This window comes from Diuraphis noxia, unplaced genomic scaffold (assembly GCF_037042655.1).
Source record: "Diuraphis noxia isolate RWA-SAM2 unplaced genomic scaffold, SU_Dnox_SAM2 contig0001, whole genome shotgun sequence".
NCBI classification, from domain to species: domain Eukaryota; kingdom Metazoa; phylum Arthropoda; class Insecta; order Hemiptera; family Aphididae; genus Diuraphis; species Diuraphis noxia.
The window spans coordinates 75,509,271-75,653,449 of record NW_028301711.1 but is presented as its reverse complement, the minus strand read 5'-3'; the positions used below and the strand labels follow the sequence as shown (position 1 = coordinate 75,653,449).

The window sequence follows — 144,179 nt, the reverse complement described above, 5'->3', positions numbered from 1 at the left end:
ACGGTCAGCCACACGTATCTTTCTCCAGAACTGGGAATCCCGTGAATCAATTCATTTTACTGCTAACGATGGATAAAATAAAAATATTGTGTATACACAAATTTCATTTTTTTTTTTTATAAAGCGAACATTTTTTTTAGCTTAGAATACAGTGCATTAATAAAAAAAATTTCGAATAATTTCTGCGTATTCTAGATTTATTTGCAACCTACTCCTAATAGTGATTACTACTTGTACACACTCACGCTTGGGTGGAGCCGAGGCGGGTATGCTATAAATTATAATTAAGTAAATAAATAATAAAGATAAATCAGATGGATGCTAATTCATCAGACTGAAGCTTAAAACCTTATTTGATTGGACTGGAGATATTTTAAAGCACATATTTGCGAAACAAGTTCAGAAGATTTAATTTTACTATTTAACGATCATATGATCCTATAATGATCCTATGATGAACCAAGGTTTGTAATGTAATTTTCATTTTGAAGCTAGTTTTGAGCATTTTAAAATGTTAAAATGTAATGTATGTTTTGTAATATTAATAATTCGATTTTAATAATAATATACTATGTTATAAAAATTAGAAAGAGACTTGAGTACAACTTTTAAATAAATATTATTATTCATTATTGTAGGTATTTATTTGTTCAAATAATATTATATAAATAGAATTATATAATTACACAAAATAGAAGCTTAGTAAAATAATAATAAAAAAAAAATTGTGCGTGTTGCATGCAGGTACTTGTGGTTGATGTTATACCTTTTTCGGAGTAATGGTGTGTTGATGAATAATGAGTATGTTCCATAAATGAGTGTGTGTAACGAGTAAACGTGGGGAAAGTTTCTTTCACAGTTTTTGAATTCATGGAATTTCATAATAATATGTTATACCACGAAATGAGAAATTAAATCAAAAACAGAAACCACATTATAAAACAGCATTTTTAGAAACATTAAAAGCATCATCACGGATATTATAAAATATATACATGGTTACGGTATACAGTAAACGTGTAAAATATCATAGCCTATATAATAATATAACATCATTAATATGCGGCACGGGGTGGCCAGTGGCGTCCTAAACACCAATAACGCGCTAGGGCAACAATATTTGACACCCCTCTCCCTTCTACAAAAAAAATATTTATTTCACATTTTTAATTAACCTCTTACCTTAGATATGTTTAATACTTATTAATTAAAGGTTCCTGCTTATTTTTTTATTACTATTTTCGTAATCTTATTCACATAAATTTATTTACCTTCTGTTTTTATGATTTTTTGAAGTTGACACTGATATCATTATTCTGAGTAGATACATTTTAGTATCTACAAATTATAAAAAAATCTTTGTATCCATAAAATTCAACATAATAATTATGATTTATTTATAATATACTAACAAAAATATTCAAAGTAAATAATATATTTTTTGTTTATAAGAACAACTAATTGATTTTAATAATTATAATAATGTTTAAAAATTTTTATAACAGATAGATATAATATTTTCAAATATTTCCAATATTTGAACATTATGTATAAAACTCACTTGGGTTATGAAAATAATTTTTTCCTAGCTTTAAGTTTTGCAAACTTTTTAACAATATCAGTCCAATCTATGCTTCGGACAATTTCATCTTCAAAGCTTAAAATAGATAATTCCGATGTTTTTTCATTTGCCAAAGATGAACGTAAATAATTTTCGGGATTGGTAAATTGAATCCCAAATGACCCTAACTCGGTAAATTGAATCCCGGGGAAAAATAAGTAGTAGGTAAGTTGAGTCCCGGAAATGATAATGTAGTGCCTAGGTAATTTGAGTCCCAGGGAAAAACGATTTATATTTATTTAAAATTTAAAATTATGTAGGTACTATAGAATTTTTATTTGTGATTTGTAGGTGGACATTCATTGACAGCATGTATATGATTTTGAAAATAGCAACATGCATTTTTATTGTATTTTTTATTAATTATATAATTATTTTTTTCCCTAACGATAAAATAATAATACACTCTTAACAATACCAAAACACTCACAGTCAATAAAAGTCGATCGCTTTATTGTAAAATCGTACCTTCGACATGGAACAAAACCTAAATGAGCAAATGACCAAATACACCAGTAATGTTATTACCCGATTTGAGTTTATTAAATCAATATCAATGATGTTTTTATCAAGTACATAATATAGGTCTAGTTATATCCTTATATAAATAGCTTAACATAAGTCAAAATATTTACTTACTACCAAATTTTTCCCGGGACGCAACTTACCTACTACCTGTTTTTCCCGGGACTCAATTTACCAAGCACCAATAATTTTTAACTCTCTTGATTACAGTGAAAGATCTTTCACCCCTCGCGTTAGTTCATGGCATACAAACAAAAATGTTAAGAGCAATATTTCAACATTAGGGAAAGTCATATTAAGTGATGGAGTTGTATGACGTTATTTATAAACTCAATTGTCGTGCATGATTACAGTATTATTACAATAACAATATTATTTAAATATGGTTGAACACGTTCTATACGAAATTATGAATACACTCCAAAAAATATTTAAATTATTCTTTATAAAATGTGACAGAAATCAAGCGATAGAAATTCAATTGAAATGTTACTACCAACCTACTCATTTTGAGATTGTATACAACTAACATAAGCCATATATTTTAATGCAAAAACTATATTCATCAACATAGGCGTGCGCAGGACATTTTTGCTGAGGGTGCATAGTAAAAATAGATTGAACATTTCAGTATGTTACCTAGCCACATAACAATTCGGGTCAGGATTAATAAAAAAAAAAAATTAATAATAATTGTATACATTATATAATTTAATTATAATTCAATACAGTAATCGTAATTATATAATAACTATAATTATATAGTTCAAGACGACATGTACCTGGGTACATAGACTTGAATTCATCAATTATATCGTCTGGATTGATTTGTGATGCTATACTTGTTTTTTTAACTTGCACCAAGTAACATTGATATTTTATTTGCAGAATTTAAGGCATTAAAAATGATTATAACATTTGATTTATTAAAAGATAAAATAATGATTTTTTTAGCACAAAAACATAAAAAAAAGTAAGCAGGTATTTTAAATTGAAGTTTAAATTTTAACCCTGATGTAAGTTCAAATAAAATAAATTAGGATCAAATGTAGTATTATTAATTTCCTAAACGTTCATATTTTGTATATATAATCTAAATAAATATTTAATAATGCATGAACAATTCTATGAAAATAAAAATAAAATTAACTTTTATCTAAGCTGTAAGCAAATCTAATGAAATATTATTTGATAATTCTTACCTGAAGTCAATGAATAATTTTCAGAGTCATTAGTGTCATTAATAAGCAGATTTTTTTTCATTTACATCTAAAATGAAAATGAAATAATTTTTAGCTATACTTGTTTTTTTAACTTGCACCAAGTAACATTGATATTTTATTTGCAGAATTTAAGGCATTAAAAATGATTATAACATTTGATTTATTAAGATAAAATAATGATTTCTTAGTACAAAAACATAAAAAATAGTAAGCAGGTATTTTAATTTGAAGTTTAAATTTTTAATTCTGATATAAGTTCAAATATAACTTACCAGTTTTTGTTTGTTTTGGCGACGAAGGCTTAAAAAAGGTATACAAGGTTGTTGACTTTGTTTTTCGTAACATTTTAAAATATACTATTAGTAGTATAGTAATATACTATTGACCTGCTAAACGTATTTAATATTTATAGTTAATATAATAATATATTAAATCAATAAAATTAAATCTACAAATTTATCACACACGCGAATACACGACATACTATAAAATTATTATTTTGCACTACACTGCCAAGGATTATTATATCTTATCGTAAACAACAACAGTCATTGTCGTATAATCACAATTCACAGCAGCAATTCAGAAGTTATAAATAACTTTTAGTATAGCTGCTTTATGATAGCTACTATCAGTACTATCTATCGGCTATCACAACACGATAACAGAAAACGATTAATCGTGTTTTGTACCCCAATCCCTAAATCGTAATACCAATTACCAGCACTCTCGTGTGAGTCGTGTGACCGCGGGTTTGAAAAAAAACATAAACTTAAAAAATATTATTTTTATCTATCCATCCATTTCTAAGCTGAACTCGCTGGGGGTGCAGTTGCATGCCCTGCACCCCCCGTGCACACGCCTACGTTCATCAAAATAATTAGTTAATTATAATTAATATTTATAATTGTTGATCATGTTTTCACACGCGTCGTTCCCCTTTCCCCCTCCCCCACGAGGCTGATGTAACTTTATTACATTATATAATAATAGGCTTCCGTAATTATTCTTGAGGAAGTTTCTCGTTACGGGAATAAGAAAACTGTCGAAATCGATGAATGACCTTTAACTTAATCAGAGTAGGTATAAACTAATCGGATCCAGTTCTCATTCCCTAAACAAGTCGAACTTTTAAGCCGTCCCTGGGAAGTAACTATATCTAACAAAAGAAAAAAGTTTTATCGAAAACTCGATCACGAAACTGAGGATCACCGTGGAAGTAAATAAATTGTCGTATATAAACAAAACAGCGAGTGATGACAACCGAAGAACAAATTTAGCTATTTCAAAGATCGAAGGTATCACACTATTGTGTTGGTGTAATAAAATACTATTTTACGTTTACTCCAGGTTAATCGTCCACAACGCTTTTATGGGGAAGTATGTATATGATTTTAAGTTTTAGTTTTATTTTTAAAAAAATGTTCTGACTCTTCTACAAAGAAACTCACAGAAGATTTGGTACAATGGCACTACCAATATATATATAAGGTTGTTGCGTGATTACTAAATTATATTATTATACTCATTAAAATGTATTTTTGTGATGTTCGATGTTCTGATGTCCAACACTGCGTCAACAACAAATTGAATAGTATAATTTAAAAACCAATAAAATAGGTAATGAGAAGTTGTGAAAGTGTTCGTCGAAGGTTTAATTTTGATGTTTAAATTGATATTTAATATTTGTTAATATCAACAGTAAATTAGTGCTGTGCGTTTACTATATTATTATAATTGAAAGAGGTATAACTTTTTTTTCTGCACAATATTTTAAAAACTTACTTGTACTGTTACACCCGCAAACACTCGTAAAATTTCTATTCCTTCTACAACTCTTTACATCGTGCTTTTTAGTTGAGTAGATTGAGTGTAGAGTACACACAGTATTTGTACAACTAAAATCATATTTTTTTCTAATATTTTACATCATACCTATTGGAGATATAAGTATAAGTGCTTAGTTTGGTCGTCCGCTTCTTGTCACTAAGGCATAACACAATGATAGTATTACAATAATTCTATTTTATATGTTATTGAGTACAATGTATGTGTTTACACACAACGCACTACTGATAGAGTGATGCATTTGATCGAACGCACTTACTTTAGGGATTAGATGAACATAATATGTATATATTTCGTAACATAATAGCTGATGGCTTGAAGTATTTAAAATATTTGTACAACAAATGTAGCCGATGCGGCGACACTGATTTTTTTTTATTGTTACCCTACGTAGGTAGTAGAATACTCTTCTCGAAATCCTAATGTGCTAAATTAATACCAAAAATATTGAAATATGTATTATACACATACATGAATTCATTTACAGACGGGAAAGGTTATAGATAATAATGATGGTAATCGTGAAATTTGTGGTGCGTTACTCCACTTGTCTGAACTTGTTCGATCCCTTTGAACAATCAGCCAATACCAAGCTAAATACATACGCTAGACTCGACTGTGAAGTGCGTCGTTTTAGGGCGATACTTATGCATTATACAGTAAGTAGGTACCTAATGAGGTAGAAAGTCTAAGTCATTATTTATGTAATCTCTAATAGTGTTCGTTACAAACGATAACAATGTATTTACGTAATTGTACAAATAATTTATTCTAAAATAGTTGCGAGAGGTGCGTTTAAATAATAAATTAGTATTTTGATGATACATATCTGTATTATATACTTTTACATGTAATCTTGAATCGTGATATTGTTACGTTCTACTAGATTACTTAGTCTTTCCGCCTCATAACCTATGTAATCTGTATTATATTACTATCATTTACCTTCTGACCACACCACGATCGCCATCGTCGTTTCTCGCGTAGGTATCTATATAATACGTATAGCCCGGATATAATAACAACCCTTAGATGGTTGCCTACCCATATTATTATAATTATACATAAGGAATTCGCGTAGTTTTGAGGACGCGGACGCGATTATAGGGGTTGTAAAGCCTTAACGACACAGATTTGGCGGCAGTGGACCCAAACCGTTTCTTATAATTAATTATGGGTAATAGCTGCACATACAGATATATGATTTACCGGCCAACGGTTGACCGTGACGGATTGCCACGCGTTCCGTCTGTAGTTCTGTACAACATTATTTAGCGCCCTATGTATGTCTGTGTATACAATAGCTGGTTTCGCCTTAAATTATTGTAGCCTACGTCAATTTTAGCTGGAGCTCATGTCTAAGAATATGTCTTTACGATCCATCAGATATTTTGGAAATATATCTACGTAAGTCACCGAGACTTATAATATATATATATATATATATACTGTCTTTATTAAATTCCCCCTGTATTAAAACCGCTCTTATAAAAATAATGAAAAAAGCTTCGTTTCGAGCTTCGTTTGAAAATCAATATTTTAAACCCTAATTAAGTAAAGGTAAAGTTTGCAAAAGTCATGATGTTTTTTGATATTTTTTGAAGTATAGTTTCCCCCGAAGAAATAATTATGAAAGTTGTATATGTAACACATAAATTTCCAATAACAATTAATTGCATTATGCTAAAAATGTACTTTGCACATTTTTACTAATTAATATTTATTAACCATTTTATTTTTCTAATAATAACTTGTACACTTATAAAGATGTCTTTATCCCATCACGCCAATGAAGAAACGCACACGTTTTTCATTCCTTAATAGTCATCGTTTCATCCGTATCGGTGAAGCTATATATTATATTATAATATATTATGTATAATTGAAAACGGTTGGTAGCGATTTGTTGATATATTATATTAGTAGGCGTGTGACTATTATCATCATTTTGTGTGAACAATTAGGGTGACAATGTAATATTAAGCGAAATTGCGAAATGCTAAAACTCAAATTCTTAGTTACTTTATCCGACTGTTAATTTAGCCACCGGATATACAGCAAAAAAAAATTCCATTTGTGGGATTATCTATTTTTTTTTTTTTATAATCATTCACATATTTACTTTTTTTTTTTTTTTTATGTTACCTACCTACATCTCTATATTATATAATTTATGATTTTATGACTACCTACTGCACTCAATTGTTTCAATCATACGTTTCTACTCTGTTTTTGAAATGAAATATTTTCTGAAATTGTTTTACTAGATTTTAATTTATAACGTCATATCACATATCAATACATTAAAAAATTCAGAGTGTATAACTCTTCGATCACATTATGTGACATTTCAATCAGTGTTTTGGTTCATGGGTTATATGTACCTATATACTCTGCATGTTTGGTATAACGAAGCTTATAAATACATTACCTAATACATCACACCGTTTTCAGTCGTATCTTTGTAATAACATTATTACATTATAACCAAATATTGTGTTCTATGCGCGAACCGATCGATTTTGGCCGTCACTCTTGCGTTAGTCATTTTTGATATTTCCACGATTATATGCGCCGAAAGTGTATTAATGTGGATGCCCGTTGTATTTACACAAACACAGAATAAATCAAACCAGAATGGATTACTTTAAATAAAAATAACAAAAAAACAGACAACGCATTTTTAAAGTCATATTATAGAGAAAACGTATACAATTTAGATAATTTATCAAAAATTATAAACATGTTCATATTAATGTTCCGCAAATAACAATTGTTAGTCCTCGATACATTTTTTGTTAAAACAACTTCAGTGAAAGTTGGATATTACATTTTTTTTTAAAAGAAAATTGATATTATGAGTGGAGTAAGTTTTGCTAAGTTGTTAGTTATATTATGAAAATCAATATACATATTATATGTATATATATATATATATATATATATATATATATTATTTTTCATTTTTTAATCTTCAACAGGTAAGTTACTTATTAAAATAAATAAAAAAGGCAATTTAACTTTGAAAAAAAAATCGATTCGTTTATGAAAAAAAATAAAAACAACATAAATCCTCAAAGGTTTTAAAGGCTTAATACTTTATTTTTAAATAAAACTTAAACGGATATATTTTTACTACTTATTTTTTCTTTGTATTATTTTTATAATTAAATATTAATTACCATATTATATTTATTTACTTTTAATATTTTTTTTTTAATAAATAATAACTCAAGAGTCACAAAGCAATTTAATGTGAATTATAATATAATGCCTATTATTTTCAATAGCGAAATCGATTTAAATATTTTACCAAGTAAAGTAACAACTATTAAATTATAGTTTGTATAAAGTTACAATACGATAAGAAAATGTTCATGTCTGTTTATCGACGAATGACAATAGTCAATGTTTGTGACGTGTAGGTTGTGAACGGTGTATGCTGTAACTCCTAAGTCCCTAACAAATTTGCTAGCTGGGTCGATGGTATACCCCCTCATCACCTCTCAAAAATACATCCCTGAACCAAACAGATATTTTGCTCTTGGGTCGTGTAATTGAATCGTCACTGCTCGAAAACTTGCAATAGCTAAACCAATAATTGATATATGTGAATGCATGTGTATATGTGATGTACGCCATGTTTACGCAGTATCCTGTATAGACCTTATGATTCATGTGTATTTTATGTGTATCGGATAACCCAGTGAAAAAGTAATCGAAAGAAATTAAAATATTATTATTATTATGTGTCTTAATTCACAGGAGCAATATTGGTTTTATACTATATTGTAGTGAAAAATGCATATTAACCTTTTTAATTTGTAATAAAAATATGGTTTGAAGGCATTAATTGCAAGTTTAATCAAATCTTTTTTTTTATTGGAAATTAAAGAAAAAATTAAACTTTTTATATACATTTTGTAAGTGCAATTAAGTTCGAATTTCGATAAAATTGAATATTCGAACATAAAATGTCTACTGTCTTTTTATAGTAGACCGATCAGATGACCAAAAAATAAGATATTTCCTTGGTTATTTGTTTATTTGTATTTATTGTAAATATATAACTTGATAAAAACATTAATTGGTATGTTGAAACCGTACATTTCTGTGTCCGTATATTGTATATTAAAAAATACGAGGTTAGATTTATATAATACATATAATAAAATTAATTTTAAAAATACGAAAAATACAAAAAATTACCATACAACGATTTTAGGCTTATATAATACACAAAATTAATTTAAAACAATACAAAAAAATACCATATGCCATTTTAATTGTGTTGTTCTAAATCATGATCGATTCCAATTAAGTGCTCATCTAGATCACATTCATCATATTATGTAGAAACAATATTTTCTATACGTCTAGCAACATCTCAATATTTTTTATTTTTTACCGGAGATTCCTGTGCAGCGATAAGTTGATTAATTTTTACTTCAGTTAAATGTTGTTCGTTTTAAATAACCCCAATAAGTCACTAGATAGTAGGATGAGCTAACAAAACCGAGAATGCTCTATGCCAACCTTTAATATTATTATTTGTTTTTGGCAAACCTCCTTGTTTACCATCGTATTGGTTCCACAATTTCAAATCAAATATTGGAGGCCATCGTATATTTCTTCGAGTTAGTCTCCCAATCCACGTCTCTTAAAAATAATCGATTAGAATGGAGTAATAATTCTTAATACCCTACAAAAATTTGTTGAGACATTAATTTATCAAATTTATCCACTACATGTGGCACTGAAAAAATAGCTAAAAGCATTAGCTGTTTTATTTTCAAGCCAAAGTCTGCATCATTCATATGTTTTTGACATATTTCTGGAAGGTTCTGTATTTTTTGCCATAAACATTGACCAAAATGAAAAAATAGCCTCTCATTTGTGTACCAAGAAAAACATTAAGAAATGCATCAATTAGACATTATTCAAAATCAGTCATTTTACTATCGGGCTTAAATTTTTTCCGAAATCAAAAGTGTTCGAGCAACTCGAGTATAACTTTATTTTGATTTATCAAGCATAAGAACAAAAACCAATGCCAATACTGCATTATATTTTATCGCATGTATGAATAGAATTTGAGTAAACGAATTTGTAGGTGATGATTTAAACCAATGCCTAAGTTTAGATGATAAAATCTTTAAATTATTTTTTTTTCGAAAATAATAATATTCTATTGTTATCATCCACGCTGCTATCGTATAGAAGGTTCGTTGTTTAATGCTGTAATATTATATGGTTAAAAAATAATTAACTCCGATAAGTCCGATAACACAATCGGGTTTGTTGTAGGTGCATTTTAGATTCTGAAGGAATTGAGGAATGTATTGATTTTAAAATGATGTATGTTTTTATTTTATTTTTGTGTCTGTCATCACATTTTGGAGTAGAAATAATGCTTTGATTTTTGACTTCTCTACCGCTCTTTGAAAAGGAAAATTCATCTAGTTGGTATTTTGGGGGTCAAAAGTAAAAAATGTCTAGTAGTTTTCAAATGCGTCAAGAAAACAAGTAATGAAAAAACGGGAAATTTTACGCGTAGTCAGTTTTCGACAAAATCGATTTTTTTATTTTGCTGTAACTCAAAAACGAATCAATGTAAATAATTGAAATTTTCACAAAATGTTTGTATTAACGTTATCTATTTATGATTAAATTTTTCGACACTTGGAATTTTCAATTTTTCAAAGATTTTTTGTTTGAAATGCATATAAAAAAAAATTTGGCTGTCCAAAAAATCTTTAAAATTTAATTCAAGGTTTATTATAAGTTGTACTTATCGTAGTTAGAAAAAATCAAAAATTATTAGTCATGAATTTTGTTTATAAGCATTTAAAATTCAAATGTTTACGAAATATGTAAAAATTGTGAAAATTTAAATGGAATTATGAAGATTAAAATTCATAAAATTGTTATGATTTATACTTAAAGTTAAAAAACCCAACACAAGGTTATCCATAACTTTTTTTTCAAATAATTAAAAAAAAACTCTTTCAAAATCATACTTGAAAATTAATTACTTTTATAAAAAAATATATATATATATTATGATTTAAGTATAGGTAATATTATAATATATTCTAGACTGACAAATCATCTCTGTTCAGAATCTTTTTTCGTATACAATGATACCTATCATCGTATTCAAATTTAATACATCCATTATAGCGACTTACTCACTCTCCATCTCTACCATACATCAGAGCGATACCCACTTGCCCACTTTTTTTTATTGAATGAAAAAAAAATATATATACCTATATAATGATTTTAACAAATATAATTTTCAATTATTTATCTATTTTAAGCTAAACTTATGTTAGAGAAAACAATATATTATAATGTTTAGATTAAAGAAAAATGGTGTATACAGAATTATTAAGATAGTAGGGGGAGAGGTTAAGTAATTTTTAAATAAGTTTTTTGCAGTTTTCGTATAAACTGTACATAATTTATTAATTGTGGGGGAGAGATGGTGAATATCAATGGTGGGGGGGGGGCAAAAACTCGAAAACCCCTAGTATACGCCACTGCTAAAGAGTTTTAATTTGGAAATATAATATGTTATTAATGCATGAACTTAGTCAGGAACAGAGATGTATTTATTACAATGGTGGGTGGGGGTCCAAGGGGTCTGGACCCCTATTTGCCCATAATAGGCTTATAAAAATGATCTCATCTCATGGACAAATTATAAATACATCACTGATGAGATAAAACCATATTTTATCATACATTAGTTTCATTAAAAATTTTGAATGATAGTATAGTGTTTAATTGTTGCCTAATTTGTATGATTTTAGTCAATATATGATGTTTCTCTCTATATTCCTGAGTATATTGGTGTGTAGACATCGAAGGACGGGGAACAGATTACTTGCTCGGTTAAATAAAAAAAGTTCCTCTGTTTATGCACAATTAGGAAGACGTGGAGCCACGAACATATTTGTTCAATACATTTTAAGGGGTTCCAGTCGGCAACTGCCGTCTTGCCGACCTGGCCAAGCCACAACTGTGTGTAGGTATGGGTATTATTGGTATACCTTCCAATGGCGTAATCACTTTGGGAGCTGGGGATTATGATGTCGTACATTTTTTTTTTACCGTCAAACTATATTTAGCTATAAATATTATTATTTATAGGTGTTAGATAAACTATAGTAAATATAGTTTATAGAAATATACATAAAAATCCAACTCTCCTATAGTACATTGATAACTATGATAATAATAAAATTTCATTATAAACACAAATCATTATTGCACAGATGTATTGAAATACACGTGGAATAACAATGCAGTTAAGCTCTCAAGTGACTTTTAGAATCAATTTTCCAAATCAAGAACAATTATGTAATTAGAATTTGTCAGTCGAACTTACTTTTCAAGTTATAATCTATTGAAGATTTATGATGCATTTATACATGTTTCTTATTTATATCACTAATTTGTGCTCAGAGGTGATTGTGATTTTTTAACGGTAGGTGGAGAGGTTGAATGTTTCAATCCTTCCCCACAAACATGATGAAATTACGCCACTGGTATCTATTATGCCAACTTTGGAATAGTTTCAGCTACAGCAGTTAGCATACGTAGATTATTCTCTAAACAGAGTTAAAACCGTCGTTGGTAAAGTTTGTATGGAACTTATAATATACAGATGCACTAGCACGGAACAGATTATCACAATAATTTCTACAATATTAATTATTAATTATGACAGAATTTAACAAATGGTTTTGTATGTTGGACAAGCTGCAGCCAAAGCAGCCATAATAAAGGGAACACTATTTGTGGTATAGTGGTATAAAGCTCTTTTGTAAGCAGATTTTATGAATTTTTTGTACGTGGTTAACTTTGAATGCATCAAAGGAAGCAATGAGTTTCATATTATTCTGCACTATATATTAGCCATTTCAGTAAAGCTATACCCAACATCCGTTACCCGGTACACGAAACAATGCCGGAAATTATTTGATGGTTAGCGAGAGGAGATGTAATTAAATCATCGAATCTGCAAATACACAAACTTTGCAATAGTTTAGTTCCAAATTCGTTGTCGATAGCTAATATGTACCAACTGCATTAAACGGTTAACTGGTAAGAGGGATGTTACACCTGCAGCGGTTAGGCCCTCTTTTGTCGATTCATTATTGTCATTTTTTAATTATTGTCAACCAATGAAATATAAAATATTAGAAAAATAATTATATGTCATCGTATAATATAATATCTTGTAATATGTTAGAAAACCGACACGAAAAAGTAAATTAATTTGATACAAAAAATAATCTAAATATAACGCAATATAATACAACGCACTAATACGATTTGAAAATGTGTTTAATATTATTGATTAGTGTGGAAAATAAAGCTTTATACTTAGTTTCATAGTATTTTTTAACCTAACTCCCGAAAAGAATATGCTAAACAATCAGAATGTGCACTGATGCAAGCGAGTACTTACAAAAAAAAAAAAAAATAAACATAATTTTAACCTGCTAACAAAAACCAATTTATTTTTGTTTTTTTATATCACGAAATATGTGACGCCGTAAAAGTACACTATTCATATCCTGATTTAAAAAAAGTCTTAGGCTATATTATTATTTTAATTTATATTAATAGAATTTCAAAAGTTAAACAAGTCCAAAAAAACATATCACACTCATAATTTCAATAAATATTATTTTCCATATTCATATAGGTACCTATTATTATTGACCTTAAAAACGTTATGATATAATTTCATTTTATTTGGTTTTAATGATTTATATTGGTTAAATGTATAGTAAATTATATATTCATTATTTTATTTTTAAAAATACTAGATTTATATTTTCTGTTTGTTATTATGATTTTAGATTTTGAACTGAAGTGAGATATGTATTGGTTTAACAATAATGTACCATGTACGATGTATTTTTCCCTTGAAAAGGGACTAAAAGCTTTCTCGAAATAGAATTTAAATAAAGCATCGAAAAAAAAAATTTCAATATAATCATTACTATAAAATATGTACTCTCGAAAGGATTTAAAGTTTTTTCCCTGGCCAGAGTTTTTTTTTCAGTTTTCTATTAATATTTAATTGTATTTAAACAATAAAACTTTTTATTTTTTTCCAAACAAACGTTAAAATACTTGAAGTCTAGTCATGCTATAAGTTTATTTTAATATAATGTTATTAGAAGTGTTTAGTGTGCAATCATAAAAATACTAGACAAAGTCTAGTGGCTTTATTTTTTAACCATTGGAAACATGAAAATTAAAATATTATATAAAATCTTATAGATTGATGATAATAATTTTTAATAATTTATAAATTATTATAATAATTCAACAAATATATTATAGGTAAAACTATTTATTTATTTTTAATTAATTATATTTTTAATAATTAGGTAGGTATTTAATATGTTGTATTAGTTAGTTGTTTATTTTAGCTGTTTAAATAATTAACTTTTTAACTTAACAACTATATAATTAATTATGTTTAGAGATAGGGAATTGAAGACAAAGCTCTTTTTTAATATAATGTATATAATCTCAAAATCCATTAGAAATTGCAAATTTAACAACGGAAATTTAAAATTCCTACGTGCCAATTTAACTGTCTAAGTATTTTTTAAGAGATCGTTAATCCATATAAAACATTAATGTATGTGCGAAATGCTAATATTTCCTTAAAATAAAATTTCTATCACTGAATTTCAAAAGTTTCTTGACAAGTAAATACTTCACACTGTATCAAGAACAACAGATATTTTGAGGAAAAGAAAGCATAGGTAAATAGATGATTGCTAACGAAACAACCAATATAATTTATATAATTTTTGATATGATCAGAACTCCTGACGATGTACGTACGCCACCATTCACAATGACGTATTATTGTTTGAGTTAATTATTTTAATATAAAATAATATAATATGATACAGTTATTACGTACCTAATATAATGTAATACACTAATACTCACTATTGTGTAAAAAAAAATCAAGAAGTTTTTATACATTTTTAGTATAAGAAAATGTTTTTTTTTTTTTGCATACCTATTTGGAACTATTTATTTGTATACCTATCTGTGATATATACATATTTTATTGATTTTAACTTAAATTACTTATGAACCTTAGTGGAAATGCGGAAATAATTATATGGTTATATTTAGGGCTAGGGTTTTAAAGTAAATGCTTTATTTTTATATATAAACTCTCATTCCAAATAAACCAATTTATTTTTGCTTCTTTTGGTTTTCTTTTGTTAAATGCTTTTTCTGTTTTTTATATTATTTTTTTCATTTATTCTAGCTGTGACATTTGTTTATTATATTATAGTAATAAAAAAATTTAATTTAATTAATCATTCGGAAAATCCGGAATACGCAGTATGGACTAAATGGTTATATTGCATGATTTCTAAATATGTATAAAAACATTCTGTCAGACAATAGAGTCAGCTTCACTGCTGAAAATCTCGCCAAATACATGATAGTGAATTCTATTTTTAAATTTCAATTAATTTTTCAATTTTTTTTATTCAGTTTTACAACTAATCCATGTTAATTTTATGTCATACTTTATTTATAATTTAAAAAAAAAAAGCGGGTAAGTCGTGTATGTCGCTCTGCTGTACAGTAGGTTACAAGTGGGTTACTGTAATGGATGGAATTAAATTTGAATCCAATGATATTATATAATTGTATACGAAAAACGATTCTGAGCGAAGACGGTTTATCTGTCTAGGATATATTATAGATTATTAAAAATTTTCAAATCTTAGTTTTAAAAAGAAAATTTTTTATGAATTTCTAGTTTGAAATAATTCGCGAATTTTCGTGATTTTTACATATGTTGTCAAAATTCAAACTTTGAATGCTTGTAAAAAAAAAAATTGTGACTATATATTTCTTTTATTTTTCAATTGCTATTGTAAAAATTTATAATGAGCCTTGTATTAAATTTTCAAATCTTAGATATAAAAGGAAAATTTTTTATGAATTTCTAGCATAAAATAATTTACGAATTTTCGTGATTTTTACATAATATGTTGTAAAAATTCAAACTTTGAATGCTTATAAAAAAAAATTGTGACTATGTATTTCCTTTATTTTTTAACTTCTATTGTAAAAATATGTTAGGAGCCTTGTATTAAATTTTCAAATCTTAAAATTAAAAAGGAAAACTTTTATAAATTTCTATCTAAGATAATTTGAACATTGCCGTAATTTTTACGTATTTAGTCAAAATTTTAACTTTAAATGCTTACAAAAAAAAATTGTGCCTACGAATTTTTAATATCTTTTAACTTCTATTGTTACAATGTGTTAGAAGCCTTGTATTAAATTTTCAAGCTTTTCTACCGAACAAATAAATTTTTATCGATATTTATAGAAAAAAAAACTAATAAAGTTGAAAAATTAAAATGTCAGTAAACAGCTCAAAACAAATCTAAATATTTTGAAAATTTTATCAAATATATAACACGCCTATATAAACATTCAGTCAAAATTTCAAGTATCTGTGGTAATTTGTTTTAGAGTTACACTAAAATAAGGAAATCGCTAAAAGTGAAAATCCAATGTTGTAAAAATTTAAATTTCAAATGCTCATAAAAATTTAATTTGAATTTCCGGTGGACTTTTTATTTGTGATAAAGATTGAAAAACTTGTAAGGAATCTTGTATTAAATTTTTAAATCTTAGATTTAAAAAGAAAATCTTTTATGAATTTCTAGCTTAAAATAATTTGTGAATTTTCGTGATTTTTACGTAGTTTGTCAAAATTCAAACTTTGAATGCTTATAAAAAAAAATTGTGACTATGAATTTATTTTATTTTTCAACTGCTATTGTAACAATATGTTAAAAGCCTTGTATTAAATTTTCAAGCTTTTCTGCCTAACAAATAAATTTTTATCGATATTAATTTAAAAAAAACTAATAATGATCGAAAATTTGAAATGCCTATGAATAGTTCAAATTAAGTCGAAATTATTTGAAAATTGCATGGTGGATAGAATATACTTATATAAACATTAGGTGAAAATTCCATGTATCTATGGTCATTTGTTTTAAAGTTACATCAAAAACCAAAATCGATTTTGTCGAAAAATGAGTGTGAGTAAAATTTCCCGTTTTTCCCTTAATTTTTAGTTTGTTTTTCTCAATTATTTAGAAAAGTATTAAGAATTTTTTACTTTTGACCCCCCAAAGTACCAACTAGATTCACTTTCTGATCGAACGAGGTACTGAAGTTAAAATTCGAAGCATTTTTACTGCCCCAAAACGTGATGACAGACACAAAAAAAAAAAAAAACACACATCATGGTAAAATCAATACATTCATCGCTCCGCTCAGAATCTAATAATGATTCATTTTACTTTTTTAAACCAATGTTGTTATTTATAAGTTGAATTATATTCACGATAAAATAACTAACAACTGGTCAGAAGCAAACAAATCAAAGCTGAGACAATATTTTGCAAACAATATTTTATTTAATTAAAAATGATATTCCAACAGTTATAGCCTATAGGAGTATTTTTTGAACATTTTGGGTTTTCTCTTTTTTAAATAAAACACTAACCTATATAATAATAATAAAAATAATATTATGGTTTAGAATTTTATTTGTATTCTATTTATTTTGTAAAATTAACATATCGAATTTTTCGTCTCTTGTGTTTAACTATAGGTAATATTGCTAATATTGTCATATTTTTTTTTTGCATTACCAGAGAACGTTTTTGAAAATTTACGAAAATGCTATGCTCACTATTGGCCGGAAGTGGTCTACATGAGATCCCATTTAGTGGTTCTATAATATAATATAGTTTCTTTACTCCGTGCTCGTTAACTCGTATATTATATTTGAAATTCTCAATTCGCGTGTTTTGTAGTCATTTAACATATTATACCTTTAATCCAAAATTCAATTATCTCTTAACTGACACCTGAATTACCGAAAATAATGTAAATATAATATTATAATAATGTCCATACAACACAATAGGTAGCTGAATAGCTGACCGCACACGGGTCGAGTAGGTATCGCACTGTATTGTACCCACTCACCGTGTTTGCATTAACCTTATTTAAAAATTCTCTGTTATTTGACTCAATATATACAGCAAACAATACGTCGATGGACGACCCTTAACGACAACGTTTTTGAAAAATAATAAAAGAGATAAAACGTAGTTTTATTGAAATTGTAATGATATATATATATTTAAAGATAACCAAAACGTATTATAATAGTATAAAGAAGGAAATTATAGTCATTATGTGCGGTTCACCTTATTATGTCTGGATGGACAGTCGTCGTCCTGTTTCCTTGATGATTTATGATAATAATATTATGTTTTATTCGTACAATCGAATTCCACGACGGCGGCGTATCGATGACGAAGCCTCTACAATAATACGAGTTTAGAACTAAACGATTATGTTGCCAAACACAGGAATGCAAATAACAACTATTGTGCCTATGTCTGAGGGCTGAAACAATAATCTAAATTGTCCTATAATATGGATTATCGGATTAAACTAATATTATGTAGACGTGCAAATAGTTTAATGTGTCTTGCAGTATTCGATTGCGTATTGAAAATGTGCGATAGTGTGATGGATTATTATTGTACTATTATATTATCTAGAGTGATTCACAAAACATACAACGAAATTATTCAAGTTTGCTGTGAAATTTTTAAGAGTCGTTACTCATAGACCATAATATTTTCCATAAACCTTTAGATCATCTGCATCCTATTTAAATAGCGTCATTAAAGAAATTTTTTTATTTCAATTTTAATTTATATTTTAAAACATTTTCCATTGTACTTAGAATACATTTTAAGTTATAACTGTTTAATGTTTTATGGAAATTATTATTATAAGGGCATTTACAAACAATTTAATATATTCGATAATGCACCATCATAAAAAAAAAAAAAAAAAAACATCCGATTAATAATTTAAAGTAATAAGGGTGGTTTTTATTTGGAAAAAAGAGAAGTTTAAGTTTTTAGTAGATATGGTGAAAAACAATGGCGTGGCCAAGTGAAATACTTTATCGTGAAATTATTTTTTTGAGTGACCTACCATACCTTAACTACCTAATATATCTGCCTAATATAATACTTACAATTTAACTATTATTATTCTTATTAAATATCAAATTCAGATGACGTTAGTCTCGTACCACAATTTCTCAATAAATCTAGTAGTTACTCTTCCACCCAATAAAATTATCGGGCAAACATAGTTTAAACAAACTAACGGCCAACACGCCACTGTTGAAAAATAAAATAAATAATTGTTAACAGTGTTAACACTATGGTTTTTAATTATAAGTTATTTAAAATGTCCAAAAATTTGAATTTAAATTAATGCTTCTTGTATAAAATAATAAAAGTGAGCCGAGCATTATAATGCTTTGCATAATAATAATAATAATATTGTGCTGAGTAGTTGGGATTAATTTGATTATTCTGATTGAATACTTACCACGGGCATTGTAAAAGTTACAAAAATGAAGATTTATTGTCATGTAAAAGGTGGTAGGTATATGTTTCTAGTGTCGGATAAAAAAACGACAGAATATTTCACTCGCGACATAATAAAAAGTGCACATTAAGGCGTAGGATGATTAATTATAGGTAGGTATAAACTATAAAGCGGATCGAAGTTAATAATACTTATGTATACTCACGTACCAAATGCTTGTGTGAAATGTGTAACACTCAATGTTAAAATGCTCTGTAGACGAACTGTAAATAACAGTTTAAATTCAAAACACTCGGCACACGATATTATATAAATACTTTACAAATATATATATAACATCCGTCCTCCACCCTTCGGACACGTCGATAATCAATGCCACCCACTCCGAAAACCGTCAGAGATTTTCAAACCGACAAACGATGACACACAAAAACAATGAATGGAAATAGGTTTTTGACAACGAATTTTAATTTATTCTTGACAGATCACAATATGTTTAAATGTTATATGAAATAATCGCCGAACTGACAGACGTTTTAAAACGTAACTTTGCCTTTTCATTAGAGTACTGTTAGTATTATTATTATAGTGTATTATAAACACATTAAATTCCTATTGTTGAAAGATAAGTCACAATGTATCATATTAAAATATTATTAAAAATATTAACTTATGTTGACTTACGAGTATGATTTGCTGTAAAAGCATTAATTTTCTAACTAATGCTTGTGAAGTATATCAGGTAAAATTCAGTTTATTACAGTTTAATACGATTTCCAATCTATAAGCAAATTTGACTTACTTTCTTTACTTTTTTTATCGTCTGTAAAAAAAAGAAATAAGTTGGTAAAAATTTATTTTCGTTTGTCGTATTGTTCATTTTTTATACCATAGCCAAAATATGTATATTATATTGTTAAATAGTGTAGGTATATCATAATAATACTCAAATTAATAATTTAAAAAAAAATGTTTTCATATAACTTACTTTTTACCAAAATCAATACTTCACGGGAACATTTTATTTTATATTATTTTTATTTTTTATTAAAAGAAATATATCCTCGGTGACATAGGCCATTGGGTTACAAAATTTTAATTTCATTGGGTTGAGATTACATTATTGACAACTATATTATTTACAATTTTCATATTTTAAAACATTTTATTACAAAAATATATTAAAACACAAACATTATTCACAAACTTTACTTTCTAACAATCTATACGATATATTCGAAATATTTTTCAAAAAAAAAAAAATTCAATCGTATTTTGCTACATATTTCTTATCTATATGCTTTTCTATTATACTATTATAATATTTTTTGTTTTATCCAACTACAAAACTTTTAAATTCTTAAGTCCCCTTTCATACTTTATTATATCGTACATGAAACTGCATTACCTACTGTACACAGTGGCGTATTTAAGGTTTTTCCGCCTCTAGGCACTTTCCAATTCGCCGCTTTCCTCCCACCACCATCCTTCCTACAATTATTTCTAAAACGTATTTAAATATACAATTTATTATATTAAAAAAGATACATTGAGATATATGTAGATATACTAGTATGATTAATTTTGAGCGAACAAAAATTAGTTGAGTTTGATTTCATCAAATGAAAAATACTTTTTCTAATGTTGTAAAAAAAAATTGTTAAAATTTGCCGCCCTCCAATGTTGCCGCTCAAGGCCCGGGCCTATAGGGCCTGTGCCTAAATACGCCCCTGACTGTACACTTTTACTACATCAAACTAAGTAATATTTCAGTCTTTAATTTGTATGTATCGCCAAACATGAATTGTCCGGTGATATTATAGTTATATAGTTTTAGTTTAATCATTAATGTGCTGTTATGTTATAATTCATTATATATCAGGCGCATATAGGTACTGGCCCGGTCCGCTGGTCAGCGATCGCGGACTAACCTGTTGGCCGTTTTATATAATTAGTCCCTAAATTATTTTTAAGAATAAAATATGAAAATTATATAAATATTTTACAACATTTATAATTTATAAGGGGATAACAAATACATTACCGTCATGCATAAGGCATAACAAACAGTTATAATAGATCACCATACATATTGGAATTTTAATTTTTTGTTAAACTAAGTATTAGAGTTTATTTTAAGTAAATTTATTTTAATAATTGTCGAGTACATTTTGTTTTAAATAGTAATGAAAATAAAAATATCAATTCATTTGTTCTCTAAATTTTTTATTTATTTTTTTATTAAACAACTATCCGCGGCGTCTATGGCCATTGGATGTAACAGTACATTATCTATTAGTATATTTACATATTACATTAATATTTAAAAGGATATACAAAGTAATTTAGTATTTAAAACAAGACAAAGTAGTAATAATTAGGAGTTATAAGTCTCTAAATTAATTTGACGTTTAGTGAAATAATTTAATAAACATAGTTTTATTAAAACTTCTTACAATAATATTGAGTAAATAGTAAAATTAAATACGCAAGTAGGTAATAATTTTATTCGTAGACCGAAATTTTAACTGTCTATATGGTAATGATTCCAAAACTTTTACGACCAAGACACCCTCATGAAATAATTTGTGTTTCGTAGGATCATAATCACTCTAACTCCATTTAGAAAAAAAGTCCGAGAAAAAATTATTTAAATATAAATTTATTACTAAATTAATATAAAATTAGTTCGTAAAAAAATATTAAACAAAAATGTTTTATTAAGACTTAGTTATTTTTTTTTTTAAGAAGAAATGAAAAAGCAATTTAAGATGTCAACAAATACACCTTCTCAAGTTTTTGCGGAAGTAGTCAATAATTTGCCAAAAAAAGCTTTGAAATCCATGCCAAAAGAAAACACCGTAAAAAGAACATTGCGTAATAATTATTGTGAAGGTCGAATATGTATAAAAAAAAAATCTTGACATCTATCATCGTTAAGTATACCTAACTGGTGACTGGATATTACATAAAAATAAATGTTTTTTATTGTTTGATACTGGGCCTGATTCTGATGAACGAGTAATTATTTTTTCTTTGGATGATAGATTGCGATATAATATCATTGATGCAAATGATTAGTTTTGTGATGGAAACTTTTCTTCGAGTCCTATAAATTTTCACAACTATATGCTATAAGAGTAAAAAAGATATGTATTTTTTACCGCTGTTTATTGTTTATTAGAATGAAAAACATAAAATACTTACGAAAAAATGTTTAGTATTTTATACGAGAAATGTACGAAACGTAATTTTTTTTCTGATACAAAAGTGTTATATATTGGCTTTGAGTAAATGACTATGTAGACTGCTCGTGAAATAATCGAATTTGAATTATAAATAAGTGGATGTTTTTATCATTTGTGTCAAAATACGTACCGAAAAATACAAAATCTTGGTTACGGTAATTGTATACAAATATCAACGGTTTTAGTCATTTTTGCGGGATGTTAAATGAACTAGCTTTTTTACCATTAAACAAAATTTATGAAAGTATGAACTTATTTGAAAACTTTTGTAACTTTTGAGTTACCGAAGTACTTTGACTATACATACATCTTTGGGTACGTACAAAAAAACTGGTTCAGGAGAATGTATAAAATTATGTCGAATTAAAGTGTTGTATCTACCCAGCGACATGGAACGTGCACGAATTGACATTAAATGGTGAACATCGAATAAACAATATTTGAGAGAGCTGGAATAATAGATTCAAACACGTGATGGGCCATAACCATCTAAGGTAATTGATAAAATTATGAGACAGGAAATAAGTGTCGATATCGCAAAAATAGAATTAAATAATATTGGGCTAATAACTAAAAGGAAACGAAATACTAACGGAACACCGTCTTCAAAATAAAAACTATGTCAAAGATCTGTAGATAATGAACCAGTTGAACTGATATTACAAAATATATTACATTGTTTACGTAAAAGCAGTAACGATAATGGTAAATTACATGGGGCTTATATGTACATAGTAATAATAATGATAAATCATAAAATATTTTTTTGTTAATATTTTACAAACCAATTTTAATGAATCCCAGAAAAAAAGAACAAGAAAAAAGAACACGGAAAAAAACAACAACAGAAAAAAAGACCACGGAAAAAAAGAACAATGTTTAAAAATTAAAAATTAAATTATATTATCACAAAAAAAAATTATTGATATGCAATCAAAATATGCACTAAAAATCATCAAGTATGCATTTTTACTTTTTAGTGCGTATTTTAATAACTTTTAAGAGTTATTTTTATTTATTATTGTCTTAATACAATTTAAAATAATTTGTGTAAAAAAATTATCATTATTCAGAAATCATAATTCACAAGTTTAGGTTATATTAAGTTATTAGTATAACATAACTATCGTTACTAGTTTCTACACTATGTTGCTATATTTTTTTTTAAATTAATGATTAATGAAAAATTATTGATTTGTCAATATGACGATATTTAAATATTTAATAAGCAATTTGACTTATCAGCTTTAAAGGCTTGCTGTGTTACCGGTGACAAATAATAATAATTAGATCACAGAATAGATGAAATGTGATTAGATATTAAATTTATATCAATAATTTTTTTTGTAATAATATAATATAATTTTTAATTTTTAAAAATTGTTCTTTTTTTCTTTGGTCTTTTTTACCGAGTACCATTTTAATATAGTAAATTAAATATTATTATTGATACATATATCTAATAAATACTAAATAGTATTATTTTTAAATTATTTTTTTCTGTTTTTCAGAATTTTTTACCGTTTACTCTCTTATACTCAATCTTATTTTAAATAATAATTCAACTGATTGTATTAATAATAGTAAATATATACTATCATTACAGAAATATAAATGTATCATAAAATATAGTTGGGTACTTAGTAGTATAAGATGACTGACTATGTTTTTGAAAAGAAACATTTTTCGAAAGCAATGACTTATCACTGAATTCAGTGACTTAGTCAATGACTCGTTCTTAACTCCTCGGTACACTAGCTTTACCTACTGTATAGAAGAGCGGTTAACTATAAAAGTTAAAATTAGATTAAGACAAGATTTTAACTTTATATCAGTCACAAGAATTATGATAAATTTAGCTGAAAAGGAAGCTGGAAAGTTTTATATATAATGTAATATAAATATATCTGCAATTATATAGTTACATACTTTTATATAATTGTTCTAATTCGAGATTCGAGCTGAGTAGGGAATAGAACACATCATAATATAGATTGATGGATTATTTTCGATTTCCCAAGATGATTTTAAACCAAAACTTTTTCTAAAATTAAATTAAATTATATATTATGACTATAATAATTGTTACCGATTTTTTTAAAGTATATACTTATGATAAAAAGTTAGCAAATTATTCTACCATGTAACATTTTTTTGTTCAGACTTTTTCTCCACGAATCTAGTAACTTGTGTTTTTTCATTGTATTTGGCGTGAAATATGTTAATGACGCAGTTTTTCATTCAACTCAAATCGATTTTATTGTGTATTTAATTTATAATGCCAATCGACTAAAATTAAATATTAAAAATTTTAAATGAAATTGTTCTTTATAGGTACAAAGAATTTTTATTATTATACAAATTCAATAATATTATTTGAGCAAGTATTTGTTCAACGAAATGATTTTATAAAAGAATTTCTATATTGTATTCAATCGTGTTAAAATGGTATTTCTTGAAATTGTATAAAATTATGCTAGACTTTTTTTTAATTTTATATAATCAAAATATTACCATTTTCGTAATATCGTTTTCGAGATAAATAATTAAAATACAATTAATATATTATCGAAAACATAAATTATTACTTTTCATTTTATAAGTTGTTTCAATAATGATTAAATAAAACAATTCAAATAATTACAAATAATTGAATTTAATAATTTTATCAGATCAAAATATCAAATACAGATAATATAATATATCAACCGTTAAATCCAAATACTTGAAATACTTATAATACGCTATAGAACAGATAAAATAACTACAAAATAATATTTCTCTAAAAAAAAATGAATTTGGCGTTTTGTACAGGCTAATTATTGAGCTTATATTAATTTGAATCATCATAAAAACTAATGGTGGTGAAATAGTTATAAATTTCAAAAGTAATATGTTACCTAGCTCTTTATTGAAAACCAATACTCAAATATTTCCTCTGCTTGTACCTGTATAATAATGTTAATTATAACATAATACTATTTAATAATTCAAATATTTTTAAAAATAACTATAATAATGTTATTTTTATTATATTTAAGACATTTGCATTTCAAATGTCTTTTATATAATGTTATATTGTGTATTTAAAATGCAATAATTGGTTTTTTAAACTATACTTCACGTCGTGATCTCAATATAATGGTGGTTTATGTAGCGATATCACTTTCGCTTTGTATTTTTTTTAAAACTTTTTGTTATAGCTTTTTTATAACCATGGTTTCTAAATTGTATTTACTATTTTATAGCAATTTTATAGCCTGGAGATAAAACGTTTGACCGACTACAGTTATCATTATAAATAATTATCGTGATATATGTAGACCTTATACTGAATATACAAGTATTATATGATCTATATGTATGTAGCAAACGTTTTCTAATCTATAAATATCATTAAATTATTTAATATTAAAAATATTAATATTTATGTGTAATTCGTTGATGTTATATAGAAAAGAGATCATTTTAGTTAATATTCTGTGATAACCTATTTGTGGCGTGTTTTAGTCTTAGGGGGATTGAGAGCGCGTGTTTATTTGATGCCTTTGTCTAACACACGCACAATATCTATAGGAATTTATACTTGGTTTTGTTATTATAACGTAGGTACCTATTGATCTATAGCAAGTACGCCCGCAGGATAAAATCCTGGGCAAGATCAAAATTCTAAAACGAAATCAAAAGATTATTTTAAATTTTAATATATTTCTAGTCTCACATTCTAAAATAGCATAACCTAATAGAAAAAAAAACAACATTATGTCATCAACTAAGTCCCTTATATGTGTAGGTTTACAATACAATATTAATATTTTTTGAATACATGTTAATATAGATGTTACAAATTAATTATATTTATATTAATTATCAAATAATAGTTGTATGCGTCTTGGTTGCATAAAAAATGATTGTAAAACGTCTTCAAACATTTTTTGTTTTTGCTTTTTAACAATGTCTTTAATATGCGTGGCATAAGTTAACAATAGTTTTAAAATATTCTGCGGGCACCCTTGACCTATAGTGAAGCAATAAAAATTCTGAAAACAGTTTTGGATTTGTTATCAAGTTTGTACACTTGTAACTTGAGATCAACTTCGATTTTATTATCTTTAAATGTGAAAAATGTATATTAAAACAGCAGAAATCAAAAAATCTCATATTCTAATTTTTGGAAAAGAAATGAAAAAAGTGAGAAGCGAGAAAGTATCGATAACACTAAACAACAAAACTCGTGTAGAACAAAAACTAATTCATCGTTTTCAAGTCCCATGATATTAATTTTAGTACGTATACTGTTCATCACCTGTATAAGGCTGCAGTTGAGTTTTCTTTCAATTTTTATCCATTTGGCCAAATATATAATTAAGCTAAAGAACATATTTTCAATAAATTGCATAAATACGGTCACGCATTAAGTGACCAACGTAAAAATATAATATCGTACATAGAACAAATATGGCAGTTTTACCAATATGGGTAATGTTAGACGCGAAAATTTTTTTTATCAAACTTTTTTTTTAATTATAACGTATGCCGATTTTTATTATCATTTAAAATATTGTATTTATTCTTTAATCTTTTATTATAAAATTTTTAAATGTTCATTGTTTAATGCTATATTATAATCGCGTCCACTACGGCATTGTGTCATCATCACATGTATACCTCTCTTATTTTACGCCACCAGGTATTGTAATGTGGTCGTGCATAGGACAACTGGCAAATTTTGCTCTTGGTAGTTTGTGGACAACTGGTATAGATACGTGTAGTTTTGAAGACTGCCGCCGTGGTGTATGCCCCTCATAAATATCCCAACTTTAATAAGTTCAGATCCACCCCAGATGGTACTGAACCGTCTGAACCTATCACCAAAGTTTTAATTATTTACCAAAAATTACGTGAGTATTTTTCGGAATATATTAAGACCATTACTTTAACTTATAAACAATCGTAGTATAACCAACATATGCGGAAGTTGAGAACGCAGTGATAAAAATAGAAGATATTGCACAAAACTAATTTTGTATAATTTTATCGTCTTGCGAATTTATTACGAAATGGTGGATTAATAAATTAATGAGTATACCTTTTAATGAAGTCACGCAAGTTTGTCTACTAATCATGGTATCATTCGAATATGTATTCCGTTATGGTATAGTTAGATACATAATATACCATTTTTTTTAAATATATAGGAACAGCAATTTAAGTAGGTACATCTTCGAGGAATATAATAAAATTAATTTTTTTACAACGGAGTTTAAATTTTTTAATATATTATCTGCTTCACAAGTATTACAGAATACCTACCTGACTAATCATATGATTTGGGTGCAGTTTCTCCCGTTAAACTTTTCAAAAACAAAAACTTTCAATTTAGTATTAAAATATATAAAACATTATACACCTAGATACCATTTAAATAATAATGTCGTTTACATTTTCCTTTCTTGAAATTTCAGTCCGACATCTTTTTCGCATAAACTAGAAAGTGAATCATTTGTTTCGCATTCTTCGAAATCATTCCATAAGTTTCCTATGTACATAATTTTATTATTGAAATATTTTCTTGAGTTATCGAAAAACATTTTAGAATGCGAATACAAGGGTACGGTGAATGAAATTATGCTGAAAATTGTTTATGAAATTGTTTTCCTCCGTTCGTATATTATATAGTTCGTGGAATTGCCATAATAGGTATACCACTATATTAGAAACATATTAGCTACAGAGCTAAAGTTTCCCAGACATACAATTTTCCTTCCATCGAAACTGACTTGTTATGAATATAATATAATTAATACTTGTAATATTTATTTTATAATTGTTCATAAATTAATATATTAATTAATAATCAAATATAGGTAACTAATATTATAATTATTATATGCATGAAAATATTATATTCAAAGCAGCTAGGTGTTAATAGTGAGTACCTATGGAAATGAGCTAATACCGTTTTTTAAAATATATAAATTCTATTTTATGCAATAATAATAACTTATGAAAAATAAATCAGTGCTTCAGCAACTCCCTAATCTAAGTGTATCAAGCATATGTTAGTAATATTAAGTGCTATAATGATATACCTAATACCATATTACCATATCGCATCATATTTTATTAGAACTTATCTTAAAAAAATTAAAAACCATTTACACAATTTATATTTTGTACAAGCCAATCTTATGTTACCTATGTGTATATGAAATAATAATCAAAATATGAAATAATCAATTTTGTTTGGAAAATTTGAATGAATTTATAATTTATTTTAATGAAATGAAACAAGCCCAATAGAAATTCTATATAGTAATCTTAGGGCTAAAACACATAGATAACAGCTAGTATAAACATAAACTATAAAAACATAATATTATATACGTTCCATAGACGTCATTCTAATAAGTAATATTGTATTCATAAAATGTGCATTTACACGTTTCCTAAATTCGTTCCAACTTTGTAAATCAAAATGAGAGGTGCGTAATATACAAATTACAAGGTGTCCCACGAGGACTTCCATTGCGATATCTCACGAAATAATGGAGGTATCAAAATTCTGGTTTTGTAAAAAGATTCATAGGGGGAAGAACTACAATTATTTCATTTTTTAATTTATTTTGTAAAAATATATTTTTTTATTTAATTATTTCCAAAAAAATTAACGATAATCATTTCATAGAGTTTATTTTTCTGAAAATATTGACGTTTCAACATTTTATTTTCATGAATTTCCTGATTTTTAATACTTTTATAGTTTTGAAGAAATAAAATATGATTATAAATTTTAAAATGTATACCTAACTATTAGGAACACGGAAAGCATTCGGCCGGCCGTATGCGAATGCGCGCTGCGCGGTGGGTCACATGTTTGATAACATTATGGTAGTGTTAAATAATTCCCAATTTTTCTCGAAACTAAAAAAAATATTAAAAATCAGAAAATTAATGAGAATACAATTTTGAAACGTCAATATTTTCAGAAAAATAAACTCACAAAATGGCTTTCTTTAACTTTTTTGGAAATAATTAAATATAAAAACATGTTTTTTAACTTTTTCACCAACACATTAAAATATTATGAAATAATTGTAGTTCTTATCCCTGTGAGTATTACTACAAAACCAGAAATTCGATATCACCATTATTTCGGGAGATATCGCAATGGGTAAATCCTCACCGGTACACTCCACTCTGTATAATACGCATTATTATTACTACCTACCTATATTGTTTTGTGTATTTGAAACGTTATTTTGATAATATTGACTAGAAAAAAGATGGGTATAACATTGATACAATTATAGTACAATAGTGTAAGCTAGCTAAGTACCCGATTTCGAAATGTCGCAAACTTAATCGTGTCTCGAAAAAAAAAAAACCAATATTAACGATTAAAGTTTCCACACGCTGCAGCTATTCCGTATATATATGTACAACACTAATCTAGGCTTAGTGTTAAAGCGTAACTCGTAGCGGTCCGTGCGGATAAGGTAGGTATAATAATAATATAATAACTGTGCGTATAACGATATAATAAAAATATGACGTAGACGGCAAACTCGATTTGTTTTGCGTGGTACAACACTCGTAAATATCACTGTTTTTCGCCGTTCGCTAATATTATTATTTAACATCTCGTCAGCCAAACTTCGTCATTCTTTCGCTGCGTGCAACAACACTTTTCTTTTGATTTCAATGATACTAATAAATAGTAATAATAACGCTCTGCGGATCATCACGACTACTGTGGAGTGTGCGATATAATAATTATTTTTGTACCAAATTATATTATGTTATTAATTGTTGTGCATACGAGCAGCGCCGGCGCTAGGTTTTGCGGGGCCCAGGGCGAGGTACATTGGAAGGGGCCCCAATATACAAAATGTTGAAAGCTAAAACGTACAAAATACAAAATATACTTTTATAGTCAATGATTATATTTGAGGAACTGAACTAAGAAGTTTTTATTTTTGACTAGTGTCTTACATCAAGCTTATCATATTATTTTTTTTGCGATTACAAGTGTTTTATAAAGCGTATATATACAAAAAAAAATAAAAGTTTGAATTATTACTAACACAATTAATGTACTTACACTAATTTTGCGTCATTCGCTTTTATATTATAAACTTACTCAACATTATCAAAATAAAAAAAACAGTATAATACAGTTATCCAATATCACCAGTAAAAATTAGCCATCACCTTTATATCTCACAATTATTCTTGTATCCAACATACCCGTTTTTTTTTTTTTACTTTATAATTAGTAAATTAAAAATAATGTGTATTATATCATGTTTTATATATAAAAAAAAATAACTATAATTTATGATTTAAAAATAGGTAAACACTTATAAATAAATAAGTATTCTGAAAAATTAATGTAAGTATTAATTAATTAATTCAAATAGAACAATTTTAGAATTAATACAACTGTATAGAAAACATAATATATCAACACACTTTTTATAAATAGGTATAATAAAGGTATATCATAATATAACGCAATAGGTAGCTAGGTACATTTACCATTATTTAGAATTATCCTGAATTAAGTATCGAAAATATGATTTATCTGTATATTTATAATATGTATTCAACAAAACATTACTGACCTAAAGATGATGTGTAACAAGGATTTGTTCTATGTTCGCCTATCAGTTGTTCATAATATGAAATATGAATGTGAAATGACGATAAAATAAAATTAAAATAATACTATTGCTACTCACGATAATAATGGAAACACACAGACACCCAGTATTAGTAGCATGCATCTGGTTATTAGTGTTTTATTACAGCAATTTATTAGGTAACAAATCGTTATCGCGGTTTAAAATAATTCTGAATTCGATTTATTTATAACTCATCTACAATCTATTTTATTTTGGAGACCGACCACTGACATCACTAACCTAAAATTATACAACTATACACGATAATAAAATCCTGTATGGAACTCTACAAAAGATTTTTAAATATTATAAATCTTTTTATTTTCAACAATAATTTCTAGTGGGGCTCTGAAAGCACGGGGCCCGGGACACGTGCCCCGCTCGCCCCGGTCTTGCGCCGGCGCTGCATACGAGAAAATATGGAGAGATAAATCAACTAAAAGTTTTTTTCGCACGGGATTCGGTGGAGTGCGTAGGGATGGCCATCGCTACTTCTCGCAAGCGGTGTTGTATTTATAGGAAAAAAAAACTTTGTAAAAAGGATCTTAACAAATTTTAAATGACGTAGGGAAATTTAACCACCCCTTCTCCACCACCACCACCGCATAATAAAATATTGTATTTTTTTTTGCTTTATAATAAGTTTCGACGTATTATATCATATCCTATAGAACCTATTGCAGCACCAAAAATCATCGGAAATCGAACACATGTTATAATACAGTTATTGTATATTACGTAACATTTTAAAATGGATCAATAATATCAGAAAAAAAAATGTAAAAACCATAAATAATACAAGAATTATTTTAGGGCAAATTAATATTTTATATGCCATACTGCAGCTAATCCCAATTATCTATAACTAAGCTATAGAAAAATTTCAATTTTAAATACTGTATACTAACAATATTATTCGTAGTATAATAATTATATTATTAAATATCAGTTGAAATTTCTAATATTTATACATTTTTTTTTGTATATAAGCCGTGCGTATAAAAACAATGGTTTACCATGTGCACCATGTGTACCATTTTATACCAACCATATAACAATAATACAAACTCACGTAGCGAGTAATCATTCTAGAATAATTTAGTACGATCATAAAATGACATTTTTTAAAACTATACAACATATTTTATTATTGGTTAGTAATTACAATTTTAAACGTATTCTCCTGTTAAACATTATAAAAGTAATTTAGGACTATTAGCTGTTATTATAATATAATATTATGTCATATATAATATTGATACGTCAAAATTATTTTTTTACGTTTGTCAACAATTGAACACTTCTAAACAATTTAAACCTGCACTAAATCGATCTTATAATATTATTGACATAATGACATACTTTATTAAGTTTCCGTTTTAAAGATTCTTCAGATTGCGGAAAATTATCATTCACTTAATATAGGATAGGAATTGATATATTATAATACAACATGAATATATATTTTCATAAAAATGGTTTTATATTTTATACTGCTTATACATAATATGCAATTATTTATACAGTGTTAGTTGTTACGATCTTAAACGTAATTGAAATACTTGAAATAAATAATATGATGTACTGAAATGCCAGGGCCCAGGGGGTTTCATTTCTGCCAGATGTACGGGTGGCGAGGGGATGACCACCCAAAATCCAACCACCACATACATCTTCGCCTATGATGTTATATTACTATATCTCGTACGCATATATAAGTAACTAAGGGACAACACATGTTAACTGTACAGACTGCGGCACTGGGTTTGAGGCATTAAAAATATCGATAGTTTGATAAGATAAGATAATTTTCGATAAAATTCAATACTTAGTTTTGTTGATCACCTATACAATATTATCAGCCATATGGTCATTATTAATGAATATACACAGAAACGCGAATGTATAATATTTTATAAATGTTTTATTATTTTTATTTTAGAATTTCCAAACAAATTACATACCATTAATATTATGTCTTTTTTCGTTGGTTTTATTACTATGATTAATCTATGCGGCTACACGACCTCTGAAGTATTAGATAAGGTTTAAACTTTTAAATTATAACAAACAATTTTAAATAATAATCCGTGCTACAGATTCTGTATGACTATATAAAAAATTATTTTTATAAAAATAAGTGAGTCTGAGTTGTTGATATGGACAAAGGTTGTTAATAATTTATTACCCTTAACTTTTAATGGTTACAATTTTGACTTTTAAATCAACTTAACTTAATCCAGTTTATTTCTATAATTGAAGTTATTTACTTATTCTTGGTATATAAAATAATAAAATATATACAACATATATCTATAATAACTGTGATCATACGTAATGATGCGTGTACAAAGACAATTCGGCATTATAAAAGGGGATACAACAGTATATAGACAGAATAATACATTTTTATTATTTTTATATTAACAGTTTTAATACCTAATTTATATAATATTATTATAATCTGTTAAAACCAACATTTTATTTGATTAATACATCAAAATACTATTCTATCAGGACGTGGCTTTATGACGTATTTCTGTTGTTGATTACACACCTGCGGCGATTGATATATCGTATTGTAATCATTTTTTATTTTTTTTAGAATTAAATATAAGGAAAATGAATCTCAGTATAATAATATAATTATTGTATTTGTTTTTTCTTAGTATACTTATATCAAATTACAAATTATACAAAATGTTCGAGCTCTAGTTTTCAATTAGAAAAATTTAATTAGTTTTATTTTATATATAATATACAACATTTTAATAAGTCACGATAAGTACACATAATATAAATATTATACTCTTGTAAATAGGTAATTAAACTTTTAATGTCACATCCCTTTCATGGCGAGCATTAATTTTTGTTTTCATATGTTTTACAACTAACACGCACAATTGTGTATGCAAATCTATGCTATCTATCTTCAGTCCTGACTGATTAATTGATTTTAGTAATAGGTATTAACGAACCTACACAAACATTCAAAAAGGTTATACATCAACTGCGCTGGATGATATTGAGATCCAAAAAAGGTTATACGCATTAATTGGTTGGGTTTCGGTTTCACCGCACTCAGAAAATGTTTTTACTCGGCACACACAAATATTTTTGTAATTTTTGAAGTTTTGAAACTTATACAAGTACAAACATATCTACATCAAAATGAATAGTATTCAAAAAGAAAATAAGATACAAATTAGTAAATATAAAATACAAACATCGATGATCATATTTCAAGACGTAAGAACAGTTCTATTGATATGTTTAAATTTGTGAAATCGGTAAGTCACCAATACAATAAATGAAATTGCAATTACACTTTTTGAAAATTTATTCTAGAATATGTATTTTTATTTTTTTAAATTATACTTTATTTTATATGTTTGATTGTATTTAAGACTTAATAATTTAATTAAATTTATTATGTACTTTTTAATTTAAATAAAATATCTAATATAGTAGTACATCAGTACATGCAGTAATGTATAGCTATTATAGTACCTATAATTAGTGTTATATTTTCCTGGCGCACGCAATCGATGTTTACCAAATTAATTTGTAATACATTTACTAGTGCAAAATATGTACATATTTTAGGTAACCTAGAACAATCGGAATTCGGCGCAATTGAAAGTGCCGTATTACGTGCGCTGAAATTCGCGAGTAAAGAAGGAAAAATTTTGAGAAAGAAAATCATCAACTGCGACGATCGATATTCCTATGTTATACATTTTTTACATGTTTTAAAATATAAATAATACCTATAATACATCTATATTATAGATAAAATTGAATTCCATTATATTTATCATGGTATTATTTTATTATTTAAAGATAAAACAAAATGTGGAAAAACACCATGTTTATAAAATAAATAATATTAATTTTAAATGTATTGATTATATAAACTAAAATTATAAAAATTATATATGTATTTAATTTCTTTCAGAATGATTTTGAATTAGGCTCATCTATTAGTTATGAAGACAAATATTTACATAATATACTTTTCAAAGGAACTGCGCTATGTATCTATGCAATAAGCACTAAAGGGATAACGGATTCAAGAATACTGCCAATGAAATAAAAGTATTTTATAGTGTCCAGGCATTGATGGGAATTATTAAATATCCTTGATTTTTTATGTACTTCCGGAGAGGTATCGCTCTGGATGTCATATCTTTGCAATCACAAGACAATTATAATATAGGTTTCCAGCTATACGCACACATTTACATTTTGTTGAGATAAATACACGTCCTCCAAACAACAAAAGTAGATTTTGGAAAGTTCAATCGTTCATCGAATTATAAAACATGTAATTAAAAATATTTCAAATACTTAAACTATTTACAATAAGTATGACTATAGTAATTAATCGCAATAATAAGTTAAGAACTTACAATAATGTGTATGTTTATTTTTAAGATTTTCAAATGGTTTAAAACTTTGTTTTTATTTAAAACGTTATCAATTATGCATACAGATTTCATTTTAACAATAAAAAGTTGTAAACATTTTAAAAATAGATCCAGGTTTATAGAGGGTCCAAAAAAACTTGCACATTTGTGTAGGATCATTTTAATACTGATCACTGTATGATTTTATATTCGTTTTTAATCAGACTTATAACCTACAAAAATGTGTGTGTTCGTTGTGAAAGGCATGTATGCCATCTAATTAAATGTGTAGTCGACATTATTGTGGTTCAGTGTAGAATGAACAAATAATAAAGCAATGCAAATATACATGTATATAATATTATAATGTGTCCATAAAAGAAATGTACTTAAATCAGTTTTTTATAATCTTTAATTGCGCGTAACATAACGTATAAAATAATTTGTTTGACTGACTTTCGTTTCAGTTATCAAACAAATTACTATCTAGGTTTAGGAATTTAGCGACACGACGACGATGATCCCGTATAATTCAGCATGACAATGTTAAATAATTTAAGGAATGTGATTTTGCTTTAAATATCCGAAGTATGGATGATTTAATTTTTTCGCGATATTCTTAAATTACTTTTTAATATGACACGATGCCATAACGACGTCAACGTGATTTTTTTTTTAAGCGGAGTGCATTGTAAATACGCACGTTTATTAATTCTGGAATTTATAAATTGCATACCTATTTCACAAAGTATAGATAAGGTAGGTACTTTCGAAAAATGAGGGACCGATAAAATATCTACGTCGAAATGTAAACTTTTATTTATAAACTGTAGTTTATAACTATAGCAGCAATTGTATAGTTGTTGTAGTTGTTGTTGTTCAAGGACTTCCGTACAAATATTTTGTTTTCGTAAATAATAGTACACATACCTATACATAATAAATAATATACCGATATTATCTGCGTTATACCTACATTAAAAATATACAACAATTTGATGAAAAAATGTTGCATTTAAAAAATTTTTAAATTAATTTAGTTTTTAGTACCGTTGTAGAGAAATTCTTAATAATAAAAATGTTTTCTTCGATATTCTTCTTAGTTTTTTTTTTTTATTTGAAGTTTCTATAAAAAATATGTCAGTATCCTCGACCTTTGCGAGTATATACATATATATTTGAAATCCTAAGATTTACTTATTTATTCCTGTGAGCTTTTTTATAATAAAAATATAAAATCTCTTAGTCGGATTTATCCCTCAAATACGTATTCGTTCACGTTTTGTAATTTACCGAAAATATCGATTTATTATGGCTTCTATTTATACTATAAAACACGCTTTGTGTATATTATTTTACTTTTAGAAATAATAATTTTATTTTTCATTTTAATAAAGATGTAGGTACATACCCCAAACTAATAAAATGTATTTTAATATACATTTTTTAAATTCCTTTCAAGTTTTGGTTACCTACATAGAAATAAAATAACAATAATAATAATTACCTGTATTTGAATATTTTTTTAAATTATTTTTATTGTCAGCTCCATTATATTGTAATATACCTATATACATCACATTATTTGAAAACCAAATGTTTAGAATAAATAGCTTAAATTAAACGACTTTTCCGACGTTTTTTATGTCTACTATATTTAACAATTATCAACTGTTAACAGATTTATCACAATATTCGCATTTAAATATATTATAAAAATAATTACTATACCAAGAACGGCCTCATAAAAACAAAAGGACTTCTAGAGAAAATAATATAAGTTTTTTCTGTATAATACAGCATTCATTACAACATATTATATCAATATATATATTCCATCATAATACTACTATAATAATTTATCATATTTTCCTTATCCAAACTCATCAGACACGACTTCATGGCACATAATAACTGGGCCTTGGTCGTTATATTATAATATTATAAGCATTTTTTACAATCAGGTGGGAGAAAAATGAAAATATTCACAGACGAGTACAACAATTTTCATTTAGAAGCATATTATACATCAATCACACGCTCCACGGATCCGCCCGGGCACACACACACACACATATTATGATTATTAATTAGTCGGAACGCTTATATACGAGGACTCGGAGACACGAGGGTAGGGCGAAAAAAATGTTGTAATAAAACAATCAACCCCAAGACACTCCTATAATATCGTCCGAACGTCTCTGCAGTAATTATAAACAATATTGTATGGCCATACAACCTGGTGGAGGAGGTTAAATATAACATTTCGTTAAACAAAACGTTTTGAGGCTGATGTGCGATATTATACGTAAAAAGACGACTAAAAAGAAAAGATGACATACCGCCGCGTGTGATGTGTTTGCCCGTCTTGCAAATGTATAACATTGGAAATAATTAGCGTTTGGCAGAACAATTTTTTGTCAATGTTTATGGTGTTATAGCGTATTGAATCCTATATATACCGTTATCATCGAACTCAAAGTTGGTGTTGCTCATGATGATTGCTGCAATGAGGTTGTATGAGCTGCAGTACAGCAGCCAGTTGGGTCGCTAATTAATATTTTCTGGCCGTCTATCGTCATTGAAATGGTTAAAATATGTGCATGGAAGCGAATTACTTTTAATCAATATTGTAAATATAGGAAAATAGTGTGTTACTCAAAATGGCATATGAAAATAATAGGTATATGATAAATATAATAAGCTAGGTATTAACGTAAGAATAAAATTCACTAATTCAGGTCTCTTTACATCGGCTTTTTGCGATAATTTAATTTTTTTAGAATAGGCATGTTGCGAACACTTTTAAATATTTTTACATACTCATAATTTGGTTAATAATTTAAATATTGTAAAAAAAAGCTACCTACATACAAAGTACATAGATATTGTTTTTACATTTATATAAGTAATTGGTGACTGGTCAATTACTCTGAAATTAAAGCCTGCTATTCACATTAAATTATTGGTTGTCCGTTTCTGTTGTAGGTACGTTTCGTGATTCAGATAATACACGCGCAGCAGCAATGGTTCTGAGTAGGGGTTGCTGGGTCAGGGGCGGAAATATGCTCAGGTGATGGAGGTGGGGTTGGCGGTGGCAGTGTGGTTAGCGGAGGTGGTAGTGGAAGTGGTAGTAGAAACAGCGAGGTGATAAATGGTATACATTGGTACACATTAAAATGTAACGACGAAGGCGGCGTATTGTAAACGCGGTATCGCGTACACACGCCCCCCACCCCCCACCCGATGACAGTTGTAATCGTCTCGAAAAGAACGACAACACCGCACATAGTGATATATAAAAACGCCATTACAATGATCGATCTCGGGCTCCCACATGCGAGATAGACCGCCACCGATCGCCACTTATGATTCACTGTCCGTGCCCACCGCCCGTGATCCGTACCGCATCGTATTATATACCTATCAATATATAATATATATGTATAATATTATCATCGCTACCTATCATTATTCCGCGCGTCTACTATACCTATATACGCGTGGATAGTATATAAAATAAAATATTATTGATATGCCTACGGTAATTAAATCGTGATAACGCGTCGTAATAATAACATTAACATTATCATACGTCGATAAATAAACGATAAAGGAAGGAAAAGAAACCGTTTCGCGTGGTCAGTTCGACGTCATCTCGCCCGCGACGCACTGCAACTGCAAACGCCGCGCTACCGACCTAGTGCTCAACGTTTCAAATTTTGTTTTTTATTTCGATTTTTTTTTTCTTTTTTGATTTGATTTCTCAACTCAGTTATTCGTTACGATTTCGTCAATTTTACTCCGTTCAATTCTCCGTGTCCGAGCGCTCAGTGAAATGCGTCCATGTTCCATTTGTTTCCATACAGTGGCGCGAGTGAAAAGTAAAATCACACTTCTGATCCTGCAGTAGCCGCTGCATCGTTTTGATATTGTAACTTCGCATTCGAGTTCCAGGAAATCGACACCCTGTCACCATGCAGATCAGACACCAAAAAAGATCGACGACAGGTCAGTCATATACCTATATATTAATAATACCATAATGATAATTTTTGTATAATATTAATAATATTGTACGGTTTAGTTTTTGGTATTACGATTGGTTAGTCCCAATCGTGGTTAGTGACCAACAATGTTTTTTTTTAAATCACACTATAAAAAATTATTTTTATTTTGAAAATATTAATAGGTATACTGTATTAGATACGCAAATTATTTATTTTTCGTTCCTGGTGCGTGTGTTTTTTGTTGTTATTATTACTATTATATTCTTAATAATTATAAACAAATAATATAAATTTAAATATTTTTTATAGTAATTTATTTTAAATTTTTTAAAATATTTTGTTTATTTTAACGGACAAATATTTGTTTGATCCGAATGTACATCGCATTATAGATAGGCGCACCGTGAAAAGTTTTGCAAACAAAATTAAATCAATTCCGGTACCTATACAATATAGGTATTTAATATTTTAAGGGCGTTATTGATTTCAATGCCGGGTACACTATTATGTTATGTCTATATTATCGTACGGCGAATGTAAACTCGCTGTGGGCAAATTCAGATGTTATTTTATTCACTGCTGTTAATCAAAATGTTGAACTGACCATTATCAGATATTATAATTCAACGATTTTGTAGTCTAGTTATGTATTGTGAAAACAATTTTTAAATGTTTATTATTATTCTTATGGGCTTAAATCTAATCACACACGAATGCCTGATTTAATAGTTAGTTAGGAAGGTGCACCATATCAGTGGCGTACGCAGTGGTAGGGTTCTTGGGTTCTGACCCTACATGAATTTTTTTCATTTTACAAAAATAATGTAGGTACTTCAATACGCAGAGTCGATACATTTTTAGCAATTTTGAATATAGATAAATTAAATTGTTAATTAATTATAATTAGCTATTAGTTATAATATTATACAAATACTGTTAATCAAATTATTTAAATTGTTTATTATTATTTATATTATTTACCCATGTAAAACCCTAACCGAACTAAAATCCTGCATACGCTACTGTGTCGTATTATAGTTAATCGAATTGAAATAATATTTTGTACCTATTATAACAAATTATCGTATCAGGTATACCTTATATACGTATACTAAATGTTTGTATCAAATCATATTGAAATCAACATACATATTACACGTAGATACGGTATGGGTACATCGTACATAATATAATCAATAAAATATTTCATCTAATCATATATGATTTAAGACTTAACGTAAAACATCATTACATAACCATCATACCTAATATTGACGTACTATATGTTTTTTCTGGCCAACCTAACTTAGTGAAAAGTTTCGTGATGTTTTAGCTTTACTATAATGTGCAAACATAATTAGATACAAATAGGTAAACATTGGTCACATTATAGTAAGTGTTACCTGTGGCCTAATATTATGTAGGTAGGTACCTATATATTATACTCTACACAAACTTGGTAGATATAAAATAGTTGTTATTGTAACAGTGCGATGTATTGTATATACTGTCCGTCAACGCAACCAATATGCCAGAGCAGAACTATAATGTAACAACTTAAATGTTGTATTGTGTTTAAAAGGTGAAAGAAAAAACTGGTACAATAGGAAAACAATTTAAATGATGTGATCGATAAACAACAGTGTTAGTACCTACGTGCCTTATGTTATTACTATACCTATGCTGCTGGAGAAAAATGTTTCTTTGACAATATAATAATATATATTATGCGCGATGAATACAATTATTGTAATTATTAAAATCGTTAAAAAAAAACCGTTTTAAAACGTTCATAATAATATATTCGAGGTGGCCGAGTTATATGAACTTACATTTTACTTGTAACAATAAATAATGATTAGTTACGGGGAATGGTAACGTATGATAAGTAATATTATATCAACTGTAGTCTGACGTTATTACGGAGTCTCATTATTAACAGATCTTGCTTCACCGTTTTAATCCTTCTTCTATATCAGCTCTTATCTGTGTATAATATTGTTATTTTTCGAATTGGAGTGGAAAACAGCGCCTTATCACTGGTCCGTGAACCCTTGCCCTCTGTTGTTGTTTTTATGTTTTCAAAACGACGACGACGACGAAGACGATGAACTTTTAATATTTTTTACGGATTTTCAACGAACCGAACCAACGGAGAACATTAAAATATGGAACAGGTTATATCTCTGATGCATACATATTATAATAAATTGTTATACGACCATACTATATTGTATATTGTTACCGCTGATACCAACAAAATTATGTTACATAATAAAATATATAGGTACCATGATACGGTAGGTATATCATTCTGCACAAATGCATATGATATATCATTCCAATAATAATATATTTGTAAAAAGACCTTGCTCGTTCTGAATTATATAATACCGCACGGTGCTCGGCAGACGCGATAATTGGACTACTTATTTGCAGGATAGTTGTGGGAATTTCTGTACACTGTTTCCAAGAGTGTTTTGCGCATTTTTTTTTTTTTAACGTTTAGATAAATCTATTTTATAATATTATAATATCTTATTTACTAGAATATAATAGTATTATATATAACTATAAATAATTAATTGAGTTTATTATTAAATAATACAATTTTAACGTGCAGTTATATTATGTTATAATATGAATAAACGTTCCAATCTTTACAGTAATTTTCAGATCCAAACTTTCTTTATACTGCTGATTGTTTATTAAATCAATTAATATTATACATACGAATCTTAGACAATATAAGAATAGATAGCACATCAGCAAGGTTTTTTTTTTATTTATAATTATACGAATACGATATATAATATGTATATTATATATTCACTAACTGGCCGTTATATTCTGATAACAGAATTTTATCTGAATTTACAATAGTATGGGTACCTATATAAGAGCCGAATTCATTCCTTCAGTTTGTTAGGTCCATGGATCAAATATGAAGTGAATTTAAAACATTAAAATATTTCGGATTCCATGATATAATATTATTATATTGCCGAGTAGTACTCGAAATAAATTATGGCAGTCCGATTGTTATTCCAAAATATTTCAATACTATGTATATATAATATATACATATATATCATATGCATTTATTATATTCAGAGTTTGTACTGTTTTTTCACGAGTATTCGGGTATTAGCAGTACAGTTTTAGCCCGCAAGTATTGCAAATCGGACGACTTGGTTAGTTATAATAATACACATTATATAACAATGTTACTATATTAGAGACACAATAATAGGTCTCGTTCACACTAATTTTATTCGCGATGAATAGGAGTGTCTTTCACGTATTCTCTTGTTTTGACCCGTAAATCGGCGTGAAGGAAAAAGGACAACTGATATATACGTCGAGGTAACGACGAAACCATTTCCTTTATAATAATAATAACTGGGTGCTTCGACTCGAAGAATTCTTTTAACTTGTTATATTTACGGATCAAAATATGGAATAAATTAAAATGTTCGAGATTGAGGATTCTATATAATATTATATTTTTTTAAATTTTTTTCATTGAATTAATGCTTCAAAATATGAGGTCGTTAGCTTGGATTGTTTAGTACGTTTGTTACTTCGAGGGAGGATATTGTACGGTTGTGGTTATAACACGTGAATAAGTGGCGAGGGTTTATCACTAAAAACTCTATAGGTCACCCATCTGGGAATTAGTGACATAGACTGATTTTTGACTTCAGAACACGTTAGTGACTGAAGCCAAACACAGTAGTGCCACATCAGACCACAACTGTATAATATTCGAGATAGGTAATATAATAATATTGTAAATAAATATTATTGCCGTGTAGTACTAAAAATTAATGAAGGCAGTACAACTGCTGTTATTTCAAAGTAATTCAATTTATATGTTATTATTTCAGAGTAGGTACCTATACTAGAGGTAGATAAGTATAATTGTTTTCACAATTATTCTAGCATTATAATATATTTAGCCTACAAACATCGAGCTGCTGCGGTTGGTTAACTGTATAATATTATATTAACAATATTAGAGGCACGTGTATTGTACCTATAATATAATAATATGTACTATGTATAGGAATAATAGGTCTGTACACACGCATTTTACTCGCGATGAATAGAGTCGTCTTTTACCCATTCATTCTTTCATTCATTCATTCTTTATTCATTTTGACCCTGAAATCAACGTGGATGAAACGGGACAACCGATATAGGTACACTCGTTAACGACAAAACCGTTTCCTTTAAATTATTAATAATATTTTTTTTTATTGAAATTAAGTCTTCAACTGCTAAGGTCATTAGATTGATCGTAATAATATTATTATGTAGCTATAATCGGCGATGCTTCGCGCATGTAGGTAGTAATAGTAATAAAATGTAAACATTTGAAACATTGTGATCGCATATGGTTTTGAATTTTTGATAAATGTATCTACAGAACGTACACGATGATCGTTTATATTTTATAATGGATGCCGATTAAATTGTAATGCTTGTAGTTTTTTTGATAGCTGTGATGCGTGACGCTGACGACGGAGAGAAGTATTTTAATGTTGATATATTGAGAGAGGATAATTTCTTTGGCATTTTTCGCATCCAATTTAGTCACTATTTTAAAATGTCGTTAACATTTATTTCAACTATACAAATTGATTTAATTTCCTCTCAGCTAGCTAGAATCTGTCGAGAAGTGTTCGATATTATACCCAGAAATAAATTATCATTTTATTTATTTGTCACGAAAATCTATATTGATAGTACGTAATTATACGATTTTATACAAATCTGTTATACGAATTAATTTAGTTATTTTATGTGTTTCTATTATCATTGATGATCATAAATATTACATAAGTATTTACAATAAAATGTTTTAAAAATAATTTAAGATGGCTAATTATTGTTGTACTTACCATACATTACATTATCTAGCCATCTAGGGTTCAATGTATAAATTATTATTATACAACGCTTATCGTCTTATGTTTTAGTGAAAAATCTATCTAGGTATTATTGTATTTTCAGAGTACATATTATTATAAAATTATAAAATTATTCAATTAGTTACTATAGTAATTTCATGATAATTATATACATCAATACAACGTTATAATGTGTGAAAACTAAAATCATAATGCCCATATATATAAAAAAAAACAATAGTTTTAGTATAATCACAGTTTATAGTCTACAATAATATTTATGAAGTTATATTGTGTTATTAATGTAAGTTTACGATTTTATGAATTAGGTATGAACTTAAATTGATCCGTTCTCAGAATAACTGAGCAGAACCGGTGAGAGTTTTGTGTACGTCTCATGTATAGAACTATATTCTGCTGAGATGTTTTAAAGTATTATATAATACTACAGATAATGTCATATACACATTGGCCATTGTACAGAATCTTCTCTATACCTACCCTCATTAGATTTTGTTATTTCCATATTTTACTATGTCTTTTAAAATTTAAATAACTTTGCAAATAAGAATGTCATATAGGTACATTAAAGCGTTACACAATATGAAACTAATGATTCCTCAAGTTTTGACAATTTATAACGAGCAGACATTCAGACATTATAAACGAACTCATAAATTGTTTCAATATTCTCAGTTTTTTTGAATAAAATGTAATAATTTTATGGGGAATTTCTTACACTTAAATGTATTCATCTTGTAAAAAATTACACTACTTTTTTATAAAGAGTGATCACAACTTTAATTTATAACAATTTGCTTGTATGATTATTAAATAATATTTTTATTTTTTTTTTTGAAACACCATTTATACTTAGGTACCAATGAAAAAGTATTCTTAAAGTAAGAGTATAATTGTTTTAGTTTTAGTTTTATTGTTTTTCTCCCAAGATTCGTACGAATTATATTATAGGAGAATATAATAATATAGTAAGAGAATAAAAGATTATTGTTAATATTTGAAACTCAAACAATTGCTTAATTGCTTTTAGTTTAGATTATGTTATAGTTTAAGATACTGAGTAATTATTTAATAATCTTATATTACGAGCAATACTATAATAATTCTTGTAGTTCTAATAATATATGTTATCAAAGTTGAACTGTTTTAAAATGTATTATCAGCTATCTCTAATTTGCAATTTCTATAAAGTAATTAGTATACTCAAGTCGAAAATGCCAACTTCTGTGTTATCGTATAATTTAAAACTTATAATCTTACTAGATAAAGATGTATCTTAACAAACAATTATAATTATTATTATTTGAATAGTACATTATAACTAATCAAGAGAAAGATCATTATTCTTAATATGCTACCTTATCGGAAATAATAAATTAATACTTACCGCATTTATTTAAAAAAATTAAATGTTCAAAAATATTACACAGTCGTAAGCGTAACCAGATTTATATGTGACATGTCCTTAAGTTTTAAGAAAAAATGACAATTATTTTACATGATTAAAAATACAAAAAAAGTAGATATTATACTATCTAGTCAAAACTAACAATCTTAAGTATTTGATAATATTGTTTTGCAATAATTCCATGAGGTTTACAATTTATGAAACGGGTTCTTAATATTGCTCTATCATATACGTTTGAAAAATAGGTACCCTAAAATTTATATAAATTAAATTATAGGTATAGGTATAATTACAATAATTAAAAAAAAATTAATTTATAGGTACGTATAAACAATGAAAATAAACAATTGTATAACACTTTTATTAAATCAATTTAAATTTTTAATTTAAAATTAGCAATATGAGGTATAACGAGGGAAAATTATTTGAATTACGAATAAATAAATAAAGATATTCCGAATATTTTTAATGTAATGTACCTTATTATGAAAAAAAAAATATATATATATATATATATTATATATATTACTCAGCGAAAAAAGGTTTAGTTATTTCAGACACACGTTTGGAATTTTTTGATGAAGTGAAATGTCAGATATTATAATAAAAATGTTTTTTTTTAAGCTTTTCTCCAAATTACGTTATTGTTTATAATCAAGGCTCGGAACTTTATACGCTAAAAATTACTCAAATATGCGCATACATATGCGTTTAAATCATCAAAATATGCGGTATAATATGCAGTAAAAAAATGGAAAATATGCAATTTATTGAACGAAATACATTTTACATGCAAAATTGTAAACATAATTGTTCACAAATTACCTACGATTTACAATATATATTTCATATCATGGTACAAAATATTAATGCAGTGGTCAATGTTGATAAAAATAAATACAGGCGGTCACTATTACCTACGAGTTCTCAGTAGTATAGAGATAATATTATTGTTGAGTGCTTGGGAGCAATACAGTAATAGCCGTTGATGAATTAATTTATTTTGTCAAATTATATTAAATTTAGAATTTCGGTTGTCATATATCTAATATTTTTTTGTTTAACTATAAATTTCTAAAAAAAAAAAAATTGTTTTCGTTAAATCTATGAAATATACATAAAAATGTTCTTAGACCTAAAATATGCGTATTCGTACAATAAATAACGAAATATGCAAAATTATGCAACAAAAAATTTTGTATTTAAATTATACGTACAATGAATCGAATTTGCATCGAATCAGAATTTCAATATGCACTTTCTAGACAAATATGCAAATGCCTAAAGTTCCGAGCCTTGTTTATAATCATTATTTCATCACTACAAATTCATAGGTATTAATTAAATGATTGAATAAAATATGATGATAAATAAATATTCCACCTTAACATGCAAATACTTATGAAAAATATGGTATTTTGAAATGTACATCAAGATGTGTGTTGTATATTATTACATGTACCGTTTTTATGCGAACCATTGTGGTGTCAACTGATATCAACCATCTAAGCCAAACAAAATTTAGAAGTTATAATAATGTGTGGGCATGGTGAATGTAGCAGGAATCCTGGAATATAAAAATTTCATGGGAAGATTTTTACTTCTCGTCTCCCATGTATATAGTATTAGTATAGGTACGTACGCTACTGAGTTACACTGAATATCAAAAAACATATATTCAATTGAATTAATTAGCTGCTTATGTATGAATGAAATTTCGTTTGCGTTTAATTTCATATTATTAAATAATATTAAAAAAAAAAAACAAACGATGTTTTAAAATACAATGACCGTTGTTTGCGTCGCATTACTCACAAACACAACACGATTTTAATTAATCGTTTTAAAATACTTCTAAGATTCTTATTTAAAAAAAGGCGTAGAAAATTAAAACTTAAATTAAAAAAATAATACAATATTCTGGTGGGTAAATTAAAAAAAAAACTGCTCACACCTCCTCTGCGCTTTCTGCAGTAATGTACCGATCGACAAAGGAAAAAACGGAGCGATTTTTAAATGTTTTTTAATTCGTTTGTACTTATAATACCTATACCTACCAACGATGTTTAAATAAATTAGTAATGTATCATTGTCAGAATCTTTTTCGATTGTTTATTCCAACACTTTGATTAATTTTAAGTTATCTTTTACCCCATTATTTCATTTTCATTATCCGTGGGGCACTAAAATATTGGGAAAAAAAACCTAAGCTATAAACATTATTTAATTAGATTTTTAATTTATCGAGAAATTTAAAGAGCGGGCAATAAATGAGAAAAATCTGTATACGATAATCTTTTTAATATTTATAGACTTATAGTTATATATATATATATATGTTTTTTTTTCAAATTAACAATAAACTAACATTAATGGTGTTTGTTAAATCTTTCATATTAATACAAATAAAATGGATTTATTAAAATATAGGGCATGTGAACACAATATTGTATGAGTAAATTATATGTATATTATATAATTAATATATTCTAGACGGAACAACAAACATGGATAACGATATTATACTATTCAAAGAGTTTGGCCGCAGGGAAACTATTAAGACCTTTATAGCTATTCCGCGTATCAGCTTGTAACCGTTTGATGTCTTATGTTTACAATATTTATTTATTCGTTGGTAATCATTATTATGGCCACTACGGAAAGGGAAAATGTCGATAGCACGCCGAGAATAATATATCATGGAATTAATAGTATATAAGCCCAATAATAACGTATACGTATCATAGAAATATACCGAAATGACGGACGGTCTTTAACTGTTTTGTATGAAAATTAGAAACAAACGTTAGGTAGAACGTAGTCTTTCATATTATACCGTCTCGAACGTGGATGATATTGGTTAATATTATGTATATATAGTCATATGTACTATAGTTATTTGTATAGGTACCTATTTACATTTTAGACCTTCGTCGCTGCGCCGCGCCGTCGAGGGTGAAACGGACCAACTGTGTACGTCAAAGGGTATTTCGATGTTAATAATAATGAAAAAAAAAAAAAATTATTATTTATTTTTAAAACGAATACTAAGTCTAAAAACGGAAACAACGCGTCGTTCGGACGTGCAACGAAAAATACATTTTACTTCAATGTGATGTATGGTTCTCCTTCGCCAATAATAATCGAGTTAGTGCATTCGCACGATACCAAACAAATCAACGTCCAGTCATTTTTCGTACTTACGTTGATAAATGCGTGTTACTCGAAATAAAATTACCTACCTATTTGTTTAAAAGTAATATTTTTCTTGTTATATTAACGTAATCAAACTTTACGTAATTCCTATTCTATGTAAATATTTATAAGTATATAATTGTATAAAACTCAAAGCTAATGGCCTATGCTGCCGAATCTGTAACGTTCAATTAAAAAAAAAAAACTTTACGTAAATATTCGCCTGTATATTATGATAATTTAAATTACACGCTTTTGTACAAAATAACTAATTCAAGTTAAAATGCCATTTTTTATTTATTAATGCGTTTTAAAATCTAATTATTATTTTAAAATCCAATTACGTGGTTAAGTATAAATATCTTAAGAATGTTCATTTAATGTACTTTATAGATTTTAAATAGAAAAAGGAAATTATAATTGATTAAGATTTAAGTTTACCAGATTAAATAAAATAATACAATATATAAATGCATAAAATTATTATTCATTTTACCATTATTAGGTATGTACAAAATGTCTTCCAGCGTTATATTGGAGACTATGAGGTGATTTATTTTTCTGTTTAATTTTATTATTAGATATTGATCCTATAACACGAATCTATCAATCCTTCTTTTAAGTATTTATAAAGGGTCATGAATAATTCATTAAAATTAATGATTTCAATGATGTGAAAATAATACTTAATGTGTTTAAAAAATAATTTAAAAAAAGTTATCCGAGAGTTGAAAAATAATTGTTATATAGGTCACTCTGTATACATTTTGTTTATAATTGAGATATACATAAAAATATTTATTCAATTAAAACACTATTAGTTGAAAATGTGATCAATAAATTCAATATTATTGATGTAGCAAATAATTCGATTAAACTTCTAAATACTAATGTCAAATACATTAACAAATATCAGAGTTAAACTATGTTAATAATTTGTAGGAGATCAATAAGCATATTAACTACATATTATATCAGCAAACATTTTCAGTTATGATAATATTATACACGATGACGATATGGGTCATTATTACTTATCTATTACGATCTCCGATGCGTGAAATAATAATTGTTTTGCATAAAAAGACGAACACATAATTTATGTATTCTAGTCCATTTTATTTATAACTAAATATAATTTTAAATATAAAACCCGTTATCGTAAAAGCAATTTATTTCAGCTGCAAAAAAAATGTCCGTATTAACCCGCACCATCTATTTAATGCGTATTAAACAATTTATAAGGACACTGAAATTTATTGTTGACCACTAATTTTGCTTCACTCACTTCTGGAAGAGATAGTGTAAGTATTAATTGTTATCAGTGGCATTTACGTTCTGGTGAGGGAGCACGGGTATAACCGATTCTCCGCATCCTCACCAAAAAACAACTCGTTTAATTTATTAATTTACTATATCATCAGTAATAACGTGATATTCAATTACCGATTATAGTTTTGAATACAATTTAAAATGTATCTATAAAAATAATAACTTTTATTGTATAACATAATAATCGCATTGTCACTGACGATAGGTCAAAGCTGTTAAAGCAGGTTTAAAGCTGTAGATTTTTTAGATTTTTGAAACGAATCGATACTTAATAGTACGGAAAACGCGATGTTTCTGCAGGATGTGCGTCCTGTTTCGTCAGCCATAGCATTAGCATAGGTATAATGAGAAATGTCTAGTATAGTCGATATTCACGTATTATATCCTTTCATAGATTATCATTAGATATAAGATTGTGTGTAGAACAGTTTTGGAAAAATAAAATAAATTTTTATTGTGCCAAGATTTTTTAGGAATTGTTTTAAACTTTTAAATATAGGTAATCATGTTCCAAGGTAGAGCAGAGCCGTCATTTTAGGTTTTTTTTCCAGGTGTGAGAACTTTTAAGCAGGTCAATTTTAATATTATCACCAGGCTGTTAATATATATATATATATAATATATATATATGCAAACCTATGTAAATATTCTTTCCATTCATTTTAGAATTCTAATTGAAATTATTTATAACGACTAATGCAGCTTTTAAATAACTAGCAATTCAAATAATTAAAAGATTATAAATTATAAGCAATTAAAGCAACGAGCTAAAGCCATTTTACTATTATTTTAAAAATAAGACAAATATGGTATAATGAATAAAGAAATACTCTTTAATTCCAAAATTAAACATCATTCATCCAAAATACCAAAATATTAATTATTTTAATATTTAAATAAGCGGATATCGACGTGTTTTAATGTCTGCAAAAACATTTACAGCCTCTTGTAAATCAATATTATACTTGCTTCTTCGTTCTCAATCGCAATAATCATTAGATCATTTAATATTTCGTCGCCAATGGTGACTCGTAAATATGTTTTTACTCTTTTGAGAGATGAAAAAAATCTTTCAATCGAAGCAGTGGATATTGGTAATATTTTTACTATAGTTAAATCGTATCAATTATAACGGTGCATTGGAGTATGATAGCGGGCCAATTATTATTAACATTTTTTAAGTTAGTGGTGCCGTTGTACACCCTGCCACGCCCAAATGACGTCCCTGAGGTATAGACAAAAAGAAATCGATTGTCTAATACTATATAGTTACATCTGCAGTTTCTTTAAATTTTTCGAGCTTAAAATATGTAGTATTAGCAATATATTTTTGAAACTATTGAATATTGTTCTGAATTGCAACATTATTTGCAGTAAGACGAAGTACGACATCTTTCCCATGAGAAACAATGATAAACGATACAATTGTATAGAAATTGGTTTTCAAAAAGTTACAGTTTAAGCTGCTTAAAAAAGTAAATAATTACTTTTCTTATACCTTAGAGTTTAGTTATAACAATAAAATATGTAATATTTGAAAAGAGTTTTGGAATTTCTACAAAATATCATACATCACTCTCAATTTTAAAATACGATGAGTTTTAGATCAAGAATAATTAATTAATATCCTAATGAATTTCCTAAATAATTTTGCGAACTATGGTACAACCAACCACAATATTATGAAACCACTCTTAAAATATTTAAATAAGATAATTGATATTTAAATATATTTTATAAGCTTTAAAATTTCCATTATTATTAAAATACTGTTATAATTGTCACTATTCATGTCCTTAGAAAATAAAGTTATTATATTTACACTACTGACATGAAATTAATATTAAATATATTTTATTTTTATAACTGCGTCTATAATTAATTAATAATACAATAAATATTTTTCTATTGATTTATTCCTTATTTACTTATTTATTAATTTTTTTTTTATTAATTAATTAATAATTTTTCCTTATTACAATAAATGTATAATAAAGTATCACACATTACACACACTGAGAGTTAATATTATTATCTGTTTGATGTCTAAAAGTTGTACACCACAAGAGTAAGTACGATAGAACGTACAATGTTGGACAATAATTATAATACGAAATGAAATCAGTGTAAACACACGATCAATATACAAGCTATATTATACGTACCCATACTAACCCATTACTTATGAATGGCATAATAAAAATGCATATTTTATTTTTACTTTGACATCCAGTACTCGGCAATATTATATAATTATATTATGTATTGATTATAAAACGTAAAAAAATTGCAATAATATTATGTCAATGAGGACTTAGGTACTTGATTTAAAATCAATTGAATATTTGTAAGTTATATAAATTTATTGTTATGTATGATTTGTTAATAAACGGATGGAAAACTATTTTTCTTTCGACGCGAAAATGTATTGGATTAGTATATCAAGTTAATGTTTTTAATTTGATTGGTAGTAAAATAGTTTTCCCCTAAAAAGCTGCAATTACACTAATTAGTGATTAATTAGTTAGGTGCCTAATTGAATACTTGATCAATCGGCAGTGGATTATTATAGAACCTTCTTTAGTGAAGTAACCTCTCTATTTTAATTTTTGTTACTCAAGTGACGATTTTTATTTTTGAAAATAAGCAACTTAACGGGCGTTGTATTTCTATATAAAATTTAAACGATGGTAATGATTTCGTTAAAATCCAGCGCTTAATTATTATATATTATTATTAATTATTATTTTATACGATTATACATAATATTATTTTAATCATTTTTAAAAGACAAAACTGAAATCTTAGTTTTTGGTAACGTACTTCTTTTGATAAATGTTATTTTCGAACTTCACAGCACGTGCATAATACTTTTGGACCTTTTTTTACTTCCCAAATATTTTGTTCTCTAGCTTGGAACGTAAAGAAACGTCTCACAAAATAAAACATAAAATTATATATTTATTACAATCCTATCTATATTATATGTAAAATATGCAACGTCAGATATATAAAATCTAGAAGGCTTATTATGGTAATTATATGACAAATAATTATATACCAAAGTTAATAGCATTAATAAAATAAGTAATATACTTGGTTGGTATGATTGCAGAAATAGAAAATTGTACTGTGGTGGGGAGGAAGTAATTTTTTGAAATCCTCGTTTATATACTTAACAGTAAATAACAAACAAATAAAAGTTAATTCACTTACAGAAAAACAACTATATAAATAAAATTGATGAAATGTATACTTACATGTACCTATATAATATATAAATTTTTTTAACATTAGTAACGTCCGACTTCGATGTTTTTGTGTTAAAGTTTGAACGAAAAAAAGTTGATGTTATATATTTTATATATTCATGTCATATACTATATTGGTAGGGTCGCAATTCGAGTGTTCTTCGCAACAATATTTATTTAACTTGAGCTGCATTGAGGTTTGAAAAATGAACCACACAAACAATTATTATATTATTCTTATAACATTGAATATTGGTGAAAAATAATAATAGCCAAATGATTTAAAGGTATTGCAGGTAAACAGGAATATTATTATGTACAAATCTGTATAGGCATACGCCTGCTACTGCAGCAACTAGACATAATAAAATAAAATATTAGCCGATACAAAAATGTTATAAACAAACGTTCTGTTTCCGACGAGAAACATATTATAAATCGTACATTAATTTAATACAGAATTTTGCTTCATCAAGGACTTAAATAATATTTCTTAACGTAAGTTGAACTGTACCTAACTGTCGTTAAAAATCCCACACACTTCACTGTCAAAACATTATATTATATTATATATTAATTATATTATTAATGTATGTGTGTAAAAATATTTTTAGTATATTTTAATTTATAAATGCGAAAAACTGTAATACCTTTCTATAACTACAAATATAGCTATAATATAATATCGAGGAGTCCTATAACAATTTATTTATTTATTGTACACCAGCACGGCAGCACACCTATTATACTTTCGTGTATTTAAATTACAACAGCAGTTTTTAGCACCGGAAGTATAATAATATTATTATTATTATTAATTATATACATAACACGTCATGATGAAAATACCAGTGCGATAAGTTTCACGGATAATATTATGTGTTCACACATGAAATGTAAATAAAATGTCACGATTTATTGTGATGATGCGTATTAGAAAAATATAAACAACTAATACAAAAAAAAAGTATAATAACATGCACAATGCACTGCAGAAATGTCGGTCAATAATTATATATATATAAAATATATGTAAAATATATATTGACGAAAAATTTGCCCAAGTGAGCTCTTCCATATACAAAATGAAATGTCTCCACTTAAATTTAATAACAGACAATTTCCACTTGACCAGTCAACTAAGTACCTATACTAAGGTATCACTCTGGATAAAATATTAACTTGATCAAGTCACACCAAGTAAAAACGAAAACATTTAACCATCGCCTCTATCTACTTCGACTTCTATAGTTCAATAGTTCTATATAAATCTTAGATATAACTTGAATCTTAAAAACAAATTACTGCTTTACAAAATAGGTATAACACGATTGCGAATGAATGTCGCTTATCAATGAATTTGTTTTTTTTTAGCCGAAACCCGAAAGATTGCAAACGTTTTTTTAGGCTACGTCGCCAAGTTTATATTTCAAAATTTAAATATTATATATAAATAATACAATGTGACATTATAACTACGATACAAACTGAAATAAAATGGTACGAAATAATAGGTCATGTTTAACAAGCAATAAATACACAAATAAATTTTAAAAAATCAAAATAGTTTTTAAAATAATTTTGTTGTATTTTTTTTTTGTTTAAATGTTTTCCTTGGTGGGAATTTTTAGTTTTTTTGTAAATATAAAATTCTATTCTTATGAATTTTATAGTCATTTAAATTTTTTAATGATAGTTCAATTTTAGATTTATCTTTTTGGCCATAGGATTATGTACTTTGTTTTTAATAGAATTTATTGTTGTAAAAGTTTGTGCCTGTGTTTGTTTTAAAACTGAAAACATTGCGTGTTTTGGAGAGTGGGGGTTATGAAACTGACCTAAAATAATATATAATATAACATCCATTTAATATAATATAAATATAATTTACTAACAACGAATCTGGCAACGCTGTACGGAAAAAGGCAGGTAAAAACGTTCGCAATCGTATGTCCCCCATTCAAAATAATTATCAGGCCAGTATCCAAATTTGGGACCCAATTAAACCCACAAATATTATTCCTATTCACAATTCACTCGATTACCCTAAAACTTATCACCGGTGCTCCATATTAAATACAAAACGTAGCCCTCCATAAAGGTCTAAAAATTCAAATCGTAAACAAGCTTGCTAAAAACCACTATATCAGTTTCCATTTAACATTAACCAACCACATAATATAAACCTCTTTAATAAAAATATGTCTCCTTTCACATTACCACATCGACTAAAAACATACTGCGGTTTCCTAAAATAGAAAAAAATTAATACATTTTCCAAAGTTCTTTTGGTGAATTTTTCACGTGATTCGTGTGATTCATACACTTTCTCTGTTACCATTCTTATTAATTGTTTTTATTTGTTAACATTTTGTGTTATATTTTAACAATTAAAAAAAAATGTACGTATATTAATATAATATAATAATAACTAGGTCTGAGTTTTGTCGTTGTACATAATAATATAGTTAATATTATATAGTGTTATTTAATATTATATGTCAGAGAAAAAGAACTTTGTAGATAACATAAAAAACGAAACAATTTACTTTTCCATTAAAATGGCTCTTTGATAATGTGAATTTCTGCTTTTCTGTATATATAAATCCTCTAAAAGACGACCCTGCAAATACGTTTCATACAGTCATTATATATATAATCCTCAGCACGGAAACGGGAAACATGACGCACATACGACTTTGAAATGAACGAGTTGAGATATCTAGACAGTTTTCAAATAGCTCTATAATGTACGGTTACCATACGGATAGACCGCATAATATCCTCTATACGAGAAACACCACAATTCTTACATCTGACAACCTTTTGAATATCCTATAGCTGTGTTTTTATAATATATCGAAGTTGGATAAATATATACATAATATATATATATATTTTTTTTAATGTCATCTGTATTATAGAACACAGCAGTAGTAACTTTGATAACTTTACTGTAAATTGGACACATTTAAGATTATTTGGTTAGAAGTATTCGTTTTTTTCTTTCTTTTAATAATCCGTTTTCCGTGCATTTCTATAACAATTCCCAATATCATCATTATAACCACAAAAAACTGTTGAGTCATTTGAAACTAGCAAAAGCATCAGTTTTCAATAAAGTTTTGACCATTTTTTATTGGAAAATCGCGCTTAGAGAAGTTGATTTTGTGTTCGATTAGATAATTGATTATTGCCTATTTTATTGATTTCATACTATCGTTATGATGACAATGTACAAGCGTAAGGAAAATAAATAAAATGTGAATATATTTTAACAATATATTATAGCAGCACCCAACATGTAGGTACCTAAACATTCTCAATTGTATTCTGCTCGTACTTATTTAAATGAATTTATACTTTTTCCGAACTAAAAAAGTGTTTGATTCTATGAATACTCTATTATATTGTTCTATTTTTATGGCTATTATTTTTGATAACAATTCGGATGAGTTTAAACAGTTAATGGAATTTTATTTACTTTTACTCGCAATGCATACTCCGGCCCATAAGCAAACATATGAATCGATAAATTGTTCGTTTTTACATCAAATCTAACAGGAATTTCCGATTCAACTGGCGAAAACTGATAAATCCATAAATCAACAGTGATTATAACGTGATGATACACGAGTATATTGTATAAGAAATATTTTATAGTTTATAGTTACTTAGTAATTTCTAATTAGTTAACGTTTTAATTAGTAAATGATCAACTATTTTAAACTAAAAATGTTTTAGATGAAGTCCAATATTATGTAATGTAGGTACTTACAATATTCGATTTCATATGAAGTTATTTTTAAAAAATCAATTACCTACCAAATTTGTTTTATTGTGTGTTTATTTGAAATTCAATTTAATACATACACATTTTTTTCAAGCTTCAGGTTGGATTATAAAACAGGAGCTTTATTCGAATACATATAAAATAACATTGCCTATTCCTATGTTACACGTAAAAACTGATATTTTAGTGTTCCACCCTTGGTGCAGTTGAAATTCGAGGCGATGCACAAAAGCACATATTATTAATATTACGATCTGTAAAAATACCATAAAGCCTAGGATACGTATAGGCTTGTACGAATAGTGTAATGACATTTATTCGTGTAGGTTCAAGAATAAGAGACATACACGTATACGTATGTATGTATAATAAAATGTTAAATAATGTATTAAGTATCTAAGTTAAATGTCATCGTGACGGCTGTATTAGGTCCTGTGAGGCTGTGACGACGATCAGCATAGTGTGGGACACGAGACGAAGTCTGCAGCGGAGAAATGATGTTATAAATACTAAATTCATAATATTGTATTTGATTTTGATGCCTTTGTATGCTTCTCATTTTTTTTTATAAATATATAAATTTGGCCAGTCTTAAACAGTGCGTAGATAGGGATCACTCGTCAGAAATCAAATGATGACATACATTTCTATATACATACGTAGGGCTACGATAGTCTGATTTATCCCCCCAATAATTGACATGATATGCTTTATAACATATTCACTTTAATTAAATTAATTTTTTCATTTTTAAATTTTCTATAAATATTTATATATTATTATAAAAGTAATGTTAACAAACTCCTAAATTATCTCCGTCACCCAGATGACAATAACTGTATAGTAGCTCTGATAAAATATAACAATAATTATCAATGGACAATGTGGCTGACGCAGTGTCACGAGGATGGTCCTTCATTGTTCGTGACAATCTGACCTCCCGATTTTAATATGAAAAACAATATTATACGTGCGTGTGCTCTACTCTACCGTATAGAGGTTGTATACGTACACGCCTAATATATCATAGTATTGCAATAGTATAATAAGTAATGATAGTTTCCATAATAATTCTATTATAAGCCATATCTATATATCATATGCAGCTCGTTCTATTGTGTAATATAATATAGTGCATTGTCGTACATTTGTGATGGGATGATTATACTTAAAGCTTAGGTTTTCGACATATTATTAATATTTATGACAGAGCTACACGAATCTTTTTTAGCCAGACAAATTAAGGCTGAATATACTCTTGAAAAATAACCTGCAGATAGCCCGCTCTGCTGAATGAAATATTTTGAGTGCACTTATAGTACTTGAGTAGTAGTTCACTGTAATGGATTTGCATTTGCTTATAAACGATAAATCATTGCATATGAAAAACAATTCTAGGAGTAGATACGGCGCGGTGTCAGCCTCTATTTCCAAGGATATTTTATAATTTATTTAAATTATTAGTGTATGTACATTGTACGAGGCAGATTAAGTTATAATATGATGTCGTAACATTGTTATTAATGTACATAAGATACCAGAATAGGCCTTCTTGCGGTTGCGGAATGATATAAAATATTCATCAACATGATTTTGAGGTTTGTTACTATCATAAGCTCTTAGACCGGAAATCCAGCAGTTACAATAACGTTGTTCCGAAGTTAAAAATGTTGAAAAAAGATATGACGAGTTTTTTTGAACATTGCATGGCCAGTATACAAGGATTGCGATATTTACGTAAAATATTACGAACGGGCCATGAAAAAAAGTGACGAGTAAGGTGTATTTTGTTATGATTTCGACTGAACAGACTTCCATTTCAAGAGCCAGTAATTGGGTATATATCTTAAAATATAATTAAATGTCTTAAATTTGGTGATAACAAAGTAAACTTAGGCGTACGCATTATTATTACGTTTCGTTACAACCAGTGCTGTGAGTTAAATGCATTGTGACGTTAATTTATTTTTGCTATATAGGTACATTGTAAAATGAATGAGTAAAATGCGATCATAAATTGTCTTAAATAATATTGCTAGAGCATAATTTTATTGTATATATACGAACTGATATTTTTCATATATTTTAAGCATAATATAACTAAATGTTTTCTCCAAAAATTTTTACTCTAGCATATTTTAACAGATGCTTATAATTTATAATATTTTAATGCCAAAAAATTGTCAACAACTATGTTGATCTTTGTTCATAGAAATTGTATTTTTCAAATTTAAATGAAGATCATAATATAATACAGTTTATAGTGTTATAATGCATTATAATCTTTTCAATTATTTTATAAGGGGAGCGTTTTTAGTATTTGATTTGTAATGGCATGTTCGTTATTTCTTTTTTTTTGTATACTTATCTGTTATCTGTCATCCGTTTTCAATTTTAAGCTTTGAGAGTAGTTTCTCAATCTTCTTCAGTTATATTTAGTTCAGTGGTGGGTAAACAAAAGAAAAAGATAAAACTTTTCATTGTAATTTGATTAAAAAAAAAACATTGAAAATCGGAAATATTAAAGTGATTGGTTTTTGACTACCTAAATCAATTTCGTTAAGATGTTGTAATTTGATAATGCGTAAATAGCTAAAGACTTGAAATTGTCACTAAAAATTTAGAAATTTCAATTACATTTTTGGTCATTTTTATATAAGTCAAACGTCAAAATTGCAGGGAATTTGACAGACAATCTTTGTCAAAAATCTAATATTTTTAGAATCATATACGATTAAATATAGATAATAATTATCAAATTACATTGTTTTATCAACAGGAAAATTAAAGTTTTTATTTTAGAAAAGTTGCTATTTTTGTATTATTCTATATTCTCTCACAACAACTTTGTTGATCTTATTTATATAAGCCTTTTTAGGTGTTTATGATCATTCCAAAATTGTCTTCTTTTTATAGGTTGTTTTCGATTTATATCGATAAAATTCTTCTTTAAACATTTTGGAAATATTATTGCATGTTTTGAGATATTTTATGGCATAAAATATATAATATAATTGTGTAGTTATTACTTATTTGGCAAATGTTTAGCGCCTTTTTATCCATAGTTGTGATTATAACTCATCACTTGGCGGCTAAAGCAGCGCAGAGTGCGCCTATAATATTATTGCACCACATCACGAATGCTGCAATGCGTGTTTCTATACGGATACGGTATAGATATTATGATAAAAGTTATGTGTGTAAAATAATGAAAATAGAAATAAATAACTGATCAATTATATGATATATGAAATTATTTAATAATATGTATAGTAAAAGCACACATTTTTAAATTTCAGTACGATTTTTTCTAAGATTTTGTGTTGTTTATAAAATTCATTAATAAAGCAATAAACCAATATATAGTCAATAGGGAAAATATATTTATGAATTATACTATTATTCGGCTGTTATATATTTAAATAAGTGTAAACCATGGAAAATAATATACTAAATTTTTTTTGAATAATAATAATAATAGTAATAATAATTTTTTTTTTTTGGTAAGCTAATATTTTTTGAATATTTTAAAAGTTTTGTTCACGTTTGATGTACAATTTTAATAGACGCTTGTCTTAAGCCAAAAAATAGTGTTTGATTTGAACTGAAAAATAATGAAATCAATGAAAAGAATTGGATCACTATTCTGAAGGATGACTTATCTAGGGGGGTGCAATTATGTTTTGATACAGTGGTTCCCTCAACGAAATGCATTAATCAATTTCTTGAATAAAAGTATTTTCAAAAAATTAAAATAATTTAATTTATGCTTTTAGGTAGAAAGTACGTGTTATAAGTTATATTATTATTTCTATTATTTCGAGAATGTTTCTGCGGAGCAGTTGGAGGACTCATAGGCGGATAGGCCTACCAGGTAACCGGGCATTTCCCGGTGGGCCCCCCTTCGTATTTCGGTAATGGGGCCCTTTAATATCATATATGATTAAATTTTTTTCATGTGGAGGCCCGTTTTTAAAATTTTCCGGTAGGCCAAAAATGGCCTATCCACCCACGTGGAGGAGTGTCTATATTATTATAATATTGGTAATATTAAATGGCTGTATAGCATAATTATACTATTATACTTGGAATGAGCACTCGTGGCTTCAGTAGTTGCGTTTATAGTCCATTGCAATATGTGGGAAAAAAAACGATGTCGGTGGGATATATTATTGTTATTGAACGTGCGCATGGACACAACGTAGTTAAATAGGTATGCAATATATTATTAATATAAAGTATAATGTTGAATACAAATCGGCACGGGTCCAAAAGAGCAAAACCAATATATTATTATAATATAATATATTGCTGTCGTAGAATATTGTTTGTGTATATTATATTATATTATTATCTAATGTGCCTATCAATAATAACGTTGAATATACTTATACATATTATATGTATAATATGAACAACGTGTGAGGCTGCCTTGTACGTAATATCTAATCTGTGAAAGATCATTTTGATAAAGGAGAGTGAACCAGAAAAACGCATTTACACTATGGCCGCCATCGGCCGTGGTATAACCACTAAACTTGTACCAAACAATAATAATATATAAAGGTCCCGGCCGATAATAAGTTGTTATCTGTTTGTAGGGCAAGTTTGGGTGCACCGAGAGCACATTTCAGAATCAGTTTGGTAATTTTATTTTATCCACACTTCTACCACACATTATATTCCAACACGGTTATAACACGATTATTACATATTATTTTATCGATGTATTATTTCATTTGGTTTCTTATGGATAAATATTAGTCTAAATACGTACCTTCCAAAAAAAACTCATTTGAGAGGCTTAGTTATATTAATATTACACATATATCACATATAAATGAGTAATAATTATGAATTATGAATCAACACGCACATCTCTCAAACCTCCCACACAATAAATGACATTCAAATTCAACGAAATTCTAAACATGAACAAACTTCAAAAGTCGCCCAATTCGTCATAAAATTCTAACTTAGTTAATCCGTATTGTAAATAAATTTTACTATTCAAATTGTAAATATTAAAAAAAAATTGTTTTTAATTGATATTTAAAAAAAAAATCATCTAGTAACCTTAGCTGTTGAAGCCTCTCTCTCTCTAACAAAAAATACGAATTAAATACAATATAAACAATAAAGATATTGTATATTCATGAATATTCATATGCTATTATAGGCAGGTAATTCAAATCCATCAATGCTAATACTATAATAGACATTTGAGTATAAATAAAAAATAAAACAGCACTAGGAGAAGAGAACTGCAAAAATATTTTTACATTTTTCACAAAATATATATAGGTTTATCAAAATTAATGCAATTAAAAAAAAAAAAAATGTACATAACATATTTTAAACCCCCCTTTATAGAAATGTTTCCCCATAAAATTAATAACTTATAATTACTTTTAGGCTAATGACCTGTGATGTTGAAGCCTTTTATTCCAATGAAAAAACAATAAAACAATACCTAATCAATATAATAATAATTATATACCAGCTAATGGTCATAGTTGCCGGACTTAAGATCAGTAATAAAAATATATATATATATATATAATCTGAATAAAGGCAATTATATTTTGATCTCAATAAGTAATATTACATACCTACTATATTTTGATATAATTCATGTATTTATAAATATAAGTCTATAATTATTAACATTATTAATATTATAATGATTATAATATTTTTTTAAATATTTAAAAAAAGGTAAACTGTATGAAAGTGTTGGTTTCTCGTTTATTTATTTGGTTCTTAGAAACTCATATCAAAGCTTACGAGTCCCAGTTTAAATAAGATGTGTGAAGCTGTGATCGATACAAGACGCTAACGAGTTTAAAAGTTAAAAGTTGAGTTACGGGTTCCGTTTTTCAGAATAAAACTCTTAGTTGTTTTCAGAAACTTCTTCATCATATTCTGCGACTATATTATTAATAACTACAAACTGCGTTTATAACTACTATGCAGTGACACAAACTTTTCGAGTAATTTTAAACAAAATGTAGCTGCTGCCGTCACTCGTGATGGTAAGGAGGTCGATTATTAATACATTATTATTTACTATATACTTTTCAATTATTTTTTTATTTTTTGTTTAAATAAAATACGTGGGTGTTATGCACAGACAGGTAATCTAATATTTGGAATATTTAGGTGTACAAAGTTAATACCTAGTTAATGATATTTATGCATTTTTATTTGAGACTCAACTTACGAGATTATTAGGTACATTATAGATACATATTTTTTACATTTCGGTATTTTTATATAAGAGATCAATAAGTGGAATAAATTAATCCGATTGCTTATACGAATTTTCTGGTATTTTGTAGTAGTGTAATAAAAAAAAAAATATTTGATTTTCCGTTTGCAAATAAATTGATATAGTGAAAAAAAATGTATACAACGTTCATCAATAGCTCTTCTATTATCAATATAAAAAATAATTTTGTAAGCTAATTGAAAGCTTGCTCAACTTTGACTTGCTAATAAAGATATATTATAATAATATAAATAGACAAGAATTCAGTGATATAAAATATGGTTTTCGGTCAGCTACCGACTAGGTTGCTAAGTTAGCATTTAGTAGTATAATAAAACATTTTCTGACAGTTTTATCTGACTAACATGGCCATATTTATGTCCACTAATATTACATAACGCTGTACTTTTTAATATTTTATACCATAAATTTAAAGTCCACTATAATAATATTTTATGAAATAATATAATTTAAAAATCTAGGAATTCCTCCCCCCCTTGTATATCGTATATGAAAGACTGAGGGATTTAGAAACTATTTTATGATAGCACACCGGTACATAAATACAAAATTTTTTTTTATTTGTGGCATAACCATGTTTATTAATTTTTTGGTAATTTTAACTTCACTCAGTCTTATCAAGATATAATAATCGTTATATATTACAAAATATGTTACGTTCTCCAACATTTGTCCAACTTGTTAAATAATTTGCTTATGTGGTACCTATTTGCCTCAAATGTTTACTAATTATATAATATCAGTGACTGCTTAAATCATATTAATTATGAGTCTGTAGTCATTATTTTTACGATTTTTGTGGAAATAGTTTTTAACTATTTATTTTACTTTATTTCCAATGGAACTCTGCACACGTCTACGCGATTATAATAATATATAATATTGTAGATATATTTTAACACTAAAATACAAAATTCTAAAATAATAAATACGTAGATAATTTTTATTATTATTTGTTAATTTTTTCAATATGTAAAATTAAAAAATGTCATTAGGATAATTTTTAAATTTGGTTTCTCATCTTAGTTTTTAACTTTAAGAAAGTAATTGATTTACCAAATTTCCACGATACCTTCTTTTAATGATTTTAATCTCGTTTACATCAGGACTGAGATTGTGAGTCACTATAACTATTCCTGTGTCATTGTTTAGTTCTAGCAATAGTGTTCTAGTGTTATTACCATTTTTAGCTAAGGAAATTACCTTTTAATTACATTGTGATGCAACTAAAATGGAAAATGTTTCCAAACCGTTCGGAGTACACATTATCCACAGTAAGAAATAAAATTATCTATCTATCTGTATGGCTCTTATGCCTTCCTGAATCGTTCAGCCGATTGCGATGTAATTTTGGGAAGTGGTTTCTTAGAAGATTTCTGACATATTCCACATTTAACTATTAAATTAGAAAATGTGTGTTGTAAACATACACATAAGTGGTGTCATTTTTTCAGTAAATAATATAAAATTTCACAGTTTTGATGCATTTGTTCAATTCTGAACTAAATGACAAAACTAAAAAATGCATGAACTTAAATATGCAATTATTGTTCCTTTAAAGTTCTAGGTGTGTTTGATAATCCAGAGAATATTTTATTTAGTTCCGTCGCATAATACGCATTATTTGACAAGAAAAACAAAAAGTTTTTCGAAGAAGGATAATTATTAATACGATGAATACTGATTAAGAAATGCATAATATTTATTAATTGGTAATATTTTTTATAAGTTACAGATTACTAATTGACTATTTATAATTATAGACATTATGAGTATTTAATGAGCAAAGTTGGCATAGATTCCTTACCTAGAGGGTTACATTTTAAATTGAACTATGTACCATCATTCACTGCAGCTGGATTGTCTACCTGATATGCTGCTTGTATATTTTCACGGATTGCCTATTTAGGTGATTAAGTTGCACGTAAATCGATGTTTACTTGAGGTGACTGAATTGCTAAAAAAACTTTTTTTATGACACGGATTGAGCAAATTTGTCAGCGTATCAAAGAATATAGAAATACAAAAGAAAACCTACATGATTGAGCATAAAGAACTCCGCAATGTTATCATTTTAAATTTTGAACTATATTAAACAAAAAAAAATATTTATTTAAATAATTATAATAATTCAAAATATGATAAGCGTCTTCAAGTCTTCAATACAATTATTGTTATATTATTTGGTAAATGGAAATTTCACTTGATTTTTTCAAATATTAATGTTTATTATAATGTCATATATAGGTATATGTAGATAGATATTTTGAATTACAATGCTTTTTTAAACTTTACTTATTACTATTTTTTATTAATTTAATAGCGAATTGTATTGTTTCTATAGTGACAATAATGATCAAAATTATACATCAATATTTTGGTAATGAGTAACATTGTCAAAAAAGCTCGGCTCGGCTCATTGCTCACGGCTCGTTTAAGTTAGATATATGCGTGAATATAATAAATTACAAAATTTCGGCAATTTGAATGTGACGACGTCACATATAATATCCTATGCTCAATCGTTTATGTTCGAATGTACTTTATCGTGCTGGAAGCTCAAACCAGTTTTTTGACTTTAAACCTTACATAAAAAAGCACTGAATTCGAAGGCACACAAAGCATAACAAATATGACATATAAATTTAAAAAAAAAAAACAAATCTTTGCCAAAACAACGCCAGATGGGAAAACTATATAGTTACTTTATAAATATTAAAGATTAAACTTTTAATTTGAATGAATTCATATATACAGTTATCTAATGTATATAGGTACCTTAAGTAATAGTACAAAATGTTTGAGGAGAGTTTTAATATTTTATTTTATGTCATATTTATATGTTAAACAGTTTTATTAAAAACAATGTTTTGTTAAATTTCTAATTTTGAACACACTGAGTAACATTTTCTCTATAACTGAGTAAAATGAGGTATTTTGAGTAAGGCAGTTAAAAAATCCACAATATTTTGGAAAAAAAATAGAATTGTTTTTGCATGTTTAGGTGTGCCGTGATGATTGTAATGAATTAGAAACATTTTTCACATGATAATTTATTAACTGTTTATTTTATCTTAGTTTAAATATTGGGTGTTCCGTCTTGCCCAGATTTCCCCTATGTCATAAAATAAATATCAAACATATATAGTAAAATTCATTTCGAAAAAATCAGTTTTACTTTGGCTGATCTTCACTTTCAAGTTCCATTATTCCATAATATTATGGTCCTGTAGTGGTAGGGCCATCGCGACGAGGGCGTGCTGAGACGGCGAAACGATTTCGATTAAAATGGGTCGGGTAATGAATAATAATAATCTTTGTGCTTGAGACGATTCCACCACGTGTTTGCGTACATGGGTGCGTGTGTGTGACTGCATGAGTTATAGGAGTGGGTGGAGTCCAATGATCGACGTGCCGCCGACGGTCGAGGCGTTAATAAACCGAAACAAATGTCTGGAGCTAAGGGTAAATACCTACAAAACAGATTAAATAAATATTCACACACACACGTCATGTTGAATATTTTTTATGTTTTTTTATGTATTTTTTCTGTTTTAAATTTTCGGCACGCTTGTGCGTTCAATGCTTTGTGAGATAATGATGTTACACGCATGTATAAGGCACCTACGTCCTACATACCTTCGGCCGTCAGGTGATTACTGTCGGAAAATGTTTGTTCGTGCTAATATAGATAAAACTAACAAATGTTGATTAAAAAAAAAAATCACAACAGTTATTACTAATTACCTATTAGGGTTAGGTGATTTCCGGGATTAGCTTAAAAAATTGAAAAATATATTAGTATCAATCACTATTTACTAAACATTAGAATATTCACAGATCATTCACATTTCATTCACATATTATTTATTTTTGAACAAAGAAAACTAATAGGACAAAAAATTAATAATAATAAAAATGAAATAAAAGTGGGCAAGTGGGTATCGCTCTACTGTATAGTAGATTGTGTGGAGAGTAGGTCAATATAATAGATGTGTTAAATTTGAATGCAATGACAGGTATCATTGTATACCTACGAAAAATGATTTTGAAACGGAGATAATTTGTCAGTCTAGGATATATTATATTACATATATTTTAATTATAATATATTATTTTTTGATACTAGTAATTAATTTTCAAGTTTGATTTTGGACGAGTTTCATTTACAGTTATTCGAAGAAAAAAATTATGGAGAAACTTATGTTGAATTTTTTAACCTTAAGTATAAATTAAAACAATGTTATGAATTTTCAACTTCCTAATTCCATGCAAATTTTCGTGATTTTAAAATATTTCGTAAATATTTTAACTTTAAATGCCTATAAAAAAAAATTGTGAATAATGGTTTCTATTTTTTTTTATTTAGATAAGTACAACTTATAATAAACCTTGTATACAATTTTAAAGAGTTTTTGGATGCTAAATTTATTTAATAGGTATTTCAAAAAAAAAAACTTAGAAAAATCCAAAACTTCAACTGTCTATAAATAGCTTAAAAACTTCTTAATATTTTGATAATTTAATAATAAACAGATAACGCTATTATAAACATTTTGTGAAAATTTCAAGTATTTACATTCATTTGTTTTTAAGTTACAGCAAAAAAAAAAAAAATCAATTTTGCCGAAAACTGATTATGCGTAAAAATTTCCGTTTTTTCATTACTTGTTTAGAGCTTTTTCTTACGCTTTATGCCAACGATGATATTATCATGTTGAATATGAAAAATGTAGACCCTGCACTTCCAACTATTACAATTAATCTAACCTTACAACTATATGGATGGTATTTTTATATTTAAAAATCTACAAGTAGGTAGAAAAAATTTACACTAATAACTATATACACAATCAAGGCGTACTATTAAAATAAAAATCCTTGTTTTAGAGGTGGTATTTTATGATAACATTCTGCTGTGAAATATTCAGTAATTTTATTTGTATTTTTGTATCGCTTGTAAAATAATTGTTTATACAATTATAGTGAATTACATAATACATAATAACTGTAAAAAATATGCAACGAAGCTATTAAACGGTATTGTGGACAGAAAAATAGAAAATTATCGTGTATGTAATTTTTAGATGAGAAAGCCATCAAGATACAACATGACGACAATTCTAAGTTAATTGATAAACTTAACTTCCACGTGGTGCTAATCACATAGGATAAAATATCGCATTAGAATAATTATTATTTACCATTATATGTTGCTATGGTCGCACAGCGACGCAGTGCTGTAACTTATTTTGGCTGGATTCCAAAAACAAATTAAGTAAGTAAACGAAACTAGTGGTGTGCTGTCATCAGGTCCGTAATTAAGAGGTGGAGGGGGGATAAATTCCCTCAGAACCTTAATAATATATGTATTCCCAGCTACCACTCACTGCGTTGTACATTCAAAATTTAGAATTTAGAGGGTATGTTAGAAGTAATAATTAAGATTGGGATTTTGTGGCACTTAATATTGAACAAATATGCAGTACCTATAAAATAATTGTTTCAATAGGTATTGCTAAATTTGTGCTAAAAATATGCAAAAATTGGAATTTTAAAATAATGTTTGGCACACAAGTTAAGGTGCAACAAGAAATAGCCACAACACGTTTAAATAAAAATATAAAAATAGTATGGTTAGGTTAGTGCACTAGTTTACTAGCTATGTTAACATTGTATATAACCCACCCTTTTAATACTTTTTTGATAATAATTGCAGTCGTAAAATGTAACAAAAAAGGTTCCCATCAAAACTTAAAAATGAATACCTGCAAACATCTAATATAACATTATATGCGACCGTGTTAGTTGGTCTATTTTACGTAATTATAAATCTATAAGTGTACTTCAAAAAGGTATGTAGTTTGAAATTTATTTCAAAGAATATGAACAATTTTGATTAAAAAATACTAAAATATCTCAGAGTCTAATAATATAGCATTAAAGTCTAAAAGATCTCAACATTTAAAATATGCAAAGTAAAATGTTTAATTTCAGTTCTCTGAGCTATGCAACAAATTTCAAGATTATTCTGTTTTCTCTTAAGAACTTTATAAAAAATATATGCAAATACTACAAAATCCTGACCCTGCTAATAATATATTTAAATTTATAGTGGTGCTGATACCAAACACACAAACATGGGATTTAAGAATTTGGGTCAATGGTGATTGTTATAACCCCTAACAACCTCTACCTTGGGAACGCAACTGCATCCAATCTGTACAGAATTTCTTAACTCCATCAATTTAAACATCCGGTAGAAGATTGATAATGGTTAAATACTATTGTTTTTACTATAAACTTTATAGGAATGATTCACATATTTTAGATTCTTGAATTACTATGACTTGTATTATCATTAATTATACATACCTATCTAGTACCTACTATTATGTATAACCAATATTAATATTTATCTCAGCATGAATGCCATCACTATATTTTTTCAATTCAAATTTTAGCCTAATATTTATTCTAATGCTTATTATAACTATTCGGACAAAATTTATACAAATAATACAATACATTGTATAATACATTTATTATATTAATTACTATAATTTTCAAATCGTCATTGCTCACATTTTTTTTTTTCTAAATAGCTATTATCACGAAGAGTATCATCATTATTATTTAGTATTTAAAAGCTTAATGACTCAGAATATGAGTGCATATGCATGCAAGCTTTAGTAGGGACTTTATAGAAACAAAATATTAAACAAAGTTTAAAAGTTTAACGTAGCTAATAAGAGAATGGTAAATAATGTTTTCATAGGAGGAACGGTGGTTATAATCAATCAATTAAAATTTAAATACATTTAATATAAAATTAAAAACGTGTTAGAATTAACGACAAAAAACATACAAGACATGACCACATTAACTGCTATGTCCACACACATATACCTTGTGGATATATATTACCTTCCCTCAATGGCATGCACTCATATGTGAAGACACCGAGTTTTCTAAATATAATATTGTACGTGTAATATTACGATGGGGCGCTTGAACAACATATTTTTAAATTAAAATAATCTGATCTAAGGTTAGGTGATTGAGCACATGAATCTATAAAATGGATTAATAATTATTCGATAGTTTAACGAAAAAATTAGAAAATAAAAAATACCTATATCTAGTGAACATGTTTATAATTAAAGTATGAGTGTGAAAATATGTTTGACAGTTGCGAAAGGGCTTTGATAACGCGTTCACTAATTATTTCACAAATTGTTTTATTTAATTTTGATATATTTCGCAGAATCCTTTCACAATTTATAATCGAAAAACCTGAAAGCGTTTCTTATATATGGTGATGATGAAGAGATTTAATTAAATATCGTCAAGGAATTTAAAAAAATGTAATCGATTTTTAATTGAAAATCAACTGCGAGTTGCGACATTGTGTTTTTATTAGGTATTACTCTTACAATATACAATAAACATACATAAAATACTGTTTATACAGTGTTTCTGAAATTTATGAGGTCATTAGTATATGTGTAAATGTGTAGGTACTCGCTGTGATGATCTTATAAAGATCTTTTAAAATTTTTTTTCTATCTTCAAAATCTGGATTTATCATGTTATTTTAAGAATATTATCTTAAATGTGAAAATAAACACTCGAGTCGTATTTTTTGCGAAATTCTCATACAAAGCGAGGCGTCATATTATTTTTGCGTTTTTCACGCTCAAGTCGTCGATTAAAAAAAAAATGTTATGTGTACTTAAATGTATGGCTATAAATTTATTTAAAAATTTGTTAACCCTAGTTTTGTTATAATTTCATGATTTAGTGTTAATTAGTTGATAATGTAGAACACTGTATTGATTAGTCATGTTTATTAAATGACAAAAATCAAATACCACCGCTGTTTTTATCTTGTAGTGTTCTAATAAAAATTGATGTGTCGCTCCACTTTTTTTTAGTTGATCACTCGAGCGTGATAAACGTGCGACAAACGCAAAAACGATGTGACGTACCTACCCATTTATAATATGAGAATTTCGCGAAAAATACGAATCGAGTATAGTTATATTTATACTTAAGACAATATTCTAATAACCCTGAATAAACACAGATTTTGAAGATAGAAACAGGGTTGGGTAAGCTACTCAAAAAGAAGTATCGAGATACAAGATACTTTACTTTGGAGTATCGCGATACTATAGATACTCGATACATTTTAATGAAATAAGTAATGGATTTTTAAAAATTGTGGGGATGGGCCTTCATTAAGTAATTAGAATGACAAATAAATATAATAATAAAAATCGACACTTATTCAGTAATAATAATACATTAGTAATAAAACACCTACTTTATCGCGAAAGGTATACACTATAACGTAGTAACTATTAGGTACACTATTATACAAAATTACGGATATCTAATAAGGTATACGAGTATACAGACGTAAAGACCCATCCAATGTGCGTGTGTCATAGATCTATTATATATATATATAATATTATATACAATATACATCACATATATAACTATATTTTATGATTTATCGGTACTGGGTTGAACAATTATTTCCAACCTACAATATTGAATAAAAATATTAATTATTATTTTGATAATAAATTTAGAATTGTATCTTGTATCGCATCATAAATTATTGTATGAATTACTAGATACGTTGATTAAAAATGTGTCACGATACAAGATACTCGATACTTCATAAAATTATATCTAAGATACTGTCCAACCCTGAATAGAAAAACACTTTCAAAAAGTCTTTATTTGGACACCACAGCGAGTACCTACGCATGTGTTAGTGACCTCATGCATTTCAGAAACATCCTTTATGTTTTAAGTCATTATCGAGATTGGTTGATAATATAATTATACATAAACAATAAACGATAACTAATTGATCTTTATTGATACCTACCTATGTTATGAAGGTAAATCCAAAATATATCGGGCGATTCTATTAACATCGAAAACTCGTCATCTAAAAAGTTTAAGAGTTTTTGAAAATATTTTTTTTACATAAATAATTTAAACTCATTACCAAACAAAAGTTTATAGAAAAATATAATTTTAATATATTTATCTTTATAAAAAGTTCTTTGAGATACACAAAACTAGGTACTCTCGTCAAACTTTAAATAATGATACCAAAAACTAACTAATCGTTAAAAATTCTTATAGATATTAGTTAAAATATTCTGCGAACAGTGTTAATATTAAAAAAGTATCAAAAAAATGAAAACTTTAAAAATTATAATGATAAAATGTACTTGGTAAAAATGTTGTTTTGTAATAAATTAAAACTATACTAAAGAATAAACTGTGAAATAACTTAATACTTTTCTAGATAATGAGTGCGGTTCGTTGTTAAAATAATTACTCAGTTTATTGTACCATAAATATTATATGACTTTGAAATTTAATTAGACTATACCTATCTCCGAGAGCCCACAAAATGACGATGACGACTGACGAGACGGGATTAAAATTTAAAAGCTCATCTCTTATTATGTATACATAATATATAACACATCTATTCTGAAAACGCACACAACAACCGATACGCATTTGAGACATTACATAGCGCATTATTAGCTATTCACTAAGTATTTCCATCCTCATTTATCTTCCTTCAATATTATCAATTATTCAAATTCTAATATTTGTGATATAAAAGTTTATTTAAAGACCGTATTTTCAAGCACTCAGAATTTTATATTATTTAAGAAGTAAGGTCTAACCTAACCTTTTTGGTTAAGCACGTGATTTTTTTTTATAAAATGTATTTAGGTATAGTAGATGTAACAATTGGAATCAAGGTTTCTGATATATTAAATATTATGCACTTATAGGCTTAAGATACTAGCCCTATTTAATATTCCTGCGTCATAATACAACTAAATGATATAGATGTTATGATGCTTTGACAATATTATAAATAATAGATTAACATTTTTTAATTTGTACACACATTTTTTTTTAATTATTGAACATAACAACATCAACAGCAAAGGTTATTATTTTTTTTGTTCGACACATAATGAGTGATTTCTAAAACTAAAATTATACAATTAATATGGCGTTAATTTTGTGTGGTTGCCAATAACATTAATATTATAGTTATCGTTAACAAAATATTAAAATTGCATTGTGTAAGTAGGTTTTTCTCAGGAAAGCTAACATTTTGTACAAATTGTCTTACTGTAAAACTGTAATACACTCAATTTTATATTTATTTTAACTTAAAATCAACCTTCTAAATGAAATCGTCCATCTTACTATACACCTCAATAATTCGACCACTGGTCACTTATTCCTTCCCAATCTGGGCATCAGCTTCAACTTCAAAAATCAACGAAATCCAAATCCTTCAAAACAAATCTTTAAGAATTTGTTTCAAAGCACCATGGTTCATGACGAGTAGACAAATCCACAACGACACGGGAATTCCTCTTCTTCAAGACTAGATAAAATACAATTTCAAAACTTTCACGCAAAACTCAAAACATCCGATGGAGCATAGTTTAACAATCTAGAAATCAAATCGAAAAATCTGGTCTACCGCAAGATGTTCTTATACCAAACCAAAGCGAAGACGAAGATCAACCATAATTTACCAACACAAATACTAACTTTAAAATGTATACACCTATCACAATATGTTAAACTAATATTAGAAATTATAATTAGAAATAGATAGATAGATTAGATTATAATCTTGTAATTTGTAATTTATTATCTGATTTGTAGTAGCATGTAATATGCTGAGACATTTTAATCTTAATAAATAAAAATATATATTTATTTTATGTTTCATTGCAAGAGATTATTATAATGACTATTATATTTAGTATAAGAATAATGTTTGAAAATCATTAACAATTTGCTAGAATTTTGACTTAGATAAAATAAAAACACACAAAACAATGTTTACAAACAATAATTACAATAATTTACACAAAAATTGTAATTTACTTATATTTAAAACAAGTTTGTATACCAAAGGACAATCTTTGGTTAAAATATAAATCTAAGTATTTTAAAATATGTCTAAGATTAAAAGTTCTGAACAATAGTATTAGAATGACAAGTTTGCTACATTTAAAGAGTTAGATCTAATTTATAGATTTTTTATACTGCTACCATGTTAATTGCTATAATTATTGGTAGCATGTGCCACTCTGTGAGATGACGGTAAAACGGCGCAAGCCAGCAGAGTATGGTAACAGGCCCTCTCTCCGTCACACAGTTGGTTATGGTTGCTTTAATTATTGTCAAAATAAAATTACAGAAGAAGCACCTTTTTTACGTTCATTGATATTTCACTTGAAAAAATATTTTTGATGCAATAAAAATATTTTTCAAAATTAAATTCCATCGAACCTAAACCTTAAGTTTTTTCAGTTAATCAGGTCTAAAAAATCAACTTATAATTCGAGTAAAATGGACCATGCGCGCTTGGTGAATTATTCATGGGGTGTAAAAAAGATATTTAGTGAGCGTAATGTATTTACATTAATTAATATTTGATGTTATCGAACTCGCAGTAAAGGCCGGGAATGGCAATATATTATATATTATATGCATCACAGCCGTTGTCAACGAGAACAGTAAGTTAGTAACAATATAGATAGGTACATGCAATTATCTCAATAATGTATGCACCTATAGTATTGTATAATATATACACGTTTATACCCGCTCGTAATGTGGGGAAATAAAAAATGTGATAACTTTAGAATTATAAAGCATCAGCCTCATAAAAACCAAAAAATAAATAAAAATAAAACCGAACTGCTTACTTTTTTGCTGCATTAGTCAAAAGGTTGATATATTTATGGCTTTTGCCAAAATTCGTGAATATTACACATTTCCATTATTGTTGTCATAATTTCATGCATACCAAAATCGGGGCTGCTAGATATATGTCTGGTACATTATAATAAATATAACTAAATATGTTTTTATTATAGTAAATTAAATAGTCGTAGATACTTGAAAATTTTATCAGTTATTTAGATTGGAATTTTCTTTACATGATTTAATTTTTAAAATATTTTGACTTTTTTTGAGATATTTATAGACAACTGAAATTTTCAATTTTTCTGAAAATTTGTTTTTGAAGTGTCGATATAATTTTTTTGGCCCTATCAATATATACTTGAAAATTTAATACAAAGTTCCTCATAAGTTATCCTTATAGTGATTAAAAAATTATAAGAATACATAAGCACAATTTTTTTATAAGCATTTTAAGTTCAAATATTGACTTAAGACGTAAAAATTACGGCAATTTTCAAATTATCTTAGATAGAAATTCATAAAAGTTTTTCTTTTTAGATCTAAGATTTTAAAATTTAATACAAGGCTCCTATCATATTTTTACAATAGCAGTTGAAAAATAAAAGAAATATATATGAATAATTTTTTTTTAAAAGCATTCAAAGTTTGAATTTTGACAAAATACATAAAAATCACGAAAATTCGCAAATTATTTTAAACTAGAAATTCATAAAGTATTTTCCTTTTATATCTAAGATTTCAAAATTTAATGCAAGGCTCCTAACATATATTTACAATAGCAGTTGAAAAAGAAGAGAAATATATAGTCACAATTTTTTTTTATAAGCATTTAAATTTAAATTTTGACAACACACGTAAAAATCACAAAAATTCGCAAATTATTTTAAGCTAGAAATTCATAAAAAATTTTCTTTTTAAATCTAAGATTTGAAAATGTTTAATAATCTACATGTAATATATCCTAGACAGATAAACCGTCTCCGTTCAGAATTGTTTTTCGTATACGATGATACCTATCATTGCATTCAAATTTAACCTACCTTAGTCAGAGGTCCACCCCACCCCCATTGTACAGCAGAGCGATACCCACTTACCCGATTTTTTTTTTACTATTTTACGATTACTTACGATATAAATAATGCATTTATTTATTAAGATAATATTATGAATTATTACCTAATGCAACCTTGTTATGATGACATCGAGAAGTATAAAAAAGTACAATTAAGGTTATTAAAGAACTTTGCCTCAAAACAATAAGAATAAAAATTGTTCTAAATTAAAAAAAAAATATGATATGCAAATTTTCTATAACTTACGTTTATTAATGTTTTAGTCTGTAAGTGAGCCACCAATAATTTAAATGTCCATATACCCTCTCTCAAATATATTAAATAAGATCCTCGACGAATAACTATATTTATAGCATAGTTTAGGTTTCGTTATAAGTTATAACTTATAACTACATAGTGGGTTAATTTTTTTGTATCTATTAAAATAAATTCTGCTATCGCTATACATAACACTGATACCACGCGTATTTTCATTATAACAAGTGTCTATTAAAAAAACACTCAAATATTTACAGTTTTGGTACGTCTAAAGGTTATTCTATTTTTATGCGTTATATCAGTATTTGTATCGAATCAATGTTTACCAGTTTGTATATTTAATATTTATAGTATTTTCGTTGCTTGGCGTTCGCATAAAATGTAATATAAATTTAATATAAGTTCATAAAAATATGTTGAACTTTTATGAGTGCAAATACAATCACAGGAATAAAATGTTCATCGTATATTATATTTCATTAGATTGGTTTACAAAATAAGATGTCGCCGCCGTTAAATTCGAAATAAAAATGTACTCGTTCCAATAATAGTATTATTATAGCATTAATATATATATTAGAGCTGTGACATAACATTATTATTATTTGAGTAGGAAAAAATATATGTGTGGTATAAAAATAATGACAGTAAATCTTATATAATATTGTACGACGTGCCTTCGATGCCGTAAAAAAAATTGTATTCGTCAATCAGTGGCTATTATTATGACTTGTGCCCAACGTTTGAAAAACGGCACCATTAATTATTGTGGTATATGTGACATGTTAATCTTGACAAAATACGTCGTTACTTTAAATAAAAATTTCTATGCGAAAGTCAAACTATATATTGCAAATAAAATAATTACAATCGTCTGTCAAGTGATAAAACCTTTAATATTAAATATTATTTTATACGTTTAATATAGACCTCGAGAAAAAAACAACACATAAATCAATTACACCTCACCGTTAGACGTTTCGGTTGTTCTCGCGATCACAAGCCACAACATAATAATATAATCGATCGTTCTGTTATGTATGTGCGAACGAATAATATACGATAGAATAGCTTTTGTAGAACTATTTGAAATCTCACTGTTCGAAGTGTACCTACCCATTTCAATTAAAGTAAATAATATACCAAATAGGTAAACGTGGATAAAAATATCAATAACAATTAACGACGACGATAATTAAACGTTTATACGTACCCTCGACGATTATATAATATTATTATGATTATCATGCGTTAACCCTCACTTTTACGTTACGTGATTACAAGTAAACAACCGTTTTATGACCACTTTGAAATTTACAGTCGGTAATCCGACTCTTGTCTGTCTATACGCAGCGTTTAGGTCTCTGTAGAAAATGTAAAACTATCATTTAAATACGTCGGCGTCCTCTGTGCACGGTCGCGTTCCTTTGATGTCTTTAGGTATGGCTCAAAACATATGGTCTGTGTGTGTCTTTGCGCTTTCTCACGATTACGCACACCTAGAATAATACATACAATAACATATTAATGTACATTAAAAATATTGTACCCAACGGCCAAGGCTAGCTAGTTAACGAGTTAAAATTTAAAATTAGGTCGATAAACATTAGCTTGATTTTATTTAGAAAACATTGTACCTAATACAAGGGTCACTATATTTTTGTTGTTTATAGGTACGTCTTAATCATGAGTTTTAATTGAAGTTAATAAGTTAATTTTATAATATGTTCCTCGAATCTATAGGTATGACGTGTTATAGTTTTAAAATTTATTTTTTTAAACGTGATTGCCTAGATATTGCGCTTCATCCTATATTATCATATTATCGTACTCTACTATTTTTTGCGTGACGTAGCTACTTAATTATTTTTAAATAAATATATTACCCGTTTTACGGTATTATATTTTCATTACCAGTAACCTCATAATTGTAAATATTTGACATGAGTAGGATTGGATTCTACTTTCTAGTATATGCAATATAACGAGGTATTTACTAGTAAGCATTGTGGTATACTGCTCAGTAACCACTAGATTTAGCCAATCACATAGGTAACTGAATTTTCCGGAAATCACGGTTTACGGAGCAGTGGAAAGTCACCTTTAGTATTAGTTAATACTTTCACAGATATATTGTATACCTACCTAATGATGTGCATCACATTTCAGCGGGAAGCAACCGGCGATTAGGATCTTGCGTTCAAAAAAGACCATGTGGATTTGAAGCGGCTTGTCGACAATTGGACAAGGAATGGTACATATGTATATGTCCTCAAGACTTGAGCGAGCCCACCGAAGACTTGAAATGTCTAACGAGAAAGACCGGTAATATTTATATTTTTTTTAATTCAATTGTTTTATGTCGATTCTTACTGTAGTTTGTTGCAAATATAGTGCCGGTGGCCCCAAAATCATTTGTGAACTTAAGCATCAACAAAAATGAACACAAATCATTAGAAACAGTGGTGCATCCGTTCACGACCACCAGTCAGCCAATTAAGACCACATTAAACCAAACGACATCATTTCCTCCGGTGAGCATAACATATTATGACTGTTTTAACATACGTAAATATAAAATACATTATGAAGCCAACGAAAAACATTTTTGAAATTAAGATTATTGATTCATTAAAACCACCTACCTAATGTTATATCCACATTCGCCACAATGGCAAAAACATTTTTTCTGGTACATTGTTTTAAGTATGTTTTTCAAAGAATACTATTACTAGGTATAATAATATGGCAATACGCTTATTATAGAATATCGATCCATTTTATTTCAAATTTCTGACAGAAATCATGACAGTGTTATAGTTGTGAAGTCGATATTTTTCAATATATATATAGTGTGGATTTGTAATTTATTTGCATGCATACTTATTTTTTCTAGTTTATTGTATATTATGTTTAGTAAGCACATCATTTGATATGCAATTTATACTATAAATTTGAAACTTGTTTAGTTCATTTTTATGCATATTTGGACCTTTTGATGTTTTAAGCCCCTTTTTTACGATTTTATATGCATGATATTTAATATTTTAGTGCATATTTAGGTGTTTTGTAGGCAATATCGAACTACTTCAAAAAAAAAAAATATCATCTTCAAAGTAAAAAAAAAAATGAGGGAACTCGCTCTGCTGTATACAGTGCCGTTATGGCGTGATGAGTGATGAACTGATGACTGATGGGACTATGGGGGAGAGTAGGGCACTAGCCTGGGGCCTTGTACTCTTATAAGAAACTTACAGTTAACGACTTGCACTTTTTGTTTTATACTTTTCTTAGCATGTTATACAACCCATCTTTGCTAAAAATAAAAAATAAGAACTTAAGACTAAAAACGCATGGTAATATATTTTTCTGAATTGAAAAGTATATCATGTTTCTTAATCATTATTAAAAAGTTATAAATAGTCATTTCTGCGTGCATTTTTAAGATGTTACAAACCTTCACTAATTCAAAGGTGTCACCGACCGTTTCATTCGAAATATAATAATGTTATTGCCTAACTCATAAACTATGAATAATATTATCACCGAAAAATTATGTAGATAAACATGTCTTAATACGTTAAAATGAAAATTGTAGACTGTTTTCCAAAAGGTGGCTATGACTGATGAAGTTAATAAGGAAATAGTAATTTCTATTATTTTGTCTGAGTAGAAATTTCGATCGTGAATTCGTCAAAATTTTCGTATTTATTTGTTTAATAATAATATACACCAAGGAGGAAAAACGAAATAAGCTGAGAATAGAGACACAAATATTTTTTATGTTATAATAACTGAAAACTGGAAATATATATAATTTATATTTCAAGTACTTAAGTACAATAAATATAGTAACTTGTGACTAGAATATTATTAGCATATTTTGACCAGGGCATCTTATATCTTAACGCCGACACTGGCTATATAGGTATATATAGGTAGTAACTTGTATGTTAGGTGTATATTGTATGTGAGTAAGTAATGGATGTGTTTTATTGCAGGAATTTCAATGATAAACTATTGCATAATAAAAAATGATTCAGAGAGGAGACTGTCAGTTTATATTTCTAAGGATATTTTACTACATATTTATAAATTTATAAACTTTTATTATAGTAATTTATTTTTATATTAATGATAGATTTAACGGTAGATTCAACTATGTTTCACCAAAAATAATCTCTAATTATATAAAATTAATAGGTACCTAGCTGTTATTAACTTGTAAGCCATTTTAGACCGGTGTAAATAGGCTTGTTGCAAATATCTAACTGAAAATTAATCAATATATTTTCAATATTTTATGACGTTGAGTAAAAACAAATAAAATATGTAGTGATTAGTGGAGAAAAGTATCATGTAATTCTTAATAAATAATATTTATCAAATAACAGCAATGTTAAAATATTGTGAGTTATATACTTATATATATTCCGTTAAAATGTATAACACCTATCATAAACATTTTGCATTTCTATTTTTGAGTTTTGCAATTTCCTGTAAAAACAATTTTTACTAAAAAACTTGTATTGTATCTTCATGTCTTGACTTCAAAAAATGGGAAATAGTATTAATTTTTAATTATAAAATAATTTGCGAAAATGTTCGTGACTTTGTAGAATTTTACAAAGTTTAAACTTGAAACAAATAAAAAATGTGAATTTATGATTGTACAATATAATATTTCAAAAAAACATAATATTTACATATTTTTAGTGCATAATATTATATTTTTCAGGTTTTTGCATCACATAAATACACGCTCTAATTATCTTCTATAAAACATAAGTACACCTACCTATATATGTAGGTATATATGTTTTATATCTTACAGAGACATGTTTTTAGATACGAATATTTTAGAAAATGTTTGTGCATGCGTAATTATACATGAACATTTCTACAGTCCCTCTTTTAAAATGTTCAAAATTGTTTTCAGCCAAACATTAGTGCACCATTAGATTGAATTTGTACGAAACCCGTTGTACCCGAAAAATCAGATTTTTGTTTTTGTCGTATCTATTATATTACATATATATATATAAATGAGTGTCAGTCTATCTGTCTGTCCTTTATACATTCCTAAATGACTGGATGGATTGGGACGAAATTTGGTACTGATATATATATTAGGCCTATGGGCAAAAGATAGGCAAAGTTAAAAAGTGATAAGCCCAACCCCTGGAGGTTCCCAAACAGATATTTTGAGATTTACGATGAAAATGCCAGTTTATTTATAAATGGTTGCTATTAGTGATCGATGTCAAAAACGAAAAATCCGATTTTTTGGGTATAACGGGTTTCGCACACAAATTCGTTCAAATAGTGCACAAACGTTTGTGGAAAAAAAATTGAAAATTTTGGTTTTTTCCATGGGGGGGCTGAGGAATATGTGTCTAGCTTACCTTCTCTGTTTTTTAATTTATAGTTAAACCGGTATCGCACAAATTCACTGATTTGCTGATGTACCTAGGTAGTATCCATATTCCATATAATATGTGTATGAAAAAATATTTGCAAAATAAATTATTTAATTCAATCGTTCACCCTTACTAAAAGGGAAAAACAGTTGAAGTGATATAAAATAATTATTGATTACCATACAATGCATATATTATTTTAAAGTTCAAAACTAATTCATGTAATCGAAAAATACTTGATGTTTATGAAAATATTAATTTTACATGATTTTAAGTCATAACAATAGTGGATAATTAAAAAAAAAAAAAACACTGCAGCAGTTCTTAATACCCGACTGACTCTTAATTCGGTTCTCTTCATACAATTGAATTCCACTTTGAAAATAATTATTTTATATATTATTTTGTTTATTACGAGTATAATATAGTGTTAAGAAAATTTTAAATGAAAAATATATTGTTTTTATTGGGTTCAGACAGTACGTCATACTCGAATAATACCATACTGTCAGAATACGCATTATTGTATATAATATAATATATATATATTTATGATATGTATAAAATGATATTTTATAGTAGTGAGTGCAATTAATCAGAAATTATCAACTTTAATACCATCTCAGTGTACGCAGAAAAAAACAGTGGATGTTCTACGGTCATTAGATTAATTCTATGAATAAAGCTTGATTGTAATGTTACTTTATAGACCGTTGATTTTAATATCTATATTAGGTAGAGTATACCATAAAATATGTTTTGGACAGAATTAAATTACAAATGTAATATTATATATTTTTATAGTAAAACAATAAGTATTTCGTAGTAACACGTTGGTAAAGTGTAGTTTGAGATTTCAATTTGAAACAAAAATAGGCAAAAAGTTCAAATATATGTCACCATGTAAAATCAGTTCTCATATGAAAAATAATTCAAATGACTTTTGTCACAAATTGTGTGTGGCGTTAGCAAATATATGAGAAATTGGGAGAAAAAAACGTTAGTGAAAATACATATATCAAGGGAAAATCTACTATTGACAATATAATAATATTTTTATTTTTATGAGTGCGTCAAAATTCTCTTTGTAAATATTATTAAAACTATCATATGCATAAAATGTATTTTTTAAAGTTTATATTAAATATGAGTATGTTATAATATTTTATACTTATGAGGTATGCCATCGATATACCTAGGTACCTATTTACGAGTAATGGCAAAAATAGTATATTTAATAATTAAGTTTTCAGGAAATTATTTTTTTGCGAGAAAAAAAACAAGCACCGCATACCCAGTTGTGTTTTTTCTGGTGAGAGGGGGGTGGATTCCCTGGAAAAAAGGTATAAAATAATTATTAATTCATAACTCGTTTGAATTTTTTGGTATATTAAAAACTTACTTACTTTTTAGACACTCCCACAAAAAATCTGAAAATACGCTACCGGAAGTACCTTATTATTATCATTGTCGATGACAATATTTTACTACCATTCACGTGTATGGACTTCGTTTTTTTGCAGGTGAAACAGAACATGGACGTCAACATATTGGGTAATATTATTCGTGTAAACGTGCTCATGCTATTGGCGATGGGAATAGCAGCGTTCATTTCAGTGGTGTTGATACTGACCATATGGTGGAGTCGTGCGTCGAAAGGCTGTTGCAAGTCAAAGGCAGCCAACAACATTGTAAGCATCGACAGTATTCGCGGTACAACTATAATATTACGATACAATCATGGTTGTTATATATATGCAAGTTATTGCACATACCTTGGTTAGGATTGTTCTTAATTAACACAGCGGTTCCCAAACTTTTTTTCACACGGTGCCCTTATTTTGACCAATCCTAGCTCATAGCCACGGTGCCCTGTTGTGAATACCACGAAAGACGGGACAAAAGAAAAAAATTCTATACATTTTTAATTATTTATTATGAGCCGTAGACCGTGGTTCCCTTAGAAAAAGTTTGCGGTGATCCTAGCTAGTACACAGTTTGAGAATCGCTGAACTATCAGATACAGTTGCGTATTTACGAGGGGATATGGGGGATATATCCCCCATTGGCGTCTTATTCGTTATTTATTTATAATATTGGAATGTCGATGGTCATTGAACTACCCCCTCACCTTAGGGAGATTAAATATTTGTTAACGTGTAACCTCCCCTTTGAAAAAATCTTAAATACGTCAATGATTAAATACGAAATATGCGCTCAATGGGATATCATATAGGTATAGGTACACATTTTGCAAACCAAATATTATTATACTCAATCATTATTGGCTCTCTTTATACGCTGACGTTTTTGATTTTATGGAGAAGAGGTATGTAAAATATGCATTAACCATGCATGATATTTCAACCACGGATGTAACACGTAATACTGTAGGTAAGCGTTACAGAATCTCAACCACGTGAGAGGTGAATAATTAAGCAATTTTAAATATTTGAGTATTAATATCAAATAGTAAATTTAATTCGACATATTCTAATCATGATTATATGTTATCACGATTTACCTCTGAAAATATCTGGTTATACTTCTGTAAGCACGCAAAATTAATATTATCTATGTGTTTATATTATAATATAATTTATCGACGTGTATTCAGCAATCAGCATACACCCGGAATATACTAAAAAATCATCCATGATATAATATCCATTACGTGTCTGTTTAGTCACCTGTGGTGTCCCTGATAAGAGGAGTGATCCAGGAAGACAGTTTCGCGCTGAATCCGCAATACGCTGCGCCGTCACCCGTCGCCAAAGACACTATACTAATACCGTATCTGAGTAAAAGTTGTATATCTTCAATGGAGGAAATAGGACAAGGATTTTTCGGAAAAGTTTACAAAGGTAATGTGACACGTCATTATTCTATATTTTCAGGACCTATTATTTGTATAAAAATAATAAAAGTCATATCAATCTAAAAAAAATCCTGTATAAATGTAATATTAAGCGCGTCTAATTAATGTTAACTCTTTTTTTTAGATTATACTCAAAATATAAAAATTAATTTTTCATTTTAAATTTATAACAATGTATTAAACAAAGAATATTAAAAATATCCAAAAAAAATTTTGGAGAATGTACAATTTGTTCAAATGTTAAGACTGACATAGATAAGGATATTTTTTATTAAAGCTATAGGTACCTATAACTTAACTATAGGTACTTACCAAAATGAAATAAAATGTATAATATTAATCAAGATAAGTCTCAAAACTGATCTCGGATCCATCGTTGCTCTGCAAAAGCCAAGAACAACTATTTACTCAAACTTAAAAAAATATATATAACAAAAATTAAGAATCATAATCAGGTATTATAAAAGTATGACGTTTGTCTTAAACATGAAATTATAATAATAATAAACTAACACTGTACCTATATCTTAAAAATTTTTTGAAATTTTGATATATCTTGGCTTATCATACTATAATATAGGTACTGTATATATATACCTACTGTATTATAATATGATACGTCTATGTTCTACGTCATAATTATATAAAATTTTGATATATTTCTCATATTATGTTTGTAATGTTTCTGTGCAATTGGATTTTATGCACATTTCACGTTATTGTATAAGAGACATTAAGATGATACAATGCCATGCACGAAAATCAAACCAGTGAGCTTCACATTTATCGAATACGACGGAAAATATAAAAATAACATTTTAGAATAGTTATGCGGAATTGCTGAGATGCATGACAATTCAACTAAATTAACGGACCAACCGTGGCCTATTAAATCGTGTGTAAGGGATCAATTAGCTCACTACGAGCTAATGACTCATTAAATGTTTAGTTACTGATTATGAAACTCAGCATTAGATTCTTAAAAATGATCGAAATTAATTATTATCTAGACAATTGTCTAATATTGAACTCTAAACAATACTCACCCTTTAGTATTAATACATCCTCACACTAAATTTTATCATTTTTGTACATGTAGTAAATAATATGTAAGTAAAAAAATAAATATGTAATTATGTTCCAGGCATCCTCCAACATACCGATGGCAAATATGAAACAGTAGCCATAAAAGTTTTGAAGGATCACACCAATTTGGAAGCCCAAGAAGACTTTATGAGGGAAGTAGAGATAATGACTTATTTCAGACATCCAAATATCTTGACATTGATTGGAGTTTGTCCCCAAGGTAATATTACGCTTTACATTAACAACAATATTAAAATACAACATCTGATATTAAACATTACGATAGTAATAATAATAATTTTAACAGTATAATATCCCTTTGTGTATTTTCGACATATAGAGAGGTCGTTTACGTTTACATCCACCATACATATTTAATTATATAATGTCCGTGATTGATGTCGATGCGTTTTAATTAATATCACATATACATCATATATTAGGATCAAAGCAGAGTTGCCGTACAATTTGCTACCCTGGGGAATTTCGTATGGCTATTCACTTTTTAATGGGTTATTCGTACCTACTTATTTATTTATCACAAAAATGTAAAAACCTTATAGCTACCTAATAATCACACTGTCAAAAGCGTTATTATTTAAAGCCGTATAGTTGAATACATTTGAAGTTGGGAATTCTACTTTATAATATTATTGAGGAATATAATATAAAGTACTTGAAAAACTAAGAACTTAAAGATGATGTCACTTTCCTCAACCGCCACCCCTTTGCTATCCTTTAACACTACATTTAAAATTTAAATTCATTGTATGAGTACGTTGCAGAACAAAGCATTATACAAAGCTGCAGTACGTCAAGCTTATTGTTTTGTACCGACTGTTACAACTTATAAACATTTTTAAATAATAATCATGCATATTTTTTGTTAGTTTGAGATTATTATCATTTAATTAATCTAGATTTCTGCACACTGTTAGATTAAATTCCGGAGTAGTACACACACACAATATTTATATATATACACATAATATATTTGTATGGCAGTCATATTTGAGTTTTTCTTCAAGAAAATAGTGTGCCTCACTATGTACATATTGTTATGTACTTTAATTATTTAGAATGATTTGGAATAAAGGAAGAGATGATTCAAAAAAACAGATACAAATAAAATAATTCGAAATAAAGATACATACAGTTATTATGTTTTACAGCTTATGATTTATGATATCACTTTTAAAATAGTATGACTTTTTATTTTAAGCTTTTTTGGACAGTTGATTGAGTGTGGCTGATGTTGAGTATTGAAAAACCTTCCTTCAATTACAAATTACTTATAATATATTAAGATTATTAAAAGTTTAAATATGTACGGAAAATAAGAATTCAGAGTGAAAACAATTTACTTCCTATCGAGTCTTCATGTGTTATACATGTTAAATATAGGTACCTAAAATATACATATGTGCACCCGAACTTAAACTCCCATTTTGGATATTAATCAAAAATTGTTATTGTGTTTGTCAAAAATTCGAGATGTATGGTGCAATTAAATGTTCTTTATATTTCAAAACGATGTAATTACTTAAATAATAGTAATTATATGATTGGATATTAATATATTATAGTAAATTTCATTGAATAGAAGACTTAGATAATAATTTAAAATTTTAAAGCAATATAATAGCTACAAAGATTTATTCATCCAATATTTGCGAACTTTCCATAAACCAATTGAAAAATTACATATTCATACAAGTAATAGTACCTATAGGTACCGGACAAAATCTAACACATCCGTTGGTAAAAACGATAAATTCCACAAATAATGTTGTTGGTTTTTCTAACCTGAACGTTTTTAAATGTTTTATATATATATATATATATTGAAAATAAAAATAAATAATTCTATAATTAATGTCTTAGAGTTAGAATAGAAAATAAATAGAAACTAAGTATTTTGTGTGACTATAAGTTATGTTTATTTATTTTTTCTAAATTCATAAAATATAGAATTTAAGTTCTTTCAGAAAGATGTATAGTATAAAATGATAGATTAAAATCAATTAATTATCGACGTCATAAATCATGCAACGTTTTCTTGATATGTTTATACTTTATGTTTATTTAAAATAAAGTTTATATCATAAAGTTTCATTATAATTATTTCACGAACTTTTTTTTTTTAAAACTAAAATATGTTTGATTTGTTATTGATTTTCCCATGTCTATTTAGTTTACTTAATTACTGCATCTACTGTTTTATTAGATACCGAAACAGTTTAATCGTTTGCGTCAGACAAACTGATTTGCGAGCATTAAATAAATAATAATAGCTCAAATAAATCAATGAAGTATACGTAATCTAATAGAGGATATTTTTTAAATTGTATCAATGTTTCCATTGTGAATATTTACCAATAAAAAACAATATTGTATTAATATTGTATTGTACTTGTAGCTGATTAAAATTTATTTCCGTTTGAATTACAGCGCAATGTGAAATAAAAAATACATATTAATAATAATATGTTAAACATTTATGTAATTTATATTATAAAAAGTTATAGTTTAAGTTATAGTTATAGTTTTCTATAATAGTATAAATTATAAATATGTATATCATATTAATTAAAAATTTAATTAATATGTTAATGTATATATTTTGTTCGTTTAGAGGACAAATGTTCACCATGGATGATATTCGAGTTCATGGCATATGGAGATTTAACCGAAGTTCTGAGAAACAGCAGTGATCAATTTACAAATTATTCAGCACATTTACCGAATTTGGATAAAGTAAGTGTGAAAAATTTCGTAAATTATGTTTGAAAGCTTTTAATCATTGTTAATATCTATGTGCTATTTTAGTACCTATAAATACCTCAAAAGAAAAAAAATCTAAAATGTTGTACATCGGTATGTGCCCAATTCAAATACAGTATTCAAATATAATAGTTTTAAAAGTGATACATTGTATAGATAGTTTTATAACAATTTTCTGTGGAAGTTGTTAATATTTCAATATTAACATATATAGATTAAAAAAATCTATTTCAAATAATATTGATAATGGTAATATTAGTATTATTAATAATAATATTACTGCTCTATAACGGTTTAGAATATTATAAAATATTAGGTGACCTCTAAACATAGTCTTGATGGTTGGTTGATCAACAAATAATAATTGAAATATGATTGTACTGTGGTAGGTATCGAAAGAGTTAAGTTTGAATGAATTAAAAATTTTTAATTCCCATATACGTTAATATTGTAGATATTTATAATATATATTTATATGTGTATATAAAAACCGTGTAATTTTAGGATGCGTTGTTGGTGATATCCTTACAAATATCGGCGGGCATGAAATACTTGGCGAGTCAGCGGTTCGTTCACAGAGACTTGGCTTGTAGAAATTGTCTAGTCGGTAACAACTTGACAGTGAAAATCGCTGATTTTGGAATGAGCCGAGACATTTACACCTGTGACTATTACAAAGTACGGAACACTCTAACCACGCGAAGAAAACAACATTAATATATTGATTTCGTCGCTTTCAGGTTGGAGGATCCCGATTGCTTCCCGTGAGGTGGATGTCACCGGAGAGCGTCGTCTATGGAAAATTCACATTAGAATCGGACGTGTGGTCATTCGGTGTCGTGCTATGGGAAATTTATTCGCTGGGAAAACAACCATATTACGGTTATTCAAATGACGAAGTGAGCAATATTAACGATTAGGATTTTATATAAATTCGATTTTTAAACATATTATAATATTGCTATGATAATAATAAATTACGCATAGAAACCAATTTCGACTAAATAAACAAACAAAATAGTAAAGTACTTAAAGTCCAATTGCTTAGTTTCGCTCCCGACCAAGTTGAAATCTTTTTAAGATGTCGAGAATTAGGTGTATGAACATACTCGTAAGGCGTTAGTTAGGCGCAAATGGAACCTTACCGTTGTTCAATATTCACAACAATAATATGATTATATTATACTATATTACACGTGAAATACTGAAATGGGCATTCTGAATATCGTATAAAAAATAAAATAATAATAAACGTATTCAACTTATTATTCTAAACGCAAATAAAATAAAAAAATGAAACCATCAATTCAAATATCAATCATAAACAAATACACATAATTAATTTATTAAAAACGCAACTATAATACCGGTATGCTTTAATATATTACTTATAACGATGAAGAAATAATGTTATATCACTAACCTCTAACAAGCAAAATGGAAAATCTACCATGTGTTATCGGTATTTTACGATATCTACCTCATTTATCTGTACATTTTTTCTAAACGACGTAAATAAAATATGTCAAGAAAATTCAAAATCAAACAACCTACATGTATTGCACTAGGATTAGGTTATAGATCAATTTTTCCAAAAACATTGCATGTAGTTATCATAATTCATAATACCTTATATTATCATAGATATACATATACCTGGTTTGAGGATAAATCGTTATCATTACGCGATTTCATAAAAATTTAAAACTCAAACGCTCAAAACATTTTTCCTATAATGACGCTTCAAATTTTCTCTATAGCTATTTGAAGCAAAACTTATGGAAAACTTAATGTTGAATTTTACAATCTTAGATATAAAAATAAACAATATTATGAATTTTGAACTACAAAATAATTTGCAAATATTCATGGTTTTGAAGAATTTTTGTAGATATTTGAATTCAAATGCTAATAAAAATTTAATTTGAATTTCCGGTGGGCATTTTTTTTATGATAAAGATTGACAAATTTGTAAGGAATCTTGTATTAAATTTTCAAATCTTAGATTTAAAAAGAAAATTTTTTATGAATATCTAGCTTAAAACAATTTGCGAATTTTTGTGATTTTACGTATTTTGTCAAAATTCAAAATTTTAATGCTTATAAAAAAAAAATTGTGTCTATGAATTTCTTTTATTTTTCAACTGATATTGTAACAATATGTTAAGAGCCTTGTATTAAATTTTCAAGATTTTCTACCCAAAAAATAATTTTTATCGAAATTAATTTAAAAAAATCTAATAATGATCGAATATTGAATATACCTATAGTTAAACTTAAGTCAAAAATTTCATGGTGGATAGAATATACTTATATAAACATTCAGTGAAAATTTCATATATAGTCATTTGTTTTAAAGTTAAATCAAAAATCAAAATCGATTTTGTCGAAAACTGACCTTAAGTAAAATTTCCTGTTTTCCTTTAATTTTTAGTTTGTTTATCCCGATTATTTAGAAAAATATTGAGAATTTTTCAGTTTTGACCCTTCCAAAGTACCAACTAGATTCACTTTCTAATTGAACTAGCCACGAGGTACTGAAATCAAAAATTGAAGCACTTTTAATGCTCTAAAACATGATGACAGACATAAAAAAAAAATATTCATGGTTTTGATGAATTTTTGTCAATATTTGAACTTCAAATGCTAATAAAAAAAAATTGTGTCTTTGTTTTCTTATAATTTTTTAATCGCTATAAGAAAAACTTATGAGAAACTTTGTATTAAATTTTTAAGTATTTTGATAGGGCAAAAAATATTTTATCGACACTTCACAAAAAAATTTTCAAAAAATTGAAAATTTCAGTTGTCATTAATAAATATCTAAAAAAAAGTCTAAATATTTTAAAATTAAAATCATGTAAAGAAAATGCTAATCTAAATAACTGGTAAAATTTTCAATTATCTACGACTTATACTTTTTGAATAATAACAAATGTTTAAAATCGTTAGAGGATAAATCGTTATCGTCTCGCTATTTCGTAAAAATTTAAAATTCAAACGCACTTAACATTTTTGCTATAATGATGCTTCGAGTTTTCTCTATAGCTACTTGAAGGAAAACTTAATGTTGTATTTTTAATCCTTAGTTATAAACACAAAAAATTTTATGATTTTTCAACTTCAAAATTACTTGCACATTTTCGCGTTTTCGACAGATTTCGTAAAAATTTGAACTATAAACGCTTATAAAAAAAAATTGTGACTAACGATTTTTAATTTCTTTTAGCTACAATAAGAACAACTCATAATGAACCATTTATTGAATTTTCAAGCTTTTTTGGTTTAAGTTTCTTTACTGACACTTCAAAAAAAAAAAAATTCTCATAAAAATCGAAAATTTCAGTGGTCTATAAATATCGCAAAAAAGTCAACATTTTTTGAAAATTAAACTGTATATAGATAACACTGACATAAACATTTGGTGTAAATTTCAAGTATTTACAGTGATGATTGTTTGAATTACAACCATATAAAAAATCGATTTGGTCGAAAATTGGTTTTGCGTAAAAATTCCCGTTTTTCTGTCATTTTTCTTTTGTTTTTCTCGAATTTTTGAAAACTGTTGGAAAATGTTTACTTTTTACAAAAAAAAAAACACACATCATTGTAAAATCAATACATTTATCACTTCGTTCAAAATCTAAAATGTAATAAAAATTACTAATCATTCAAGTATACTCAAATCATTTTTTAATACTTTAAAATGCTTATTGATTAATATTACACATTTGCACCTAATAATATTCAAGACAGATGTTGATAAATCTTTTTAACTTTTAAGCTAGATCCTTAGTATATTTTAAACTTTAAAGTAGAAGAACTCAGAAAATTTTCTTTCAAGTTTCAATTACAATACGGCAATGTCCTCAGAAAAATCATCTGATTCATCAATTTGTATTAAAACATACAGGAAATTGTTTGAACAAACTTATTTAAGTATTGAAAAATATCACGATTACTACGTTTAAAAATTACAAAAATCAAATTTGAAAATACGCATAATCTAAGCATAGAAATGAGGTGAGCATGTTTAAAAAATGGTTCTATATATTACGTATTACGTAATAAATTGTAATTACTTAAAAATAGGAATTATATAATATTTTGGGGGTATGTCTTACTGATATTTGTTTAAGTTGCAGGATGTTTTTGTTTCGTATCCAACTTGCCAAGCATTGACTAATTTTGTGATTTTTCAGGTTTTAAAGTTGATCCACGATGGCGTGTTGTTGGACATACCGATTAACTGCCCTCCGGTTATATGTGTTTTGATGAACGGATGTTGGAAAAGTGATCCCAAAGAACGTTTGCGGTTCGTTGACATATACGAACGATTGAAAAATGTCACCAAACGACCAGAACTGGATAGTCCGTTGCCCAGACCACCCACCTTGCCAGTGATCGTCGACCATCTCAGCTTGAGAAAAATGCCTTCAGAAGAACTGTTGGACGTCGATGATTACCTGCAGCCTGACGAACAGCGTGTCACTGTGGAGTATATAATGCCATATCCTGCATTATAGACTTTTGTATTGTTCCTTTTGCTATAATATTATAACTATATTATTATGCAAGTCGCTTGTACTCAAAAAGTTTAATTTAAGATTTTTGTTAATTACGTTTTAGATAGGTAGGTATACTATAATAGTTCGAATAGTTCGAATATTTTATATCATTTATTTACATAATTATTTTTGTAAATACATTTACAGGGATTTTAAAAGTTGATCTGGTATTTTCTCAATACCTATAACACGACGCGCTATACTAGAATTTTAAGCTGACTTTTATAAACAAAAATGTATATATTTTAATAACTTTGAACACCATGTTAGTAAAGTATAAATATAGTCATAAATGACTTATTATATTGTATGGTAAGAACAACGTCATGTAATATATTTTTCAATATTAATAATAATCACATTAATTAATAATTATTGTAAATAATCAGTAGTATGTAGCTATTACTATGTTTAGTGAACTCTGCATAATGGTTTTGTTTACTATTACTAAATAATAATAATAAATTAGAATAATTAATAATTTACATTTATATAACTAATAAGTGATTTTTATTTTACAAATAATTTAGTATTTGCAAATTTTGTATTGTGTAATTTTATAAATTTTATAATAGTGTAAAATAAAGTAAAACTGTGTGTTTATAATTGCATTATATTTTGTACCAGTTATACAATAATAATATTATATATTTCGATTTTTTTAAATTATTATAAAATGAACAATTTTTTAATCAGTTATAAATAAAATATATCATTATTGCATATTTTATTATAATTATTGATTATTGTTATTTTATTACATTATTCAAAACTTTTATTATTTTGACATTTTGAGTTTCTTATATTATTATACGCAGTTTAATGATTTGATAATATTTGTTATAGTTCACAGTGTATTAATCATTTCTGATTACGAAAACCGATAAGTCAGCATGGAAAAAAAACGTAAAGCAATAATAAATGGTTTTAAGTGAAAATCGGTTTGAAAATGTTTGATACGTTTATTAACAATTGTTTAATACGCTTACTTCGCTGTAAAGTTTTCTGTTACGTTTTATCGAAAAGCTATGCATTTAAAGTACCGTATGTGTTCAATTTCCAATTTATAGAGGGGCTGAATGGAAATCGTTAAGCTTTTTACTGCCAGATAAAACGTAATAAACTCGAAGAAAAGGCACCGCATCGTTGCACGAGACCTACAATAACTCCGTTTTTAATCTAAAACAAAAAGGACGCGGAAGAGTAAAAATCAGGAAACAAAATAAAGCACCGTTGATTGAACGTCTTTTTTTCGATGTGTCATCACTACAACACAGTGCCCAACTGTTTGCATACGGCTTTACCCAAAATAAAAATAATATGGCTTATAAAGCATATGTAAGCTGCTCTTAACGATTAACGAAAAACGAATAACGATGCACTTAGTTATTACTATTAATTATTTGTATTGTGTGTGATTATATAATTATTCATAGAAATGTTTTTTTTACTGATATAAATATTAGTCATATTAATTACAAACAACTTTAACTAAATTATATTATTATAATTATTATTCATATTCGTGGATCAAAGTCTCGAAAAACTATGCATATCAGTAACTATTGTAGCTAGGTAATTGAGTAATATTGCATTAAGTGGTTTAGGAAATCAGACCGTGCCGCACGATCAACATCGTTAAAATAAAACTTTGATCCAAAAGTCTTGATTTTATTATACAGCCCTACATGTTGATATGCCGGCAGTTTTAACTCCAAAGACAAATAAAAAATATATATGCTGTTTAAAAAAATAAAAATTTATATTTTCTCTTTTCGACACAGGTATAATGTACATAGTTCGAAGTAGGTACAAACCGTATTATTTATACATATAATATGATATTGAATTCAGAACTGTTTACAATAGAATTTATGATTTCCATTTTTATTCTTTTCACGTCCACTCCCTTACCTACGTTTAATACTCACAGGTTTTCTTAAGTTAAAAAAAAAAGAGACATATTTTATATCCTTTGTATTGAAACCGGTACATGGTTTATTATTTTTTGACTTTTTTATTTATGTCTTTGTATTTCGCGATGTATTAAGATTTACGAGTTGGTTCGACATAATTATTTTAAATAATAAAACAAGGCCGCAAGATTAAACTCTATATTATTATACTTTTTACTCGCGTTAAAGTTGACTTTTGTTATTTTTTACACGCTTTACTGAACTTCAGCGTAGAGTAGAAAGCCCGCTTAAATAAAAAAAAAATCACTTAAACTAATTAATAGAGGCACTGAACTTCATTATTGGCTTTAAATCAACACAATAATTGTATATATAATTATGTAACAATATTTATATAATAAACCTAAGTTATGAGGTATTATTATTTGTGATTGAATATGTTTATTTTTTTTTTTTCACTCAAACAAAAGTACCTATTTATATACACCGGCTAAAAACATCTATCATTTTTCCTCGATATATTATGTATTTATGGAAGATAGAAATGAATGAATTTAAACGCAATACGCCACAAATGTTAAAAGAATCGATATATATATATATATATATATATATATATATATATATATATATATGGGCACTTCATTCAATTCCAGATGAAACATTTTATTAGAAACGGAAAAAACTACCATGCCATATATATAATATCGTACTTCACAGAGTCACAGTAAAATTCGATCCCACATTTCGTTTTACACTTTATGGAGGAAATTCGATATAACCGGAGATGACAAATTTAATTCCAATCAACCGTAACGCAATACAGGAATGAAACACAACATAATATATATATTATATATAAGCAGGTATTAACATCGTAATTCAACAAGTAAACAATCTGTGGGGAAAATATTGGTAGGTATATATATATATATATATATATGTTACGGTAAAAGATGAATATTGGTGAATGTCGTCATTCTCCGGTGAATGACGTCTTTTACCAAATTGATTCGATTATGTAGGTAAATGATGTAAAAAACCAAATTTTAAATTCAAATGTACATCTTTCACCGGTCATTGATGTAATTTACCAAAACTAGTGGTAAATGATGATAAATCTCAAATAATACACTGATTTTTTTACTATAGGTAGGTACTATTTATAATAATGATTTATTATTAATACAATTTTTATTTGTACAATTTTGGTTAACATGACATTTTGAATTGCACAACATTTCTGCTGCACTGCAATCAATTTTTTTAGTACCACAACCAGTTTTGCAGTTGCATCGATTAAATCCTTGATGACCAGCATTCCATGTCCTGCTGCAGCTTCTCTTAATGTTATTTCCCTGTCTTTAATTTTTTTCATGGCTTCATCTAGCTCTAGAAATTTTTCTTTACACGGAGAAATTTGTGCTCGTGTATATTTGTGTTTCAACACCCCATATTCTGTACCTGGTTCAAACATTCGGGTATTTATTTAATTTAAATTAAATAAACATTATCAAATTAAAATTACCTTACATAATTTATACATGTCATCTTCGCATGAAATAATAACAGCAAGTAAATTACGCGGAGAACCACGTGCTCTATCAACATCTAATATTGGGACACGAACAGTTGTACCGACATCAAGCTTTGAAATTTTTTTTAAACATCATTCTCCAATTAAACTGGTGATTGACGACAATTACCGGAGAATGTCTGCATTTACAACGTTTACCAATTTTTAGGTAAATTATGTCATTTACCGGGGAATGACGTCTTTTACCACGTTTACATCATTCACCGTAACATATACATATTATGTTATCATATTTTTAACCATAAAGTCGTTATTTTCTGTGCACTACCTACAGCGCATAATAGTATCCATAGGCACCTATGGCCAAAATATGAATTGAAGTAACACTGAATAGTATCTAAGTAGTAGTCTTTGATATGTTTTTAGTTGTATAATATCTTTTGCGTGATAATTTTTAATTAAATTAGGTGCAAGTAGTAATAACACAATGAGCATTACTCGGAAAATCATAATATTAAAATGCAAACTTGTATTATTATTTAATAGTCAATGTACGAGTCACCAATAGCTACGCACTAAGGCCACTATATGGTCTATATATCTGTAATTTTATACCACCAACTCAGGATTTCTGAAGCACCTAATACGATACAACTTTAAGGCCATCACGTTCAAATAGCTATGCAAACGGATATAATTTTTAATAGAATGTCAAAAGAAAATAATGCTGTCATGACGAATTTTAAAATTTTCCCACCTGGAAGCCCTAAGGTAGGATATATACAAACCTCGTCCTGTCTGGGGAAAGGAGGAGATGTTTATCGTTCTCGGCTTTGAGTGATGTAGTTTGTTGGTAAATATATGCATAGTTTTCAGAGTTTAATAATCGATCGGATAAAAATCAAAAATATCACGTATGACAAAAGCTGAGTAAACAATTCTATGATTACACTATATTATGATATTCTATAATTTTTAATTCTTCAATTTTAATCAAAAATCTATAATAATTTAATTCGCTGAATTTGTCAATATCTCTATCAATATGGAAAAATATATAATATATGATAACAAATCTATGCATTTAAAAATTGATTTCTGTCTGGCTATCTGTTTGTCTTTTATACATTCCTAAATGGTTAGACCGTTTGCGACGACATTTGGGACAGAGATATATTATACCTTTGGGCAAAAGATGGGCTAAGTTAAAAAGTGATAGGTCCAACCCCGGGAGGTGCTCAAACAGACATTTTGAAATTTACGATGGAAATTTCTGTTTATTTATAAAGGGTTGCTATTGGTGCGATAAAAATTATTATCCTTAAATTTATTTTTATTTTTTTTTCATTGCACGTGCTTCTATGGCATTACAAGTTTTTATTGACATTATGTGTTTTTGTTTTGTTAAAATAACGCCATTTCTATGTAGTTATGACTCCCAAAAAAAGATCGATTGGTAGTTAAACACCCCAAGCATGAAAAAAAAAAAAATGGCGAAACGAGCTTCAGAAACAATCGAGCTATGATATGCAAATTGGGAACTACCAGAGTACGTCAAGCCTGATTCCGTTCATTTGAAAAAACTAAGCCACAAGATGCAATATTGGAAATATATACCTACTCTAATAGTTTCAGGTAACCGTGAAAATTATTTTTAAATTACGACAAAATCATTATTATTATTCTTGGTTTAAAGAAGTGGTTTTATAAAAATTTTAACCTAAAATTAATATTTAAAAAAACTAATATTTAGGTAAATAATTTAAAAATTATTTGTAAACAAAATTAACTAATTAAATTCACCATTTACCATGTTTTAAATTTTTAATCTTTAGCTACAAATGTGGAACATTTTATACATTTTTAATATACTTGAAATAGCTCAATGTGTGTTGAAACATTTTATAAATAAAATAAATAAAAATAAATGAATTTTTAACCACAAAATATAATTAGTTAATTTCGAATTTTAAATGCTAATTAAAAAATACTGATAAGTTTATAATATTCAACTATTATTGTTACAATATATCAGAAGCTTTGTATTCATATTTAAATTTTTCAAGATTTTTTTACCCAACGAGTTTTTATTGATATTTATATAAAAAAAACTAAATTATTTGGAAATTGATCGTTAACAGCTCAAAATGAGTCAAAATATTTTGAAAATTTTATCAAGTACCTACAGGAAATGATAAAACAAACATTTACTTAAATTTAAATCATCTACAGTTATTATGTTTTTCAATTACGACATAATACATTAATCGGTTATCAAATAAATATCCAATTTTGTATAAATTTGAACTTCAAATGCCCATTTAAATTTGATTTTACATTCGGAAAGACAATTTTTGTTTTTGATAAATGTAGACTAACTTATGAGAAAATTTACTTTGGATTTTCAAAACCCAGATATAAAAAGAAAAAAAGCGGGTAAGTCGTGTATGTCGCTCTGCTGTACAGTAGGTTACAAGTGGGTTACTTTAATGGATGAAATTAAATTTGAATCCAATGATATTATATCATTGTATACAAAAAACGATTCTGAGCGAAGACGGTTTATCTGTCTAGGATATATTATAGATTATTAAAAATTTTCAAATCTTAGATTTAAAAAGAAAATTTTTTATGAATTTCTAGTTTAAAATAATTTGCAAATTTTCGTGATTTTTACATATGTTGTCAAAATTCAAACTTTGAATGCTTGTAAAAAAAAATTGTGACTATGTATTTCTTTTATTTTTCAACTTCTATTGTAAAAATATGTTAGGAGCCTTGTATTAAATTTTCAAATCTTAGAATTAAAAAGAAAAACTTTAATGAATTTCTATCTAAGATAATTTGAACATTGCCGTAATTTTTACGTATTTAGTCAAAATTTCAACTTTAAATGCTTATAAAAAAAAATCGTGCCTACGAATTTTTAATATTTTTTAACTTCTATTGTTACAATGTGTTAGAAGCCTTGTATTAAATTTTCAAGCTTTTCTACCGAACAAATAAATTTTTATCGATATTTATATAAAAAAAAACTGAACAGTAAACAGCTCAAAACAAATCTAAATATTTTGAAAATTTTATCAAATATATAAAACGGTTATATAAACCAGTCAAAATTTCAAGTATCTGCGGTAATTTATTTTAGAGTTACACCAAAATAAGGAAATCGCTAAAAGTGAAAATCCAATGTTGTAAAAATTTAAATTTCAAATGCTCATAAAAATTTAATTTGAATTTCCGGTGGAATTTTTATTTGTAATAAAGATTGAAAAACTTTTAAGGAATCTTGTATTAAATTTTCAAATTTTAGATTTAAAAAGAAAATTTCTTAAGAATTTCTAGAATAAAATAATTTGTGAATTTTCGTGATTTTTACGTATTTTGTCAAAATTCAAACTTTGAATGCTTATAAAAAAGAATTGTGACTATGAATTCCATTTATTTTTCAACTGCTATTGTAACAATTTGTTAAGAGCCTTGTATTAAATTTTCAAGCTTTTCTGCCTAACAAAAAAATTTTTATCGATATTAATTTTAAAAAAACTAATAATGATCGAAAATTTGAAATGCCTATGAATAGTTCAACTTAAGTCAAAATTTTTTGAAAATTGCATGGTGGATAGAATATACTTATATAAGCATTAGGTGAAAATTTCATGTATCTATGGTAATTTGTTTTAAAGTTACATCAAAAACCAAAATCGATTTTGTCGAAAAATGAGTGTGCGTAAAATTTCCCGTTTTTCCCTTAATTTTTAGTTTGTTTTTCTCAATTATTTAGAAAAGTATTAAGAATTAAGACACACAAAAAAAAAAAAACACACATCATGGTAAAATCAATACATTCATCGCTCCGCTCAGAATCTAAAAATTAGTATGAATTTCTAAATAAATATAATTTGCAAATATTTATGATTTTTACGAATTTTTTGAAATCAAAACTTTATATGCTCTTAAAAAACGAATGTGAACTTACACTCGACTTTTTTTTAAATTCTACATATTATAACAATTTATGAAGAAATTGGTATTTCTTTTCATATTTATTAACTATTTACATTTTTTTTTTTATTTCGACTACTTATCTTGTATACAACATATAAAAAATACATAGGTAATAAAACAAAATAAAAAATAAACATGGTTGTTAAATTAATACATTCATTTTATATTTTGAGCGATTATATGAGGGTAATATTGTCAAGAACTCGAGCATAGCAAATGTTAATTTAAGAAACAGTATATTGTTTCTAAAATAATTATTTTGAAATTTAAACCATCGTTATCTTACGACTAAATATTAAATTTCGTCAAATCTTAATTTCAGAAATGCTTAAAAAATGTCCCTTTATGAAATGCGATCAATTTTTTTTATTTTCAATAATATAAAAACTTATGAAGAATATATTAGTCAATTTTCACTTAAAGTAAAATATATTTAAATATCCAAAAAGAATCATGAGTAGATAACTCAATAACATAACAATATTTCGATTAATGGCTGATGAGCGTCGATATAGGTACTCAAACCAGTGATCATCAGCTATTAATCGTATACCTACTGTTGATAGATCATGAGCGGCTCCAGGGGATGGACTTTAGGGCTAGGTAATGTTTGCTTTCAAGACCGTATCTCAAAAAATTGTATACTGTCAATAACAAAACAATTATAAAAACATCTAGTATCCAAAGTTTCCTGAAAAATATGACTTACCCCCTCCCCCCTAAACAATGTTGTTAGATCCATATCTGAGATACATATAAATATGTTATTATTGGCGTTTTGAAATCTTAAGCAGAATAATCAGCAAATGATAAATGGTCAGAACAATATTAATTGAGCTAATATTTTGAATTACAACTGCGCTAAAAATTAACAAAATTGCATAAATTTTATAAAAATGTAAAATAAAAAATTAAGTTTTTAATTCTCTGCGGATGTATGAAACAGATTTAACAATTGAAAAGCATCACCGGGATTTCCAAAAAAAATAATACATTTTGCATTTAAGTCTCGGCACCAATAATAAATGATATAGAAAGTCGATGATATTATTACAAACACGAAGAAAATTTGAAGAAATTGCAGTATTACCTATACGATTTTCTAATAAAATAAAATATGCGTGCGCACACGATGTTAAAGTTTTATTCAAATTCAAATTCGTCTGTGGGTATAGAACTCAACGTAGAATCAATTAACGTATATAATATCATCATATAGTGTGCACTGTTCATAAATTATTTATATTTATTCGAATAATTTGCAAACAAATCCACCACGTACAAAGGTTTACCTATTTGAAAACACTTCACTGTAATAACACGTACACATATTATTATTATAATGGTTGCGTTCAAAATTATGTCTAGTTAGGTACTGAATAATATAAATATAGAGATATTATGTATCTATCATGTTTTAAGGTGTAATAATTTAATATGGCAGTAGTGTAAAAATATAGGTACTTATAAATATTGGTTATAACTATCTGCATAAAAAATGTAACATTTTAAGTGCAAATAAAGATACGAACAGTACAACAAGTATTAAGATACAAAATAGATACGCGATGTAGGTGCCTAATCTAAAATAGTATTTTGTTTAAAAATTATTAATAATTGATATATTTGGGTATTATCTGTGAGCCTGTGGCTCACAAAACCACAACCAGGTGACATATTATAATGAAAATTGAAAAATGTTTAGTATAAATATAAAATAATAATATTATACGTAATAATATTATTACGGGGCGTATTATCACAAAGTTAAAAAAAAAACCATTGCTTATTAAAGTTTAGGCGAGCGTGGACCATTCTAAAAAAAACAAAAAAAGCTGTTGTCAATTTTATTTAGAAAATAATGTAAGGAATCGGAATTCAGAATACAACTCTGAATCATGGCTAAAAGGTGCGCCTTTAAAAAAATATATCAAAAAATTACTTCAATTGAACAATAAATAGTAGATACCTGGTACACACAGGATACAATAATAATAATAATAGCAATGATAAATAGATATTATGTATATATATAAATAATAGACGATATTATATTATTATTATTTTTATTATAATTTTTTCCCATCGTTCTTATCAGTAAAACAATAATGAAGATTATCTTTTAAATTTTAATATATCATACATTTATGAGGATTTGAAGAACTCTGAAATGATTATTGGCCGTTTCTGTCTTTTACACACACAATATTATATAGATAATAGATATTATGGACATTTTGTTGTGTAGACACGACGTGTCATATAGTGTTATTTTCACGATATAGGTACCTATAATATTATGTATGTACCTACATTACAATATTATTTGAATTGTACACGGTGAAAATATATTTGAGCAAGTAAATTAATAGATCAGACCAGCGAAGCAAATTGTTCTGAGGCTACAATATATTTTTATTATTTAAAATTTACCTTCACACCGCACAGCAGGTACCTAGTGAATAGTGACGGTTGTATGCGAGCGAGCGTAAACCTAGTGATTTGTATACATTTGTTTTTTAAAAACAAATAAAAGCGTGTAAAAAGAATTGAGTTCAAATTGATTGTACTCGTTTGACTTTCTTTTACTTTTTAAACTGAATAGCGCATGGGATTTAGGTGCCTATAGCCTATAGGTACGCGCTTTGAGTGTTTTTATTAAATCAAATTGCGCAGCGGTATACCAAATATTGGGTACATCATCTTTAGAACGAACGAACGTAACAGAATTGTATTCCATCGTAACTCACTAAAGTTAATAGAGCTTACGAAGGTAAGACGTTCATTGGTTAGTGCATAACTCTTATAACCCCAAACGTGTAGTTGATACGACATATTAATTAATACAATTCCTATCAATTTTGTGGCGTAAAAAGATTTTGTTAACTGATTTAAATTCATAATAAAGTCTTGATAATTGTATTATTGAGTTTTGCAGAAAATACATAATACCTGCTTGAATACAAATCAATTCCAATGTTACAGAGGCAATATAACACTGTTTAAATTTTATTTAGGTTTGAATACTTAGTATTGATTTCTGGAGACATTTTTACTACAAGAAAATTAAAATTTTTTAACTGAAGTGTTCATACTAAACAAAATAGTTGATATTCTGGGAATATTTTTGACAGATTGAAGGGCAAAAAAAAAAAAAAGTGAAAAAATATAAACTTTTGCATGGAACTATTAATTCTGTGTATAGTTTGGAAACATATTATATAATTATATATTGTTGTTCATTTTACCATCTAACACATAATGAGTTTGTGTTTCTGAGCTTTAATCAGAATAATTTTTGTAACTTATTAGTAAGTCAATAGTTATAATATAATAGGTACTTATTGCAAATTGCAAAGGGCGATTAATGCTGCAGATTTATTTGTACGAAAATATTTACAAAATTCAATCTTTTTTTTTTTAAACCCCGGGGAGTAAAATAGAAGTTTTATTCATATTTTGTTTTTCTTTGTTTATTTTATATTTTAAAAATCCATATGGATACATGATGCATATTACCAAAAGACTTTTCTTTTATGTTTATCTAATATTCATAAAACTACAGTGGACAAAATATTATTATTAACATACTTTGTTGTATACATACGTAAAAATAGAAGGACTGAAAAGAACCTATGCAATGTTAGAGTAACACTATTACAAAACTCTACTGTGAATATCCCCAAAATAAGATATTTTTGACGTTCTTCCGTTTTTTCTCTATTTTTGTTTTTTGTCAACACAAAATCGTCCTAAATAATGTGCTCCACGTGTATTTATACTATTTAGACTACATTCAATTTTAGATAGATGGGGACATCTTAATGAATTTCAGAATAATATTTCACAAAATATTTTAAAATCATTTCATTATAAATTATAACATATATATATATATATATATATATATATATAACATATCACGCAATTTAAAGTAAGTGAAATATCCTTTTGCAAACATTAGTGTTTTAAGACGAGCAAATTGTTTTCAAAATAAAACCGTTGTTCTAATAAACTGCATGGTCAGCACTAACTATATTATTTGATGTACATAAATATATCTATTATTTCAAAATCAGAGTTGTAATGGGATCCAGCGATTCCACAAGGACAGGTATCTTGACTATCGAAACCTAATTTTGATTTTTATATTTTTAAGTACCTAGTATATTAGTTGTTTTTTCAATGAAAATTTTGACTCGTAAATTATAATTAATTCCAACGATTTCTGTATGACTCCCATGAATTCGCATTGCATTTTATTCTCGGATAATGTTTCAACCCTAAACATATTCGTATAATCTCTACTATTATACATGTTAAACTTTAAACTTCAGTATTATATATATATATATATTATATATTATATAAGAAGGTACTCACTACTAACATATATTTATAAGTGAATATAAGGAATAATTTAGCAGCCTATGGTTACTGAACATATTTATTCGGATTTTTTTTTTTTGAGTTACAATGCAGATTATATTATACCGTGAACGCATATAAATTCCTCAAAATATGTCATATTTTATACAGGAAATATATGAAATAATATTTATTAAGTAACTTTTTTTTTTATTGAACATAATATTTGACCAGCAAATTTTTTTTTAGATTTTATTATACAGATTGGTTTTTTTTTTAAGAATTTGAGAACTCATGCGATAGTGGTAACGTCCGGTCCGAGAGCTACGTCCAACGTGATGGGTACGTTTGAATTTCTCTGTTCATCCGTAAATTGGCGGCATTCCGTAGTGATTATGTGGCAGACTATTAGTTCAGTTCCACAAGAAATGTACAGTGGTTTTTCTTTCTTTTTCATAAGGTATTCATGTGTAAGACGGATGTGGCCGATGCGGAGTCTGCTTATGATTGTCTTATTCCTTCTATCTGGGGGGGGGGGGGGATTAGGCCAGCTGAAGATTGTGTTTTTTATTCTTCTTAGTTAAGCGTTCTGGTTAAGCCAGTGCGTTTGCCATTTAAGAAGTATACGTTCCTTAATTTTGTTTTTTAAATCTGCATATGTTGTTAAGCACTTCCTCTTCAACTGTTCGCATATGTGTATTGTTATGAAGAGTTAAATTAGATATATAGCGTGAAGCATTGGATAATCTTCGGAGTGATATATTTTAGAACTTTTAAATTATATTAGTGTAAAATTTTATTGATTGATGTATCCCAGCAAATATCATCATGATGTCCATCATAATATGTTCAGATCGATTCAAGTAAAGTATTATAGATTAATTGGTTAGTGTTTAGAAGAAGCGTTTATTTATAATTAAGAGAGGTCTGAATATCCACTTATGATTATTTAAAGTTAGTTTGTTGCTTCAAAATGCCAAGTCAATATTTTGTCAAGTATTGACCTCAGGTATCTGACTGTGTTGGACGTAGGAATTGGTACGTTATTTAGGGTAGTTTTTGTTAATGTTTATTTGATTGTTAAAGTTATATGTATAGATTTATTTCGGCTAGACATTTTTCATGCCCCTTATACAAGTTATTAAGATGCATTTGTGAATTTGACAGCTAATGGATCTTCATTTATAGATAGACTTTTTCATCGGCATAATCTGCTATACAATGGTTTGTTGCATGGAAGGTTGGTCAGCTAGGATACCACATTGTTGAACACCAGCTTTAATTTTAGTAATTCTCGATGTTAATGAGTTAAAAGTATCTATCGGTTAAGTATGACTTAATCAATAGAAAGAAAGGAAACATTTTTAAGTTTAAATTTTAATCATTCATGCCAAACTTTGTCAAAAGCTTATAAATATCTAAAAAAAAAAACACACAAGAGTATAATACAATTAATTTTTGTAAGATAAAGAAACAGCAATAAAAAATTTGAATTAGAATGAATTAACGAGTACAAATTAAGAAAGTAAAGGTAAGGGAGGAGATATGGGACTGAAAGGATTATGATATAAATTATAAACACGGATAGCTTGGTTGACTACAAAACACCTACTCAGTATTCATCAGTTTATTATTTTATTATTGAATATTATTGATTGAATTTTAGATAATAAACTCGTCTTTGAGTGTTGAATATATATGCACTCTTCCTCGTATGACTGTAATGGTGTATATGTCTGATAGATGTGGTTCGATGCACATTATTGTTTTACAAATTATACTGCAATACTTTACCACCAATTAAGTATATATATATATATACTCAAGAAATGCAGCATTTATGCATATTCAACAGATTACAGTTTTTTTTAGCAACTATTGATATTATATAAGTAAAAAGTGCTTATTTTCACATACTTAAATACTACAAGCTATTTTTAGGAATACACATTCTTTTGTTATACACTGTTGGCTCCGCTATGTCCCTGATTGAACACGACTTATGCAAAAATTTGATAGGATTGCAGATTACAGCAAAGATTAGTAGTATTTTTGAATTATGTTGATTTGTTCTAACTTATAAATTTATATGTATAAGTTAGCAAGGTATGCTTACACGATTAGTCTTTTTATAATTATTTATTTGTAGATTTTATGGATTTATTTATTTTATTGTATAAATTAGCTCAAATATTTGAGGTTAAATTTTCTCAAGAGGATCAAAGTCAAGAAAACAAATAATGCTGTCTAATTCAATACTTAAGAGTATAATTGTAAATATACTCTAATTTTTTATAAAGATATCAAGCTTATTAACCTGTTTGGGTATGCGTAAAATTGCCGTAAATCATGTGGTAGTATAATACATTGAATATTTGAATTAGTGCGTAAAATATCATTATTTATATATTATACATTCAATACTAATAATATAAAATATGGTTTTAATTTTTAATTTTACAAGTATACATTTTACAATTCGTAAAAATATGTGATGAGACGTTAATATATTTTAGTGTTAGAGTACATGTATATTGATCGCCTGCAGTGGGGACACTTCTTATTTGCTTATTATTATTTTTGTTATTATTTAGTATTTACCAACTTATAAGCCTAACAAGCCTCTACGCCTATCGAGGTCCCAGAATCGACTGCCTCACAACCCCACCCTCATTTATTAAATGGCTGGAGGAACTTGAACCAGATCTCTAATACCTTGTTGTTACCTTATTAATATTACCCATACTACTAATTACTAATATTTACCATATTAAAACTCTAATGCATGTAACCCCCCCTCCCCCCCCAAATCATACGCTAAATAAATAAATAACAAGCCTCTATACCATTTTCGCTTCAGGTATCTTGTAAAATTAACATAATATAATGTAAATGAATAATTTTTAAATAGGTAAATATTTCATATTACGGATATATCACATAGAATCAAATTACTTTACAAGGCTTTATTAATGTATGTTTCTTAAAAATTAATAATATTACACATAATTGAATTATATAAACGTTATATATGTTTTATTCATAATATTTATTAATACTAGTATAATCATTAATGCCTTATGACCTGTGAACACTACAGTATTATTTCAGATTTTATTTTAAACCTATAGGTACTTATAACATTATAAAGTTAGGTCATCCATTTATAATATAGATTCTATTATTTAATTTATGTTGATATGGTATTGAAAACTCATACATTTTTAAATATGTAATTCAATGATTTATACAGGGACTTCAATAAATTTTTATATTTTAGGTTCAAACATCAATCATATGGAAATATGTTTATGCAGATTTGTTTGATAGGTAGTATGAGAAACTAATAATTATTTAAATATTGTTCGCTTCATGTGTATTATATATCTGTATTCACCTTTAAAGCGTGAAATTAAATTGGTCTTGAATTAAATATATGTAGTTTTCGCTCCCTTGTATAATATGTTCCAAGCGAATGCAATATTTTTTGTGATAAATAAGTTTGATATTAATTTAGGTAATTTTTTTAAAATGATAATATTATTAATAATTAATCGGTAGTTTTGGCGACCGTGGTTTATTTTTATTTTCATGCATTTTCCAAGAAACCAAATCAGAATATTTTAATCCACGTTGTTCATTCACAATGTTAAGGTACCTATGCTACGATGTATCATAATATCGTGCACAAACTGATACAGACGTGTGGCACGTAATATATGATATTACGTAGATATAAGCTACGTATGTAATGTGTCCTGAAAGCTGAATCTATACACTTACTTTTGAAATTACATTATTTATTCATGTTTGTTTTTCACTGTTCAATTTTCTGTTCGACAAGCGTGCCGCTAAAAAGAAAAACTGTTTATATTCTGTCATGTTTTTGTCTGCAGTGAAAAATGGAGTGGGTACTATATTGATGGTGGCAACTTGCAGCAACATTTTTATTTTTCAAAATGTTTGAAAGCAACGGTATTTATATTATACAACAGCTGAAGAAAAGAAAAGAAAAATAATCATATTTTATCCTGAACGTTATTCAGCTACACGTACATAATATAATATTCTATATACCTAGTGTGAAAATAACAAAAAAATAAAACTATAACGCTATAATGTCATAATATTTGTTCGTGTTCCTACCCAATGTAATTTTCGTGGTAAAAAATTGATAAATCATTATTAAAACGTGGACAAACGCAACAAGTATCTAATTAGGTGTTAGCGTTCCAATCACCTTGTGGAAGATTGTTGTAGAATTTCAAATCAAATAAATTGTTGCCGTGACTTATTAATGAAATTATAAATCATAGACAAAGGTGTCGTTAGTCGCTAATGGGTGATTACTAAATTAATAAAAAAGATTTGTACTTATTCACGAAAAAAAAACTGGTAAATCATATCTAAACTATGTTACCAGACAACTCGTCATAATGAGCAGAATCTCAGTATATTGGATGTGTTAAATATGAATTTATTGATAAATCATTCCGTATAGGTTGGTCGTATATGTTATTCATTATTGGAGCGAGGTCCAATCCGTGACCGTCAATTATTTTTTTTGCAACTCCTCCCCCTTTTTTTAAAACACATAAATTTGTAGTAAATATATTTAAAAATTTTAAAATGTGTAGAAATGCAATCAGAAATAAACAACAATAAGGTATTAGGAATCATTGGAAGTCTATCATACAGCCCACTAATAATAATAATAATAATAATATCATGCATCAGATGAACAACGTGTTCGATTGGTATTAAAAATTGGCTTTTGAAAAATAATTGAAATATTAAAATAATATCATTAAAATTCTAAATTCTAAATATATTTAAGAACCTAACTTAATCATCATAATTATAGATATAATACTAATCTGTAATGTGACAATATTTACGTATTATACAATATTAATAAATGTTATAAATAAATATGTTATACAATAAAAAATGAACAAAAATATTATTTTTTTTTTGCAATGAGAGGACTACAATGTGTATGTATCATAATATCATAATTGTTTAGGGCTACCAACTACAAAAGGTTGGACCACCCTAAGTTAATGTATCACGCACAAGCCTCGTTTAACACTACTATAATATGTTACTAGATACCAACTCTTGAGTCAATTTAATTACATAGAACAACAATTTTAGTTATTTTGTTGTAATTTAAAAATATTTTTCTTAGGCTTAGAAAATTTTACATGATATATTATTATATATAGTTGTTTACATTTCAAAAATGTATAGATTATTTGTATGTTATCGCGGTTTATTTTTTTATTTCTTTAATAATATTTATATGATAATGGTGCTGACAGACCGTCCTGATTATCAAAATTATTTTTATGTGTAATCATTTACAATTGAATTCAAATTTAAAACATCCATTACAGTGATCTACTCAATGCAATCGACTTTTAGGACTATACAGCAAGTCGATTACTTATTTTCACCCTTTTTTGCCTCATTCATTGTCTGATCTACCTATTGGTATTTTTTTTTTTTTACAAACTAGATTCACTTTATACCATCATATAAATGCATATAAATAAAATAAAAAGAAACTAAACATTTTTTTAAATATTTTAGAAACTTAAAGCTGCAGATCTTTAATGTATAACTAGTTGACATCACGATTCGTTATAATGATTTGCAATGTTAGAACTTACTTTACTGACTATAAAATGCATAATAAAATATAACAAATATGCCTTGTATATATATTAGCATTTTAAGAAATGATTTGACAGGCGTGGCACAAAGGCCTGTCAGGCACATTATATCGCTTTAGGTCATTATCTCACAACTTTGTTAATTACTTTTCAAGTAGCGCGTATCTATATATATATAATAAAATAGTAAACTTTTTGAATTTAAACTTACACTGAACTGATACATAATTTTCTATGGTATAAAACGTCTACGGAGTGACATATGTCAGATAAATATATATCTATAAATGAGGGATCCTTGCTTCCGTCGCTTTCTTTACTGATACGCATGCAAACTCATCATGATATTTTATTTAAAAATATTCTAAATATGCTAAATCTATAATTAATAATTATTATTGCCTATAGTTCATGAAACAGGCAACATTTAAGGTATAATTTCTCATCAGAGGTGTATGACACATACATAACAAACCTGCGGTGATTATTTCGTGTTCGTGATTATTCAGCGAAAAAAACAAACGAAAGAATGTTCTGTTTTAAATAAAATAAAACTTCATTATTTTAGTGTTCAATGTATGATAATGGAATTGGCAAAAGAAGATTAGAATAATTTTACATTTTTCAATTGTCAAATGTCGTTTTTTTCAAACGGTATTTAATGTATATTATTTTGGAGTTATAATATGAAAAGAAAATAGTGTTAAACACAATAATTCGACCGCAAAAGCTTAATATACAGAATCACATTATGATATTTTATGTTAAAAATATATAAGTATGTACCTAGATCATAATAGACATTTTGCTATAAATATTTATAACAAAACTATCTTTATCTGGAAGATAACTGTTGCATACACCGTTTATAATAAAATCCATTAATATCAAAATGCCCAAAAATTATATAAATTAATCAGTTTCTACAAACATATTATTCATTCAAAATTGTGTTTTTACTATTACTTTCTTATTTTGAAAAACTTTCCAAAAATTATCTCTTTGATACTATTAATAAAGTCCTCGATTGATTTCAAATAAATGTATTGAATAAACATTAAGTATAAAATTTATACCTTACATAACATTTTAGACCATTGAATATCATCTATTAGAGTAAAAAGATTATTTTACATAAAGCACAAAAATAAAACATCGATCATTGTAATGTGAACATTGTATTCTTCAATATTTTCTAGAAAACTATTTTTATCGAGTTATCTCTGCGACTATACATTATTTACACTATAAAACGTCTTGCTACTTTCATGATATATTATTCTATTTATGTATAAAATAATTATACATGTATATAGTTTCAGAGGACTGATATATTGAAGAAACTCAAGACGATTCTAGGGGACGATTTAGCATACTTGATATAATATATTAATATAATATAATAGTGCGTATATACGCGATTATAAACCAGAGGCGAATGGCCATGCTTTTTCGTAAATTATCGTAATCGAATGATTATTCTATTTATTACCAGGAGGACAACATAGGTAAATGTCCGAAAAATGATCTCACGGATCGTAGAAATCAGAAACTATGTTATACTGTATTCCCGTGTGTACCATAGACACCTAGAATAATTAGAATATGATACGATTATTATGTTCGAGCATTGAACGTCAAGTCTTCATCAAATAGGTGTTATATTTCAAATTTAATCGAATTTCCTAAGCTAGTTCTAACACTTATAACCGATAAAATTCGTCAAAATTTCAATTTAATTTCTAGTCTTAACTACATTATTATAAATTCTATTTTTTTAACTCTGTTTGTTCCGTAACAATAATAAGTATATTATTTTATTTCAGTATATTTAGTTGTCCTACTAATTTTTTATTACGAAACACTATCTAATTCAAAAAATAATAGCAAGCTTATAGGTATAGGTATTTATAATTTATGAGTTATCTTATTGTTCAATAAATTCACCATTAACTCACACTTTGTATTAATTTATAATATTTAAAATGAATAAGCAATTGAATAAAAAAATTTTATTTAAGTTTATTAGATGTTAATTCACATTTCTTTTTATGTATTTTTTTTTTTATCTTTATATGTTAAATAATGTGCTAGTTTAATGCTTGGTTTAATTTAATCCTTAATTTACAAAAATAAGTATTAACGAGTAACAGTCATATTTTATGTGAATTTTAAATTATTAAAAATCTTATGCTAATATAATACAAATAACAAAATAAATAGTAGCAACTTTTTACATTTTTATTAAATGAAGGAGATATTTTATATTTTAGCTATTGATTGATATTCTTTCAGTATAATATAATACAACTTCCAAACAGCCATCCATTGGTTAGGTTATTTACATTCATTTATAAAATAAATATTATAGCAAGTATACATTGAGAATCATATAATAATATGTAAATAATAAAAAAAATCTATGTGAATTTTAGATATAGCTGTTTTATATAAAGTTTAAAAACAAACTTGAAAATATCATTATTATTTATTTTAACTTTTAAACTATACATTTAAACAAAAAACAAACATTTTGTGGAATTCAATAAAGAATCATTATATAGTTTATATTTTATATTATATTCTTGTTTCTTATTTATAATCAAACAATCATATTATTTTGATGTTCGTAAAAAATCACATGGTTACAATCTGCATTTGTTTCCGTGAGCATTAAAACTCACATGATAAAAAAATACCAGAAATTTTTTCTTTTAAAATTAAAAAAAATAAATAATTTATGACGAATAATAAGGAAATCTTTTTTTATATTATTCTGGCATAGGAAGAAATAATATTGTTTTACTGTCGATCAAGTTCATAAGCATTTAATGTTAATTTTTAAGCATAAGCGGCTTTTGTAAGACAAAATGTCAAACCAAACGAAGTGCTTTTAATGAAATAGGTGGTGTAAAATTCAATAACCATTGTCACATTATTTCTCAGTCTTGTTTAAAAAAAAAACACTGTATAATATTATAATAATAGGTATTAACAACTAACTTTGATGCTTTTCTTGAGTTATTCTCATCGTATGTTCACAAAGTGACTTTTCCCTTATTTTGTATTGACATTGGTATCCTAATTGTGGATTTATGTTCCCAGCATTTCATAATCGTATTATGCTTTGATATATTGTTGAGTACAATTCAATAGTAACAAAATATAATGATCACACGGCGTTATGGATAGGCATTTCGGATAACACTACTTTCATATGGCATTTCACATAAAAGTATGTACAGTATTTCTGGGTGAATATAATTATCAATAAATGTAAAATCACAGTAAATATGATTATATTTTTAGAATGCGTATTGCAAAGAAAATGGGAATAAATAAATGGTAATATTTTATTTTTATTTTTGAATGGTAAGATTTAAATTTAGTTTTAATATGCAATATATAATATATACATGCTGTATATACCACTAATTGTTATTAAGTCATTACATTTATTATTTAAACGTAATTGGGTACTCGGCATAGATATTGAGTCATTAGTTATAAGTTATAACGAATCTTATAATATATATTTTTTTTAATAGTAAGTAACAGTTACAGAAACTTATTTTTTACAAATTTTTTCCTTTGGAATTATACTGTCACTTTCACGACCAAAACTCAACAGCGTTTATGTACAAAAAATAAGTCGAATTGTATAAAATTATGAAATTCCTGTATGTACACAGTCTATTTTACTAAAATATTTTTGATATTTAGCAGAGTGTGCACAATTAACGGTGCGTAGAATTATATCAAGCATCATATGAAACAAAAACTATTATAATATAATATACATATACTCTCTTAAAAAGTGAAATATTAGTGTATGATTTGTAATAAACATTTAATTTGTTACAATACGGTGATATTTGAATGGTTTTTATCCCACATAATAGGGGTGGCCACTAGCCTTAAATAAAAAAAGCCACAAATGTATGAAGCTATTTCAAAGTGAGCCACATTGTTATGATAGGTAATAGGTTAACCTACCTATGTTTATAAAATGAAAATACATTTTTAATTTTATAGCAAATAAAGGAACATTCGTTTTTTAAGCCACACAGAACATATTTTATTGTTCAGGTAGGTACACATTAAGAAATGGGATTTCACTTTTAATAAGTGCTTTTTATGTTACCGGATAAATTTTACTCTAAGCTTATTGTTAAGAGCCATAAGAGACTTACTCGGGAGCCACATGTGGCTCACGAGCTTCGTTGTGACCACCCTTCCATATAATATTTAAGAAAAATAATATTTTATTAATTGCTTATTTCAATTAATCTTTTGATAATACTCAGAAAATGTCAGAAAAGAAGTAATTTTTATGCGGAGTTTGCATAAGTTATAATCAAAGGTTTTCTTTAGAAATACACAACTGAACACATACCGGACAAATGTGATTTTATTTTTTTAACACAAAATTTGTAAGAATATCTTAGTAAAAACTCTAACTAAATCACATATATTTAAATAAATATGGGGCAGAAGTTATTTCACATGAAATTTGTAAAAATATATATACATATATATTTTTTTAACTAATCTTATAACATACCATCTATTACTTTCAAACACATACCGAATGGATATAATTTTAATGTGAGAATTGTTTTTAACAAAAATCTCACCTTATAGCACATAATATATAATTATGCAACGCATAATGAGAAAAATAACCGAATAAATTAAAGTCGGCTTAAAAATAATTCTAAGCATGTATAGTTTTAAATATTAGTTGCCATTTTACATCAAATAATCATCGTGATTATTAGTTTTTAGTTATTACTACTTAGATTTAAAAATTTATTTCATTTAACTAGTTTGATTTAGAGTGTTAAAAATCTTACGTGTGGAGTTAAGACATAAAAATAAACATTGTGAGTGGAGTTTAGATGATATATTATAAAATAGCCACGATGCATACGCAGTTGCGGTGCACCGAAAAAAATGTCGTGATTTGTATTTTCATTGTTTGTCTTTAGCAATTATGAATGAAGTTATTTTTTTTGAGATTTTAACTTAAAATCATTATGGCCATTATACGATCACAATTTTAAAACGAATAAATTATAAATGTCAAAATTACAACCAAATACAATTTGTATCAAAAGTGTTTTTGTTATTTTATAGTATAGTATAAATAAATATTATATATCATGATATCGTTGTAAAACAACACATATCGTGCTCTGCTTAACGTCATATCAAATTTAGTTCAATTGTTAGATTTATTAATATAACAAAGTACTTAGGTACCTACAAACAAACAATAATCCTCTGCAGTTTCGGTTCTATACTATCTTATTAGTTCGATTAGTTTTTATTCAAATTGTATATTTTATTCGTGACCCACATAAAAATACAATGAGCGTTTTCAACCACTGAACTATAATAATATTATAGAAACAACAAAATGGACTTTCTAACCTTCCTTCTTGCGGGCGTGCCTAATGAATCTCTAATATTAAATGCTAATTATTATACAGCAAATAGAAATTAGAATAAGTCTATAAAAAAAAAATCGTCACGTGCATCAAATCCAATGTTTTTACATTGTTATATTATATTTAGTTAACAACTTAATATGACTTTGAATACACTACCTATATACAACTGGATTAATTATTATTTTGATTACAGTATATAAATTTCAAATTATTTTCTGTATTAGCGCACTCAATACGAAACTTCGATAGTGACAACCAAATGGCCAACGACGTATTCATTTTTTTCAATTTACTGTCGTTAGGTCGTATGATATCTAAAACATATAGTATTACAACTATTAGAAAAATTGTAGTTTAAAAAAAATTCTCATACTAAAATGTATATTATAATATGAAGAGGTGTCATATTTTGTTATGTATACGGTGTTCATTAATAATTAGTTAAATCTTAGTAAAAGTGAAACAAGACACAAGGTTTTAATAGGTATTATCTGATTATCTGACTTTGTTGTGTCACAATAGTACAACATATTTTTAAATGTTGTCACAAAATAAAAACATAATAGGAAAAATAGAAATAGATAGGCGATATTGGTTCCTATAATAATGTGAATTCTTTTGTAATCACTTTTAATTGTTTATCTTTTTTTAAAACTAAATTAATTAGATATTAGTAATTAACTAAAATGATCCCATTATTTGATATTTACAATTTTTTGGCCGTGAGCATTATATATTTATATAAATATTATATTGATTATACATTTCAATTTACCAATTAATAAATGGTATGTCGGATGATTTGAAAATTTTTTTTTATTTTTGTTTCCGTGTAATGAAAATCGAGAAGCAACTTTGTTGGAAAACATTTTGTACATTATCCGCTTAACACTATTACCAATATCGTCGATATTATTCAGCATCGATAATCTTGATATCTGTGAAACAAATTAGACCTCTTCAATTGATGTATTATTACTAATTAGTAATTATATAATTTAAGCACACCCCAATTCTAAGTATAAGCATCTATTTTTATATTTACCTAAAAACACTAGATGTCTAGATAATAAATACATTAAATTAAAGTCTCAAAGTAATTGCATTATATATTTTATGTTATAAATATTAATTATTTAATTAATTTCTAAGATCTAAGGCGAGTAGTAAATTTACTTAAGTTATTCCATAATAACTTTACCAACTTACTTTAAAACAATGTTTAAAAAAAAATTGGTTTTGGTTTTAATTACCTAGTTTAATTATTCCTATGGAATTTTTAATAGCTACTGATCATTTAAATTAATTCTGGATGATAATTTTGTAGCAGTAAAATAAATTATGAAATTAATATTATTATCTGTTTCAAATAAACGTAACCAAAAGCGATTATAAAAATCGATTAAATCAGATTTCATTGACTTCGTCGTCAGCTTTCTTGTCCAAAACGATTGCAGATGGTTGACAAATTGCTTTATGGTGTGAATTTTAGTAAAATGCAAACTAGGTGACAAGTTAATTAGAACAATAAAGCGAAGCTCTCATAAGTGTGACACTCGACACCTCCATCGTATGCGGAAGACTCAGTGTACTCTTATTAGAGACAGAAAATAATAACCTAATTTGTGTTACATAGTTATAATATGTTACTATTAGACATTACGTAATATTATGCATATTAGGTATTTTAATAATCATAAACAAGTATAAACCAATTTTCACTAAATAGCTAAGAAAAATAAATGTCATATTACCACATTATTTCTAAATATTTTATCGGATTTAATTTGTTCTTCAAATTTTTGTAGTTCTTCTTCAGATTTCAATGGAAATATGTCATCGAGTGCCATTAAAGATTTATTAGTGATTTCAGAATCAATCGTTTCTTCTAATGCATTCTTAAAAAATGCATCAAATCTATTAATTGTTTCATTTTGAAGGTTTAATTCTGATTTCAAATTTGACATCGCATACTTCATTTCTTTTAATGAATCCAGGACCAGATTTTGAAAATCTTAAATAATATAGATGAGTATAATACAAATAATTAAATAACTACTTAAGAAATTTGAAATTAATTGAACTTATCAATATTAATTATGCTTATATTGAAAAAAATGTATTAAAAAACAATTAAAAAAAGTATTATTGAGTACCAGTTTCTTTCTTTTTTTAATCTTTAACTAATTATATGGAGGTAACCTATACCTGATATAACACCTTGAGTGAGACGGTGTTCGTACTTGAAAAGTATGGCCTAGGACTTCTTAAAAATAATGAATTTCGCATGAAAATCCTGGCTCTAGTTTTATGTACCTATTTAAAGTATAGTTATGTGGAGTGGATCAAGTTGATATAAATAAATATATATATATATATATAAATATTAAATACTTTATGTCCACTCCTAAATGTTCTTAATAGAATATATTAAAAAATATTGCCATCAATAATAATATTAGATATTATTACAAGGTGGATTATTTTGTACCAGCATAGAGGACATTATATAATATACTAGCCTAATGTGTAATTATAATTATATTTTTTCATAATAGTATGATAACCCGAATGTGACTTTCTAAAATATATTGTAAGTAAATATTCTTAAGCATTTATAATAAGTATACAAAAGTTACATACCACTATTACTCATTCCATTGTCTTTAATAACGATACTAGAAGAATTATTACTATTTTCAATGTGTTGTGTCTTATTTGGCAAACCTGAAAAATAATTAATTTGTAATGTTTTAAACATAATGGGTTGGAAATAAATAGGTATTTGATAACCTAATTATCACATGAAAAATTATCTATCATCTACATTTAAAAATATAAAAGTTTACGATTATTAGATATATATTTATATTATACCTTTTGTTGAATTCAATTGTTGTGAAATACATTTATTTTCTTTAATGCCATCCGTATTTAATATCAAATTTTTAGTTTTATTGATATTCCCTGACAAACAATGTATTAATTTTCCTTTTTTTGGAGACACAATAATCATACTATTATTATGATCAAAATAATAAGAGTCATTATATTTTCCAATTGGACAATTGTAAATATAAGGCCTTGATATTGGACTTGAGTTATCTATATAATAATAACGAAAACAACTATCAGTTTATTTTATTTATTTTTAACTGCCTGTGTCATCTTTATTTAAACGTCAAAATGTCCGTAAAAAATACAGGTATAATTCATTGACAATTAAAACAATATGTTAATTTATTAGTAATATTTATAATAATAATTGTTTAAATATAAATTATACATGGACATGTTTGAGGTTGTACCTCCAATGAGATACAATACAGCCCCTTTTCTTAATCTAAGTAGCTTAAACTAAGTCATAATAAATTGCTTCAGTCGTTTGAGGCGCCTAATGTATTACGAGTTGTCAATAAGTGGTTTTGCAGTTGCATTGGGGTGCAGCTAAGGTTTTTTCAACAATATTTTGTATTTTTGTCTAAATTTTTTTGTCTTAGTATTTGGCTGAATCTTTTTGTGAGATTTTCGGTTTTACGTAGTGTATAATTTAAGTGCCCTGATTCGTCACTTTTGATCTTAATTTTAAATCTTCTTATTTAATTAGAGATTTAAGTATTTGATTGAGGTCTGTACTCTGTACGTGTTCAGTCGCAGTCTATTGCAGTCTACAGATAAATGGATCAATTGGTGTGGCTTCTAGAGCTTTGAAATACCGAATATTTTCATTTAGTGTCGCGAGTGGTTGACATTGTATCATATCAACTTCGGAAGCGATATCATTTGGTTGAAATATACACTTAAGGTATTGGGAATAAATCTGGACTTAGGTCGCTACAAATACCATCTACTTTACCAAAAGGTGGTATACATGCACGAAGTTTATTTAATTCGTATTGTACCTTTCCACGTTGAGTAATTAGTATTATCTGTTGCAGATAAGGCAGAAAAAAATTGAATACTTTGTTTTTCGTTTCGTTGGTTTTATCATGTAGCATTTTACTAATGTAGTTTTATTTGGCTCTATCCGTTGGATGTCACGTCCTATGCCTATATTTTATTCCTACGTTTTTGTTAAACTAATTCTCCAATTTCGATCTGGTAAGTGATCGTCTGATTATTTCCTTCTGAAATTATGAGTGTTGCCGTTTTTTCTGCTTCATCGGCATCATTAGCTAATTTTTTCTCTAATGCATTTTGAGGTTTTAGCTTCACTGAAATAGTGATAGTTTTTTTGAGATGAGTACTAAAGTACTCCTAAAGAGATTCCAGTCTGTTATTTTGTTTGCGTGGAAGATTTTTCGTTCATTCGTTATGACATTTGAGCAGATTTTCAATTTATTACAAAGAATTACAAATATTCAATGGTTCGAAAATAATATAAAAATATTAAATATAATTATAAAAAAAATATACTATTACATATTTATGAAAACATTTTACCATTTGAAACCAAACTTGTGTATTTTAGATCTTTACTACAGTCATTTATAACTGTATATTTATATTTATTTTTGATGGTTTTCATTTTTTCTTTGTCCTATTAAATAAAAAAAAAGATAATGTATATGCTTGCGTTCATCAAATATTTAGTAAAATTGAATTGAAATATAGTTTTTTTCTTAAGTTTATTTACAATTTATTTTTAATATTTACATTCTATAAATAATTTTAGTAAAATATGATACAACCTGATGAAAATATAACGTGAGGAGTGAGGCTAACCAGTAGGAAAACCTCTGACTTAGTGAAAATATAATATAATAATAAGTAGGTACCTACTTTTAATAAAATATAATGAAGTTTATAATGTATAATTTTTAGAATTAATATTACAATAACAAATAGGCACCTAATAACAAATTAATTATTCATATGATATATAATTAAAACAGTTAATTTTTTCTTATTATTTTTATAACTACGTTAGTATGTACCAAAATTAAATATATCTAAACTTAAATTTATAATCTTTTAAGTCATTATTTAGATTTATATCAAGATACAATAATAACAAAATCACCTAAATATATTTTAAAAAATTAAGACTTTTTAATGTTTTATTTACTAATGTTTTTCTTGTTACATTGGTACCTAATTAAATGTCCATAATGGTTTACTGATAAATTTGATTCCATATTAGCGTTGAATTAAGTTATTTAAGTTAAATCTTAGAGCAAGATATTTCTAAACTTCCTAAAATCTGTATTTAATAAGTAATAACTAACTGCCTATCATTAAATTAATACGTTATAATAATATTTGTATAATATATGAATATATATATATATATATAAATATGTGAATTTATGAATATTTATTAATTATTTATCTTTACAAATTATTTGAATCATACAATCCTATTTCTTTTGTTGGTAACAAATTAAATTTAAACATATTTGGAGTTGTTATTTTTTCAATTGATCTTTCGTTAAAATTTTATACAACCAGCCATGCAAATATACATATATATATATATATATATATATATAAATAAATATTATATTACACTATGTTTCAAGTGCATACCGAATAAAATTATCTTTCAATAATTCAATAACCATCCTAATTATGTAATTTAAATTACGCGTTAGTACGTTACCTATATACTTAATTATGATATAGTATATAACCAACATATTATTCAATAATTATAAATGTATTTATTGAGCTAGTAATGGGAAGTAATAAAATTAATGCCTTACTCTATAGGTACTTAATATCTTCTAGGGTATTAAATGAGGATTTTTAAGGTGGTGGAAATATCTACCTTAATACCTTATAATAATAAATTTAACTATTTTAATATAATATAATAATTTCGTATAAATTACTTACTACAAAAAATGCAAATGATAATTTGTGTTGATTACACAAAACTACAAGCAACGTACATGTATATTCATGCACGAACGCATCAGTTCAGCTTTAATAGGTACTATAAATATACTAATGAATTTAAGTAATATGTAGTGAAATAGTAATTAAACTTTAACGAATTTGAAAGCTGTCTGTTAATTTACGCGTTTAGATGATTTCTATACGCCGGGTAAGTAAACGTTAAATTTTTAAACTGTTATTAATTAAACAACGAAGACGGTATCGATGGTCACCAAAAATTGTATATCGTATATCGTATACAGTAAGGTCATCATGTTTAATACAATTTTATAGATATTTTCAAATAATCAATCACACCTTATTGAGTTACTGGAAGGGTTTTGAAAAACCTATTAGGATGAATGCGCATATGCGTATACTGTCCACTATGCAGATTATCTCGGTTACGACTGTGAAAATTTATAAATTCAGCTTACCATGTTGGAGTCAGCTGTATTATAGTAATAAGAATATAATACCCGCCATGATTAATCTCAACGGATTTATTATAATTAGCCATAAGCCATAATTTTAATTTAATGTTATGTTTTGTGAATAGTTTTTTTTTTTTTTTAACAAATTAAAACCAATATAATGATTGAAATAATTAACTATTTACTGATATAATATGACTGATGTATATTTGCAAATATTCCTACTAAGATAAAGTTTTTTGATTTATTCATGATACAAACATGTTAAACAACTATACAATATTCATTGTAGTTATTGTATTTATTGATATAATTATGAATTCTTTTATATATCATATTACCATAATACATTATTTTTTTTATAATCTAATAAACATATATGTACCTACTTTATATTAAACTATATTTTTAAAAAATTGTATAAGAATATTTGAGGAATAATATATTCAATATATTTTAATTATTAAATATCATTTTTCAATTTAATATTTTAATGTAATATAATACTACCAGATTGTATGTTACGGGTTGCAAAATATATCACTATAATTGTTATTAATCTAAAGCAGAATATATTATAGTAACAACACATTTTAGAGCATAAAAATTGATTGAAAAACTAATCATTTATTTGTTAAATTTAGTATTTAAATGGTAACACACTAACATGCATTTAAAAAAAAAAATCGTACGTATATATCATACAACATTATGCCATTTCAAAATTGAAAACCAACTGTACACTTTAATAAGCATATTTATTTTACCTTTCCGAAATTGATTACATTGATTATAACTTAATATTGACTTATGTTGGCTTAAACAAGTAGGTCATGTTTTTTAATCTATTTTAGTAATTACAAAATTCCTGATAAAAAAAAAACTCTTGAGCTATGAGTAGAAACTCACAGGAAAAATGTAATAATATAATGCATATTTCTGATAAATTTTCATTTATTTAAAATTTTATATATACAAAATTTTTTTAATATTGATAAAGATAGTATGTTCGATATCACTAGTTGTTTTGTTGTGATATTTTAATAATAATTACTAATTACAAAATACATATAAATTATAACACGGCGTCTTATGTAGGCCATTTCGGTACATTGCTGTAGAGGGTTCTATCAGAATTTTCCCGATATTATCTAATCGACATAGTACATTCCTATGTATATGACATAAGCTTAGTTTATATGACATAAACAGTTTAAACAGCTATCGATGAAAGCTGACAGTTGACGGTACCAAAAACACGGATGTCATTTAGTATTTTATATCATAATTTGATAGAAAATTACAGTCATAATTATCACAACATAAATTAAATCTTCAAATAATCGCTCATTAAATATTTTTCTGTTAGATGTCAACAAGACGTTAACAATTTCTATGATTTTTTTTATTTATGACATTTATTTACGAATGTGTTGTGTGAGCTATGATAAAAATCAGTTTTAAATGTTTTGTCTATAATAAAATGTATATATTATCTAACTTCAACCAGTACATATGATTATATTTTTACAAAAAATAACAATATTTTTTCAACCGGTATTTATTCATATTTTATGATTAGAAATATTTATTTTTAATAAGTCATTTAGCTCTGAAATAAATTTTTTTTTCTACATGAGGTCATATTTGATCGATTAATCAGAATTGTATACCTATGCCGTAAATAATTTGAGAATGTTTTACTAGAATTGATCTAGCATTATTTTTATATTCACTGTAGGTTTTTCCACAAACATGTAGTCGTTAATTTCTGGTGCTAGTCGACGTATGGAAAATTTTTTATTAAATATTATGTTCCTCATTGTTTAAAATTGTAACGATTCGAGTAGTAAATTAAAATTATTTGCAGTCAGAATTATTTTGTTTCTTTTTGTGTCAACGTTTTTTGATTTTCTAAAATATTTTCCCATTGCTTAATTTTTAATATGACATCATAAAAATTAAATTAAAATTTATTTTGCACATGTTTTATAATTATTTACATTGGTTTCATTTTAATGAGACTGGCATAAAAATAACTAAAAATAATCACAACGTTCCCACTATAGACATCATACTTGCGTAATGCATTAATTTTTTGTTATTTAAAATAACGTAACTTAATCTTATCTTAGTGATACTTATCATATATTCAATATATGATTAAAGTGTGTAGTTCGTTCTAGGCGCTTCGGTTTATGTATTTTCAAATGTACAAAAAAAAAACCGTTGTGGAGCCTTTAATAATGAGTAGTTTAGTTTTGAACTTAATGATAAATCAATGTGTTCTAATGTTAAAATTAACAGAGTAAAATGTATTTGTATGAACGTAAATTTTGTTGTGCATTTTTAAGACGGAGTCAACATCCTTATTGATAAAATGATAACTATATTACTATATGTTTAAATCGACTGAACATAATTTATGATTTTTATTTCACTCCCATTCATCTCACACTATTGAATTTACGAATCATTGACAAATACATATTACATATTATATAAATACACTACGATCTAAATAAACATTTTTATGCATGTGTTAATTTAACGCCTGTTAACTTGTATTTTTATAAACATAACTAACGAGCTTATTTTTACTTTCTACTAACTTTTTTTTATTGCTATACATAGTTGACACTTTTGATTTTGAGCCTTTCAAGGAATTTATTAGTTTTACAATGAAGTGTGTTTTTTGTTTGTGTTCCTCGTCACATTTTGGATCAAAAGAATTTTCGATCCTAAACATTGAGGGTGGTTTTTGGCTACATTTTCAATCTAGTTGGTTCGTTAATGGGGAAATAAAATTCCTAGAACATTTCTTAATAATTGTGAAAAACTAACAAAATAACCATAGGAAAACAAAAATATTTACTCAAGTACAACATCAGTATTTGACAAACCCAATTTAGGTACGTGAAGTTGGCACTACAAAGTACTCAAAACTTTTCAAAAACATTCCAACAATTCCTACTCGGACTTGTTGGACGTTGTTGGACATTTGTTGGAATTTGTTGGAAAAGTTTAGAAAAGTTACGAGTCTTTGAAGTTTGTAGTGCCAAGTACATGTCCAACACTACAAAGTACTCAAAACTTTTCGAAAACACTCCAACAACTCCTACTCGGACTTGTTGGACGTTGTTGGACATTTGTTGGAATTTGTTGGAAAAGTTTAGAAAAGTTACGAGACTTTGAAGTTTGTAGTGCCAAGTACATGTCCAACACTACAAAGTACTCAAAACTTTTCGAAAACATTCCAACAACTCCTACTCGGACTTGTTGGACGTTGTTGGACATTTGTTGGAAAAGTTTAGAAAAGTTACGAGACTTTGAAGTTTGTAGTGCCAAGTACATGTCCAACACTACAAAGTACTCAAAACTTTTCGAAAACATTCCAACAACTCCTACTCGGACTTGTTGGACGTTTTTAGACATTTGTTGGAATTTGTTGGAAAAGTTTAGAAAAGTTACGAGACTTTGAAGTTTGTAGTGCCAAGTACACGACCAACACTATACAAAGTGATCAAAACTTTTCGAAAACATTCCAATAACTTCCACTAGGACTTGTTGGACGTTGTTGGACATTTGTTGGAATTTGTCGGACAATATTAAAAGCCCTACAATATAAACAAAATATAGTGTTGGAACTTGGCATCACATATAACACTTATAAATAAAAAAAATCATATCAAATTAATTTTGGTGCTCGCACTCCCAAATAACCATATTTTATCGATATCACTGATAAAATGTATTAGTGCTACATTAAACTAATAGGTAGAATTGTTTTTACTTCCCTAAAATTATGTCTATAAATAATTTAAATACATTTATTAAAGAACTATCCATATCAAATTCTTACTTCAAGTATTATTATTGTTAAATCAAGTATATATACAGGGTGATTCTTTTATCAAACAACACTTATTATTTAAAAAAGTATTGACTTTTTTCAAAATATTTTTTTACATAATTTCAAGTTGTTAAAAACCAACGCTTTTATTAAAAAATTATATTTTTAAATATTTTTTTTCCTTATAATTTTTTAAGTTTTTTACTTTTTTGAATGGCAACATAGTTTTTTAATTTCACGTTCCAAAGCAGAATATTTTTCTAAAAATTTTGATACATAAAAATCGAATTTAGGACGAGTTATTTATGAGTTATAAGTATTTAAATTTTAGACAAACGGAGCAATGGACAAACATTTTGCGTGGTTACCACTCCACTTTGCCGATCTAAACTTTAAATACCTATAACTCATAAACTACTAGCGCTAAATTCGAAATTTTAACGTAATAATTAATAAAAAAAATAGCTTTATTAATTTATAAAATTTTAAGTATAGGTTACCATTTGAAAATCAAAAGTTGATAGTGGCTTATCTAATAAATATAAGGGTGAAAAATATAAAAAAAATAAACAATTCAAGAAGAGTGTAAATCTACAATTTTGAAAAAATAAAATTTGAAAGAAGTCAATACATTTTTAAATAATGAGTGTTGTTTGATAGAAAAATTCAACCTGTATATTCATAGGCGCCCGCAGGGAAGGGCAAGCTGGGGCATTTGCCCCCCTGGCTTTTTCAAAATATTTTTATTAATTGAATGTTTTAAGATAAATATTACTATATACTAAACAACAAATTTAAATTATAAAATAAGTTGTAATATAATAAAATATAATATCATTGTATAAGAAAAACGATTCTGAATGGAGGTGATATGTCAGTCTAGGTATATGAACAACAATATTTAAAAAAAAAATTGAATTACACATTTTTTAGACTTTTCGGTTACAATATGAATTATTTATGAGGATCTTTGTTTTAAATTTCCAACCCTTAGTTATAAAAACCTAACATTTTATAATTTTTTAATTACAATGATTTATAATTTTCGAGATTTTGATAAATGTTGTCAAAATTTGAAATTTAAATGCTTATAAAAAAAAAACTGAGCCTATGTATTTTCAATATTTTTCAACTGCTATGCTATCAATATATCTGGAACCTTGTATTAAATTTTCAGACTTTTTGGCCGACCAAATAAAATTTTATTGACAATTATAAAAAAAAAAAAAAATAGAAAACTGAAAATGTCTGTAAACAGCTCAAAACAAAAATCAAAATGTTTTCAAAATTTTATGGTGTATGGGAAAATGAAAATATAAACATTCAGTACAATTTTCATGCATCTACAATTATTCGTTTTTGAATAACAACCAAATGAGAAAACCTATTTGGTCAAAAACTGGTTTTGCTTAAAAATTCCCGTTTTTCTGTCATTTTTTTTTTTTTGTTTTTCTCGATTTTTTTGAAAACTGTTGGAAAATGTTTACTTTTGACGTCTTTAATGCACCAAGGATATTCACTTTTACATCAGAAAACTCCCCCAAAAGTTTGAAATTGAAGCATTATTTCGAGTAGTTATGCTGTACACAGACACACACAAAAAAAAAAAAACACATCAAAAATTATTTTTTTATTCAGTCGATACCTAAGGATTCCCACTCGGCAGAGAGTCAACTGTCAATAAAAAATATCGGAAATAAGTACATCTGAGCAAATTTTTTTATAGATATTTTAAATAAATACATACCCATTATCAGAACTATAAATTGTTTGTATAAAAGTATAATATTATGATAAAACCCTAGGCTGTCTCCCATCAGAATCGTTTTTTGTATGGACGAGGTCCGTTCGACTCCTATACCATACGCCAGAGCTAGCTCCAGTTTTTACGTACCAATGGTTCACAGGAAAAATAATAAATCATTGGGAGTTTGTACTTCAAAATTAATTAGAGATATAGTTAAATGGTCAATAGTAGGTATATGGTTAGTATATATGGTAGTTTGAGAAATTTTTTATTTTTCAATAGACTAAAATAGGTTTGTTGGACGATTTCTAAAAGTCACTGGGAGTGCGAGCACCAAAATTAATTTGATATGATTTTTTTTTATTTATAAGTGTTATATGTGATGCCAAATTCCAACACTATATTTTGTTTATATTGTAGGGCTTTTAATATTGTCCGACAAATTCCAACAAATGTCCAACAACGTCCAACAAGTCCTAGTGGAAGTTATTGGAATGTTTTCGAAAAGTTTTGATCACTTTGTATAGTGTTGGTCGTGTACTTGGCACTACAAACTTCAAAGTCTCGTAACTTTTCTAAACTTTTCCAACAAATTCCAACAAATGTCTAACAACGTCCAACAAGTCCGAGTAGGAGTTGTTGGAATGTTTTCGAAAAGTTTTGAGTACTTTGTAGTGTTGGACATGTACTTGGCACTACAAACTTCAAAGTCTCGTAACTTTTCTAAACTTTTCCAACAAATTCCAACAAATGTCCAACAACGTCCAACAAGTCCGAGTAGAAGTTGTTGGAATGTTTTCGAAAAGTTTTGAGTACTTTGTAGTGTTGGACATGTACTTGGCACTACAAACTTCAAAGACTCGTAACTTTTCTAAACTTTTCCAACAAATTCCAACAAATGTCCAACAACGTCCAACAAGTCCGAGTAGGAATTGTTGGAATGTTTTTGAAAAGTTTTGAGTACTTTGTAGTGCCAACTTCACGTACCTACCCAATTTATGTATATTGTTGTTGCATAAAATGAAAAAAATCATAGAGGAGGCTTCAAACTATTTCACCGAATACCATTATATTAAAGTATTTGCTAGTTTGCTACAGACATTAAATTTTTAAATATTTTTTATTCATTTAAGCTTTTTTATATACATATTATTATAATTTAATTCGTCTTAGATGATCGTTCTTTGTGTGATAACATTTTTAAGGATCGGAATGAACGCCTGATAGTCTGATTAAAATTAAAATTTAACAAATCCGTTTAAGTAGTCTACTTAACCAAATATTCCTAAAACTTACCTACCACGCAGCAAATCTAGTACGCTAAATACATTATATATTCATTAATTATTAATTTCTAATATTCAATTGTTTTGATTGATGTTAGTTTCTTGATTGGACGAATTCGTCTATGATCTGGGAGTCCAATTAGTTGCATTGGTATGTTTGTGTATTATCTCTGTTGTCAACGTTTTTTTTGCATTCGATGCATAATATGTGTTTGCCCGATATTCATGTTCCACATGACTCGCAATCTAGCTGGCATTTGTTTATTATTTAGTGATCGTGTTTATGGAAACTTAAATTAAATTTATTTTTGGATAATTATACACTGTTTATGTATACACTAATTTTATTTCTCTTTTGTGATATTTTATAATCTTGTGTGATTATGTGTGATTATATAGCATCAAATTTCTATTAAGATTAAAGTTTGAAAAAAGCAATTTAAATAAAGTTTTAACAAATTTAAAGTTTATTCATCACTAGTTAGTAATCAAAATGAAAAAATGAAAATGAAACGTAAATTCTGAGCATAAACATTTTTTAGTGCGTTAATTAGTTATTGATTATTTGCTTTCAAATGCTAAAAATGAAGAAAACATATTTTCTCGAAAAACGTCGTGATACCTGATTACAGCTCGATGGGTGAAATCTATAGTTAATTTAAAATCCATTATTGCATCTTCATCAAACAATTTTTTACTTTTACTATTATTTGCATTTATTTAAGCAACGATAACAATATGCGAAATTGTGTTTAAAATTAAACAGTTATTTAAACACTGATGAACGAATTAATATTCTTCCAACAAAAATAATCTCCAGATGTCTTTAAAAAAAGAAATATGAATAAAAGGGTAATATTTATTTTTAATTTAAACTATGATATTTTCTACGTAATTAGTTTTTGAAGTACGCGCTATTAATTAATTATGTTTGTGTTTGTGTTTGAATGTTTATTTTTATAAAATAAAAAAATAACGCATAAACAATTTTATAATTAATATTTCAATGAAAAAAGTTTATGCTCGTTAGAGGCTATAACTATATATTTCCTTTAATAAGTAAAAAAAAGCAATGATTGTTTATACATTCCTACTTAAAACATGACGAAATTTGTGAAACTAAGTTTTAAAAAAAACATATTGAACTGTATTATTATAGGTACTTTAAGTTTGAAAGAAAATATAATCCTCCTACTGCTTTATTATCGTGTCAAAATGTACACATTTTGTAACCTTGCAATCAACTACACACGTTATATTAGATATAATACTGAGTATAATAACGTGTTTTCTTGATCCATAATAATCGTAATCTGTAAATTTCTCAGTTCATTATGATGGTAACTGGTAAATGAAAATAATTCGTATATCCGGCTTTCACGTGTAACAGTTATAAGTTATGGTCGTAAATAAAACCGTTACAAAAATATGATACCAAACACGATATTACAAAAAGGGTGGGCATTAAGAATATCTATAGTATGTTCATATTATTATTATTATTATAGGTACCTACATGCGAGGAGATCAACGAATTAATTTTTGTTTAGTGATTTGAAGTAAGGTATTTGATAGCTAGGATAGGTAACCGTAACTTTTAATGAATTGCATATGAACTGCAATTTAATAGATATACTTGTCTGAACCTTGAAATTTTAATTTTAATATTCAAAATTTCCATTAGATATAAACATGAAAATAATCTTATATTATATTAAAAAGCGGAATGTTGATGATTTTCACATCTTTTTTGGAGACAATACTTCACAAGCTTAAAATTTGTTTCAAAAACATACGACTGTATTCAAGTTTAAATAAAAACCACGTAAATTTAAAAATTGAAATTTTTTATTTGAAATTAAATAAATAATTTTACTAACTTTAAAAGAGTTTTTAGAGCGTTTTTTTTTTTATTTTAAGTATTTAGGTCAGTAATATATACACATTACACATTCTTAGGTAGTTTTTCTATTTAATAAGTTTTTGTGTTTTTATATTATAGATACATTTTTAGAAAATTCGTTTAGGTTTTTAATTTTCTTTCAATTGTAACTTTTAAAATTTTAAGTATGATTATCGGAAATGTCTACTTTACATATCGTTGTATTGTTACTAAAGATAATTAATTATAAGTATTGCAGGAAGTAAGCAACCTATTATTTTATAAAAATTATTATATTTTATTTTTCAGTAATTTGTATTTTACTTAAACTCAAAGCATAACAATTTAACAGAACACCTATAATATCTATTTATTATATTGTGTTCCCGAAGTTTAAGTAAATACCAGCATGTTTGTAATTGTTTATAGTAGGTGAAACGCAGTACGGATAATATAATAAATCATGCGAAAATTCGATATTTTGTCACTGTATACCTAAGTTTTTCATAAAGTATTTTAAGAATTTCGATAATACATACATCATATCGTAAGTAAAAAAAGTTAACAATTTTTTCATAAATATTATTTTTATGAACTTTAAAATGTTCACCACTTTAATCATACTATGTACGTATATTTTGTTTACTTGATACAATGCAATATTTAAAATATTTAGATTAATATTATATTTACACTACAAACCTATTCACTCCATTCAACGATTCGTTAATAGTTATTTCTATAAGGTAATAACAGCTAATATAATCCGTTACTTCAGCCACGTTATAATGTTTTATATATTTATATATATATTTACGAGTTGCTGTAACCTTTTGGAGTTAATCATAAACTTTAACACTCAATACTCAAATATTGTAGGGTCTTGATTGTAATAACAATAACCAGGAAAAAGAACTAATTTACATTTTGTTTTTACTGTCTCATAAAATGCCTTTATATTCTTTTGTATACTAAAAAAAATGTATTTCAAGATTTCTCACTATCTAATTTTTTAATAAATAAAGTTTCTAGTATTTAGTTAAGTATCTAGTGGAATTTTAAGCATCGATTATGTAGTATCAAGTAACTCATAACTGATACCTTTATGGTTATTTATTAAAATAACTTTTTTATTATTATTTTATAAGCAGTAACAGTAACAAAAGTTTAATTCAAAACTATACTTAAAATTTTTGAAAAAAAATCTAGTTAAGTGTTGACAATGGGTGGCTTTTTAAGCAACTCCTATAATTATATTTTCATTTAACCTTAGCGCATCAACTTATAGCACAACAAGCATATTATATGTGTACCTACGTTACATAGATTGTTTCTTATAAATGAAAAACAATAATTCAACAATAATAATATTTTGTCTGTTTCAAAAACATAACTAATATCGTTTTTTTAACCGATTCAAATGCATAATTATTATAACGTTAATAATTTTATCAGCTTATTCTAAAGCAATATTATTATTGTCGACACGTCTCACAGACCAAAGTACTCCTTAACGCTTCGCAAAATACATTTTGTATTCTCACGTTGCGATGTGATGCATGAATGGTTTAGTACTATATATATGAGAATACGACGTATGTGGTATAAGTCTGTTTTATAACCTATAACCTAAACGCATGTCGAAAACAGAAATCTTCAACAACCTTGTTATCGAAATAATATAATCGACATTGTGGCGTACATAATATGTGACGCCGAGTTCAAGTATTTACTGTTATTCCAACAAAATATAAAAATATTGAAATATTATTCTACCAGCATACGACGTGCATACATATTTAAAATATAACATTGAAGAATCAAAGATTGAATAAAATAGGGAAAAAGAAAGTAAGAAAAAAATTGTTATTTTTTTTACAAAAAAACAAATTGACTAGTAAAAATTGATTTAATAATTAATTTATATTCGATAATATTATTAAATTAAAATTATTATGCGTGGCGTGGTGTCGAGTAAAACTTCGTTAGAATGATTCATGGTTATTTTTACACACATTTTATGCTAACACTGTCTATTATAATATAGAACATTTTAAACATTTCAAGTATATAGGTAGATGTATTGCAGTATATAAATAATTTTAAACGAAAACAGTGCTTTAATAATATTGACTATCAACTTCTATAGGTACTTAAAATTTGAGTGTTATTTGCAAATCACAAAGATCTTTCATCTCTTTATACCAGTGAAATTCTTACTGATCGTATTATATATTTAAGACTCTCAGTTACTGTCGCTACGATCGAAAGGTCATTTTCCAAATTAAAACTATTGAATAACTATCTTTGGAATTTAATTTCACAAGAGAGCTTAATCGGCATAAGTATTCTTAATATTGAAAAATCAAAGACAAATGAACTTAATATTTGCAAATTAATAAATTAATTTGCAAATATGAAGTCTAGAAAGAAAAACTTTTTAAAATAAAATCATTGTATATAATACGTCATATTGATTGTTTTTCTTGTTACTTAAATTTGAATGTAATATTGTGTTATAATCGAGAAAAATGAATTTACCTATTACATTTTGTTGAATAAATTAATTGCATTTTATTAACTTGACTACTTGACTACTGATAACTGATGTATTGTTGGAGATGTGTTTAAAAATATGATGAACTTAATATAACCAACATAACTCCTACACTGCTTTAAAAATTGGAAGCAATAAAATAAATGTTGTCTTGCATTAGGAGTCTACCAAAGGTTAATTGCGACACTAGCTTTTTTTCATTATACTGTAGTCTGTAATACAAGTACAACAGTGGCCTCACAACTGCGTTTTTCGCATCAGGTCCCCACAAAACCTAGTTACGGCATTGATGTTTTGTGGCCTTTTAGAATATTTATTGAAATCAGATATTCAGGACTGTTTCGATGGTTTTCATTAAAACTTAAAACGTATATTATATTAGACAGGTCCGTGTGATTAGAGTAAGTATACAATAAATTATTCATGTTACCTATGCAAATTATTTGTTTACTGAAAATAGAAAAGGCGTAGGCATTTATGAAATGCTGCAATGAAAAAAATATATTATATTTTTTATAATCAAACATTTATCTAGACCTCTGAAGGTTTTTTTTATTAAAATATACGATTTGATAATATTTTATAGGTTCTTAAAGTGGTATAGATATATCTAAATATCATATCTAATAAAAGTGAAAATATCATAATATTAAACGGAAATTAAACTTCATCAGTTTAAATCATATTGTAGCATAATATAACGCATATTCATAACACTAGAGCACATATTATGATATAATATTTTACGATAGGGTGTTGGATAACTTATTTCGTAACTATAAAAAAATATCATAATATGTATAGTGTACCTACCTAGTAAGTACTGGCTAGATTACTATTGGACTGTTTTACTGTTTTCTATATTGATATAATTTATAAGATAAAGACTATTATATAAAATCGCTGTATACCAATTGAAGGGTCCAGTGCAACAACCTGGTATGTCCACTTATGGAAATTGTTCAGGAGAAGAAAAAAACATTTAAATTCTTTAATATTTGTCATACACTTTATGTTTATATAGAAAACATTTAGCATTACTTTTTCTTTATTGATATTATGTATTTAAATTATAATTATATTAACTCAAAAAATTTTATGACCTATAAATAAGATAAATTTATGGACTTACCAGGTTTCTTGCTATGAAATTTGGTTTTTTTCATTTTTAGTAAGATATACAATTTATTATATCGTTAATATGTGTGGTATTTTTTATATTTATTTTGAAAAAATATAGCATTCATTATTATGAATCAATAATATGAATTAAAATTACAATTATAATAACACAAAAAAAGTTATGACCTTATAATAGGATAAATTTATGGACTTACCAGGTTCTTGCTCATAAAATTGATTTTTATCATTTATCAGTATAACCAACATAATTAATTTCGGAGCAAAAACCTTGTATGTCCGGACATACCAAGTTCTTGCTCTGAAATGAAATAACCGGGTAAGTCCATTTTGCTTATATCTCCGTAACTAATAATCGGACATACCGGTTTGTTACACCGAATTGTATAGATTTATTTTCTCATAAAGAAACCACGATAAAATTTTTTTTTGAAAAAGTGAACATACCCGGTTGTTGCACTGGACCCTTCAATTGAGTCCATATACCTGAAGGGGAAAAAAATTATATACTAATTGAGTTCCGGGTGCAAACGAGATATATACTAATTGAGTCCGGGGTTAGGAAACTAATAGTATACGAATTGAGTGCGAGGATTATTTTGAGTAAAATATAAAATCAACCGTCCGAGTCCATACAAAGCGGAAATTATGCCGCACAGCCGTGCCGGGCGTCAAAATGAATGACGTACAATATACGTATATAATACTATACATACATTTCATTCATATCATGTATCTATCATTTATTAAATTATACACAATTAATTATTCATACTGTATTATAACCCTACGTTATTATATATTTATATTATAAAATATTTAAAAAAAAAAAAACATTTATAACCATACCTGTAGAATTTTTTGCTACAGATAGTCCTAAGTCTGTAAAAATGGGAAGGAATTTTTTTTTTTTTTTTTAGTTTGACGGGACTCAGTTAGTATTAAAACATGGACTAAATTAGTATTATACCTAAAATTTCACTGGACTCAATAATAATTGGTATATACCATAAAACAACCCGGGACTCAATTCGTCAAAAAAGGTTATACTGGGACTCAGTTCGTATGCAGCCTATAAAAAATGGCAACAGTATTCTCAACTATTTAGGTATAGGTTTGTATAAACGAAGGAACCGCTTAGTCATGTTGTTAGAAAAGATAAGTAAAAATATAATCACATCAACCTTATTAAGCGCTTCTAAATCTAGTTATCAATCCAGATTTTCGAATTAAACAAAGTTTGATATGTCATATACTTGTACTTAATTTGATGAAGACCAAACAAAATACCAAATTAAATATATATATATATAAACACCAGTTAATTGACTACTATCGATCATACTTATCCTTTGACACTTTCATAAATATTTTGTTTATGAAAGTGTCAAAGGATAAGCTTATGAAATAATATTACACAGATTTCGTGATATAATATTAAAAAAATAAATTATGAAAAACGGAAATAAAATAAAATAATTGTTGCATAGACTTTGAATTTTATCCTTATCGAAATTAAAAAAAAAACCTAATAAGCATTTATCTATAAATATTATTTATTTTGTTAGATATTATTTATAAATATTGATCATATGTAGATGGTGGCATAGGGGTTTCTGGGGAATACTTCTTTCCAAAAATTGAATTGAATTTACATCTATGAACCATGATGTAAATAGTAGTCGGGATTTGTGCCAGACTATGCTCCCCCTCGAAAACATGTCAACCAAACATATTCACCAATACAAATAATAATTATGAAACCTTAGTCAGATATGTTTGAGTAGAATAACAATCACAAGGTCAACGCCAAAGAAATATCCGTAATATTATATAAAATATTGAATTATAGCATGAATCACAGCTAGGTACACCGTATTATTATATCGGTATCACGTAAGGGATTTTTTATTAACGTTTTAGATTAGAATTTCGACAAGTCTACAAAATCGTGAAAATATGTTAGTTATTTCATAATTAAAAAAGCGGGTAAGTCGTGGATGTCGCTCTGCTGTACAGTAGGTTACTGTAATGGATGGGATTAAATTTGAATGCAATGATAGGTATCATTGTATACGAAAAACGATTCTGAACGGAGATGATTTGTCAATCTAGGATATATTATATTTAAATATTGTCATATATTCTATTTTGAAACAAATATTTTATTTTTCAATTAAGACGCATTTTGCATAAGGCACGGTTAATCAATTAGTATAGTTATCATATAGTTATCATAATTCATAATACCTTATATTATCATAGATATACGAATACCTGGTTTGAGGATAAATCGTTATCATTACGCGATTTCATAAAAATTTAAAACTCAAACGCTCAAAACATTTTTCCTATAATGACGCTTCAAATTTTCTCTATAGCTATTTGAAGCAAAACTTATAGAAAACTTGGTGTTAAATTGTATAACCTTAGATATAAATACAAACAATATTATGAATTTTGAACTACAAAATAATTTGCAAATATTCATGGTTTTGACGAATTTTTGTCAATATTTGAAATTCAAATGTTAATAAAAATTTAATTTGAATTTCCGGTGGACATTTTTTTTTGTGATAAAGATTGAAAAACTTGTAAGGAGCCTTGTATTAAATTTTCAAATCTTAGGTTTAAAAAGAAAATTTTTCATGAATTTCTAGCTTAAAACAATTTGCAAATTTTTGGGATGTTAACGTATTTTGTCAAAATTCAAAATTTGAATGCTTATAAAAAAAATTTGTGACTATATATTTCTTTTATTTTTCAAATGCTATTGTAAAACTATTTTAGGAGCCTTGTATTAAATTTTCAAATCTTAGGTATAAAAGGAAAATTTTTATGAATTTCTAGGATAAAATAATTTACGAATTTTTGTGATTTTTACGTATGTTGTCAAAATTAAAATTTGAATACATGTAAAAAAAAAATTGTGGCTATACATTTATTTTATTTTTCAACTGCAATTGTAAAAATATATTATGAGCCTTGTATTAAATTCTCAAATCTTAGTTATAAACAAAAAAAATTTTATGATTTTTCAGCTTCAAAATTAGTTGCAAATTTTCGCATTTTCGACAGATTTCGTAAAAATTTGAACTATAAACGCTTATAAAAAAAAAATTGTGCCTATGTATTCTTATAATTTTTTAATCACTATAAGAATAATCTATGAGGAACTTTGTATTAAATTTTCAAGTATTTTTATTGGGCCAAAAAGTTTTTATCGACACTTTCAGTCGTCTATAAATATCTCAAAAAAAGTCAAAATATTTTGAAAATTAAATCATGTAAAGAAAATGCCAATCCTAATAACTGGTAAAAATTTTCAAGTATCTAGGAATTATACTTTTTGAATAATAACAAATATTTAAAATCGTTTCAGGATAAATCGTTATCGGTACGCTATTTCGTAAAAATTTAAAATTCAAACGCACTTAAATTTTTTCCTATAATGGAAAAAATATAATTTCCTATATTGGTGAAAATTTCAAGTATTTACAGTGATTAGTTTTTGAATAACAACCATATAAAAATATCGATTTGGTCGAAAACGGGTTTTGCTTAAAAATTCCCGTTTTTCTGTCATTTTTTTCTTTTTTGTTTTTCTCGATTTTTTTGAAAACTGTTGGAAAATGTTTATTTTTGACCTCTATAATGCACCAAGGATCTTTACTTTTACATCGGAAACCACCCCTAAAGTTTGAAATCGAAGCATTATTTCGACTAGTTATGCTGTACACAGACACAAAAAAAAAAAAAAAACACACATCATTGTAAAATCAATACATTCTTCACTTCGTTCAGAATCTAAAATTCATAAATTCAGCCAATATTTTCACATTAAGAATTATATAAATTACCACTAGGCCTTTGGGCCTACTCTCCGACATAGCGCCATATGAAAAAAAAATGCCACATTTATTTTTTTGAGAAATTTTTATATTGGGAGTTAATTGATGGATAATCATAAACGCAACAGTTTTAATTGAATAAATAATTTTTGTAGGGACTTTAAGGTTATTGAAACACATATTATTATTTTCATGATTTTAATTTTAATTTTTAGCTATTTATACCATGTACCTAATTATTTACACCAATCCATGGACTATAAATGTTATTAACTTATAAGTTGTATAAGTATTATTGAAATTTGTCATTACTATTAAATATATGTTCATAAACAAAATATCTTATAACTAATAGAAAAATAAATAACTAATAGTTCTAACAAATGTGTATAATAAAATATCCTCAGATATAATACTGGCAGAAAATCTCTATTATTGAGAATCGTCCTCCGTGCCTTTACAATGATTTATTATTGAAGGCTAATAATTTATGCTAACACTCTACCAATACATTTCCATAGTGAACCGTGCAATAAATCTAATTAAGACGAAAAAAAAATTTAATGGGTACTATTGTTAAAAATAAGCAAATGACTGATCAGCTGGCATAGTTCTTTATAAAAAATGCGCAACCTTGTATAAACAATTTAAAAATCTGTAAAATTTTATCAAAATAGATGAACCTTAAATGTGTATGAAATATATTATATATCCTCGACCATCGGGCGGCATTTTTCTGCGGGCAAGTCACGGAGTCCGGAGAACAAGTTCCGCCATCCCCCACTACGGGGAATGGCAGAAACCTACGGGTGCCCCAATAGAAATTCTGCCAAAACTTTCACCCACGTGTAAAACCAACCTACAGTTCCATAAGAACCTACAGTACTACCCCCTTCCCAATGGCCTTAGTTGCCGCGGGATAATTAAAAAAAAATTAAATTAAAATTAAAAATAAAATTCTCGTTGATCAATGTAGCTACCTGGTTAATAAATTATCATCATTGATACAACAACTAATACTTGTAAAGGAAAAACTTAAACTATCAAAAAATGTAAATGCATAATATCATAAAATAATAAAACACACCCACTTGTGTTTTCTCCGTCTTACAAGTGCGTAGTATATCAAATTTTACGCTCAGAAAATCACGTTTAGCTAATTTAGAATGAATCGACCTCTAATAAAAATTAACGGTAACATTATTAGCTAGGATATCGCAGAGGCTTTTTATTATATTTTAATTTTAAAGCAAACTATATGCGTATTTTAAGGTGTACAAACAATTTACAATTTTAAAATACTCATAACTCGCTTTAAAATTAAATATAATAAAAATCCTATAATATAGATAATAATGTTACTCTCTCTACATTTTAAACTAACAGAGCTAAACGTAATTTGCTGAGCGTAAAATTTGCTAGGTATGTTACACGCACTTGTGTATATATAAGCTTTATGCTCTTATCAATTGCATTTCTTATCTTCACAATTATTTATTAGGATTATCGCAGAATAAAATTATTATGTGGTATAATCTCATGAGATTATAAAATATTTAAATATCAATATTATTAATACTATTATTCTTATCTTCACAACATTTTTGATTTTGGGACAGAATAAACATTATTTATATTGTTATTTTTCATAGTAGGATTCTAATATTGGTAATAGATGAGATTATCAAATACTATACTGTATACTTTCATGAAATTATGTAATACAGTTATTTATAAAATATTAATAAGGAAAATGTTATTGCTCTACTACAGAGGTCTGAAACTTTTTTTTATGTAAATCAGTGACAGGTGCGTAGTAAGTTAGATGATAAACGAGTCTAAGATATTGTAGGTTAGTTGTATTACTATCTTACAATATAATTTTCAACACTTTTTTATGTTTTTATTTGACAACTTTGACACTTGAAATAAGAGATACGTACATTTAAAAAATGGTACATACACCATACCTATTATGCATAATATATTTTATTACTAAACAATTATATTTATTTTCCGAATTATTATTTATTATTGTTATGACTATAATTCAACTAGGTACTAATTATTTTTATGAACTATAATAGTTTGTTTATACATTTTTTTTGTATCGATATAAATAATATTTATTCTGTGCCAAAATCAAAAATGTTTTTAAAAAAAGAATGATAATATTAATAAAATTGATATTTAAATATTTCATAATCTGTTGAGATAATACCACGTAATAAATTTATTCTGTGATAATGCTGGTAAATGTTTGTGAAAATAAGATATAAAATAGATTTATTAGCTTATTACACATAATATATCGTATACATATTATTATGTATATAAAATTAAATGTAGATATAAATGCAAATTGCGAATGTAAATGTAAATTATAATTTCAAACTTGTAAAATGCATATCGCAAATAAATAATGATACTGCAATCATGTATGATAAAGATATGAAAAAAGACACATAATGTCGAAAATTAAAATTAAATGTAGAATTCTTTTGTTTTATAGAGGTCAAAATGTTAAAAATGTCATTCAAATCATGTATAATATCGATCTTATAAGTAATTGTAATTGTATAATATTATTATTTCGTCTTCTGTCATCACATTTTTGGAATATTTATTGTCAAAAGGGCCTATCTGTATAATTAATAGATAAATAAATAAAGATACCTACCTAAGACCACTTCAACGACAAACAACAAACATAGCAACTTATCCCTTTCACTACCAATGGGTACTCTAAGGTACATAAAATTGCAAGTGTGATAACGGCACAATTAATAATGATAAAGAGCAGAAATTTAAAAAATATTGTTGCAAAATGTATATATTTAGAAATTTAGAATATATGTTTAAATGATACTGTTAAATTTCAATAATACATAACTTAAACCTTATACAAGATAAATAATACTGTCTATAATTGTATGCTAGTGTAATCTGTATCCATAAATAATAGTACAAAACAAAGTGGAGCATATAATAATTAATAGTAATAAGTCACTAATATTGTATAAACTGTTTTTTTTCTTCCTATTCTATGTAAATATTTATAAGTATATAATTGTATAAAACTCAAAGCTAATGGCCTATGCTGCCGAAGCTGTAACGTTCAATAAAAAAAAAAAAAACAAAGTGGTCTTGACATGAGAAAAAAATTTCCTGAGAATACCAGTTTTTTTCGATTTCAATTACGATATTTTTTTTTTTATTAGAAATGAGCCTCGGCCGCGGTGGCCATTAGCTGACATTGTACCTATACATTGTTTTTCCATAATTTTTACACAAGTAGTTTTTTTTACATATTATTTTATATTACTCGTTTACAATAAATTTTCAATTTCAGTTTTTTTTATGAAGTTTGATGGCCGATACGTTTGGACCTAGTGATTGGTGTAGAAATTCTGGGATGTTGTGTTCGGTTCTTGGAGCTTTTGTTTGTTTTCATTCGACGAGTATATGTTTGATAGTCAAGTGAACTCTGAATTACGAATTGATAACCAGTATTAATTTTTAAAATTTTTTTATCTTTACAAACTAAAAATGCGAGAAAATAATATGATTGAATATAATATTTTAGTCTCGTATTTTATATGATCGTGTTAAAAATCTTTAATGGAGATTAAGATAACTAATCTACGAGAATTTATCAAGGAAAGTTGTGTACATGACTAGCCGGGTATTAAACAACGAATTAAACACACATTTTAAATTGTATAGAGTTGATATTTTTATTGAGTAACGAAATACAGGGGGGTCATCTAGTAATATATAATATAATACATAACCAGATACCTATACAATTTTTGATACGTGACAATAGTTTTACAGCTTTTTAAATAGCAAATTCATACATTTCTTAAAAATTCTTAAGTTCCTACTTAACCTGTGGACTTTCTAAAAATATAATATAGCCTATATTCTTTCTCGATAAATGGACAATCCGGCAAAAAAATTATTTTTAAATTCGAACCAGTAGTTTCTACGATAAGCACGTTCAAACTTTTTTAAATTTTCAGCGTTGTAAAGGCGGTGCTCAGATAGGCGTATTTTTGTCGGATCTCTTGAATAAAATAAATACCTATTTTAGTTTCTGTGCCTTTGTTATAATATTTTACTTAATAATGAATAATTCATATAAATTATTAATTCAATATTTATAATTTTAAACAATTATAATGTATATATGTATAATGTATATAATATATATTATATATGTACAAAATATGTGGTGTTGATGTTAAAAATAATTGTATTATACTTAAAATATAAATACTGAACTATTGACTTCGCCTGCTCTCTTGGCATTAATGATATCGAATGTTTGCCACGATTACATTGTAGGCTGCAATATCAGGAATAACATGATATTTTTTCTACTGTTTATTTTCATAATGTAATTTTAGAAGAATTTCAAA

The 144,179-nt window shown here is 26.8% G+C and overlaps 1 protein-coding gene and 1 pseudogene across 1 annotated transcript; one reads left to right on the top strand and one right to left on the bottom strand.

Moving 5' to 3' along the window:
• Positions 1-39,450: 39,450 nt before the first annotated feature.
• LOC107170318 (tyrosine-protein kinase transmembrane receptor Ror-like) lies at positions 39,451-94,577 on the top strand. The gene is made up of 10 exons (XM_089217243.1): positions 39,451-40,095; positions 79,596-79,751; positions 79,821-79,960; positions 84,370-84,537; positions 85,533-85,710; positions 86,869-87,030; positions 89,446-89,567; positions 90,099-90,272; positions 90,335-90,493; positions 93,797-94,577. Exons 1-10 carry the CDS (start codon positions 40,062-40,064, stop codon positions 94,118-94,120), a joined length of 1,617 nt encoding a protein of 538 aa, XP_089073369.1. The 5' UTR covers positions 39,451-40,061; the 3' UTR covers positions 94,121-94,577.
• A 2,658-nt stretch (positions 94,578-97,235) lies between these two features.
• On the bottom strand, positions 97,236-104,363 carry LOC149061716 (uncharacterized; annotated as a pseudogene).
• Between the last annotated feature and the right edge of the window lie 39,816 nt (positions 104,364-144,179).

Coding starts and splice junctions, on each gene's coding strand:
- LOC107170318 (XM_089217243.1), top strand. CDS start 40,062: ATGCAGATCAGACACCAAAAAAGATCGACGACAG. Junction 40,096..79,595: donor CCAAAAAAGATCGACGACAG/GTCAGTCATATA, acceptor ATCACATTTCAG/CGGGAAGCAACCGGCGATTA. Junction 84,538..85,532: donor CAAAGGCAGCCAACAACATT/GTAAGCATCGAC, acceptor GTGTCTGTTTAG/TCACCTGTGGTGTCCCTGAT.